Source organism: Panthera tigris, chromosome D3 (genome assembly GCF_018350195.1).
Source record: "Panthera tigris isolate Pti1 chromosome D3, P.tigris_Pti1_mat1.1, whole genome shotgun sequence".
Classification (NCBI taxonomy): domain Eukaryota; kingdom Metazoa; phylum Chordata; class Mammalia; order Carnivora; family Felidae; genus Panthera; species Panthera tigris.
In genome coordinates, this window is record NC_056671.1 from 90,169 (window position 1) to 203,535 (window position 113,367).

Consider the following 113,367-nt stretch of genomic DNA (forward strand, 5'->3'; position numbering starts at 1 on the left):
ATACTTGTTGGATGTTGTGAGTCTTATCTATTCTGGAGGGTGTGTAGTGAAATACCACTGCAGTTTGTATTCCCTAATGACTAACGGTGATGAGCATACGTGATGTGCATATGTCTATTTGGTTATCTTTTTGTGACATGCTCAAGTTCTTTGCCCATTTGCCTTATCTTAAGTTTTCTTACTGATTTGTAGCAGTTCTTTATAAAATTTGGATCTATGTTCTTTTCATATTTGTGTAATGAAAATACTTTTTCCCAGCCAGTAGCTCTTCTTTTCATTTTCTTAAAGATGCGTTTAGGAAAAAATGCTTGGTGTAATGCAATCTTTTATGGTTGATACTTTTATATTCTATTTGCTAAATCTGCCTCTTCAAATGCCACATTTCCCCCCACTGTAACCTAGAGGCTCTACTTTCTTCCCTTTACTTTTAGGTATACAATTCATCTGGAAATAATTTTGACTTCTAGAATGAACTATGTCGTGTCAGTTTTTTTTCCATATGGATATCCAATTGACCTAGCCCATTTGACCTTTTACTGTATCGCAGTGGCACTTTTCTCTTAAATCAGATGCTGATACAAGTGTGATCAGCACTGATCTGTTCCACTGGTTTATTGGTCTAGCTTTACACAAAACCATACTATTTTAATCTTGGTGTAAGTCTTGATACTCAGTGTGTACCCTTCAATGTTCTTCCCCTTTGGGCTATTCTTTACTCTGCATTTCCACATAAATTTTATAATCAGTTCATTAATTTTCACAGAAGTATATGTACTAGGACTTTACTTGAGATTGCATTGAATCTATAGACCAATTAGGAAATGTTTGAGAAAAATATTGGGTCTTCTGATCCATGATTATGAAATAGATCTCAATTTATTGAATTTCATGCAATATTTAGTAGTTTTCTGTGTATAAACTTTTCACACTTCCCTTCAGATTTATGTCTATCACTTAATGTTTTTGATTCTGTTGTCAATGGTACTTTTAGTCCCATTTCTGTTTTTGCAATATAGAGAAATACAGTTGTTTTTTAAATGTTTATTTATTTTTGAGAGAGAGAGCATGAGCAGGGGAGGGGCAGAGAGAGAGGGAGACACAGAATCTGAAGCAGGCTCCAGGCTCTGAGCTATCAGCACAGAGCCCCACACAGGACTTGAACTCAACAAACTGTGAGATCATGACCTGAGCCAAAGTCGGATGCCTAACTGACTGAGCCACCCAGGCGCCCCAGTTGATTTTTTTATATTGGCCTTCTGTCTAGCAACTTTGCTAGATTCTCATTAATTCTAACAGTTAATTTTTAGATTATTTTGGATTTTTCTAACTACACAAACATGTTGTTTTTCATTTCTTTCTTTCTAATCTTTACACTTTTTAAAGTTTATATATTTATTTTGAGAGAGAGAACAAGCTGAGGAGGAGCGGAGTGAGACGGGGACAAAGGATCTGAAGCGGTCTCTGTGATGACAGCAGAGAGCCCGATGAGGGGCTCAAACTCAAGAACCGTGAGATCAACACCTGAGCTGAGATCAATAGTTGGACACTTAACTGACTGAGCCACCCAGGCGCCCCGGTTATCTTTACACTCAAAAAAAATTTTTTTTAATTGCAGGGGCACCTGGCTGGCTCAGTTAAGTGTCCAGCTGTTGATCTCAGCTCAGGTCTTGATCTCAGGATCTTGAGTTCAAGCCCTGCATTGGGCTCCGCTCTGGGCACGCAGCCTACTTAAAAATAAAAATTAAATATATTGCATTGACTAGGACCATCAATCTTCAATGTCAGTTTTCTATTCTTGTATGAAAGGAGAAGGCATTAAATATTTCACCATGAAAAGCAATCATGATGTGTTTACATCATGAAATATTTTGCAGATTTCTTTTGTAGATACCCTTTATCAGATTAAGGAAGTTCCTCTCTAGTACTATTTTTAAAACACTGCTATGAACACCTGTTTATCAACTTTCTTTCTACATCTCATAATATTTTTCTTTATTCTGTAAATGTGGTATATTACAGTGGTTGATTTTTTTTTTTTTGAAAAATTTTTTACTTCAAAGCATCTTTGCATGGATAGGCTAAACCATACTTGACTGTGATGTAATTTTTATAAGTCACTAGATACAGGCCAGTTTCTGTAGTGTAGTGGTTATCGTGTTTGCCTCACAAAAAAACCAGATACAGTCTGCTAATTTTTTGTTTAGGACTTATACATCACTGTTTTTGAGAAAAAGATAGGTCTACAGTTTCATTTCATCCCATGTGTCTGTGGCATCAAAGTTACACTGGTCTCCTAAAAAGTATTGGGAAGTATTCTCTGGAAATTTTTATAGTATTGAAATTATGTCTGCATTAAATGTCAGGAATGATTCACTAGTGAAGTTATCTAGGCCTCAAGCTTTTTTTGTGGAAAGGTTTTAAATTTGGAACTCAGTTTCTTCAACAGATTCAGGACTAATTCATTTTACTTCTTTTTGTGTCAGTTTTAAGTTGTGATTTTCAAGGAATTTATCCATATCATCAAAACTATCAAATGTGTTTCCCTATTATATAACCTTCTTTGACTTGCATTTATCTTTTATATTTATTCATTATTTATTCATGATTCATTATTTATTTTCATGTAAAATCCATTATGATATTCCCATTTTCATTCTGGATATTGGCAGTGTCTCTTTTCTCTTTCTTGCCTTTTCTTTATTGGAAATGAATTTTATCAGTCTTACTAAGGACCAACTTTTAGTGATACATTTTTCTCCCAGTACATTTTGTTGTTGTTGTTGTTATTTAATCATTTTCTGCTCTTTGCTATTGCCTTCCTAATCTGGGCTTAATTTGCTTTACTTTTCTAGCTTCATTAAATAAAGGGCTAGAAAATAAATTTTTAATCTTTTTCTCTTCTAATATGTTCATTTAAAGCTAAACATTTTCCTTTACTGTTTAGCATTGTATTTTGTTATCATTTATGTAAAAATGTTTCCTATTTCTTCAAATTTCTCAGTCTAAAATTACTATTTTTTCCATTAATTAGTATCTAGGAGGAAGAGACTTTGAGACTGTAATATTTGTTTCTCATTACATTTTTGCTCACAAGTTTTAACATCCATTGATAATTCCTGACTGAAATAATCTTTACTATAATGGTTGCCAAATGGTGACTTTCTAATTTCATCATTTTTTCTACATTTATCAGTTTGAATTCTATTGTCACAAAGAGTTTTCCTCCTTCTTTTCATCCGTTATTTCAATGCAATGTATTGTTGTTGTTGTTGTTGTTGTTGTTGTTTTATTTGGCCCTTTGTTCTTCCAAATGATTTCTTTTGTGATTTAGAAAGTTTTCTATTTTGGGGGGAGGGGGAGATGTTACTCTTATAACTTTTTATGGTGCCCTGAATCTCATTTTTCTCAATCTTTTATAATCACCCTATCCGTTGAGATAGTATCCTTTGGTTTTCTAATATCAATGACATTACTTCCCCCCCTCCCTCTCTCTCCTCTTCCCAAGCTTACTCACATTCTTCCTACTTTATCAGCAAATATATTTATATGGCATTCTTCCATCTTTGCTCAACCCTGATTTAGCTTTCTGTTGAGGGTTTTTGCACCTATGTTCATGACGACCATTTGCAGTTCTGCCTATTTGTAATATCTTCGTCAGGTTTTGTTATCAGTGTACTGCTGACCACATAAAATGGGTTAAGAAGTATTCTTCATCTTCTATATTCTAGAAGAATTTGTATAGAACTGGTATTATTTCATCCTGAAATGTTTGGTAGAATTCACCGTGAAGTGATATGAGCTTGGATTTTTCTTTGTGGGAAGGTTTTTAACTATAAATTCAATTTCTTTAGTAGTTATAGGACTGTTCAGGTTTACCCATTTATGCATAAGTGACTTTTGATAGTTTGTCAAGAATTTTAGTCCACCTCCACCAACAGATACGTGAAAAGATGCTTAACATCATTCATCATTAGGGAAATGCAAATCAAAACTAAAATGAGACATCACTTCACACCTGTCAGAATGGCTAAAATAAAAAACACAAGGGGTGCCTGGGTGGCTCAGTAAGCAGCTGACTTCGGCTCAGGTCATGAACTAGTGGTTCGTGGGTTCAAGCCCCACGTCGGGCTCTGTGCTGACAGCTCGGAGCCTGGAGCCTGCTTCAGATTCTGTCTCTCTCTCTGCCCCTCCCCTGCTCATGCTCTGCCTCTTTCCATCTCTCAAAAATAAACGTTAAAAAAAAACAAACACAAGAAACAAGTGTTGGCAAGGATGTGGAGTAAAAGGAGCCCTCTTATTAGTAGGCGTGTGAACTGGTGCAGCCACTGTGGAAAATAGTATAGAGGTTCCTCAAAAAATTAAAAATAGAACTACACTGTGATGCAGTAATTATACTACTGGGTATTTGCCCCCAAAATACAAAACAAACAAACAAACACAAAGTCAAAGGGATATATGCACCCCTATGTTTATAGCAGCATTATTTACAATAGCCAAGAAATGGAAGCAGCCAAGTGTCCACTGATAGATGAATGGATACAGAAGACATAGCATATACATACAATGGACTATTAGCCATAAAAAAAGAATGAAATCTTGCCATTTGCAATGACATGGATAGAGCTAGAGAGTATAATGCTAAGCAAAATGTCAGAAAAAGACAAATACCATATGGTTTCACTCATGTGTGTAATTTAAGAAACAAATGAGCAAAGGAGAGGGAGGGAGAGAGGAAGGGAGGGAGGGAGAGAGAGAGAGACTCTTGACTGTAGAGAATACACTGTTACCTGAAGACAGGTGGATGGGGGGGGATGGGTGAAGGAGGTTGATGAGGATTAAGAACTGAACTTGGCGTGATGAGCACTGGGTGATGTAGGGAGTTGTTGAATCACTATACTGTGTATCTGAAACTAATATAACACCGTATGTTAACTACACTGGAATTAAATTTAAAAACAAAAAACAAAAACAAAAAAAATAATTTAGTGCATCTCATCACAGTTGTCAGATTTATATGTGTAGTGTTTTTTTTGGGGGGGGGGTTACTTCATTGCTTTTTGGTCTTATTTTCATTATTTTATTTGTATTTACTTTCAGCTTATTTTACTGTTCTTTTTCTAGTTTCTTAAGGTAACAGTTTAGGTGATTGATGCGAGATCTTTATTTTTTTTCTAATATAAGCATTTAGTGTTACAAATCCTCTATAAGCACTGCTTTTTTATCTCACAATTTTTGATTTGCGGTATTTTTTTTGTTCAGTTCAAAATATATATATATATTTTTTTTTTTTTGAGATTTCTCTGGTCCATGGGTTATTTGGAATCGTGTTGCTTAATTTTCAAGTATTTGGATATTTTACTGTTCTTTTTGCTATTGGTTTCTTATTAAATTGCATTATAGTCTGAAGACAATTTGCATGATTTTTTTTTAAGTTCCAGTTTATGACCAAAGACATGACCCACATTGCTAAATGCTTCATGAACAATTGAAAAGAATGTGTATTCTACTGTTGGATGTTCTAGAAATGCCTATTGGATCCCGTTTGTTGATAGCAGTATGCAGTTATTTTATAGCCTTGCTGAATTTTGGTCCCCACATTTTGTTACCCAGAAATAAATGTTGGGACACCTGGGTGGTGCAGTTGGTTAAGTGTCCAACTCTTGATGTCTCTCAGGTCATGATCTTGCCAGTTTGTGAGTTTGAGCCCTGCATTGGGCTCCACGTGGAGCCTGCTTTGGATTCTGTCTCTCCTTCTCTCTGCCCTTCCCCCACTTGTTCTTGTTCTCTCTCTCTCCCTCCCTCTCTCTCTCTCTCTCTCTCTCAAAATAAATATTTAAAAAGAAAAAAAAGGAAAGAAAGAATTGTTGCAATGCCCAATTACAATGGTAGAGTGTATTTCTCCTTCCAGTAGTTTTTGCATGATTTTGAAGCTTTGATGTTAAATGCGTGCACATTTAGGATTGTCTGGTGGAATTACTTTTTTTATCATTATATAATATCCCTCTTTATTTCTGGTGATTTTCTTGGCTCTTAATACATATTAACCTAGAGAAAAGGGTACATATTTTCTAGTGTCAGCTGCGAGATTGGAAAAAGGGGTGTAGGTCAGAATCCATTTAATCTGGTATTAAGCTGTGTCTGGGCTTTGTTTCAGCTTCTCATTTAGTGCACAACTGCTTTCAAATATTCTGAGGACAGGATCAGGATATTTTCCTCAGAGGGCCTAGGATCTCAGCATGAGAATATTCTAGACACTTGCTTGTGCTCACAGCCAAGCCGCCAGCTTTCGGTGAACTACTTACCTCCTTGCCTTACTGTCTGACTGCTTTCTGGGTTGCTAAGGTCTCTTTGCTTTCCAATTCTTAGGATTTCCAGGCTCCCAGAGATGTTTCATGCTGCTGCCTAGTCTCTGGGTCCTCTGAGGACAGCAGCCCTGCACTCTGGGGAGGCCTACAAGATCTTGGGAGTCTCTCAGCTCTCCTGACCCTTCTCCAGTCTTTTGTAATAGATTTTAATGCCTGGGGTGGTTTTCACATATGTGTGTTCTCAGTTCTCTGCCCATCCCTCAGCCTAAAAGTCCGGAGTGCTTCTAATGGATTTCTCTCAACTGTTGCCCTGCCACCTTCCTTCAGACAGTATCTGCCTTGCACTTAAAGGAAAACCTGGGCATCTCAACAGGATTTTTTAAAAATTTTTCTCTATCTGGGAATGCAAGCTGGTGCAGCCAGTCTGGAAACCAGTATGGAGGTTCCTCAAAAAACTAAAAATAGAACTACCCTATGACCCAGCAATTGCACTACTAGGTATTTATCCACGGGATACAGGTGTGCTGTTTCGAAGGGGCACACGCACCCCAATGTTTATAGCAGCACTATCGACAATAGCCAAAGTATGGAAAGAGCCCAAATGTCCATCGATGGATGAATGGATAAAGAAAATGTGGTATATATACACACCCACAATGGAGTATTACTCGGCAATCAAAAAGAATGAAATCTTGCCATTTGCAACTACGTGGATGGAACTGGAGGGTATTATGCTAAGTGAAATTAGTCAGAGAAAGACAAAAATCCTATGACTTCACTCATATGAGGACTGTAAGAGACAAAACAGATGAACATAAGGGAAGGGAAACAAAAATAATATAAAAACAGGGAGGGGAACAAAACAGAAGAGACTCATAAATATGGAGAACTGAGGGTTACTGGAGGGGTTGTGGGAGGAGGGATGGGCTAAATGGGTAAAGGGCATTAAGGAATCTGCTCCTGAAATCATTGTTTCACTGTATGCTAATTTGGATGCAAATTTTAAAACATAAAATTAAAAAAGTATTTTTCTCTATCAATGTGGCACTTGTCGTACTATCTCTGAGGGTTCCAGGAAGACCCACGGGAGAGAGTGCCCGGATGCTCCTTCGTGGCGGGGGCACTTTGGGATTCTGATGTGTCACGCCAGTCCACAGGCAGCTGCCTGCTTGTCTTGCTTTCCCTTTTGCTCCGTGGGCCCTCTCCTCTTCCTGCAGTTTCACCAAGGATGAGAGCAGAAACTCTCTTTTCTTATGGAAAGTGCTTTCTACTTCCTACTGCCATGCTCACTGGGGTTTGTGCTCTCAGTTTCTAAGATGTCGTAGCTTGCCCAGTCTAACCAGAAGCAGAGCAACACAACTGATACGCATCCAGTAGAGACCCTACTCTATTTGCAATTCTCTGTATTTGCCTGAGGTTTATTTTGGTTTTCCTAAATAGACAACCACACCTCCAAACAATGGAAGTTTGTTTTTTTTCTGCCCTCACCCCCAATTCCTTGTTTCCACACATTGGCTAGAATTATCACACACTGTTCAATAAAAGTGATGGCCATTCTTGTAATTTTCTTAATATAATGGCATATATCTACCAATAAGTACATATGTCCAGTTTTGGAACATTCTGTTTGCAAAGTTAAAGGATTTCATTTCCATTCCTAATTTAATAATATTTAAAAATCATCTAGGGTATTACATTCCATCAAATGTGTTATCTACACATATTGAGATAATCACATGGCCTTTCTTTTACCTGGTAGTGTGATTAATTTTATGAAGATTTTCTAAATATTAAATCTCCCAAACATCATAATGTATTTTTATAGGGTGACATTCAGCTGCATGTAACAGATCCAACACTCTTCCTACTAAAAAAGAAAGGTGGCTTAAACAAGGCGGTTCATGCACCCTTGTGTAAAAGATATTCAGATGTTAGTAGTGGAGAGCGGGTATAGCAGCCCCGTCATTACCAGAAAGCACGGACGCAGGTGGCTTCCGTCCTCGAGATGAATCCAGGTTCCACAATGGATGCTCAATCTCCAACCATCATGTGTGTTGTGTATTAAAGTGGGAGATGATTCCAGAACACTAGGGGGCTTTCCCCATTGTTTTCTTTACAGCCTTTCCATTAGACACTGTCAGCAACCTCTACTTCATTACTCAGAATTTAGTAGCAAGATACTTCACTACAAAAACAACGGAGAAATGTAACCTTTTGGCTGAGCTCATTGTCAGTATGAAAACTACAGTGATTGGGCACCTGGGTCGCTCAGTCAGTTGAGTGTCCGGCTCTTGATTTCAGCTCGGGTCATGATCTCACTGGTTCATGGGTTCAGGCCCCGTGTCGGCAGTGCGGAGCCTGCTTGGGATTCTCTCTCTCCCTCTCCCTCTGCCCCTCCCCTGCCTCAATATAAATAAATCAACTTTAAAATAAAAAGGCACAGTGACTCTGTTGGTAATGAAGGGACATTGGGTTCATGACTAGTAGTCTGCCACACGTATTGTCGTGGCTTTAAAAAAAAAAAACCTCCACATTGTTGAATTCATTTTGCTATTAGATTTAGTACATTTTAAACTATGTTCATAAATACGAATCATGAATTATCCGCCCCCCCCCATGTCGATTTTTGGGAAAAACCGTAAAATGCTGGATTATCTTTCCTTGAATTTTCCTGAGAATTATCAGCTATTACTAAAAGTCTAGGGCTGGGGCAGAGTTAGAAGGGCTAGACAGATTTCAAGCCAGAGATTCAATTTTTTACTTTTTCTTATTGTTTGTTGGTTGTAAATCTATTCATTCTGTTAAATTTCATTTATCTGGTAGATTTTCTTTTTTTTAAGATTTTATTATTTTATTTTTTTAATGTTTGAGAGAGAAAGAGCGTGAGTGGGGGAGAGGCAGAGAGAAAGAGCGTGAGTGGGGGAGAGGCAGAATCCGAAACAGACTCCAGGCTCTGAGCTGTCAGCACAAAGCCCAATGCAGGGCTCGAACCCATGAATCGTGAGATCATGACCTGAGCCAAAGTCAGACACTTAACCAACTGAGCCACCCAGGCACCCCTATTTTATTTTTAAGCAATCTCTACGTGCAACATGGGGTTCAAACTCACAACCCTGAGATCAAGCGTTGCACACTCTACACTGACCAGTTGCCCCAAATTTTCTTTTTAAGATTAAGAACTTAATGTTAGCATTAGCCTTTCCCACAGTATTTGATTTCAACGTTGTTGAAACATTATAATGTTGTCAACATTATACCAACATTTCTACTGGGCAAGGTTGCATGTGGATTTGCATCACACAATACATTCACACAATTCATTATTATGTGTGAATCTTCCTTGGAACATCTATGACAAAACACATACGCATTCTATTTTCCAGATGTAGGGAATACACTTGATCAAGTATCTGACATTCTTCCCTCATGCAAACTTTCTCTTCTCTTCTGTGAATCATCCTTCTTTACTCCGGGTACCTTTAGATTGCATCCTGTGTAATGAGCTGAACACAGGAAGGACCAGGCATTCAGAAGTCATTAAACACCTCCTTCAAAGGAGGGTAAATGGTGGGATTCCCTCCTCAAGTACAGAGGACAAAGTGGGAGGGGATTCAGGAGTATCTGTGGCTTGAGGGGCGCCTGGGCAGCTCAGTCGGTGGAACGTCCGACGTGATCTCACGGTTCATGGGTTCAAGCTGCACGTCAGGCTCTGTGCTGACAGCTCAGAGCCTCCAAGCAGGTTAGAACCTGCTTCAGATTCTGTGGCTCCACCTCTCTCTGCTCCTTCCCTGCGCACACTCTCTCTCCCAAAATAAGTAAACGTTTTTTAAAAATTTAAAAAGAGAAACATCTGTGGTTTGCAATACGCTACTCCCGAAGTGTAGCCGTGGTTGCCAGGGTCCCAACTCTCTTCAGGTTAATGTTCATTCACGTAAAGAAACTGGAGAGGAAAACTGACCTTGTAAGAAGGAAGCTGGCACAGTGACTCTTTCCCATCCTCACTCTACAGCTACACGTACACACGTACCTCAGACAACTGCAGGTTTGGTTCCAGACGACCATAGTGAAGCAAAGGTGGCAATAAACCGAGTCAAATGAAGTTTTGTTTCTTAACGCATATAAAAGCTATATTTACACTACACTGTAGTCTGTTAAATGTACAATAGCATTATGTCTAAAAAAAGCAATGCACATACTTTAATTTAAATACATTGCTAAAACATGCTGAGTTTTCAGCAAATCATAATCACTGACCACAGATCACCATAACAAATAATGGCAAGTTTGGAATATTGCAAGAATTAGTGAAATGTGACAGAGACATGAAGTAAGCAAATGCTATTGGAAAAATGAAGCCAATACGTTTGCTCGATGCAGGGTCACCACATGCCTTCAATTTGGGAAACAGCATTGCCTGCGAAGGACAATAAAATGAGGCGTGCCTGAATGCATTTCAGCAGTGCCACTAAATGTGTCATTTAAATATGTTCAAAGCACACCAGATAACTCCTACAAAGATAAGTGAATTAGAATTTTAAAATGACAATAACTAAAGCTATCCTGGGTAATCTATACAGAAAGAACTAATTAATAATTGCAGGAAAATGTTACCAGAAAACAAAAGCTCAGTTTGCTTTTTGGTACTTAAGGAGTCCATGAGAAATTCAAAGTCTGAAATATCTCAGCCTACTTTGACGATCATGTCAAGTCCTTGGTAGGGCACCTTGCATGATGGCCCCATCAGGACCTCACACACTGTGAGAGATTACCTTAGTGAAAATCAAGATGTTCTAACTAGTGAGGGCAGAATAGATTCCAGCTACACAAACACATCAATTATGCACTATAATAATGTACATAACTAAAGAAGTAGCCACCAGGCCCACTTACAAAAGGTACAAAACAGTAGAAAAGGTTTGTAGTATTGAAATGTATTTTTAATAAATCATATTATTCTAGAAACAAGTTGTATTTCTTAAAAAGAATAAGTCCCTGGGCAATGGCATGTATCTAACTTATCTCTCATATGTGACAGTCACAAGTGGAATGCCAAACTACACATAACTCCTATAGTAAAAGGAAGATAACATCTAAATATCCCTGTAGGTCTTATGATGTATTTCTGGTTATCCTGATTATATTTATTTACATTGTAAAAAAAACAAAAAAAAACAAAAAAAAAACAAAAAAACACTTTATATTCCATTATAAACATGCCTATCATTTATAGTTGAATATTTTCTCCAATATTTTCCTAACAATCTGGAACATAATTTCCCTTACAATAATTCTTAAATTATCTTCCAAATTAAAATAACAGTGAAGGGAACCTTTCTACTGAGGCTTTACCCCTTTTGACACATTCATAGATCTTCATTCATAATATATTTTTTTAAATAGAAGTTTGTCTTTCCTAGATGAAGAATTTCCCTAATTTATAGCACGATTTCTCCAAGGTATGATTTTCTGATACCTAAAGAGTGTGCAATTTTGATAATTCTGCCATTCATCGCCTTTACACATTCTCTCATTAAAATCCTACTGTTTAAAATTAATTTCAAAGGAGTGTGCTCCATATTCACTTGCTTTATGAAACTTCCTCTTTGCAAATTTTATCACAGTAAAAAAATAACTTTCCAAAATTCACTTCATTGATATGGCTCCTCACCTGTACAAACTTTAACAAAGGATGACCTACCGGGCTCACTGAATTCATGACATTCCGTGTGCATTTACCGTTTTTATTTTATATGCAAAAAGCAGCTTTCTGTGGGTGCCCTGCCACATGCTGTGCGTTCATCAGGTTTCTATTCAGTATTAGTTTTCTGGTGTACAATGAGATTATTTCAGTTACAGAGTTTCTCTTCTGTATGAATTTGCTGGAGTTTCCTATGAGTTGACTTTTGGAAGAAAGTTTCTTACATTTAATTCATCAATATGTTTTTCATCTGCATGAGTTCTCTGATGCATAATGAGCTGAGACTTCCAACAAAAGGCTTTCCCACATTCAGTGCATTTACAGGGTTTCTCTCCCGTATGAGTCCTCTGGTGTGCACTGAGAATTGATTTCTGAGAGAAGGTTTTTCCACATTCGTTGCATCCATAGGGTTTCTCCCCTGAATGAGTTCTCTGATGTACAATGAGCTGAGATTTCCTAATGAAGGCTTTCTCACATTCACTGCACTCATAGGGTTTCTCTCTTGTGTGCATTCTCTGATGTACAATGAGCCGTAATTTTCCACTGAAGGATTTCTCACACTGACTACATTTATAAGGGCTTTCCCCTGCGTGAGTTCGCTCATGTACAATGAGTAGTGACTTCCAAATGAAGGCCTTCCCACATTGGTTACATTCATGTGGTTTCTCTCCTGAATGAGTTCTCATGTGTATAATGAGGTAGGACTTGCTACTAAAGGCTTTCCCACAGTCACTGCATCCATAAGGTTTTTCCCCTGCATGAGTTCTCTGATGAGAAATGAGCTGATCTTTCCTATTAAAAGCCTTTCCACATTCACTGCATTCATAGGGATTTTCTCCTGTGTGAATTCTCTGATGTACAATGAGCTGTGAATTGAAACTGAAGGATTTTCCACATTCACCGCATTCATGCGGTTTCTCTCCTGTGTGAGTCCTCATGTGTATAATGAGGTAGGACTTGCTCCTGAAGGCTTTGCCACATTCGCTGCATCCGTAGGGTTTCACTCCTGTGTGGCTTCTCTGATGCACGATGAGCTGCGACTTCAAACTAAAGGCTTTTCCACACTGATTACATCCATAGGGTTTTACCCCAGTGTGAACCCCCTGATGTACAATGAGCTGCGACTTGAAAGTAAAGGCTTTTCCACATTCACTACAACCGTAGGGTTTCTCCCCTGTATGGGTCCTCTGATGCACGATAAGGTTCGACTTTGTGTTAAAGGCTTTGCTACATTCGCCGCATTCAAAGGGTTTCTCGCCTGTGTGAGTTCTCTGATGTATAATGAGCTGTGACTTTAAGCCAAAAGTTTTCCCACAGTCACTGCATTCGTAGGGCTTCTCCCCAGCATGGGTTCTCTGGTGTGAAATGAGCTGGTATTTCCGACTGAAGGCTTTCCCACATTCACGGCACTCATAGGGACTCTCTCCCGTGTGAATCCGCTGATGTATAACGAGTTGTGAATTGAAACTGAAGGCTTTCCCACAGTCACCGCATTCATGGAGTTTCTCTCCTGTGTGAGTCCTCATGTGTATAATGAGGTAGGACTTGCTCCTGAAGGCTTTGCCACATTCGCTACACACAAAAGGTTTCACTCCTGTGTGACTTCTCTGATGCACGATGAGCTGTGACTTCAAACTGAAGGCTTTCCCACACTGAACGCACCCATAGGGCTTTACTCCTGTGTGAACCCCCTGATGTACAATGAGCTGCGACTTGAAAGTAAAGGCTTTTCCACACTCAGTACAACCGTACGGTTTCTCCCCCGTATGGGTTCTCTGATGTACCATAAGGTTTGACTTTGTATTAAAGGCTTTCTGACATTCACTGCATTCAAAGGGTTTCTCTCCTGTATGAATTCTTCGATGTATAATGAGCTGTGACTTCAGACCAAAAGCCTTACCACATTCATTACAACCGTAGGGTTTCTGCCCCGAATGAGTTCTCTGGTGTGAAACGAGCTGGTCTTTTCTACTGAATACTTTTCCACATTCACAGCATTCATAGGGATTCTCACCTGTGTGAATTCTTTGATGTATAACGAGTTGTGAACTGAAACGGAAGGCTTTCCCACAGTCACCGCATTCATGGAGTTTCTCTCCTGTGTGAGTTCTCTGATGGACAGTGAGGTAGGATTTGCTGCTAAAGTCCTTCCCACATCCCTTACATTTGTAGGGTTTCTCTTCTGCGTGAGTTCGCCGATGCACTGCAAGGTATGACTTGCTGCTGAAGGCCTTCCCACAAAAACCACATTCAAAGGGTTTTCCACCCATATACACCTGTTGGCATATGAGCGGTGACTTCTTGTTGACAGTTTTACCAGATTCATTACTTTCACAGTATTTTATTCCGGTAACAGTTTGCTCGTGTTTAGATTGATGGAATGGTTCCCTGTATGCATGAAACTCATTAGGATTCTTTCCAGCAAAACCACTATTGAAATCTATATTATATTTAAAACTCATTCCATGAGTGATGTATTTATGAAGCTTTTGTCCTGAAGAATCATAATTTGTACTAAGAAGACATAGTTTTCCAAATGCAGTACATTCATAGTTTTTTGCCATACTTTCCAGCTTGCCTTGATTTTCCTGATGCCGGTCCACATGATCATCAATTTCCAGGACTTTTTCTAGAAATGAGAAAATAGTTACATGTTAAAAATAATAACACGATCCTGGCAGAACATAAAATCATCTTAAAAATGCCATGTCATGAGATTATACTTTTAGTTTCATGTATCAGATCTGAATATAAATAAAACCTCAAGTATAAACATAATGAAACTCCTGGCCATTGGGGAGAACAATCAAAACTAAAAATGAAGGGGCACCTGGGTGGCTCAGTCGGTTAAATGTCCAACTTCAGCTCAGGTCATGATCTCACGGCTCCTGAGTTTGAGCCTCGCTTTGGGCTCTGTGCTAACTGCTCAGAGCCTGGAGCCTGCTTCGGATTCTGCGTCTCCCTCTCTCTCTCTCTCTGCCCCTCCCCCACTCGCACTCTGTCTCTGTCTCAAAAATAAATAAAAATTTAAAAAAAAACCTAAAAATGAAGATAAGCATAGAAAACTGACAATGCATACAGATGGTTTCAAGTCTTGAAATTTTGCATAATGAGTAAAGAAAACAAAATAGGTACAAGGAAAAATAAGGAAAATATAAAGCAGTTGGAAGGGATCTCAGCATTATATTCTTTCAATAAATAATTGGATCAAAATTTAGAATGGCATCTGACTTCTCATTAGCATCACTAGAGGACAAAAAGCAGAGCATTCAGGAGTAAAATATAAACGTTTTTGGAGGCACAGGTCTCAAAATTTGTATCACATGCACTCTTTCACAGGAAGCTACTTGAAGAGTGCTCTAATAAAACCAACCAAGAAAACAGATGACACAAAACAGATATAGAAAATAAAACCTGAGACTCCAGGATAAAAAATGGTATACCCAGGTTATGAGAAAAACTAGGTTATAATGGAGAAAGTCAAAAAGAAGTGATGTCATCAGGAAGAGATTGACAGAATTACTAAATTGGTTGACTGTACCACAAGAATATTTAGACATGTGAAGAAAAGTCTGGGGTTAATGATAAATACATTAATGATGAGAACAGGGAAGACTTGGCAGACAAATAAAACAACTCAAAAGAAAATAAATGATCTATGAACAAAAATTAACACCATTGCGTATTTGCATGATTTACCTGTGGACAGAACTTACAGGGTCATAAAGATGTAAGAACTGAAGACCGATCTAACCCAAATGAAGTAAATTTATTAAGATGACTGAGGCATAAGAAGAGGCAGTGTGTGTATCATGGGGAGTATGAAGGAAGGAGGGTGAAAGAGAATTAAATCATTACACTTTCATACTGAATAATCATTATTAAGGGGGGAAATCAAGATGCACTACAATAGGCTGGTTATTTAGAAAATATGGAAGCAAGTGGAGCTGAAAGGGATGAAAGTGGTTTACTCTGGGGGAACAGAAAACTGAGAGGGGGCAGGGTGAGCAGAATGCTGTTTACAACAAAACAAAAGCCAACGACAGAGCGCAGACAGGGAACGAAACACAGGACTAAATCCTCAGGCACAATGACAGATATCTGGAGGCTGAACAGAAGAGAATGGGTAGACCTGATCTAGATGCCAAAATGAGAATCAGATTTGGTCATGTGTTTGGCTAACAGTCTCGTCCGTGCAGACTTTCAGAGTCCGTGGACACCGAACCTATCCTAATACTCTACCCTTGTAACCCTTCTCTGACTGGTGCCATACCCGTCCTTACCGCTCTTAGGTAGCACAGCTCTGACCTCCTTCCTTTGACTTCCCAACAAACCTAATGCATTTTTGGTGGGGCATTCTCTTCGCAACAATAATGGCAGAAAATGATATTATGGTTGGTTGTCACAGGGAAAGTTCAAAGAATTCAAGAAACGGGAAACAATACTAGAGCCGATGAATGGAAGACAGAAATTCCTGAGTTTAAATATTACTTAAACGTAACTGAAGATGATTCCTGGCTGTCCCTGGAAGGTAGTCCCCGGAAACTCAACTTGCACCGACAGAATTCAGACACTGAAGCTACAGAAAAACATTCTCCTGAATGACCGTCTTGAGTGTAGCCACAGAAGACAACAGCAAGAGAATTATGCTCAGAGAGCAGAACCAAGGACCCATGGCCACTGCCACACCAGGGAGTCCTGGCCCCGACCAGGGTTTCAACGCACCGCAAACCAGGGACTCCCGTGTGGCACTCACTGCAGTGGCTCTGTTTTACCTACTCTGCAATTCTCTGGCTGGTTGAATATGAATAACTTATCTTCAACTGCAAGCCACCAGACCATGAAGAACTACCACCAGGGCTGACTGGGAACAAGGATCCAGGACTTGTGTTAATACAGTATTAGAAGGAAAACAGGGGTGGTGGAATATTTTTGAAGATGGATGGACTGGAAGATGGATGTGACCAGAAGCTACCTCTCCAAAGAGGTGGACGAAGGTAGACAGTGCTGCCTACCCAACAATCTTTCCTCCCTTTTCCTGGCTGGCAGAAACCTGATTTTGTCCCCAAACCCATCCTTAAGGCCACGTGCTTCAGTCAGGGAAACGGGGACCTGTCTCCATTGCTACCTCTACCTCTCTCCCCAGAAGGTGAAGCATCATTTAAATGAGTCAACATGGTACGCCCACTTCCCTTGCCAGAGTCTTCTTCAGACAGGGGCTGTGATAAAAACCTAACCCACTGAGTATGGCAAGTTTGAGGAGACTTCTTGGAATAGGCTTTACCACCTCATAAAAACAGCCACGTGGAAAAAGCAGTTTTTCTTCAACTGGGGCTAGCACATCTGCAGGTGTTGGCTAGAACCGTAATAGCCATCTGGTGACCATGGGGAAGATAACCTGGGAAAATGCTGACATACTGAGAATGGCGGGAACAACCAGACTTTCGGTGATTTACTGAGTCAATCACTTAGTCAACCCTACAGCTGCCCTACTTCAGGACTTCTTGTGATGTGCACTAATAAATAGCTTCTGCTTAATAGGTTGATTTCGGATTGATGAGAAATTACAGCTGAAACAATCCTAATGATACAAACACCAACGTGATTCATATGGCCCTGCCTGTGACAGATTAAACTCGCGTAGGGAAACATACCTGATAGTAACACGAAGATGAACTAACACAAAAGGACCAAGATGAATACATTTGATTAATAAATACAATGACCAAAAATGAGATATTGGCCTTGGTGTTGGTGGGAAATGGGAATATGGGAAATTTAAAAGACTTCTCTACAGAGAACCAAAATATTAACAGATTTCAGCAACACTAGTGAAGAAAATGGCACATAAAAGAGATTTAAGCTGACTCCCCAGTGGCCGGAGAAAGAGCTGGAAGCACAGCAGAATGAATAAACAATCGGAAGGTGAGAAGAAAGTATGATGTAGCTACGGAGCAAACCAATGGACAATTCCAGTTCCTGAAAATGAGACTGGGGGGGACACATGCAGGGAAGATGCCCTATGGACCAATCTCAGTACCAAAAAGCAGATGAAAGACAGACGTGCTGTCAATTACCAAAAAGAAAAACAGTTTAAATCTTCAGAATGGGTATCTTTTAAAGGTTATAATAAAGAAGAAAAGTAGTGACTATAAAAAGACCCCTTGGACTCAGAAGGAAAAACAAGCGAAGCCAGTAAAGCATGAAACGAATAAGTGCTTCACCATGTAGTGTGGGAGTGGGTTCAGTGGGGTGTCACCTGGGTAAGGGGGGAAAAGGGCTCCAGGTGGAATAACTAATATCCAGGCCTGTAGGAATGCACTTAGAAATGACAGTGACAACTTATCCTAATAGGTTTCAAGGACAAGGAAGAAGGTTGGGACTGTGGTTGTTGATTTAAAAATATAATTAAAAAAAAGAAGAAAGTAGAAGGGTGTGTGATACTCACACTGAGTAAGATAAAGAGGAAGCTTGTTTAAATGGATAACAAAATGAGTCTACTATCTTGGGAAAGTAGAAAAAAGAACGGAAGAGAACGGGAAGGAAATGGAGAAAAAACGGTAACAAATGAGACAAAAGGCACAAACGTGAGTTGTACGTCACATCAGAATTCACATCAACTCTGAGTCGGGAGGAAAAGATCCAAGTATCTTGATCACTCACCTGGATGGCCTTGACTTGGGATCTGGGCCTGCAACATCCACAGTTCCTCTCCTTGCTCCAATTTGAAGATGATATCAGGTTTGGTGTCTTGATAACCTGTGAATGGAAAATCACAGACAACCTGGGCCAAAACTACCGCAGACCCTGAAGAATAGGGAAGATTCGGCGTGGAGGCAGCATGTCGAAGCTGCCCTACGCCCACAGCAAAGTGGAGACTGTTCCACTAGCATATTCTGATGCCAAAGGGAGACTAAGAAAATCTGGCCTTTAAATATAAGTCTAAAATCACAAGTAATTTCTTTGCAAAAGCCACCCAAGTTTCAGCACCCAAGAAGGGGAAGCTTGGAGATCACACACAGTCCTTTCAGGGGGGAGCGCCTACCCAGGGACACCAGGTGGCTGTAGTTCTCCAACATCACACTCCTGTACAGGTGCTTCTGAGCTGGGTCCAGCAGCCGCCACTCTTCCCAGGTAAAGTCCACAAACACATCCACAAACGACAGTGGTCCCTGAAAGAGCACATTCCTATTGAATCTCAAATCATTTTACTGAGCTTGTGGGAAACAACAAGCTGCCTAGAATGTCCATTGTTTATATTCTACTTTGTGAGAAGAGCTAGAATTTATTGAAAGCATCCCTTCAATGTGTATTAAATCACTCAGCCTTTCACTCAACATATGAGAATACCTGGTGCCAGATACCCAGTGAGGTGCAGGTGATATAAACTTGAATGCAACACAACTCTGTGCACAAGAAGTGTTCACCACTACATAGGAAAGCAAAGTTAAACATCTGTGAACATATCTGGGAGTCAAAGAAGCTAAGATGAATGAACATACAGAGCACAACAGGGGCACAAAGGAGGAAGCTGGCAAAGCCATTTGAAAGTGTCAGGCTGAATCTATAAAAGGGTAATGCTGGGGCAGCCACCGTGAGAGAAGGCATGTCACAACTCAGGTGGAATAAAAGGGGAACAGCTCTAAGGAGTGGCCAGTTTGTGAGGCACACGATCTGAACAAGAAGATACACAGATGGCAATTAAGCATATGAAAAGATGTTCAACATCATACCTCATTAAAGAATTACAAATTAATAATAAGACGCCATTACACACAATTAGAATGGCTAATATTAAAAAAACTAGTCATAACAACACCAAATTTCATGAAAGAGGTGAATATAAACACCCAAGAAGCTTGACAGACACCAACAAATATGAGCTCAAAGAAACCGACGTCGAGACCTATTATAATCCAATTTTCTACAAAGAATCTTGAAAGCATCAAGAAACAATTGGTCCCACACGAGGATCCTCAGTAAGATTATAAGCAGATTTCTCATCAGCACCTTTGAAGACGTGAAGGCAATGACCTGATATATTCAAAGCGCTAAAACAAACCAAATTGTCAACCAAAAACCCTGTATCTGTCAAAACTGACCTTCAAAAGTAGAGGGGGAAATTAAGGCATTCCCAGAAAACAAATGGGAGTTCATCTGTTAGACTTGCCTGACAGAAATGCTCCAGAGAGCAGGTGAAATAAAAGTAGAAAATAACTCGAAACTGTATGAAGAAATAAAGATCTTAATAAAGGTTGATAAATGAATAACTGCAAGAGGCAGTGTTATTTTAACTTCAGTTTGTAACTCCACAGTTTGTTTCCTACATATTATAAGAAACCAATGCATTTTAAATAATTATTAGTTTGTGCGTGGGGTCATGCAGTGCATAAAGATGTAATTCTGTGACATCAATAACCAAAAGGGGTGACGACAGAGCTGTAAAGGAGCAGAGTCTTTGCACGGTAACAAAGTTAAGCTGGTGTAATTTCAAATCAGCTCTGTGCTGACAACTCAGAGCCTGGAGCCTGCTTCAGATTCTGTGTCTTCCGCGCTCTCTCTCTCTCTCTCTCTCTCTGTCTCTCTCTGTCTCTCTCCCTCTCTCCACCTCTCCTGCTCACCCTCTGTCTCTGTCTTTCAAAAATAAATAAATGTTAAAAAAAAAGTAAAACAAAACAAAACACCTTGCTCTATGACTGCATAAAGCTGACACAACTCACGTGTGCCTCTTCAGAGTGTGCTCGTGACACCCGTGAGACAGAATCAAGAGTTATGAAAGCAAACCACACACACGGACACCTGACAGATGACAGGAGAGGCAGGCATAGGAAAAAGTCAATCACGCCATGCGCCCGGGACAACGGGATAACTCTATGAAAAAATAAATCTTGCCTCCCGCCCACACCAAACAAAAATTCATTCGAGATGTATTACAAACCTAAATGTGAAAGGTAAAATAATGAAGAAAATGTCTTCATGAGCTTCAGATAGCAAAAAAGTATTTAAATTGGACACAAAAAGCACAAGCAATAAAAAATTATGAATCAGAATAAATGAAAATTAGAAATACCTGTTCATCAAGACAGCATTAACAGAATGAAAGGCAAGCAAAAAAAAAAAAAAAAAAAAAAAAAATTGAACAGTTAATGCTATTCATACTGAAGTATTTAAAGGAGGCATGATGGTATCTGAACTATATTAAGAAATGTACCCCAGGGGCGCCTGGGTGGCTCAGTCGGTTAAGCGTCCGACTTCAGCTCAGGTCACGATCTCGCGGTCCGCGAGTTCGAGCCCCGCGTCGAGCTCTGGGCTGATGGCTCAGAGCCTGGAGCTTGCTTCCGATTCTGTGTCTCCCTCTCTCTCTGCCCCTCCCCTGTTCATGCTGTGTCTCTCTCTGTCTCAAAAATAAATAAACGTTAAAAAAAAAATTAAAAAAAAAAAAAAAAAAGAAATGTACCCTAAACAACATGGTTTAATGGATGCATAGAGAGATAAAAACACGGATAATGCGATAAGGCAAGTATGGTAAAATGTTAATGGTAACTTTTAGGTGACAGGAACACAGAAGTTCACTAACATCTTTCAACTTTGCCCTCTGCCTGAAAGTTTCTGCAACAAAATACTGGAGGTAAAGGAAGCACCCCAGGTAAAATTTGAATATGGATTTGGTATCAAGTTAGTTTTAAACTTTCATGTACGTGGATCACTGGATCTCGTTAAAATGAAGAGGGTTGTGGGGTGTCACATTCTGCATTTCTAACAAGCTTCCAGGATATTAAAAATTCATTTAAACTAAGAAAAAAGAAAATCCAAAAGGCAACAAACTATCAAATATGCATGACAGAAGGTACTCATCCTCTTTAGGCAGGAGGAAATGCAAATTAAACCGATAGATGCCATCATACAATCACCAGAATGGCCAAAATCAAAAGAGTAACAATAGAAATTGTTGGCTGAGAAAGTGAGGCAAACGGATGTTCACACACTGCTCTCCGTAGCATGAGCTGGTAAATATAGTTAAGAGTGTGGGTGTTTAATCAAACAAAGTGCTTACTGCAAAATATAACCAATACAGCAAGACACATGTGCACACACCATTAACAAAAATTAAAAATACATACACAGCAATAACAATCCATATTTTGTGAATACCGATAAGCAAAAGAAATCCACAAAAAACAAAGTAATTTTTAGAGGTGGGGAAGGAGACAGAAATGGAGTTTGGGGAAATCAGACAGTATGTAAATAAAGGTATAGGGACCTTACACAGACCAGTGATGATAAACAGGGCATGAACTGAGAAGTGACTAACTTAACTCTTTGACCCAAGGATCCCCATCCCTCTCCCAACCAAAAAAAAAAAAAAAAAAAAAAAAAGGAGACAAGTACTATAGAAGAGAAGCGGGAATAAATAACCACACAACTCACCCGAGACTGGGTGGGTTTTGGCTGCTCGTGGGAAATAAACAGCCACTCTAGAACCTGCTCTGTCCTGTGATTCCTATGTCTTTGCCGAGGTGCACCAGGGAGAGGCCTCTGGTCGGGGCTCCCTTGACCAAGGATGGATTCCTGATCTCGGAACTCTCTGATTCTGCTGCACGAACTCTCTTGTTCCTGGAGAGGCGGAACCTGCGGATGTAACAGCAAACTCGCTTTAATGGCCAGAATTGAATTCCCCTAGGCCCCAACCTCGGTCTTTTTGGCTGGTGAACGCACTCACGTGAGGCTAGGCTGGGTGTTCTGTGCTCTGTATTCAGTGTTGCCGTGGGGCAGACACGAGACAAATGCACACGGTGAGCCCAGCACACTGACAAAAGTCCCCTCCCCTCACTCTGCACAGGCACCCAGGAACCCTGAAGACGCGGCAAGCACCTAAGAGTTGAAAAATGTCAGGCAGCCACTTCAATGAGAACACAATGCTGGACGCTAAAGACTAACAACTCTGTTGTAGGCCGGGTGTATACAAGCAATAGATTTGGAATGAGCCAGTCTGTTTCAGTCAGAATTTCTTCCCTCGCTATTTGGATGCTGATGGACAATTTACTTAAACTCTCTCACCAGGTTTCACATTTTGTTGTTATAAAAACATTGGGGTACGATAACATCAGGGTATCAATGCAGGTTTTAACCTTCCCCAAGCTCCCAATGAACACAGAAGAGACCTACCATCATAGTGCAAGAAAAAGCCCAAAGACGTCTACACCAAACAAGGGTCTCCTCACAAACGTTAAGGTATATACACAGATGTGACCCAAGAGCAGGGGCGTAGATCCTAGTGGAGTAAGAGTGAGCAATGAAGGAAGATTCTGATAGGCTACACACTGCACATCCCCGAAGTCACCAATGTGTCCCCCAATGGGAGAGCAATCCCAAAGTCACTAAGTGGCCTGACAGCACTGTGACCACCTAAGGAAGTGGGATTTGAGAAATAACTGGCAGATAGTCTCTTCCAGGCACACATATTTTTGCTCGAGGGAAAAACAATAAAAATAGTGCCCAGATCAACCCACACAGAAAAATATTCAGGCAGCGAAAGGAACAAGAGAGAGACAGAAAGAAACAGGCAAAGAAGGGGAGGGGAGAGGGAAAGGGGAAGGGGAGACAGGGGAGGGGGGAACATGGGGGAGGGAGTCGGGGGTGGAGGGAAGAGAGGAGAAGAGAGGAGAGATCCAGACTAGAAGGAAAGGAGAGAAAAGGGAGACAGGCTATTAGATAGTAAGAGAAAAGGGTTCAGATCTTGTTTCAGAAATTAACCACAAAACACAAGATGTACATGTGACAGAAATGTGTGAAAAGACAGGGCATGCTGAACTCGAGGAAGCACAGGGCTAGAGGCAGAAAAAGGGCTTCCTGATAAGCCTTAGCACGTAAGTATGTGTTTGCTACACTTCCAAAAGAATCACTGAAAAGATGAAGCAGGAACCGTAAAACTGGTGACCTCAGAAGGAAGCAAAGAACCGGCCAGAAGGGACGAAGCGAGTCAGTGTCTACTTTTGAATTAGGTAAATATTTTAGAGAATCAAAAAGAGGGAGGGCAATCCCCAAATTGCAAGTAAGTGTCAACACGCACACATGTTTATCACTTTTGGAAACAAAACTACAAGAACATAATTTTTCTAGCTGATCTTAACATCTAGTATTTGGCTGTGTATTCTTTGGATAAAATGAGCTACGAGGACATACTGAACTTCATTCAGTATCCTTGTTAATAATAACAGATTGTAATTTTAAAACCATTTTATGCACACTGTAAGATATGACAGTTATATTGCTATTATTAAGAACCAAGGTATCTGGATTTAACAGACATTTTCATAACATTCCATCATAAAACAGAATACACATTATTTTCAAATACACACGGAACATTATCCAGAAGAGATCACATATTAAGCCACAAATTTCAACAAAGTCAAAAACATCAAAGTCATACCATGCATGTTTTCTGATGACAACGCTATGAAACTAGAAATCAACCACAAGAAAAACCTGGAAAAAACAAATATATGCAAGTTAAATCACATACTATTAAAATAATGAATGGGTCATCCAAGAAACCAAAGAGAAAATTAAAAAATACACGGAGAAAAATGAAAATGAAAACACAACGGTCCAAAATCTTTGGGATACAGCAAAAGCTGTTCTAAGACAGAAGTTGATAGCAATACAGGTCTACCGCAAGCAGCAAGAAAAATCTCAAACAACTGACCTTGTACCCAAAGAACTAGAAAAAGAACAAACAAAACCCAAAACCAGTAGAAGGAAAGAATTATTAGATCAGAAATAAATGAAATAAAACTAAGAACACAAAAGAACAGATCAATGAAACCAGGAACTGGTTCTCTGAAAAGATCAACAAAATCGATAAACCTTTAGCTACACTCTTCAGAAAGGGGTTGGGGGAGAGACAGAGACTCAAATAAACAAATCCAGAAAAGAAGACAAATAACAACTAACACCACAGAAATACAAAGGATTATGAGAATATTATGAAAAGGTATATGCCAACAAATTGGACAACCTGGAAGAAACAGATAAATCCCTAGAGACATATAACCTCCCCAAACTGAAAAAGAAACAAATAGAAAATTGAACAGACTGATCACCAGTAATGAAATTGAATCACCAATCAAAAAACTCCCAACAGACAAAAGTCTGGGACCAGACGGCTTCACAGGTTAAGTTCTACTGAACATTTAAAGGAGAGTTAGTAGCTATTCTTCTCAAACTATTCCGAAAAACAGAAGAGGAAGGAAAATCTCCAAATTTATCCTACGAGGCCTGCATTACCCTGATCCCAAAACCAGATAAGTACACTACAAAAAAAGGAGACTACAGGCCACTATCTTTGATGAACATAGATGCAAAAATCGTCAACAAAATAACAGCAAACTGAGTCCAACAATACATTAAAAAAATCATTCACCACAATCAAAGGAGATTAATTCCTGAGTTGCAAGGGTGGTTCAATATTCACAAATCAATCAACATGACAGATCACAACAAGAGAAAGAATAAAAACCATATGATCATTTCATAGATGCAGAAAAAGCATTTCACAAAGTACAACAACTCATTCATGATAAAAACCCTTAACAAAGTAGGATTAGAGGTAATATACCGCAACATAAAAAAGGCTATATACAAAAACCCCACAGAAACATCATACTTAATGGTGAAAACTTTCCCCCTAAGATCAGGAACAAGACAAGGATGTCCACTCTCACCACTTTAATTCAACATAGTACTCCAAGTCCTAGCCACAGCAATCAGACAAGAAAAAGGAACAAAAGGCATACAAATTGGTAAGGAAGAAGTAAAACTCACTATTTGCAGATGACATGATACTATATAGAGGAAACCCCAATGACTCCACAAAAAAACTACTAGAACTGATAAATGAATTCAGTAAGGCTGCAGGCTACAAAATCAATGCACAGAAATCCATTGCATCTTTATACACTAATAATGAAGTAGCAGAAAGAGAAATTGAGAGAACAAACCCATTTACAAATGCACCCAAAATAATAAAATACCTGGGAATAAACTTAATGAAGGAGGTAAAAGACCTGTACCCTGTAAACTATAAAACACTGAGGAAAGAAATTGAAGGGGTACTTGGGTGGCCCAGTCAGTTGAACATCCAACTCTTGATTTTGGCTTAGGTCATGATCCCAGGGTAGGGGGATCAAGCCCCCCCATCTCTCTCTCTTTCTCTCTCTTTCTCCCTCTCCCTCTGTGCCTCTCCCCTGCTCATGCTTGCTGTCTCTCAAAAGAAAGAAAGAAAGAAAGAAAGAAAGAAAGAAAGAAAGAAAGAAAGAAAGAAAGAAAAGAAAGAAATTGAAGATGATACAAACAAATGAAAAGATATCCCATGCTCAGAGACTAGAAGAATAAACACTATTAAAATGTCCATATTACCCAAAGTAATCTACAGATTTAATGTAGTCCTTATCAAAACACCAACACCATGTTTCACAGAACTAGAACAAACAACCCTAAAATTTGTATGAAACCACAAAATATTCCAAATAGCCAAAATAATCATGAAAAGAAAAACACATCTGGAGGTATCATAATTCGAGATTTCAAGTTATACTACAAAGCTGTATTAATCAAAACAGTATGGTACTGGCACAAAAATAAACACATAGATCAACAGAAGAAGACAGAAAGCCCAGAGACAAACTCACAATTATATGATCAATTAATCTTCAACAAAGCAGGAAAGAATATCCAGTAGGAAAAAGACAGTCTCTTCAACAAATGGCGTTGGGAAAATTGGACAAAGAATGCAAAAGAATGAAACTGGACCACTTTCTTACACCATATACAAAAATAAACTCAAAATGGATTAAAGACCTAAATGTGAGACCTGAAACCGTAAAAATCCTAGAAGAGAACACACAGTAATTCCTCTGATGTCAGCCATTGCAACATTTTTCTCAATATGCCTCCTGCAGCAAGGGAAATATAAACAAAAATAAACTATTAAGACTAAATCAAAATAAAAAGCCCCTACATAGTGAAGTAAACAACAAAACTAAAAGACAGCCTATGGAATGGGAGAAGATACTTGAAAATGACATACCTGATAAAGAATTAGTATCCAAAATACATAAAGAACTGATACAACTCAACACCCAAAAAACAAATAACCTAATTACAAAATGGGCAGAAGACATGAACAGACATTTCTCCCAAGAAGAATACAGATGGCCACAGACACAGGAAAAGATGCTCAACATCACTCATTATCCGAGAAATACACATCAAAACTACAATGAGATATCACCTCACATCTGTCAGAATGGCTAAAATCAACAACACAAGAAACAACAAGCGTTCGCAAAGATGTGGACAAAAAGGAACCTTCGTGACTGTTAGTGGGAATGCAAACTTGTTCAGCCACAATGGAAAACAGTATGGAGTTTCCTCAAAAAGTGAAAAATAGAATTACCCTATGATCCAGTAATTGCACTAATGAGTATTTACCCAAAGAATACAAAAAAAACTAATTTGAAAGGACATATGCACCCTTATGCAGCATTATCTACAATAGCCAAATTATGGAAGCAGCCCAAGTGTCCACTGACTGATAATGAATGGTTAAAGAAGTTGTGGTACCTACACACACACGCTGGAATATTATTCAGCCATTAAAAAGAATAAGATCTTGCCATTTGCAATGACATGGATGGAGCTACAGTGTATTATGCTAAGTAAAATAAGTCAGACAGAGAGAGACAAATACCATATGATTTCACTCATAGGATTCAAGAAATAGAACAAAGAAAAAAAAGAGAGAGGAACCAAGAAACAGACTCTTAACTATAGAGAACTGATGGTTACCAGAGGGGGTGGAGGGTGGGGAATGAGTGAACTAGGTGATGGGGATTAAGAGTACACTTGTGATGAGCACTGAGTAATGTACAGAATTGTTCAATCACTACATCGTACACCCAAAACTAATATAACACTGTATGTTAACTACAGAATTAAAATTAAAAACTTAATGAAATTTAAAAAAAAAACAAGATATCTAGCACAAGACAAAAAATGCAACAGTAAGTTTTTTTTTCAATATATGAAATTTATTGTCAAATTGGTTTCCATACAACACCCAGTGCTCATCCCAAAAGGTGCCCTCCTCAGGACCCATCACCCGCCCTCCCCTCCCGCCCACCCCCCATCAACCCTCAGATTGTTCTCAGTTTTTAAGAGTCTTTTTTTTATGGTTTGGCTCCCTCCCTCTCTAACTTTTTTCTTTCCCCTCCCCCATGGTCTTCTGTTACGTTTCTCAGGATCCACGTAAGAGTGAAACCATATGGGATCCGTCTTTCTCTGTGTGGCTTATTTCACTTAGCATCACACTCTCCAGTTCCATCCACGTTGCTACAAAGGGCCACATTTCGTTCTTTCTCATTGCCACGTAGTACTCCATCGTGTATATAAACCACACCTTCTTTCTCCATTCGTCAGTGGATGGACATTTGGGCTCCTTCCCTAATTTGGCTACGCAACAGTAAGTTTTTTAAAAGCCCTCGTACTTTGCTGTTGAGAACATAAAATGGAGCAACCACTTTGTTCCTCAAAATGGTAAACACAGAATTACCGTATTACCCAGCAATTCCATTTCTAGGTATCTGCCCCGGGAGGTTAAAAGCATATGACCATGAAAACACTTGTACGCGAGCGTTTGTCATGACAGTCAAAAAGTGGAAACGACCCAAAGGCCATAACAGTCAGAAGGTTGTCATAAATAGTCCAATAGGATCAGTCGTAATAGTCAAAAAGCGGTAACAACCCGAATGTCCATCAATGGATGCATGGATAAACAAAATGTGGCGTATCTATACAAAAGTTATTCTGCCATAAAAAGGAACTAAGTGCTGATAAATGCCACCACAAGGATGAAGTTTTGTAGTAGAATGTCTGACAACTGGCTTTCTTGACTGTAATGTAAGTGCCTGACAGTAAGTTTTTCGTTGTCAAGGCATCCATTTCAAAGACATTCATCTTGGACAAACGCATTGTGGGCTATATAAACAGGCAAAGAAACAGGCCCTCTCAATGAAGTTCCCATTTCCAAAAGTCCCGAGTGACCTACGTAACCACTTGCTTGAATAACCCTGCTTTTCCCTTTCTGTGCTTTTTTTGCTTTGCTTTGTTTTGTTTCAATTTTTCAATGAAATTCTAGTTGGTTAACATATAGTGTAATATGGGTTTCAGAAGTAGAATTTAGTGATTCGTCACTAACATACAACACCCAGTGTTTGTCACAAGAAGTGCCCTCAATACTCATCACCCATTTAACCCATCCCCCGCCCACCCCCACCCCCAGCAACCCTTAGTTTGTTCTCTATAGTTGAGTCTCCTATGGTTTGCCTCCCTCTTTTTTTCCCTTCCTCTATGTTCATCTGTAATGTTTTTCTTTTTCTTTTTTTAGCGAGAGAGAAAGAGAGAGAGCGAGCATGTGAGTAAGGGAGAGAGAGAGAGGGCAGGGGAGGGAGGGAGAGAGAGAGAGAGAGAGAGAGAGAGAGAGAGAGAGAGAGAGATCTTAACCAGGCTCCACCCATAGAGCCCCATGCAGTGCTCCATCCCATGACCCTGGGATCACGACCTGAGCCCAAATAAAGAGTCAAACGCTCAACTGACTGAGCCACCCACCCCCATCTATAATGTTTCTTAAATTCCACATATGAGTGAAATCATATGGTATTTGTCTTTCTCTGACTATTTCTCTTAGCATAATACACTCCAGCTCCATCCACATCATTGAAAATGGCAAGATTTCATTCCTTTTGATTGTTAAGTAATATTCCATTGTGTGTGTGTGTGTGTGTGTGTGTGTGTGTGTGTGTATTCTGTCCTCTGAAAACTATAGAATGCTTATGAAAGAAATTGAAGATGACACAAAGAAATGGAAAAACATTCCATGCTTGTGGATTAGAACAAATATTGTTAAAATATCTATTAGCCAAAGCAATCTACCCATTTAACACAATCCCTATCAAAATGCCACCAGGATTTTTCACAGAGCTAGAACAAACAATCCCAAAATTTGTATGGAACCAGAAAAGACCCCAAATTGCCAAAGCAATCCTGAAAAAGAAAAACAAAGCTATAGGCATCACAATTCCAGACTTCAAGCTGTATTACAAAGCGGTGATCATCAAGACAGTATGGTATTGGCACAAGAGGAGACACTCAAATCAACTGAACAGAATAGAAAACCCAGAAATGGAACCACAAATGTATGGCCAATAAAGCAACAAAAAGCAAGCAAAGAAAGAAAGAATATCCAATGGGAAAAAGACAGTCTCTTCAGCAAATGGCATTGGGAAAACCGGACAGCAACATGCAGAAGAATGAGCCTGGACCACTTTCTTACATCAGACACAAAAATAAATTCAAAATGCATGAGAGACCTAAATGTGACAGGAAACCACCAAACATCTAGATGAGAACATAGGCAGCAAACTCTTTGACATCATCCATGGCAACTTCTTACTATATCTGTCTCTGGAGGCAAGGAAAACAAAAGCAAAAATGAACTATTGGGACATCATCAAGATAAAAAACTTCTGCACAATGAAGGAAACAATTGGCAAAACTAAAAGGCAACCTAAGGAATGGGAGAAGATATTTGCAAATGACATGTCTGATAAAGGGTTAATATCCAAAATCTATAAAGAATTTATCAAACTTGACACCTAAAAAATAAATAATCCAGGTAAGAAATGGGTGCCTCGGTGGCTCAGTCAGTTAAGTGCCTGACTTCAGCTCAGGTCATGATCTCACAGTTCGTGAGTTTGGGCCCTACATTGTGTTGACAGCTCAGAGCCTGGAGTCTGCTTTGAATTCTGTGCCTCCCTTTCTCTCTGCCCTCCCCCACTCACGCTCACGCTCACTGGCTCTCTCTCTCTTTCAAAAATAAACATTAACAAATTTTTTTTAAAGAAATGGGCAGAAGACATGAACAATTTTCCAAAGAAGACATCCATATGGCCAACGGACACAGGAAAAAATGCTCCACATCACTCATCATCGGGGAAATACAAATCAAAACCACAATGAGATACCACCTCACACCTGTCAGAATGGCTAAAATGAATAATTCGGAGGGGGCCTGGGTTGCTCAGTCGGTTAAGCATCCAACTCTTAATCTCAGCTCAGGTCATGATCTCAGAGTTCATGAGTTCAAGCCCTGAGTCGGGCTCTGCACTGACAGCACAAAGCCTGCTTGTGATTCTCTCTCCCTCTCTCTCTGCCCCTCCCCGCTTGTGCTTGCTCTCTCTCAAAATTAATAAGTAAACATTAAAAACACACACAGGAAACAACAGAATTTGGTAAGGGTGTAGAAAAAGGGGAGCCCTCTTGCACTGTTGGTGGGAATGCAAACTGGTGCAGCCACTCTGGAAAACAGTGTGGAGGTTCCTCAAAAACTTAAAAATAGAACCACCCTACAACCCAGCAATTGCACTACTAGGTTATTTGCACAAAGGATACAAAATACTGATTTGAAGGAGTACATGCACCCTTTCTGTGCTTTAATTCCCACCTTTATATTTCATTTTTTAAAATACATTTATTTTTCAGAGAAAGAGAGCACAAACAGGGAAGGGACAGAGAAAGAGGGAGACACAGACTCCGAAGCAGGCTCCAGGCTCCGAGCTGTCAGCACAGAGCCCGACACGGGGCCCAAACTCACAAACCACGAGATCATGACCTGAACTGAAGTTGGACAGTCAACCAACTGAGCCACCCAGGTGCCCCTTCGCCCTTGTATTTTAAATTCACCAATAAAGAGTGAACCTGCAAAACACAGGCACTCCACCTTCAGCCCCCAAAAAGCAGAACCCCAGGCCTGAGCTCAAGCTTTCCCTTCCCGTGCCCTTGCTGTGTGGCATACCATATACCCTCCAGGACTTGTGAGTTATAAACCTTGTTTTTTCAAAGTTCCCTGCTGGCTGTTGCTGAGATGCATCTTGCAATCATAGAACTTCAAATGCTGGTCTATCCACAACTCTGATTCCAGTCAGGGACATGTCTGAAGGCTCACCACAGGGGCCCCGGTGAGGGCCGCAGGCACTGCTAAGCACTACATCACTACCGATGTGCTGGAACCAACACAAAGTAACCTTGAAAACGTGCTGACAGAAAGAAGCCAGATATAAAAGGCCACATATGGTAGAACTATATGAAATGTCCAGAATTGGTAAATTCATAAAAATACAAAGTAGATTCATGGTTGCCAGGGAAAAGGGGAAAGAGGGAATGGAGAGTGGCTGCAGACGGGGACAGTTTCTTTTTAGAGTGATGATAATGTTCTGGAATTAGATACCGGTGATATTTGTACAACTACGAATACTAAAAATGACTGCATGGGACACTTTGAGTGAATTTTATGGTCTATAAATCATGCCACAATAAAACTTGTATAAAAAGAAGAGTATTTAACTTCAATGGTTTTTATTAAATTGATGGCTTTGCAAAAATCATCTCATCCAGGTTTAAATTCACGTTGTTTCAGACACTCATTGTGCTGCACTGAAGCCAGGGCACTCTCACCAACCCCCAGGCAACTGCTGCCCTGCTTTCTCTGGGCATTTCATATAAATGGGGTCATGCTATAGATTGTGCATGGCGTGTTTCACTTAGTATCATGCCTTTGAGGTTTATTCTTGTTATGGCATGTGCCAATAGTACATCCCCTTTATTGCTGAACAGTATTCCACTTTGTCTATATATCCATCAGTTAACATTTAGATTACAGTTTAGGCTACTAAGAATAATCCTGCCATGAACATTCACATACGAGTCTTTGCGTAATTTTTCCTTTATCTTGGATAAATTCCTAGAAAATGAACTGATGCGTTATATGGTAGCGTTTATTTTTAACTTTTTTATTTCAAGTAGGATCTACACCCAACGTGGCGCTTGAACTCACGACCCAGAGATCAAGCGTCAGATGCTCTACTGACCGAGGCAGCTAGGAGCCCCTATATTTAACTTTTTAAAGAAATTGCCAAAATCCTTTCAAAGTGACTGTACCACTTTATATTCCCACCAGCAGTCTGTAAAGGTTCTAATTTCTCTAACTTTCATTGTCTGCCTTTCTGCCTACAGCCATTCTAGTGGGTATAGAGTGATCCCTCATCACGATGAAATTTCTATTTCCCTAACGACTAATAATGGTAAGCATCTTTTCATGTCCTTATTTGCCATCTATGTATCTTCTGTGGTGAAATGTCTGCTCAAATCCTTTGCCCATTTTTAAATTGGATTGTCTTCATACTGAGTTTATATATTCTGAGTTTACATATTCTGAATACACTCCTGTACTGGACATATGATTTGCAGATATTATCTCAGAGTCTGTGACTTGTCTTTTCATTTGCTGAAAAAAGGGACTTTGAAGTGCAAAAGCTTTTTATTTTGATGTAGCAGTCCAATTTATAACTTCAAAGCACATTCTATATAATAGTTTTCTCTTTTTTTGTAGACTGTGGTAATGCAGGTATAGCTAAGACCTATGGCCTAACCCAAGGTCATAAATATTTTCCTATGTGTTTTCTTCCGGAAGTGGCACAGCATTAGCTCTTACAGGTAAGTCTATTTCCCATTTTGAATTCATTTTTTGGTACTGTGTAAGGTTAAGAGTCAAAGTTCATCTTTTTAAAAAAAATTTTAATTGTGGTAAAATACACATAACATAAAACTTAACCATTTTTAATGTACAGTTCCATGGAAGTAAGTACATTCACAGCGTTACATAATCATTACCACCTTCCTCTCCAGAACCCTTCTCATCTGTAAAACGGAAACTGTATCCTCTGAACATAACTCCCCCCTCCGCCCTCCCCCAGCCCCTGACGACCATCACTCTACATTCGGTTTGATTTTGACACTCTGGGAACCTCATATAAGTAGAATCATGTAATATTTGTCCCTCCATGACTGGCTTATTGCACTAAACACAGTATCCTCAAGGCTCATCCATGTTGCAGCAGGTGTCAGAATCTCCTTTCTTTTTAAGGCTGAATCATATTCCATGTGCATCTGTATCAGCACGTGCACACACACACACACACACACACACACAATTTGGTTTCTCCATTTCTCTTTCAGTGAACACTTGAGTTACTTCCACCAAAGAGAGAGTAATTGGCAATTTTTAAAAAGGGAAAACTCTAATTTAAATTGGAAATACCAATACGAACCATGCTTTTTTTCCTTTCCAAAGATTCCTAAGTCTGCCTAGTGAAACAGCCTAGAAGCAATGACACCCAGGATCACTTGTGGTCGCGGAGCATATTAACCTACCAAAAGGTATCAGGTTCCCAGGAGGAAAGGTTGATTCCAGATCTGGGACAGGAAATAATCAGATGAGCCTAGAATGTCTTGTTGGGCCCAAAAGTGAGGAAGCCAGACTAACAGACTAACAGAGTCATTTCAAAAGAGCTCAGGGCCAAGCTGAAGAGGCTTCCTCTGGCCAAAGCTGGGGCAATGTAACCCTCTAAAAGAATAAGGACTGCAACTGATTGAAACTAACTGAATATATTAAGATTTCTGAATTTCTTAATCATACTCAAATTAACAGTAAGAAAACCAAACAAAAAACGCCTTGTAGTCAGCAACGCAGGTAACTATGATACAACTCCTGAGGGAACCCTGGGAAAGAATTAAGCATGTACCTGGCCATTCCTTACAAATTCAGGACAAGAGTGAAGCAGCTGTCCTTGACAGTACTCAAAAGCAGATGGGGGGGGGGGGGGGGGGGGGTACTCTGGTGGCTCAGTCAGTTAAGCATCCAAATCTTGATATCGACTCAGGTCATGACTTCATAGTGTGAGGTTGTGGGATCAAGCCCTGCATCAGGCTCCCATGCTGAGCCTGGAGGCTGCCTGGAATTCTCTCTGTCCCGCTCTCTCTTCCCCTTCCCTGCTTGTATGCACTTTCTCTCTGAAAATAAACTTAAAAAAAAAAAAAAAAGCAGATGGGAAGAAAGCAAAACTATATGCACATCTAGAGTAAGGTACCTTCATCCTGCACCTTAACCTTTTCCTTAAAAGAATTTTTCAAGCACAGTGACCAGCACACAAAATAATGAAACTTTCAGAAAACAAGATGACAGAAACAAAACTAACAAAAGTCAACAAACAACAGAAAGAAACAATCAAAGCCAATGGACACTGGAATCAATGGACACTGACTATAAAGCAAACATCGTATTATATTCAAGGAGACAAAGGCAAACTTTCCAATTTGGCCAGGAATTAGATGACGATTTAGCAAGCATATCTGAAAAAGAAAAAGAGTTAATAGAAATGGAAAAAATATATTAACCAAAATGTGTTTAAATTTTTTTTATGTTTATTTATTTTTGAGAGACAGAGAGTGAGACAGAGTGAGAGTCGGGGGAGGGGCAGAGAGAGAGGGAGACACAGAATCTGAAGCAGGCTTCAGGCTGTCAGCACAGAGCCCGACATGGGGTTCAAACCCACGAACTGCAAGATCATGACCTGAGCCAAAGTCGGACACTGAACCGACTGAGCCACCCAGGAGCTCTGACCAAAATATGTTTAATAGCAGGTTAGAATGAATTAGTCAAGTGAAAGACAAATTAGAAGAAATTATCCAGAAAGTAGCCATTAGGTGTTTTCTTTAATTTTAAAGCAATAAATTGTATGTATAACTCCCAAACCTCTGTGAAGAGGGAAAAGAATAAAGGCAAGACAGAAGAAGAAAAAACAAAAAGTTAAAAAACCCAGATCAAGCACAGCAAATAAAAAGCAAGTAAAATGGTAGATTTAAACCCAAACATATCAGTAATTACATTAATCATAAAGTGTTCCGGTTAAAATAAAAAGATTGACAGATTAAAAACAAGCAGTGAATTTTAAAAAAACGCATCTAAAATATGAAGATACAAAAGATAAAACAAACAACCAAAAGGTGCTCCAACAGCCATATGGACATAAAACAGACTTTAAGGCAAAAAAGAATTCCCAGAAATAAAGGTGATTCCACAATCGTTACAGGCTCAAGCATCAGGAAAATGTACTTTGGAGCTGTCTGGAGAGGACGAGGAGCTGCTCGCAGCCAGCTAAGGAGGGGTGGCTGGAATTCAAACTAGCCACCAACTTGAATCGTTTCTCCCCTCCAAGCTCCTAACAGCTAAGGACACAGCAACTGGGGTCTTCCTCCGCCTGAGCTCCAGGACTGTCCCTGCCACTCCCCTTTTCCCTACTGCTGCCAACACCTGCATGCACAGGCGGCCTTCTCTGAAACCGTACCGTCCCCTCCTTTCACATAGCCAATTCTACAGATCCTTTGAGAGCACACGCTGTCAAACATCACTGCCTGGGCCTCCTTCTGCCTCAGCTCCAATCCCATGGCTGCCCGCACGGCACTCTATTCCCTCTCTGAACTTCCTGGAAGACGTGTGATCTCTGGGGCCAGGGCTGTCTCTGACCTGTATATCCTCATGCCAGATCAGTACCTGGAATATAAACAGGTGTTTAGTAAGGGTTGTTAGTAAGGGTAGTTAGTGAACGAACACTGCCACGTTTTAACCTTTAATTCCCCAAAAGGATCAGTTTGGGGAAAGCTAAAGACATACGGTACAGTATACACAGGGGCACCAGCCAACCTTTCTCAGAAAGGCCTTTCTGGCAGAATTCCCTTCCCTCCCCTGCTCCAGCTCACATTACTTTTGAATCCCCAACTCGCTGCACTACAAACTACGAACATTAGCCTGTCTTGCCGGTGATGGTGGCCGACAGGGGTCCGCGGGAGCAGAGGTCCTGGAGAACCACGGAGACAAAGTTCACTGGTATAAATAAGTCAACTCCTATTGGAGATAAAGAAATAGAAAACCCTTCCAAGCCCCTAGGAATGGAGACTCACTGGATTCGAATTTGTAATAACATATTTAAAGGGGCGGGGGGGCGGGGGAGAGCCGGTGGAAGAAAGGAGCCAAACAAAAGTGAGTGAAAAAACAAAACCTGCCGGTAAGTGCTGAGCATCCTCAGAGGAAAGAAACAGGGATCTAGAGGCTCCCAAGGCCTCAGTGAAATGTTACTTCCGATGCTCACCTCCTTTTGCTCTGAATTCATACTCATCAAATAGTCTTCTAGTTACTAAGTATCACCTTGATACCCATAAGACGCCCAGAATATGGGCCCAGGATATATGTCAGGGGAAGGGTCTCCTGCATATTACACACTTTCCTCTTTTAGCCCATCCCTGAGTGAGGTCATCTATGTTTAGAAAGAAACCCAGTTTGGGTGTTGTATGGAAACCAATTTGACAATAAATTTAATATATTTAAATAAAAAAAAAAAAAGAGAGAGAGAGAGAGAGAGAGGGAGGGAGACACAGACTCTGAAGCACGTTCCAGGATCCTAGCTATCAGCACAGAGCCTGATGCAGGACTCGAACTCATGTGCCTTGAGATCATTACCTGATCCTCACAAGCCATGAGGTCATGACCTGAGCTGAAGTCAGAAGCCTGACTAACTGAGCCACCCAGGCATCCCTGTGATAAATATTTTAAGTAAAATACTAAACCAGAACAAACAAAATGCCTCTAAGATCCAGACTGTAGTAAGATCAAAAGATAGATCTTTTGAAGGTATACTTTCTTTTTTTTTTTTTTTTTAACGTTTATTTATTTTTGAGACAGAGAGAGACAGAGCACGAACAGGGGAGGGGCAGAGAGAGAGGGAGACACAGAATCCGAAACAGGCTCCAGGCTCTGAGCTGTCAGCACAGAGCCCGACGCGGGGCTCGAACTCACGGGCCGTGAGATCATGACCTGAGCCGAAGTCGGATGCTTAACTGACCAAGCCACCCAGGCGTCCCTTGAAAGTATACTTTCTAGAGTTCTGAGCACAGCAATCTTACATTAAATTGAGTCTATTACTTTGAAAACTAGCCCATTTACAATTCTATATATATTTTATCTATATGATATGCAGTCTGACACATTTTTATTTTGAAAAGATATATGAATCGAGGTAGAAGATGATTTTAAGGTACTTCCTGAGGATTCCCTTTAATAGGAAAAACAGGTGTAGTTGTAGTAAAGGAATGAAAAATGAAACACAGTAACAGTAAGATCCCTCACTTCTGCTTCAATCCTGTAAGAAATCAGCTGTCTCAATGATACCAGTTCATCTGCACCCTGTTTCATATGCAGGCACTATCTCTAGGCAGGTGCCAGGCAGTGGGGGTGCAGGGAAACACAGTCACAGGCACCCGGCATGCTATGTTTACTGGCAGAAAACAGTGCAGGGTCCACAATGTGGCTCTACTGTAAAGGAAGTACCAAAAATTGTCTAATTTGGACACCCACAATTATGTACTCAAAATAAGTAAAATAATTAAAAGAAGTGTTCTTCTCAAAAAAAAAAAAAGGAAAGAAAGAAACCCAGTTTCTCTCAATCATTCCCCAGAGACTGGGCCACACCCACCCACTCTGCCCAGGGCACAGCTACATACTTCACTGGTCCCACTTTTGCCACCTTCGGGGTCCGAGGAGCTGAGAAGTAACCCTTCATAGGTAAATAGTAACTCCCGCCAGGGCTCACAATGCTGGAATCTGTGTCCTGAGAAATTCCCAGCCTACATCCTGAAGCAGTAGAGGACACTGGCCAAGGAAACGGGATAAAGCCACCAACCTGAGTTCAAATCGTGAGTCGACACTGACCAAGGGTATAACTTGGCTCCTAACTAAAGGCATTAAATCGTAGCTACGCAACACCTAGCACCACGTCTCACACGTAGTAAACACTGATTACCAAATTCGGTCGGAATGGCAAAAAATACAGGACTGCTTAAAGAAAATAAGGCATTCTGAAAAAACGTCAACGGGCTAAATGAAAGCGTCAGGTGGTTCTCAGAAAAGAGGGCTCTACTTTCAAACGGCCTCTAGTCTGTCCAGTTTCTCCGTCTCTACCCTCCCAGAAAAAACCTCCGCCACCTCTCCTCTGCCGTGACCTAACTGGCCACCCCTTTCCTACCACTGTGTCTACTCCTGCCCATCTGCAACCGTTCTTTACTCAGCAGCAAGAAGGGTCTTTGAAAAACCCACCTATGTCACGTGGACCCCTTTCGTAACACGATAGTTTACCAGCCTGATCTGGACTCTGCCCAGCTCTGTGTCTGCTCCCTTCCCTTCCCCCACATCCCCAGTCACACAGGCCTTCCTTCCAAGTTACAAAAGCACAAGACTTCTCCTACCTCATGACCATCCTCCTGCCACGGCTGACCTGCTCCTGGAACTCAGACCTTGACTTAATGTCACCTCCTTAGCGGGGCCTTCTCCAGTCACCCAATCTTTGACGTTACCAGTTTTAATTCCACGTATAACTCAACTCTGACATCTTCTCTTTACTTGAGTAGTTTCTTCACCGTTTTCTTTGTCATCTGCCTCCCTCCACCAGAATACAAACTCCCCAAGAGCGTGGATTCTGTCAGTCTCGTTCAACAGCACATGGCTGGGACCTTGCAGGGGGCCTGGAACATAGTGAGTGCTCAGCAAATACCCAGAGAATGAAAAAATGAGCAAACATTTCGAAAACCGAAGTGTATGGTTTCTATCTATTAGGATGCTCTTTATCTTGAAAGGGTGAATACTGTCACGTTAAGAACTCAGAGCTGGGAGCCTGATTTGCGTGTGTAAAGTGCTTAGACCCACGCCTAGGACATAGTAAACACCGTGTAAATGTTAAGTAGCAATGTTGGAAAGCTTTCAGACACAAGTCCTCTACATGTTTTAGGTTTGTAGCAGTTTCATCTTTTGCCATTGTAAATAGGATATGTTCTTTCACTGTATTTCCTAAATTGGTAAGTATTTATAAGTAGGACACCTATGTATTTTCAGACTGATTTTGTACCAAGGTATCTCACTGGATTGTCCCCAAGCTCCCACTCTCTTCCCACTCTCTTCCCACTGCAGCGGCACGACTGCCTCAATTCTACATCACCGTCCCCATTCCCGTCTCTGCAGCCACCTGCTGTTCCCTTACCTTCTTTCCCTGCTGAACGTGCAGACACACTCACACTCTGTTCTGGAAATATTACCAGCAACACACACCACTACCATCACACTCAATCCAATTTAAACTTTTATGACCTAATGTCACTTGACCCCCCCCCCCCCCGGGACGTCTCTCACAAGACGACCAGTGTTGAGGGTTTTTTTTTTAACTCTAAAACACAGGTCTCTTGTTTTCTCTCATCTCTTCTGGGCTCCCTCCCAGTCTCCAGCCCCTCCGCTGCTACCTTCCCACGTCAACCCCCTGGGCGTTGTCCTCGTCTGCTCCTCATCCTGACCACTCTCTTTCAGCTAATGTGGCCATACCTAACTAGTGCAACCTGTCCGGATCTTTCTCCTGAGACACACGCTGACTCACCTGCCCTCAACAAGGGGTTGTCCAATCCATATAAAACAGAAAAGTCCGCCCCCCGGCCCCCAAACCAACTCCAACAGTCCTCGCTGACTCAGGGAACGCTACCACTCCCAACCCAGGCCCCCAGAGCAGAATTCCAGCAGCCATCCCTGGCTCTCCTGTCTCCCTCACAACCAGCACCCAACTAGTTACCTGCCCCCCCCCACTGTTTAAATTAGTCTCTTCTACATATTTTCCTAACTTGCTTATTTACTAATTTATCTTATTGAGGTAGAGTTGATACACAACGCTGCATTACTTTCAGGTGTACAACAGTTACTCGACAGGTCTGCGTGATGCTGTGCTCACCACAAGCATAGCCACTGTCACCACACGTTATTGTAATACCACTGAGAACATTCCCTACACTCTAGCATAGAGATATACCTTCTATCCCCATGACTCACTTCTGCCTCTTTACCATCTTTCTTCTCAAAACTACTAGTTTACTTAAACCCTTGTCTTCTCTTGCCCACTGCCCACTGCCCACCAACCCAAAGTCCTTTGAGAAATCACTCCAAAAAATCTCTCTCCCCAAGAGAATAAAATCCAAGTTTTTAAGGTGATCTTCAAACCCCTCTATGATCTGGTCCCTGCCTATGGCTCTGGCCTCTTTTTTTTTTTTTTTTTTTTTTTTGGGAAGAGGGAAAGAGAAAGAGAGAGAGAGAGCATGCACACATGCGTGAGAGCAGGAGAGGGACAGAGGGAGAGAGTGAAAATCTTAGGCAGGTTTCATGCCCAGCACGGGGCCTGATCTCACAACCATGAGATCATGACCTGAACCGAAATCAAGAGTTAGACACTTAACCACTGAGCCACCCAGGTGCCCCTGACCTCATTTCTTTGTATTTCACCACTACCTGCAAACCCTCAGCAACCCTAAAGTGATCAAAGTTCACCAACATACTAAGTCATTTCAAGCCTCTCAAAGTTGCATGTTGCCTCCTTTTCCTAGGCTGACCTTCAGTCCCTTATTCACATTCACCTTTTAAACCTCGGTTAAGAATCTCTTATTAATCACTGAAGCATTTCTTGGAGTACCTTCACCTCCAAAACTGACCTTCTGCTGTGTCCCCATGCACTTGTGCAGCCTGTTTGAGTACCTATTAACTTGTCACTATGCCTCCAGGTTCTCTTGTCCACCAGCCCCACCAGACCTCTGCTCTCACAAAGCAGGACAACAACTTATCTCTGCACTCTTAGCACCTGACTCCGGGTCCAACAAACACAAGACAATAAAAACTGTTGAATAAGAGAATAAACGAGTGCCGAATTTCTCAAATGAGGCTCAAATACTTTGGATGTAAGAGACGAGAGATGATAACCTTTTGTTTAACTCAAATCGCAGGATACAAAATGGGCAGAAAGGAAACTGAAAGTTGTAAAAAGTCTAATGGCCAAGTATTCCTGGACAGTCTAACATCCTCTAAAGGAGGCCCAGCGTCCTGGAAGAGGAGAGGGGAGAGGGAGCTCATGACCAACTCTCACCCTGCTAAAGACGGAGTTCAGGGAGCGCTTTTCAGAAAGGAGAGAAACACCCCTACTCACCCAGATGGCAGCTGTCCGGACCCTGGTGGCCATCCCCACGGTCAGTTCTGTGCGTCCCGCGGGTGGTGGCAGGACCCGAGGGCTGCCCGGAGGAAAAAGAATCGTGAAGGGTCTCCCCGCCCCTCCCACCCTCAAGCAGGGGAGACCCTCCTGCACCCAAAGAAGGAGGGTCCGAGGCCCCAGCACCCGCCCTTCCCGCCGGCGAGGCTGCTTGCCCCGCGGAGCCACGCGGTTCCCCGCCTCCCACGCGCCCCTTGCCAACACAGCCGCGATCGGACGGCTGTTCCGAGTCCGGGCAGGAGGGGGCCGGGTCACACTGGTCTGCACAGTCCCGCTGCCTGGAAACGTAAGGGACTGGGCGCGTCCGGCTCCACTAACCCCTCCGCGAGCAGCCGTGGGACTCGGCGAAGACTGGCTGCCTCCGCCTCCTGGAGCTGCAGTCAGATTGGCTCTGTCCTCCCTTCTGACTCTGCGGCGGCCGCCCGAGTGCTTCGGCCACGGCCCCCGGGGAAGACGAGGCCAGCCCACTTCGGCTCCGATCACCACCGAAAAGGGAAACTGACACAGACCCCGAAACAAGGTTGTTCGGGCCGGGGCCCAGCCAACCGCGACCGTAAGGGACGCACCGGAAATGCGTCAGCGCGACCCCGGGGCAGAGCGAACTACAATTCCCAGCAGCCTCTGCAGGAGGCCCCGCGGCGCGGGGAGGGCTCCGCGCGAGGGCCGCCGGATGGGGGCGCTGCTGCCGAGAAGCTCGGGTTCTCGGGTGGGGAGTCGGGGCGCGCTGGCAGCCGTAAGTACCCCCGAGATTTACAGTAACTCACCGCACCAGCACAGAGGCGGGAGTGGCGTAAGTTGAGGTAAAAATGTTCACAGTTCTCTGCGTTTCCGAAATGCTTATAAAGTCCAAGTTTCTTCTTTAATAACTCAAAAATTCATGGTAACACGTTAACGTGACATTTTAATGAATATTCCTTTAAAAAAAAGTAGTGAGCTGTGGCATTGTTCTACATTTTTCTCCTGCGAGAAATCTTTTAAATGTCCAGCTAAATAGAAAACAGCTGGATTCTCGTGTTTGCTTCCACAATCTGTTCCATGTGTTGTTTTTGTTTTTGTGAAGTATTTAAAGAAAATCCAGCCTCACACAGGTATGCAGTTGGAAAAGGACAGGGTTGGGTTTTTTTTTAATGTTTATTTTGAAGGGGGGGAGGCGGATCCTAAACAGGCTCCACACAGCCAGTGCAGAGCCCGATGTGGGGCTCGAACTCAGCCACCGTGAGATCATGACCTGAGGCAGGGTCGAGTCCGATGCTCAGATTGAGCCACCCAGGCGCCCGGAAAAGGACAGGCTATTTTAATATGCTTATCAGATAACTGCGGATACCCTTGGATAGCACAAGCTGAACAAGGGAAACCTTAGTTGCGGTGTGCGGTCTGAAACCACGTTGGTGCCTTCACGCTATTACGTTAAAATCTATGTGTCTGTCTTGCACTTTGAATGGATAGTTTCATTCATGCTTTTGTAGCATCATAAATTGGTCACTTGGAAAATATCCACTGATTTATGCAGATCTTCACAATGTTGACACGTTTCGTTTTACAATTTGAAAAATCTTATTCAATAGTATTATAATTGATCTTAAGTATTGGGAAGCTGTGAAATTCACAGTGGCAGTACAAGTTTTCCAAAAGTCTTCTATTCACTTGAAAACTCAAACTTTATGTTGGGGGAAAAAAAATACTGTCATTTATTTTCCTTGAAGTGACAAGCTCACTTGGTTGATTTTTGAGAAAATGCCACATCCCTAAGTGTGCCTTGTCTCTCCTTTTAGTCAAGTTAAGCTGTCAAATCAAATAATCACACAAGTGCTTTTTCTAGACAACTGTGGAACTTCAGTATGCAGCACAGAATATTTGTTGCACAGAGACTAAAACGATATGTACTCAAGAGTTGCTTTAATAAAATTACTTTTTACTGCTCTACCAAGGACATCCTAAAGTGAAATAAATCCTAGATACATTAAATACTAGATGGAGACAGAAAGACTGAAAAGTTTTACACTGAAATGTAGTTACCATCCTTTGCCCACTGGTTTGTTAAACAATCTGTTTTATACTAGTTTCTCATATTCTATTAATTTTCTTTTTTATATACATTTCTTAATGCTTTTTTATTTTTGAGAGAGAGAAAGAGAGCGCGTGCGCATGGGTGCAAGCGGGGAAGGGGCAGAGAGAGAGAGGAGGACAGAGGACCCAAAACGAGATCAGTAAGTTACCACAAACTTGGTGGCTTAAACTACAAATGTATCTTACAGTTCTGTAGGTCAGAAGTTTAGCACGGGTCTTACGAGGCTAAAAGTGTTGGCAGGGATCCATCCATTTCTGGAGGCTCTTGGGAAAGGATCCTTTCCTTTGTCTTTTCCAGATTTGAGAGGCCACCTGCATTTCTTGGATCGTGGCCCATTCCCTCCATATTCAAAACCAGCCAACAGTTGAATCCTGTTCCCTCTGGCCTCCTCCTGTCTCCCTCTTTCACTTTTTTTTTTAATTTTTTTTGAGAGAGACTGAGAATGTGAGTGGGTTAGGGGCAGAGAAAGAGGGAGACGCAGAATCGGAAGCAGGCTCCAGGCTCTGAGCTGTCAGCACAGAGCCCCATGTGGGGCTCGAACTCACGAGCTGTGAGATCATGACCTGAGCCGAGTCCGACGCTCAACCGACTGAGCCACCCAGGCGCCCCTCCCCCTTTCACTCTTAAGGATGTATGGATTACACTGGGCACCTTTGGGGAACGCAGGATTAGCAAACTTCATTCCCTTTTGCCATAAACATAGCACATTCAGAGATTCTAGGATAGGATGTGGACATCTTCCAGGGGCCGTTATTTTGCCTATGACGTATCCATGACTGTCTCCAGCCAAAACTTTGTTCCACTGGTATTTCCCTGCAGTGGGGGCCTGCAAACTTTTTCTGTCAAAGTCCAGTGAATAAGTGTGCTAGTGCTGCCCTGATAAAGTACCACAGAGTGGTTTCAACAACAAATTTATTTTCTCACAGTTCTGGAGGCTGAAAGTCAGAGATCAAGGTGTTGACCAAGTTGGTTTCTCCTACTGCCTCTCTCCTTGGCTTGTAGCGGGTTATTTCCCCGTGTCCTCCCGTGGTTGTCCCTCTGTATCTGTGTCCTCCTCTCCTCTCATAAGGACACCAGTCACATTGGATGAGGACCCACCCTAGTATCATTATTTTAATTTAAAATGTTTAAACTTTAAAGACCCCAGTCACATTCTGAGTTATTGGGGATTAGGACTTCAGCATAGGAATTTGCAGGGGGAGACAATTCATCCTGTAACAATCAGTTAGTAAATGTTTTAGGTTTTGTGTGCCACAGTCTGTCACAACTACTGACCCTTGCCCTTGTAGCACAAGAGCAGCCACGGCCAACATGTATGTGAATGAGCACGGTTGTGCTCTGGTAAAACTGAAATGACAGAAGTAGACAGAAGGCCAGATTTGGTCTATGTCCATTGTTGGCTGACTCCTGGCCAACACTATGCCGGGGCACCCCGTGTTGTTACCCCGTCATTATAGTAAGTATATACCACTTGTTCAGTAGTAGGTCGAAACCTTTTGCTGTTGTTCTTTAAAATGGTCTGTTATTTTTATTCCTTTGGTCTTGCGTGCACCTCTTAGGCTTCAGTGACCAAGGTCGCTTCAGTGACCAAGTTCCAAGTAAAACCCTCCGTAATAAATTGTGGTATCTATTAGGATGTTATTTCTACATGGCAAGCACTGTTGCTTCACCATCCAGTAACTGTCCTCTCCCGTTCCTCTTTGCTACAAAAGTTCTGTACGTTTAGGTGCTGGTTGGCCATAAGTTTATGGCATTCCCCTTTCTAGATTCAGTGGATGCATGTTTATTTCTTCAAGTCATTCAACAAATATTTATTGAATGACTACAATGAGCTAGCCACTGTATTAGGCCAGAGGATATATCAGTAATTAAGACAGATCCTTTGGGAAGCATTCATTTTGGCAAGGGAAGACAGATGATTGACAGATAAGAAATACTACTGAAAAATGAAAAGAATAGGATAAAGGGGACTAGCAGTGCCAGAGGGGTGGCTGCCATTTTAAGTAAAGCAGTGTCTTAGTTTCCTAGGTCAGCTGTAACAAACTACCAGAGTGTGGGCTTCAGCAACGGAAATGTATCTCACAGTTCTGGAGGCTAGAGGTCCAAACTCAGGCTGTTGGTAGGGCTGGTTCCTTCCGAGGGGTGTGAGGGAAGCATCTGTTACAGGCCTCTGCCTATTATATACCATTGATACTGGATTAGAGCCTGCACGAATGACTTTTTGAACTCGATTACCTCTGTGAAGACCCTTTCTTCAAGTAAGGTCACGTTCTGGTAATGGGGGATGACCTCAACACACGAATTTTGGGAGCACAAAATTCAGTGCATAAAAGGTAGTCGGGGTAGAGCTCATTTGTAAGGTAATACACCCTACATCTAATCATTTCCCGCAGGTCTGTGATAGAACTTTGTCACTAAAAATAAGTGAAAGATGAATTTCTAGTGTGTGCAGTGAAAAGCAGCTGGCCTTTCCAACCTGACGCCACAAATCTATGGCACCTCTATTGCCTTGCCATCTGTCTCCTAAATTGATCTCATTGTCGGAGTAACTTGCGAACCTCAACCAACAGCTGTTTACAGACCATTTCTTTCAACCAATTCTAATTCCCGTTCACCAGCTGCTGAGACACTGGGTACATGGTCAGCTTCCCAGTTATTTAAGGGCTAAGTTAACTAAACCAAACATTTTCACCATCTTGCCTTTCAGGAACGGTAACGCACAGATTAATCAGTGTGCGCTTAATTCATGGATGAATGTTAATACTTTCTAGGGGCACCTGGGTGGCTCCGTCGGTTAAGCTCCCACTCTTAATTTCGGCTCAGGTCATGATCCCACGGTTCGTGGGTTTGAGCTGTGCTATCAGCTTGGGATTCTCTCTTTTGGTTTCTCTCTCTTCCTCTTTCTCTCAAAATAAACGTAAAAATTTAAAAAAAAGACAATACTTTCCAAATCATTATGTGCCTGTGACAACGGTGACTGATTATATTGGGACCTCTCTTAAAATCCCTGTGGTTTCCCCTTACCCTTAGGATAGTGCCAGGATCCTTAACCAGATGTGGAGTCAGCAGGCAGTAGTGGAAACACCACGAGCTGGAGCCAAAGTGATCTGCGCTTGAACCCTGGGTCTTCCTCCACTTACTCTGCAACTTGGGGCAAGTCACTGTGAACTCAAAACAGAAGTAGGTAGCACACATGAACAGAATTCGTGTGAGGATTAAACGAGACGGTGCATGTAACTTACGTGCCACCACTTGTGGCATTTAACGGTAATTTCCTTTCTTCCCTTTACATCCTAATTTCCACTCAGTCCCTGCATCATTTTAAGATATGACACAGTGATAACACAGAGGGAGACAGAGGACATTGAGTGAGGTCTGAGTGAATTTGTCTCTGAAGGAGATAAATAACAATGGTACTGTGTATTTTTTATATTGAACTGGCTAATTTTGTTAAGATCCTCTACAAAGTGCCAGACATTGTCTTGTTTGAGATCCGCCACACACTTACCAGTTATTTTTCATATGAAACTTCACCATTTACTAGCTATGTAAATGGGGACAAATTACCTAAATTGCCAACCTCTAGTTCCCTTAACCATAGGGGCAGTAGTATGTCACTCCCAGGGTTATAGACAGAAGGAATCTGTTGTATTAAAGGGCTTAGCTTGGCTACCTTGTATCAAGCCGTGTATAAATGAAGATGAGCTACAAAACTCAGCAACTACTACTGCTGTTACTATGTGTTACTTGGAGCTGATTTTCTCTGATTTCCCAGAAATTCCTGGTTTGCTGAGTATTTTGAAAAAATCAATTGTATTGAGATAAAAGTTGCACACAACAAACTGGACCCACTTAAAATGTATACTCTGATGAGTTTAACAGACAAGTACAGTCACGGAACCACCACCAGTCAAGATACAGATCATCCCTAATGGTTCCCTTGGGGTCCCGTCTGCTGCCAATCACTCTCCCATCCCCAGCCAACCACTGGTTTCTCTGCTGCCAAGTTCCACGGTTAAGGTTCTAGCAGCTTATCTGTAGACAAAAACTTTGGAAGAGAAAAAATTCCTTTACTGAAGAAACTGTAATATAAAAGTAATTTATATTTGTTGAAGAGACTTTGGGAAAAAATAGAAAACTACAAAACAAAACAAGAATAAAGAAAAAAAAGAAAGTTAACTGCTCTTAATCTTTTGACAAATTTCCTGAAGAGTTTTAAGCAAGATTCATTTCAGTTATTTACAATTGATTTATTTTTATACATTTCAGTTTACTCCATATTAACAACTATTCATCATGCTTTTTTCAAAACACATGACAACATCGACATTTTTCCTGTCAACAGTTTGCGTTAATTTTAAGGTCTGTGTAATACTCCATGACACGGATACGCTATAACCATTTTGCTATTATACATTTCTATATTGCAAAGTTTGCACTATCATAAGCAATGTTTAGTTAGTTTAGACCATCCGTAGACATTTCTCTCTTCCTACATTCCTTGGTGTGTCAATAACAGTAGTAGTAGCTAACACATTTAGTACTTGTGGGCCAGGCACTGTTTTAAATACTTTATACACATTATCTCACTTAATCCACACAACAACCCTCTGAGGTAGATACTAGAAATAACTCCATTATACAGTGGAGGAAAATTGAGCCATAGGTTATCAGAAACTCTAAGAGGCCCGGTTAAGGGACCACTCTTCGACTCCCATTAAGAACCACTGCTTACCATGAAAATGATTTCTGATAGGAGTACATTATACATGCGAATGATATATATATATGCACTGAAAAACGGAGCACTAATTGAGGAACCCAGGATCTAGTTCTTGGTCTGACTTCACTCAAAATGTGAGACCAGTGCCAACTCACTTGATCTCAACTGTACAATGAAGATTACACGTTAGGTGCTCACTTCGGCAGCACATATACTAAAACTGGAACGAAGATTACATGTTAGATGGTCTCCTGCTCCTTGTGAAGTCTCATGACTCTTGACAGTCATTTCTAGATTTTTCCTGGGAGAGAGACATCAAGATCTTTGTCCTCCTGGTCTCAAAAATACTTATCACTCAACAATCAATCATTAAGCATCTAAAATATATTTTGTTTGCTAGAAAATGGCAAATAATGGCTAGTCCTTCACAGAGATCCATTTATAGAATGAAACAGAGAGTTAAAACAGGTTCTCTTTCTGAATCTTTTTTGGGTCATGAACTTACCACAGAATCTGAAGATCAGGCTTCTCTCCCTAGAAGAGAAAACTTCTGTACAAACGAGATGATTTTGCATACGATATTAAAAGTTGTTTACCGATCCTCAGAAGTGAGTCGATACACCCACTACGGGTAGTGATTTCCTCAGGCTGAGAAGTGCTGATGTAGGTAAGAAGGAAACGTGGCTGGGAAGGAAGTGAGAGCTCCAGGAGCTCTTGCTCACTGGCAAGCAGGTTTAAATTCAATGACGCACACCAGAGGTGGGGCAACAACAGTGACACCAGTTACCACAGCTAACAACAATAAAGCACTTAATATACGTCAGGCACTATTCTAAGCTGTTTATATGTTTACTCAGTTAATACTCACCACAGTCCTACAAGGTAAGCAATGTCCCTAATTTACAGAAGAGGCACCGATGTTAGGCAGCATGCCCAAGTTCACCCAGCAAGTTAAGGACAGAGGTGGAATTTCAACTTGGGTAGTGTAGCTCAAGCTTGTGCATTTAGCCACTAAGTTTCCTTTATAAAGATAAAAGACTACCTTGGAAGGAGGGTGGCTTTGAGCAGTGCTGTTTATTTCATGAGCATAGCTGCTCTAAGAATGGCCCAGGTACCTGCTCCCACTCAAAGGGGACCCTCCCTCATGTGCTCAAACACCTAATCTTCTAGGTCTCAAAGTCCAAAGAAACCCTGTGTTTAAATTCCCAGGAGCCTTCAGCACACGGTCTCAAAGAGCACAATTCCATGACCCAAACAACGTAGAATGGGAAACTTGCTAGCAGGTGGTCCTTAAGCATCCTTGATGATAGAATAGAGAAACTGGATATCCTTTTTAATGTTTAAAAATACCTTCAAATAATTATTGGAGTAACATGGAATAAACTATAAAACTCACTCAATCCCATCACCTAACAAATCGATTCTGTTCATTATCCAGAGAGTTTTTCAATTCTTGCTCACATGCAAATATACTTAAAATAAGTACCATTACTAGTAAATGTGTTCTTTTTCAGCTTTACATTAATTTTAAGCATTTTCCCTGCTAACCAAAATGTGGTTTATATCAGACACATAAAAGAGTAGACACTACTAACTGTCCCAGAAGGACAATCAAGTAAAAATATGGCAGGTTATTTCACTGGAATATTATTTTCCACTTTTTTACAATAACTATCAATTTTTTATTCTTTGCAATAGGAACTCTCATTGACTTATCTTTCTGAAGTATCATTCTGACTGACATCTTTTTGAAGAAGGCAATGAAGCTGGATAATCTCCCACCTACTTAATGGTTCCTTCTCAGATTCTAGCATTTTAAGGCTCGGTCAAGAATGCTCCAAGGACAACTGCTTTTATAGGAACTTGTGGAAAGAAAAGCTGATGTGTTTTTGTACTACAATGAAATCTGTAGGTTATTTCTCCTTCTAGGACCATTTCTCTAGCGCACAAAAGGGTAGTGACAAGATTGAAAGCATTTCTGCACAGATTACATCTACACTGCTTCCCTCCAGAAGGAGTTTCTAATGTAAAACCAAGTTATTGCTCTTTGTAAAGAACTTTCCACATTCGTAATATTAATAAGGATTCTCTCTAATATGATTTGTCTGATATCGGATAAGGTTAGGGCTATTAACAAGCGCTGTCCCACATTGGTTACAAGTTAAGAACTGCTCTCCAGTGTGGGCTATTTGATGTACTATCAACGGAGAGTTCTGGCTGAAGATAATCCCACACTGATTACATTTATAGGTCTCTTCCCCAGCATGAACCCTCTGATGCTTAATAAGGTCGTTCTTCCGAATGAAGGCTTTCCCACACTGGCAGCATTCATATGGCTTCTCTCCAGTATGAATTCTCTGATGCACGATGAGGGCAGAACTCTGGCTGAAGGACTTCCCACAGTCGTGGCATTCATACGGTTTCTCTCCAGTGTGGGTCCTCTGATGGGAGAAAAGGTGAGAGCTTCTACTGAAGCATTTTCCACAGTCTTTACACTCAAAGGGCTTCAGTCCCGTGTGAGTCCTATGGTGCACCACAAGGTGAGACCTCTGGCTATACGACTTCCCACACTCGTTACATTCGTAGGGCCTCACTCTGACGTGAGTTCTCTGATGCAGAATGAGATGTGTGCTCTGTCTGAAAGACTTCCCACACTCAGGACACTCGTAAGGCTTCTCTCCAGTATGAGTTCTCTGGTGCCTAATGAGCCTGGAGCTGTGAACAAATGACTTCCCACACTGGCCGCACGTGTACAGTTTGTCTCCTGTGTGAGTTCTCTGGTGGGTCACAAGGTGAGAGAACCAGCTGAAGGACTTTCCACACTCTTTACATTCATAGGGTTCCTCACCAGTGTGAGTCTTCTGATGTCCAATGAGGTGAGAACTCCGGCTGAAAGACTTCCCACACTCTTTACATTCATAGGGTTTTTCTCCAGTATGAATAAGCCGGTGCCTGGTAAGATTAGAACGCCAGCTAAAGAATTTTCCACACTCCTTACATTCATATGGTTTCTCCCTATGTATGCCCTTCGATACACCGAGGGCTGTACCACCGGTAAGAGAGTTGACAGTATCGGGGCATTTGTAAGACTTATCTCCTGGTTGAGTTCTTGCAAACTGAATAAGATGAATGTTTTGACAGAAGGTTTGACCACATTCGCTACTATTACTTGCATAGCTTTCCTGATGACCACTAAAAACTAAATTATGTTTTAAACTTTTAGTATGTGAGTCATGTTTGTGGAAATACTCCCTCAGCACTAGTTGAGCAGGAAGCAGACAATTTCCCCCATATTTACCGTTTTCACAGACTCTCTCCTGAGTAAGTGCTTTCTTTTGGGTGAATGCCACTTGCCTCAAATGTCTCTCCTGATTTTCCTGATACTTGTCCACCTGGTCTTCACACTTCCAGACTTCTTCTAATGACAAATACCAGAGATCGTTCTTTGGGATTCCTTCCATTTTAATGCCATAGGATTGTTTCTCTTTAGAAATGCTCTTACTGGACACTGATGATTTAATTTCAACCGCAGTGTCCAAATCTGAAAGAAATGAGGAACCTTTGTGTAACTAAAAAACCATTAAGGTCCAAACAGTGGGATGTGAGGTATGGAGGCTGCACGAGCTGCTTATACAGCTGCCTTCCTAGTAAGAAAGCAAAGAGGAGAGCAGCAAACAGGAAGGGTGCTGGGCTGTGCAGCACAGAAGAGAAGCAGTGAGGCCAAGGGGAAGCCACAGGACGGGGCAGGACACACGGGATCAGGATATTCAGTGCTGGGTGGCAATAAGGGAAATCCCTTATGGCACTCCCATGATCTAAACTATTAATGATGTAAGAACCTAACATGTCTACTTGTTGCCAGGCCCTTCCCCTGACATGCCTTCTTCACACTGCAATTTCACATTCCTAAACCACGAGTGCAGCCTTGTGCCAGGGAGTGCCTGTTCCTGACACCAGCAGAGTGCAACACAATAATGTCCAGACGTCTGGCACCAAGAACCTCAGAAAGGCCAAGCAACAGGCTGGAAAAGCAACTGTACACACGTTAGCCAGCCACAGGCTCTGATTCTAAGCCGTAACACTACTAGCGCTGAATTCAGACAAGTTGTTAAACTTTTCAAACATCACTTTGCTTATCTGTAATCCAAGGAGCGACAGTTAACTGTGGCGTAAGATTGTCATTAAGTACTGTACGGTATGAGTCCATCACAGACTCTGACACACGTGTGGTCAAAGCAATACCATAGTAATCATTATTTACACTATTCTGGTCTTAAAAAAAAAAAAAGGGGGCGCCTGGGTGGCTCAGTCAGTTGAGCGTGCGACTTCGGCTCAGGTCATGATCTCACAGCTCGTGAGTTCGAGCCCCGAGTCGGGCTCTGTGCTGACAGCTCAGAGCCTGGAGCCTGCTTCAGACTCTGTGTCTCCCTCTCTCTCTGCCCCTCCCCCGCTCATGCTCTGTCTCTCTCTCCCTCCCTCCGTCAAAAATAAAAAAACACTAACAAAACAACAACAACAACATTATTCTGGTCTTACATCCTGATTCCTTTGTTTGGAGACATCAAGACTTAACAACTGATAGGACTCACACCAGAGAACACTAACTCACAACCTGGCCCCTAACTCATATTCTCCTGGGTTTTTCTGCCCTTTTGTTTGTACTTGTATTACTGCACATTATTTACTCTAGTTAAAAGCCTGTTTCTCAATGCCTTTTAGGTAAAATGTTGGTTCTTAACCTAGAAAAGAAACACCATTAAAGAAATGGTGGAGAGAGAGAACATTAAGCAGGCTTCACGTTTGACTCAGAGCCCAACACAGGGCTTGATCCCACGACCCTGGGATCATGACCTGAGCCGAAATCAAGTTGGACGCTCAACTGACTAAACCACCCAGGCGTCCCTTAAGTAATCTCTATGCCTAACATGGGGCTCAGACTCACAACCTCTAGGTCAACAGTCACATGCTCTACCGACTGAGCCAGCGAGGCTCCCCCCACCCAAAAACACTGTTTACAAAGTACCATCTCTCCCTACACAAGTGGGGTAATATTCTACTCTTATCTGGTGTATGGGTTGAACTGTGTGCCCCAAATAAGATATGTGCCCGTATCTCAGATGGCAACTTGACTTGGAAACAGGATCACTGCACATGCAGTTAAAATGAAGTAGTACTGGAGCAGGGTGTGCCCCTAATCCAGAGGCTGGTGTTCTTATAAGGAGAGAAGAGGGGGCCCAGGTGGCTCAGTTGGGATCTGTGCTGATAGCACAGAGCCTGCACAGAGTCTCGCTCTCCCTCTCTCTCAAAATAAATACACTTAAAAAAAAAAAAGGAGAGGAGATACAGAGACAGACATACAGAGAAGACAGACACGAAGGCAGAGGCTGATTGGAATGATGTGTCTACAAGCCAAGGAACACCTGAGACTACCAGAGCCTCACGAGGCAAGGAAGGATCCTGTCCTCCAGGCGCCAGAGGGCGTGTGGCCCTGCTGACACCTTGATTTCAGACTTCTGACCTTGAGCTCTGAGAAAGCACACTTGTGTAAACTACCAGTTTGTGGAACTTTATCTTCGCAGCGCCAGGAACTAACAGGCCTGCTGATAATCCCTGTGCCAGGCCCCTAACCGCCTTCTTTGTGGAACCCCCACCAGTCTCCGTTTTCAGTCACCACTTTGTTAGTTACTAGCTTCTCCCTCACCCTGACTTTTCTTTTCTCGTGGTAAAATACACATGACATAAAATTTACCATCTTAACCATTTTTAAGGGTACAGCTCAGGTATGACATACATTTGCATGGTTGTACAGACATCCCCTTATGTCATCTCCTCTGTGGAATCAAAACTCAGTGCCTCTTAAACAGGAATCCCCTTCTCCCATCCCACCAGCACCTGGCAGGCACCATCACACTTTCTGTCTTTATGATTTCGACTACTTTAAGTAACCTCATGTAAACTAATCATATTATTTATCTTTTTGTGTCTGGCTTCACTTAACATAACATCCTCAAAGCTGATCCATATGTAGTTCGCAGAATTTCCTTCCTTTTTAAGGCTGAGTAAATAGCCCCTTGTGTGTGTGTGTGTGTGTGTGTGTGTGTGTGTGTGTGCGCGCGCGCACACGTGCACACATGCATGTGTGCAGCCATGATTTCTGATAAGGAACACACCACCTTATTCTCCCCTCCCCTCCTTCCAGGGCATCAAAATCCCACGGAGAAGTTTTTCAAACCACAAATGCCAACTGGAAAATTCTAAAATGAACATGTGTGATGCAGACTGGGGGCTGGGTACCAATGGGGAACAGCTGTGAGTGGCATGTTTGAACACATACATGTGATTCTTCCCTTCATTAAAATCCTAAAACTTGTCATATATTACGTAACACAATACTCTAGTGAGTTATATTTAAAATATGTAGCATCCATTCATCATCTCATCATTTGTATTTTTAAAGCCACCACTCATTATACTTTCTTTCCACTTTGATTATGAAGCTCACATAGCCTGGTAGATTCCATGTGTTTAAGCACATGGAGTTTCAGTATTTCTTTTGACAGCAGATTCTCAATAAAAATCTAAACTGCTGATCTAGTCAGTTAGTTTTAGATAGCAGTCAAGAGACACCTGGGAAAGCTTGTAAATGAATGAAGACGTGGATGAAAAAAATAAAGGAAATAATAGAGAAATGAAAAGAAAACAGAGGACAATCTTTCTTCCCACAGCCCCAAAGCAACTGCATGATCAAGTTCTAACACTGTATTAAAGGACTTGCTTTTGAGGCAGAAATTTGAGACCGTCACCTACAAGACCAAATGTAAGAAAACCAAAAAACAGTTTATGGTATTTAAAAGTACACTTAGGGGTAGCCAGGTGGCTCAGGCGGTTAGGCGTCCAACTTCAGCTCAGGTCACGATCTCAGTCTGTGGGTTCGAGCCCCGCGTCAGGCTTTGTGCTGACAGCTCAGAGGCTGGAGCCTGCTTCGGATTCTGTGTCTCCCTCTCTCTCTGACCCTCCCCGCTCACGTGCGCGTGCGCTCTCTCTGTCTCTCTCTCAAAAATGGATAAACATTAAAAAAATCTTTAAAGTAAAAAATTAATTAAAAGAATTAAAAGTAAGAATTGAGAAAATACAAAATAAAGAGCTGGAGTACAGTAAGAAAGATGTGTTTTGGGAGCAGCAGTTCTGGAGAAAAGGAGTTCAGCCAGCAGAACTGGCAAGCCCCTCAGCAAACTCAGAAGAGTGGCCAGTGACCAAGCCCCACAGCACGAGGCCATGGGAAGGGGCCACAGGAAAGGGAAAAGACAGGTGAGGATGAAAAAGAAGACTGTGTGACAAATGAGAGCATGGCGACACTAGAATTAGCCTAAGAACCAGGAAAGCAAGACCAACAGGGCTGAAACCAAGCACATGAACAGGAAGATAATTTTCCTGAAGAGTACACGTTTGTCTCGGAATGCAAATGACGTGTGGCAAGACTGTAGAAAGACTGGTCATGGGGAAACAGAAGGTAAATAAACTCAGTCTTCGCCTCAGAAATGAGAACCAGTGACCGCTATGCCCAGGGAGTCCAGCCCCTCATGCTCCTCCGGGCCATGACCTGCAACACCTCGACTGGTCCTCACCTGGGTGGGTCTCCCGGTGCGTCCCTCTCTCCACCAGCCACGGCTCTTCCCCTTTCTCCAACTGGAGGATCACATCTGGTTTGGGAAGCTCATGCCCTGTGCATGGTGAAAGGTAAGGAATTGGGCAAGGGCTGGGAAGCTCTGTCCTGGACACAAAGAGCATCCCAGATTCAGCCCCAACCCCAACCCCTTCTTAGTCCCGGGGGGACTCTCAAAAGTAGACAAGGGGAGGCTACAGATACATATATATATATATATATACATATATATATACATACACATATACATATATATGTATACATATATATACATACATATATATATACACATACATATATGTATATATGTATACATATATACGTATACATATATATGTATACGTATATGTATATGTATATGTACATATATATGTATATATATATCCCACACACAAACACAAAAGTAGAAGTGAGTACAAAAGCCCTCTTCTCTGCCCCAAGGAAATCACATCCCTGGCCCCGAGCTCATACTCTGATATATGTGCTTGACGATCTCCATACCTTTTGATCAATGAAGAACCAAAATCCTCACAGGGGGATATCTCCGAGAATACAACTTAGTCTTACCCAAGGAAACCAGGTTCTTATAGTTCTCCAGCATCACATCTTTGTACATGATCTGCTGAGCAGTATCCAGCAGCTTCCACTCCTCCCTGGTGAAGTTCACAAGTACATCCTTGAAGGTCACCAGTGCCTACAACATGGAACAAATCTGTATCAAGCCAGATATATATTTCCGCCCTTCCTTCCTGAGTACAGACAGAAAGAGAATAGGCAGACAGCACTGGGGTAGGGAAAGAGAATGGGCCAGAATTCATTCCAGAAGTGAGTAGTATTTATTTCGGATTCTGATCAAGTCCTAACAGGAATGGCTATTAGATACCTACTGTCTAAAATCCAGTTCCATGTTATGCTCTAGGTTTAGAAATTGTCAGAACTTGTATTTAAATCAACTGTTATGACACCTACAGCAAGGAGCATCAGACACCAAAAGTTAATCTACATTTATATTATGTGAAACAAAGAACCCAATTCAAGGCAGAAAAAAGAGGACACAGCAGTCTTCAGTTCAAGTATAACTTCATGCTTCAGAGACCAAACTCACCATGTTTTCTGATCTAAAATAATTATCCAAAACATTTTTCCTAAACATTGGTAGATAGGCATTTTTTTAAATTATTTATTTATTTTTATTTTATTTTTGAAGGAGAGAGAGAGAGACAGAGCATGAGCCGGGGAGGAGCAGACAGAGAGGGAGACACAGAAGTCGAAGCAGGCTCCAGGCTCTATGCTGTTAGCACAGAGCCCAACGTGGGGCTCGAACTCACGAACTGCAAGATCATGACCTGAGCTGAAGTCGGATGCTCAACCGACTGAGCCACCCAGGCGCCTCCATGGTAGACATTTTTTTTAAATGAAGATTGGACAAAGAAACAATAGACACAGAAGCAAGGCCTTTATTAGCTACATTAAAAAGAAATGCTGACTACACAGAGAAACAACACCTACTTGAATGAGGATACCTCCTCAAGAACCATGAAGGTCAGAAGACCATGGAATAATAGCTTTTTAAAAGCTGCAAGAACTGTCAAGCCAGAATATCCAGTGAAAGTATCTTTCAGGAATGATGCAAAATATACTCTCAAGTGAAGTAAAAGAATTTGTCCCCAGGAAACCTGCTCTAAAAGACACGCTAAAAGTAGTTCTTTAAGCAAAAGGGAAATATTAACAGAGAGAAACTTTAAATCTCAGGAATGAAGGATGAAGAACAAAAACGGTAAACATCTGGGTAAATACTACTAGTTTTCCTAACTCCTTCAAAATACGTAGCACAGTGAAAGCAAAACCCACAGCACTCCTCGGTGGGATTTTCCACATACACAGAGGTAGTATGCGTAGGACGCTCCAGGGGAGGAAGCTGAATGAGGCACCAGGGGCCCCGTCTCCCACCCTGGATGCTCCCAGAGGTTCCATCCCCCAAGCTCCTCATGCCCTGGCTGTGGTCACCCCTGGATAAGTACATAACTTGTGCCTGAGCTCCTTCCGACAGGAGCTCCCCAGGGAGGCATCACGTAGCCAGCTCCACATCTAGGACAACCAGGGGCCAGAGAGACCCACCAGGCACGAACACTCCCAGTTCCCACATCATTTTGTGGGGAGGAAGCATGCTGTGGCCTTCATCCCCAGTGTGGATGAAAGCATTTTGTCAGAATCCTCAATATCACCCAGTTGGCTCCTGCCCACATCACTGCTAAACCTCTATTTCCTTTACATGGAAGGAAATAAAACTACATCTACAAACAAGCAAACAGAATAGTGCCAGTCTCCCAGAGAAGAGTGTCCGAGATATAATTTCTCAAGTTCCTAGTCAAAGGACTCCAAAACTCAAGCAGAAAGGGGTTCTCAGTTGGAAAACAAAGAAGGCAGCCCAACTTACCTGGGACCGGGCCGTTAACAACTTGGTCTCCATGCCCTCCTTGTTCTTGATGATGCTTTTTTCAGTAATGAAGATCCTGAGGAGGAGAAGGTAGAAAAAAGAAACATGAGGAAGGTTTGCTATCATGGGGAGGCTTCATAAACCATCAACCTAGACTCCCTCATACTTGGCTGAGTATAATGCAAACACCCACCACACAAAGAGGAACATCAGAGATAGTCCAAAAACACATCTACAGTGCTGAAATTCCCCGGAGCAGGAAGAAAAGAGCTACGTCGATTGCAGTTTTTCCCCTTAGTCTCTAGAGTTCCACACAAAATTTCATTTGCAATTTATATGGTTCTACTGCTACAAACTCTCTTTTTTGAGAAAAACAAACCAAAAAACAAAACCCGCCTCGATCTAATATCCTTACTTTACAGATAAGAATAACAAGTGTTTTCTCCAGCTGATCACAGGAGGGAAGTCAGAGATTGGAAGCACAAGAACACTGGGATGTGCCACTACTGGCCTGCAGGTGGAGGCTGCCACACAGCAAGGAGTGTGGGCGGCCTCGGGGAGCTACGAGCAGCACCCAGCTGACAGCCAGTCCTAGGACAGCGTACAGTCACAAGTAACCGCGTTCTGCCGACAATCAGAGCCTCCAAATGAGAACCCAGGCCAGCCAACACCTTGACAGCAGCTGTTGGGATACCGGAGCAGAAAACCCAGCCAGAGTGTGTCAGACTTCTACCTACAGAGCTGTGAGCTAGTACACGGGTGCTGTTTGAAGCTACCAAGTCTGAGATAATCTGTTACACGGCACTAGAAATCTAATACACGGTCAATTATCTTTTAAAGTCACTTAAACAAGAAGGAAAAAATATTATATATTTACCTACGTAGTTACCATTGCCAGTGCTTTTCATTCTTTCCAGTAGATCCAGATTTCCATTTGGTTTCATTTCCTTTCTCCCTGAAGGACATCTTTTAACATTTCCTGCAATGTGGGTCTGCTGGTAATAAATTCTTTCAGCTTTTTAAATCTGAGAATGTCTTCATTTTGCTTTTTTTTTTTTCAAAACAGCTTTACTGAGACATAATTCACATACCATACAATTCATCCACTCAAAGTACACAATCACAATGGTTTTTGGTAATTACATTACTCATCTTTAAAATTCTAGTAAAAAAATTAACAAAATTTGCTAATTATTGCTAAGTGTACAATTCAGTGGCATTAATTACATTCACAATATTGTACAACCCTCACTAAGAATTCTAAACTTTCTAATCACCCAATGGAAACTCTGAAACATTAAGCAAACTCCCTATTCCTCAGACTCTGATAACCTACTCTGATAACCTACTGTCTCTCTGAGTTTACCAATTCTAGATAATCATATAAATAGAATCATACAGTATCTGTCCTTTTGTGTCTAGCTTACTTGACTCAGCATAATGTCTTCAAGGTTCATCCATGCTGTGGCATGAATCAGACCTTCACTCCTTATAATGGCCAGGTAATATTCCAGTGTATGGACAGACCGTGTTGTTTACCCCATCGTCTGTTGATGGACCCTTGGGTTGTTTCCATCTAGCGGGTCTTGTGAATGGTGCTGCTGTGAACACTGGTGTACAAGTACCTGCTTGAGTCCCTGCTTTCAATCCCTTCGGGTCTGTACCTAGGAGCAGAATTGTTGGGTCATATGGTAATTGTGTGCTGAGCTCCCTGAGGACCCACAAAACTTTTCCACAGTAGTAGCGTCCTTTCAGTCACACCAGCAACATCCAAGGTTCCGGTTTCCCCACATGCTTGCCAAAACTTGTTATTCCATTTTTTAGATTATTACAGCAATCCTAGTTGGTTTGAAGTGATATTTCATCGTAGTTTTGATACACATTATTTTCACGTACTTAGTGGCCATCGGACAAGTGTCTTTTCAAGTCCTTTGCCCATTATTAATTAGTTAAGTTTGTGTTTTTGTTATTGAGTTGTAGTTCTTTGTACATTCTACATATGAGCATGTATACATACACAAATATGTTTACGTATTCTGTGTATGTTAAACCCTTATCAGATGTATAATTTCCAAATATTTTCTCCCATTCTGTTGGTGGTCTTGTCTTTGTTGTTGAAATGTATTTTTGCTGAATACAGAATTCTAAGTAGAGTTATTTTTCCTTTCAGTGCTTTACATAAATAGCTCCATTCCTAATGCTCCAGGAATTACAGGAGTTTTCCAGCCTAGCCCGTAGGAACAGTATCCCCCATGCAAATATCAGGACTATTCCCTCCAACCCTTTAGAGGATTCCTTGCCTGTCCTTGGGGAGTTTCCTCACACGTGTGCTGCTCTGTGCTCTTGGGTCCTCGTGGGAGGCCCTCTGCAGACCTCTCCTCTCTGCTGGTCTGTCCTATGAACTACAGCTGCTTTGCTCTCCCCAGATTCTTAGCTCCATCCTTGGCTCAGGAAGCCTGCTGGACTCCACCTCAGTTCCTCCTTCCTCTACTGGAAACTGGAAACCCTCTCAAAGGCAATAAACTGGGCAATCAGAAGGCTTACCTCGTTGCTTTTCCATCTCCCAGGGATGAGTGTCCTTTGTCATCTGATATCCAGATAGACCGACTGTTTCGTGTATTTTGTCTGTGTCTTTATTGTTGTTGCTGTTGTACGGGCAAGACCGTAAATCTACCCCACTCCCACCCCCCACCCCCACCCCCGTCACTCCATCATGGCCAGACACAGAAGTCTATAAACATTGCGTGTTTAAGTTGTTTTAAATTTAGACTGTATTTTTAACTTCCACCTTTTGAATACTGGGCTTGACTATTTTCCGTATGTTTGTATTTACAGTTCTTTTGAACTTTTCATTCCTATTGTTTTCCCCCTTTGTCTTCTGGAGATCTTAAGGATTTCCTCGCAGTTCTAGGCAAATTTATGTGAATAAAAGCAACGTGGTTTCTGCCCTACCATTAAAACGGTTCTCACCAACAACATCTGTTACAGAGGACACTGCTGGCCTCTGGAATGTTCTTGAAGCTCTTTATTTACTTTGCCTCCTTCACCACCTCGCTTTCCTCTGTATCTCTTGGTTCTTAGTCTCCTCTAATGATTTCAAAAATCATGATGAACTTTAATGTAGGTTTCCCTTTGTTGCGTCCTCAGCCTTTCTTGGTGTCCATTTTCAGTGACGCCCTGGGCACTATCAGGACACAGAACATCTACTTGTTTTTTCCTGTCTCTCCCACTGCATGGCACACAACAGACCTAAGTGTTTCAGCTAGAAGGAACAGATCACTCTGTCTTCTATCCCAACCTTGTTCCTCAACCCCAAGTGCATATTTCAAACTGTGCTCCAAAACTTACTAAGTGGCTTCTTAACCTCTCATGGAGCTTACTTTTCATGTCAGATGAATAAAGGCTGAAATAACCAGGGATGTTAAACTACGTAAGAAATCACTTTATGGAAGCAAGAGAATGGTTTTCACATATTTAGAGGTCCTGTGGAACAGGGATATTTGAGTTGCTCCAGAGGGCAGAATTAGGAATAATGTGCAGAGTCACAAAAAAGTCAGTTACGAGTCAATATAATAAGACACTGTTAATCATATGACACCTGGAAATAGATCAGATTGCCCAAGGAAACAGGAAATTTCTGGCCACCAATAAATTTTCAATCAGATCTTAATTAAAAAAAAAAAAAAGCAACTACAGTACAGCCTCTACATAGATATATCTAAGATCCATTCCAGTGACTCTCCCATTTTATGATTATATAAAATTTAAAAAGTTTATAGTTAATCTCATTTCATCCTAATTTCCCTTAACCTCCACTTCTGATAACTCACTCTAACCTTTATCTAAACCAGTGGTTTTCGACCCTAACTGAATACTGGGATTGCCAAGTATATTTATAAATTACGACACCAGCATCCCATGCCGTCCTTCTCTGAGAGATTCTGACTTAATTGCCTGCAAAGGGGCCAGGGTTTTGTTTATTTTAAATAATTTCCTTGGTGATTCTAATGTGCAACCAAGGTTGAGAACCACTGATTTGAGCCATTATTTAATCTACTTAATTCAAACCTGTTCGAGCTAATTAATTAATTAAATCCTACCACTTCTTAGGGATAACCAGCTTCTTTAATCAGTCACCAGATACACAAAGTATCTTTCTATGCAACTGGCCAAAACTGATCCCCAAAAGGGATACTGGGATGAGTTTTATTTGTGTTCAGCGGGACTGCTGGTAAGTTGATGACTATCTTGGTGTTACAGATTTGGATCTTCTTCTGTCGTTTTAATATATCATTAGTGAACACTTACTCCATGCCTGGCTCTGTACAAGGCCCAGGGGATAAAAACACGAATTAAGTATTTCTTCCTGACATCAAGCAGCTGAGTCTAGCAGAAGAAACTGAAACGGACACCCAGAGTTCACTATGATTACTGCTCTGATAACAGCATGGCCAAGGGGTCACGGACCACCGGGTGGGTTCAAGGCTGAGTCAGACAGACAGGCAGACAAAGGAGGGTGGGGAATTGTGTGAACAAAGGCAGAGTCTGAGACAATGCATACTGGGAAGGGCAGGGAGGAGCCAGAAAGGAGCCCAGAAACACATATGGCCAGACCTAGGTCACAAAAGGACAAAAATGCCATTTTCAGACTCCTATGTGTTTTAAGCCCAGAAATGATACTAGATTTGCACCTTAAAAATGCCTCGTCTGCATTTGGGATAGTTCTGTGACGGACTGGAGGAAGATGTAACAGCAGCAAAGGAAACAGGAAGGAGGCTAATATCATAATACAGAGGATGAGGATGAGAACACAAATTAGGGCTGTTGAGGGTAGAAACGCAAAGCAGGCAGATTTTGGAAAGACTGGTATATCCTGGAAATCAAATGGGTACAGATGTGAAGACAGGTTAGGGGTTAGAGGAGACTCCCAGTTTCCTGGGTGACTGACAGAACAACAACGTATCAGGAGGAGGCACTACAGGAGGGAGGGGACCGTGTGTATTTGTGTGTCTGTTTAAAGAAAGGCAAACTGCCGTGTGCAGCGCCTCATCTGGACGTGTCTGGAGTTCTGGAAGCTTGACTCCCCCACCTTCTCCTACAAATGGTCCCTGAGAGCTCCTCTGGAGGGTCTAGCAGCGAGCGCAGCTACTCACATACCCTTGACTGAAAGTCCTCCTGTATTGGGGAAGGTCGTCCTCTTTGACCAAGCGCACAGCTTCGGGAGGGACGCACATGGAGTGGGGGAGGAAGGGGACACCCGCCTAGAAAACCAGATCGGCCGAATCAACACTGGCGATCGATGGGCTGACAGATGTCACAGCCAGATCACCCTCACATCCTCATGGCATTGGTTTTAAACACAGAAATGGGCCAGAGAAACGACATTTAGGAAGATACATTTAGATGTGAGGGTTATCCAGCTGTATCATCTGCCTTGCACATTTCTGTTCTATCTGTATCTATCCAAACTAATCAGCTCTATTCTCAAGACTCGGGGGAGTGAGGGGTGGCCTTTTGTCACAGATTTGAGAGTGACTGTGTTCTTCTGCTATGAGATAAAGATGAAGTAGGCAAATGGACAGGAGTCTGAGAGAGATGAGACATTCCTATCAACAACCCTATGACATAACTCCTATAAAGCCCAGTAAGAAACAGTAAGATTTGATAAAGCTAGCTCATGGTATTATCAGATGACACCGTGGCAATACATAAAGTCAACCAAAGATAACATGAGAAGTACGATAAGGTGTAAAACCAGGATAGACTATGGGGAAAAATCAACATTTAGGAAGCAAACAGGAGAGAAAGAAAGACCCACTAATGAATGAGAAGATCCAGAAGAGAGGCATATCAAAGGCCAGAAGAATTTCAAGGAGGGCAGACTTAAAACAAGAGTTCAGATAAGCTAAGGACTGGATTCTAATGTGCTAAATTGGTTAGATAAGGGTTCAGCAAGGATTTGGGGGAGCGGTCTCAACATACTGCTGGAGGCAGCAGACACATTCCACAAAAGGAATGAACAGCTTGGAGGTGAAGAAAGAAGATAAAAGGCACAGCTGGAAGAGGTGCTGGGGACTGGAGAGCAAGGGAGTGACAAAGCAGCAGGCTGGAGCCAGAGCAGAGAGGAGGGCAAGGGGCAGAGTCAGAAATTCTGATGGAGGCATCAGGACTGACAGCCAGGAAGCTGGCGACACCATCTCTCTCTGTGCCTTTCTTCTGTGGTCACGTCTCCCCGACACCCACCATCTGCCCCTTATTCCAATGGACCTCTGTGATTATACTGGGCCCCCCTGAACAATCCAGGGTACTCTCCCCACCTTAAGGTCCTTAGTTGAATCACATCTGCAAATTCCCTTCTGCCACACAAGGTAACACATCCACCATAAGGTTCTGGTTCTTTGGGGAGTGATTTTTCTGCCAACCACCGGGGCAGAGATCAGCTGCAAGAAGCTCCAAGTACGAACCAGAGGCTACGAAAGCTACTATCCAGGCACAAGAGGCTCTGCAGCACATCTCTGATCAAGCAACTGAGTATACGGGATTCACAACCATCTACATTCCGGGCCCTGACTACATTGCGACTTGAGTTCCTGCTGCACTCATCCCACGTTCTCCAAGCGTCATTTAAATTCCCCCTTTTCTGACAAGCCTTCCTGTTGTCTGAGAAAGAATAACTTCCCTGAACAGTAATCATGGAACACTCCAGCACTTCACTCTGCCTTAAGCTACCACTACTCACTTGTCCACATCCCTTTGGAGGCAAGGAACCACTTCAGAATTGGGATAATCTCTTTCTAAATCTCAGAAACAGACTGGCATAGTGCCTTGAACTTCGTATTTGTTCCGCTGGCATTTGTCAAATTCTTAACAAGCACCCACAAAGATAACACGTCTGTTTCCCAAGGTGTCTGCCCTCCAGTCTCCATTTTAAGCCCCAGTACCTGAGGGCCAGTGCCCAGAGACAGGCAAGACGTTGACAGGCACAGCATTTCAATCGGGCATATGGAGTATATGCTTCTGAACAAAAGCAAACAGAATCTCTTTAGATTCTGAGTAAGTACATCAGGACTTAGCACGTGCAAAGGGCAAGGAATGATTAGCAAAAGAACCCAGAAGCCATGGTTAGAGCTCTGGGACCAGAAAAGATGGCAAGGACCATACGTCTGTGAAAACTCAGCAAACGTATACTTTCATTTTGTGCATTTTACATCAATTTGTAAATTTTACATCAAAAGAAAAAGCTATACAAATACTGAATTCTAGTTAATAACGTGCATGCATTCTTAAGTATTTAGGGGAAGAATACTGATGTCGGCAACTTACACTGAGATGCATTAAAAAAAAAGATGGGGACTGACGAAGAAACAGATGTATGTTAAAATAAGAATAATAAAACGTTAATGGTAGAGTCGGGGGGGGGGTTACAAGTACTCACTGTAAACTGCTTCTAATTCAGCTGTATGTTCAAAAGTTTTCATAATGAAATGTGAGAAACGTAAGAATGAGACAACAGATATTGTGGGGAAAGAGGCAAAAACAATGCTCTTGGTGTTGGTTCTGTGCCAGATACAGCCTATGCCACACCCAGTCCTGACCTTGCTTCCTTCCCAGAAGATACAAAATATGCTGATGTGATAGGAAACTTCAGTCTGATGTGAGACATCCTATACGGTGACTGAAGACCAAAGTGTATTGTAAGAAAAACAGACATATGACGATATTAAACTTCTTTTTCCTTAAAATACAAATTCTTAAAACCTGTAAGTTTTTTAAACTATGTTACTAAGCCTTCAGTGTTTAAATTATGTCATGAAAACCAAGGTAACCCACCATTTCTAGGAGTATCTCTTTTTAACAGAAACATTTTCTCATCAAATTATGAAAAGGAACGAGCTTAAAAAAAAAAGGAGCACCTGGGTGGCTCAGTCGGTTAAGCGTCCGACTTTGGCTCAGGTCATGATCTCACAATTTGTGGGTTCAGGCCCCATGTTGTGCTCTGGGCTGACAGCCCAGAGCCTGAAGTCTGCTTTAGATTCTGTGTCTCCCTCTCTCTCTGCTCCCCCACCTCCTAACTCAAGCTCTTTCTGTCTCTCAAAAATAAATAAACACTAAAAAAAAAAAATTTTTTTTTTTTTTAAAGAAAAGAAATGAGCTACTTCCGTAACATTCCCCCATAACTGGGAGATGGGAAGGGGAAAAAATATTTTTTTTTTTTAACTTTTTTAATGTTTATTTATTTTTGAGAGAGGGAGTGGGGAGAGACAGAGAGGGGAGACACAGAATCCGAGGCACGCCCCAGGCTCTGAGCTGTCAGCACAGAGCCCAACACAGAGCTCAAACCCACCGAACGCAAGACCATGACCTGAGCCAAAGTCGGACGCTTAACCGACTGAGCCACCCAGGCGCCCCGGGGAAAAAATACTTTCAAACAGAGAGGGAGGCAAACCCATAAGAGACTCTTACATACAGAGAACAAACTGAGGGTTGATGCAGGTGGCAGGGGAGGGGGAAAGTGGGTGATGGGCATTGAGGAGGGCACTTGTTGGGATGAGCACTGGGTGTTGTATGTAAGCGATTAATCACGGGTATCTACCCCTGAAACCAAGAGCACACTGTGTATGTTAGCTAACTTGACAATAAATTATATTTAAAAAAATTTTTAGGGGCGCCTGGGTGGCTCAGTCGGTTAAGCGTCCGACTTCGGCTCAGGTCATGATCTCACGGTCCGTGAGTTCGAGCCCCGCGTCGGGCTCTGTGCTGACAGCTCAGAGCCTGGAGCCTGTTTCAGTCTGTGTCCCCCTCTCTCTCTGACCCTCCCCCGTTCATGCTCTGTGTCTCCCTGTCTCAAAAATAAATAAAATGTTAAAAAAAAATTTTTTTTTTAATTTTTTTTAATTAAAAATTGAAAAAAAAAGATGAAGGTATAAAGAACAAAGTGCATAGGGATTCTTGGGAAAAAAAATCCCAGTTTTATTTCCTAGACAAATGAATTTAATAAAAAACAGAACTGTTCTCATTTCTATTCATCCTTTATTCTTATTTTCTATCTACTAGTAAGGTGTTAAAGTTTTTCACATAGCTGAGGTATATTTCTAGTTAAAAGTAATATTAGATACTTTATTTCTATTGTGAGTAGACTCTTTTACAAACACATGTGTTAGCTTGTTACTGAAGACAGTAAAGAATCTATTCACTTACCTATTTCCTTTTCAGTCACTTTACTAAAAACTCATTGATGTTAACTGAATCTCTTCGGGGGGGGGGGGCAATAATAATAAGAATAATTTTGTAATCTCTTTTCCAAAAATATACCTTGTATATTGTCCTAAGTAGAATTTTGAGACAATGTTAATATAAAATACTGAACAGACTTCCTTCTTCATCTGTATGTCAAATCCCTGCCCTATGACTGGCACATGCTCAGAGCTCAAGAAATGTGTACTGAGAGAAGGAATGACAGCACAAGGGGACAATTTTCAAGAATAGGCATGAACGTGTGAAATTCACCCTCCAGGAGGCTTTGCAAGACAATCTTAATGCAACAGAAGAGAAGTAAATTAGGTCACAGAAAAAAGTTAGTGCAGGGCTGAGTTAGTTTAAAAGGGGTGAGGACGAGTTGTGCTATTTAACTGTCTAGACAGTTAACTACAGTCAACATCGCCAACCTGACACATTTGTAGCTAGCATTCTGGATGCCATCTCGTCTTCCCTGGTACTTTAAAAGCAAGGTATATTCTGCTATTACCAGAATTGAAATGCTCCACCTTCTCCATAGACTTTGGGTGGGATCTAAGTAATGTTGATGTTAACCTTACCTTTGACATCATACTAGATGTTAGATGATATGCATCATTTTGATTGGCTTAACAACTCTAGTGTCAAGGGAAAATAAAATAATAATTAAAACTAGGTTAAACACACAGGCACCTCCAGTTAATCTACTTGATTAAAAAAAACTACACGAGTTAGGGGCGACTGGCTGACTCTGTTGGTAGAGTGTGCAACTCTTAACCTCTGCGTCTGAGTTCAAGCCTCACACTGGGTGTGAAGCCTACTTAAAAATAAAATAGGGACGCCTGGGTGGCTCAGTCAGTTAAGCCTCCGACTCCCACTCCCGGTTTTGGCTCAGGTCATGATCTCCCAGTTTGTGAGTCCGAACCCCGCATCAGGCCAATATTGGCAGTAACAGGTAAAAACGTGTTTTTAACTTAGTATTTCTAGACTAGATCAAGAAACAGAAACTTATCCAGCCCTTTCTACAGGCTGGATATTAAAGCAGACCTACTTCTCCAAGAAGCAAGTAGCCTATAACTCTGATAATATCCACAAATAGAATCCAATAGTGTGCATGTTTTAAAAACAGAACAACCACGTTGGATTTCTCCCAGGAACGTGAGGCTCTTACTGCTAAGAAATTTCCTCCTCTAACAAAAACAGCATGGTCATTTTCAGCAAATGCTAGAAAAAGCCAAATGCAAAATTTAAACCTGCAGCCCTAGCTGGAAAAAGAGAAGCAGGACCAAAAGACATCGCATTCTGAACCACTGAGAGTATGTGGTTCAAACCTACCACCAGCACCACACAACACAAACACCAAACGCTAGGGGGTATTGTCATCATTCTTGCAAAGCAGCAATGTGCGCTATTGATGCTACGACGTGAATTCAAGAATCACCCGCAACGGGGAAAACAGTCATCCACGCAAGGGGTAAAAATCAGTTGGGAAGAAAACTTACAACGAAATCACCGTCCACCCAGAGCGCTGAGGTTAACGAGCAACAACACGACGGGCCCGACTGCGAAGCAAACACACACGCGCCGCCGCCTGCGCGTGTACCTGCAGCGAGCACCGGGAGGCGCGGTGGGCGAGGCGATCCCGTCACAATGGCAGCAGCGACGGCGAATCAATGACGAGCCAGGCCTCCGCGAGCAGGCGACGCGACCGCGGCGAGGTGCACAGGGGCCGCCCGGGCGGCGGCCGGCTCTTCGCGCGGGGCTCCTCGCTGCCCGCCGCGGGCTCGCGCTCACGCCCACGCCCCCGGCCCGCCTCGCCCTGGCTCTCCCGTCCCTTCACGCACACTCCGCAGCCCCGGGCGTCACACACACGCCCCCGTGCACGCACGCACGCGCGGCAGCCTTGACCAGAAGTCCAGAATCCCTCCACGGGGCAGGGAGGAGCGGCGCGGCGCGGCGCGGCGCGGCGCGGGGGCTCTTGGGAAATGTAGTCTCGGCCCCCGGACTTCTTGGGGCGGTCGGGCGCCGGAGCCCCGCTCGCTGCTCTCCAGACGCCGCCGTCCGCCCGGCGCGCGCTCTCCGCTCCATTCCCGCGGCGGCCGGGCGGGTCCGACTCCGAGAGGCAGGTACCGCGAGGACAGGGCAGCGCGTGGGAGCGCGCGGAGCGGAGGAGGCGCGGCCCGTGAGAGGCGACGTGGGGAGGGGCCGCTCCCGCGCCGAGCGCTCTTCCAGGCCGGGTGAGCGGCCGAGGCCTCGCCCGGCCGGAAGGCGGGGACACGAGGGTGGGAGGGCGCGGAGCCGCGCGCGGTCCCGGGACGGCGGTGGAGCGGGGGGGCCGCCGGTTCGGGAGTGGGCGTTGGGATGTACCGGTGACCTGATCCGCGAGCTTTTCCTGGGTCTGCCCTAATCCTTCGTCTGCTCGTGGGTCGCGGCCCAGGAATGATGTCTCCGTTCTCCCCGGCAGACCTTAAATTCAAAGGGACTCGAGGGGCGCCCCGGTGGCTCCGTGGGTTGGGCGTGCGACCCTTGATTTCTGCTCAGGTCTCGAGCTCACCCATGGGATTCTCTCTCCCTCCCTCTCTATCCCTTCTCCATTTGGGCTGCGCGCTCTCCCTCAAAATAAATAACCTTTTTTAAAAAAGGATTTGAAATTGTATGAAACTTTATTTGGTCCATGAGTCAAAGAAATTTTCTTTTTTCAACATTTATTTATTTTTGGGACAGAGAGAGACAGAGCATGAACGGGGGAGGGGCAGAGAGAGAGAGGGAGACACAGAATCGGAAACAGGCTCCAGGCTCCGAGCCGTCAGCCCAGAGCCTGACGCGGGGCTCGAACTCACGGACCGCGAGATCGTGACCTGGCTGAAGTTGGACGCCCAACCGACTGCGCCACCCAGGCACCCCAAGAAATAACTTTAAAACCTGGTAACAAGTAGGGGAGAGGGGGAAATGGGTGACGGGCACTGGGTGTCGCATGTAAGCCATGAACCACGGGAATCTAGCCCAAAAACCAAGAGCACACTTTATTTACACACTGTATTTTGGCCAAATTGATAATAAATTATATTAAAAAAATAAAATTCTAAATAAATAAATAATTGGACAAAGGAAAAAAGTAGAAAATAATAAAAAACTGAAAACGGAGGGACGCCTGCGAGGCTCAGTTGGTTGAGCATCTGACTTCGGCTCAGGTCACATCTCAGTTTGTGGGTTCGAACCCCATTGTGCTGACAGCTCAGAGCCTGGAACCTCCTTTGGATTCCGTGTCTCCCTCCCTCTCTGCCCCTACCCCGCTCACCTCTCTCTTTCTCAAAAATGAAGAAACATTTAAAAAAATAATAAAAACATCCTGATAACAGAAAAGTTTGAACACTGCCTACATATTTGATAATAAGCAATTACTGCTAATTTTGTGGGTGTGACAGTATCCTGGTCATGTTATTCAGAGATAAATTCCGGGGGTCCCTGGCTGGCTCAGTCCAGTATGCAACTTTTGATGTCGTGGTGGTGAATTCAAACCCCAGGAGGGGCATAGAGCTTTCTTTTTTTTTTAAGTTTATTTATCTATTTTGAGAGAGGCAGAGACAGCGTGAGTAGGGGAGGGGCAGAGAGAGAGAGAGAGAGAGAGAGACAGACAGAGAATCCCAAATAGGCTCTGCGCTGTTAGTGCAGAGCCAGATGTGGGGCTCAAACTCATGAAAGCTCAAACTCATGAGATGATGACCTGAGCCAAAACCCAGAGTTGGACACTTAACCGACTGAGCTACCCAGGCACCCCTGGGCATAGAGCTTTCTTAAAACACACACACACACACACTCCTATACAGATATACAGCGATAAATTCTGAAATACTTAAAAATAATATAGCATCCTCAGATCTGCTTCAAGATACAGTGGGTACAAGAGTGTTCAGTAGCTGTTATAGTAACAACAGTAGTTTTTCTGCTTGTCAGTAATTCTTGCAAATGTGCAAACAGTGATTAAATGTAATGTTCTTTTATCACGTTAGTAAACAGCTGTATTCAATTTGTTAATATTTTACTTGCATTTTAACCTTCTTGTTCTGTCTGTGGTGTTTACATGTGGGGGTCTCACCCTACCAGATGGGTCCCCAAATGTGGGGCCACCATGAAGCGGAAGCTGGTGGCAGTGGGTGAAAAGAATTCACCCGAAACAGAATGAGGGAGATGGAGTTCCTGAGCGCACCTCAAGGGAGCAGCGCTCCCTGTCAAGGGCAGGACAGCAGAGGGGAGGCCGTCTGCACAGGGCCGTGGGCGGGGCTGTTTTGAAGGGGGAAGATGAGGCGGCAGGTATGGCCATGCATGGAAGTTTCCCTTTTTGGTAACTGCCTGGTTGTAAGTAGCCCCTTGGTCAGTTAGGGCCTGAAATGTCTGTCTGCATTCAGCCACGTGGTCCCTGTGGCCCTTTCTACGTTCCATCTCTCAAGACTGTTTGCCTCAGGGGCACCTGGGTGGCTCAGTCGGTTAAGCGGCCGACTTCAGCTCAGGTCATGATCTCACGGTCCGTGAGTTCGAGCCCCGCGTGGGGCTCTGTGCTGACAGCTCGGAGCCTGGAGCCTGCTTTGGATTCTGTGTCTCCCTCTCTCTGACCCTCCCCCATTCATGCTCTGTCTCTCTCTGTCTCAAAAATAAATAAACGTTAAAAAAATATATATAAAAAAAAAAAAGACTGTTTGCCTCAATGTGGCCTCTACACTCTCCTTGTGCAACTGTCTCCTGTACTGTACCAGAAAGATTTCACAAGTCTCATGAATAACTTGGGAAGTCTAGATTTTTTTCTTTCTATTTTGTGAAATAGTTTTTCCATTGTAAGTTTTGGGCTCAAAATCCTTAGGGGTAGATATTTGACATCTGATTCTTTTTTTTTTTTTTTTTTTGAGAGAGAGAGAGAGAGAGAGCACATATGCAGGAGGGGCAGAGAGAGAGAAAGACAATCCCAAACAGGCTCCATCTTGTCAACACAGAGCCCGACAAGGGGCTCAGTCTCAGGAACTGTGAGATCATGACCTGAGCCGAAATCGAGAGTCTGACACTTAACTGACTGAGCCACCCAGGCACTCCCAATTTGTTTTTAAACGGTAGTTGATGGATTTAAGTTTTCTAGTTCTTAGTCAATTTGGACACTTAGGTTTTCTAGAAAATTGTTCATCTCATCTGAATTTTCAAGTTTGTTGGCCTAAAGTTGTTTATACTAATCTTTTACAGTGATTTTTTTGGAGATTTAAAAAATCACTGCTTTTGGGGCGCCTGGGTGGCGCAGTCGGTTAAGCGTCCGACTTCAGCCAGGTCACGATCTCGCGGTCTGTGAGTTCGAGCCCCGCGTCGGGCTCAGGGCTGATGGCTCGGAGCCTGGAGCCTGTTTCCGATTCTGTGTCTCCCTCTCTCTCTGCCCCTCCCCCGTTCATGCTCTGTCTCTCTCTTTCCCAAAAATAAATAAAAAACGTTGAAAAAAATTTTTTTAAAAAAATAAAAATCACTGCTTTTTAGTGATACTTAAAAATCATTGCTATAATTGTAGCCATTTCTTCCTTTTTGAGTTTAATATTTTTCTGGGCCATCCTTTTTTTATGGATTAGTCCTGCATTATATATATCTATGTTAATCTTTTCAAAGAAGTGGATTTTGATAGTTTTTGTGTTTGGTTTTATGTCTTTGTATTTTGGTTTTCTGTACAGTAACTTACTCTGTATTTTTAAATTTACTTTGTTGCTGTTTTTCTACTTCTTGATTTGGTTGACTAATTCATGTATTTTCTCTGGAATTTATTTACTTTTTAAGAAATATATATATACATTTTTTTAAAAATCTATTATGTTGGGGTGCCTGAGTGGCTCAGTCGGTTGAGCATCCCACTCTTGATTTCTGCTCAGGTCATGATCCTAGGGTCATGGGATGGAGCCCTGCATAGGGTTCTCCACTGAGCGTGGAGCCTGCTTAACATTCTCTCCCTCTCCCTCTCCCCCTTTCCCTGATCATGTGTGCATGTGCTCTCTCTCTCTCTCAAAAGCAATGAACAAATAAATAGATATCTAATATGTTAAAAAGGCTCATAATAAAAACAGAGGTCCCTGTTTCTTCTCAATGGCAACCGCTTTCAAATTTTTAAGCTGTTTGCACTTATTTAAACTGTCTTCAGTATTTTTTTTTAATTTTTTTTTATTTTAACGTTTATTTATTTTTGAGACAGAGACACAGCATAAGCAGGGGAGGGGCAGAGAGAGAGGGAGACACAGAGTCTGAAACAGGCTCCAGGCTCTGAGCCGTCAGCACAGAGCCCGACGCGGGGCTCGAACTCACGGACCGCGAGATCATGACCCGAGCCGGAGTCAGACGCTTAACCGACTGAGCCACCCAGGCGCCCCTAAACTGTCTTCAGTATTTTTGAAGTTCATCAATTTGAGACATTTTTCGATTTCTTACTGCGTTAAATGAGAATCTTATTACGTCCATCCTTCCTACATTCTTAAACCATAATGCAGTTATATTGCAAGTGTTACAATGTAGTTCTCTCACAAATGTTGGTTCTGTCCATGTGCAGCACTTTCATTGTAATAACTGTATAAATACAGTTATTTATATGGTTTAGTGCTGAACCATAATGAGTTTCTTTCTTGTGCAAATTCTGCTCTTCCTATTTTTAGTAATTGCCTTTCTTATTCATTTTCTTTGTTTTCACTAAGTCCATGTAAAATGCCTCTCAATTCTGTTTTCCTCAAGGTCAAACCTGTCATGCAGCCTTGCCATTTTTCTGAGGAGCCTTCGAGCCTCCTGAGGTCTGACGGATCCGTTACTCTCCAGGCATATATAACCCTCCTGGCATTGTGAGACGTCCCTTTACCCTTATGTATTCCCTCGGCTCATCTCTGTTTTGGATTTATTTCCTGGAAGCTTTTTTTCCTTTTTGGTAGATTATAATCTTATTACCTTCTGGAAAAAGAGCCCATATGAGCTAAGTTGTTCATAACTACAAAATACTTTATCTCGTCCTCATATTTGTTTGGTATTTTGGCCTTCTGTATGAGTCCTGGAAAGGCAATTATTTTCCTTAAGAATTTTTCTTTTCATTTAAAACAGGGAATACTTTTTTCAAACCCATCAGAGAAATGGACAGCTTGGGTCTCATTGTGTTTTAAAGCATAGGTCAGTAATTGTATATGAAATTAATTGATCAGAGCACAACTTTTCAATGTTTAGAACAGAATAAGCTTCCCTGTAAAAGCAGCACGTTTGTGGCTTTTTTAAGTTTAGTGTTCTTCTTCACCCTCTCCTTCGACAGGATCCACACCAACCTCCTCATCATCCCTCTCAAGGACAGCCATGTCCTCGTGGGCCTCAGAGCACTCTCCTCCCTCCGTGCCCTCACCCACATGCCAGTGAACACAGGCACGCTTGGCATACGTCAGGCCAAACTTGTGGTCCAGGTGAGCCCAGGCCTCAGCAATGGCTGTGGTGTTGCTCACCGTGCCCACAGCTCGCTGTACTTTGGCCAGGTCTCCACCAGATACCACAGGGGGAGGCCGGTAATTAATGCCAACTTTGAAGCCAGTAGGGCGCCAGTCCACAAATGGCACGGTATGCTTGGTCTCGCTGGTGGCAGTGGCGGCACTGACCTCTTTGGGAACCACGTTGCCACAGTACAACAGGCAGCAAGCCGTGTATTTACCATGGCAAGGGTCACATTTTACTGTCTGCTTGGCTGGCTCAAAACTGTTCATGGTAGGGGCGCCTGGGTGGCTCAGGTAAGTGTCCGACTTCGGCTCAGGTCATGATCTTGCGGTTTGTGAGTTCGAGCCCTGCATCGGGCTCTGTGCTGACGGCTCAGAGCCTGGAGCCTGCTTCAGATTCTGTGTCTCCCTCTCTCTCTGGCCTTCCCCTCTTGAGCTCTGTCTCTCTCTCTCTCTCTCTCTCTCAAAAATAAACATTAAAAAAAATTTTTTTTTAAAGCTGTTCGTGGTAGGCTTTCTCAGCAGAGATGAAAGGAGCGTATGTGGCCAGAGGGAAGTGGACGCAGGGGTAAAGCACCCAGGTTGGTCTGGAATCTGTCAGATCAACATTCAGGGCTCCATCGAATCTGAAGGAAGCAGTGATGGAAGACACAGTTTGACCCGTCAACCTATTTAGGTCAGCGTGGGTTGGATGCTCGATATCGAGGTTGCCGCAACAGATGTCCTAGATGGCCTCATCGTCTGCCGTGAAGACACAATCAGAGTGCTCCAAGATGGTGTGGGTAGTGAGGATGGAGTTGGGCTCAATACAGCTGCGGAGACCTGGGGGCTGGGTAAATGGAGAATTCCCGCTTGGACTTCTTGTCAGACTCGACAGGGTTGCGTCAGCAGGAGGTGAACCTGGAACCAGTTCCCCCTCCGTGGCTGTGGAAAACCAAGAGGCCCCAAAGACTCGTGCACGAGTCAGCCAGTTTCTGCATTCAGTCCAAGACAAGGTCAGTGATCTCCTTGCTGACGGTGTAGTGCCCTCAGGCGTAGTTATCGGGGTCACTTCCCCTGTCTGCGGTGGGCTGCTGGGGTGGAGGAGCCGGCGGTGGGGGCCAGTGCTTCCAGGTCTACAAACACTGCCCTGGGCCTATGCTTGTCAGCACCCATCTCAGTGGAGAAGGTGTTGAAGGGCACGTCCCTCCCCCATTGTTCTGACCGATGGGCGGGATGCCCTGTTCCAGGCAGTACAACTGGATGCCGGCCTGGCCAGCACGGGTGGAGGTGCGTTCACGTGGCTGCTGAGCGGGTGGTGGGGAGGACAGGGAGGGGCTGTTGCTTCTTACAGCATGTCTCTTAGGTGGTCGATGTAAGAACCTGCCTTCCCTCGGGATTTTGAAAGCGGGCAAAGCTAGATAGAAAGGGAACAATGAAGAGGTGCCAGGGTGACTCAGTCGGTTGGACGTCCAACTCCTGGTTTGGGTTCACATCATGATCTCACGGTTCGTGGGGTCAGGCCCTGCATTGGGCTCTGAGCTAACCATAGGGAGCCGGGTTGGGATCCTCTCTCTCCCTCTCTCTCTCTGCTCCTTCCCCACTTGCACGGGGCGTTTGTGTTCTCTCATTCTCAGGATGGATGAATAAACTTAAAAAAAAAAAAAAGAACAGGGGTGCCTGGGTGGCTCAGTCGGTTGAGCATCTGACTTCGGCTCAGGTCATGATCTCACGGTCCGTGAGTTCGAGCCCCGCGTCGGGCTCTGTGCTGACAGCTCGGAGCCTGGAGCCTGTTTCAGATCCTGTGTCTCCCTCTCTCTCTGACCCTCCCCCTTTCATGCTGTCTCCCTCTGTCTCAAAAATAAATAAACGTTAAAAACAAAAATGAACAGTGTTACCATTGAAAAGTCATGCCTGTTACTGATTTGTATGTAACCTGTTTATCATCTCTTGGAACTTTTAGATCATCTTATTTTTGGTATTCAAAGCTTTCATGATGATATGTTTAGTTCCAGTCTTTAAGAAATTGCCCGTTTCAATGGGTCAGTGCTTAGATATTTCACTGTTTTTAGGAATTTCTCCTGTATTTGTTTCTCTCTTCCTCCTGTTTTTTTCTTTCTGGAATTCTGAATAATCTGGTGTTGAACCTTTGAAATTGATCATATCATTTTCTTACATTTTCTTTCTCACTGCTTATCTCTTTTGGGAGGTCTGCTTGCTGGAAGAGTTCCTCAGCTTTATCTTTAAACCTTTTTACCTGTTTTTGGTTTCTGTTATGATTTTAAATTTCTTAAGATCTCTTAATTTGTGATTTTATATGTAAATAATAACCCATACATCCTATTAATGTTTTATGAGTAAAATCTCTCTCTGATGATTTTTAGATTTATATTATGAAAATTTCAGAACATAAAAAAAGTGTAATGATGGGGCACCTGGGTGGCTCAGACTGTTGAGAATCTGACTCTTGATTTCATCTTAGGTCACGATCTCAAGATTCATGAGATTGAACCCCACATTGGGTCTATGCTGACAGTGTGGAGCCTACTTCTGATTCTGTCTCTACCTCAGCCTGTCTCTCTCTCAACATAAATGAATATTAAAAAAAAAAAAAAAAAAGATAATGAACACCCTGGTATCCATCACTATTTTGAAGCAGACCTTTTACACGATATATTGTAAATATTTCAGAATCTATCTCTAATAAGAACTCCTTTAAAAATTAAAACAATTGGGGCACCTGGGTGGCTCAGTCGGTTAAGCATCCAACTTTGGCTTAGGTCATCATCTTGCAGTTCATGGGTTCAAGCCCTGCATTGGGCTCTGTGCTGACAGCTCAGAGCCTGGAGCCTGCTTTGGATTCTGTGTCTCCTCTCTCTCCCCCTCTCTCTGGAAATATGTGAAGTAGAATTTACGCTTTTCTCAAAAGGATAGTCATTTGTCTTGACAGCATTTTGATAACTAGTGCATCCTTTTCCCCCATGATTTACACTGCTGCCTTTATCATGTACGAAACGGCCAGCTACACATCAACCTGTTTCTAAAGTTACTGTTTTACTTTTTATTATTGCCTCATTATCATTATGTTTAAGTTACTAGAGATTTATAACACATTTTGAAATATAGTAGGGACAAAGCACTATTTTAATAATTGCCCTGTTATTCATGTAGCTTTGTTTTCCTATAAAACCTTAAAAAATCAGATGCTCATTTCAAGAAGTCCCTGTTGAATATATAGATTAATGAAAATACAATTCAATTCTGGTCAGAGAAAAATTGAAACCAATATAATATTGGATCCATGATCATGATGAATGTCTCCATTTATTCAAATATTTTTTTCCTGTTTGTCCCTAAAGTCATTTAGTTTTTCTTATTAGTTCTGTAACTAGAAAAGAAATGAAACTTGGGGAATTAAGGAGCAAGTCCAGAGTACAATTCTTAACTTAAAAAGCTTTAACCAGAAGGCAAAATAAGTTCCTTTTTTGAACAGGAAACATAACTTTCTAATTTTGTTTTGCTCCTGAAAGAAGGGTATGGACGTGGGATGGGGGGGGGGGTGGGGGGTGGGGGGATGGGAGGACCTCCTGCACAAAACCTTAACTGCTGTGGACTCATTCAGCTTATTCGATAAATATTTGTTGAGTGTCTGCCATATGCTGGGAAATGTTCTAGGTACTCGTAATACAGGAATCAACAAATCGGATGGAAATCTATTTCTATATGGTTTACCCCAAAGAGACAGACCTTTCTGGTTTTAAGGACATAGAATCTACCTGTCAAAGATATTTGTCTAAATAAAAATGCCAACTTATCAAACTCAACACCCAAAAAACAAATAATCCAGTGAAGAAATGGGCAAAAGACATGAATAGACACTTCTCCAGAGAAGACATCCAGATGGCCAACCGACACATGAAAAAATGCTCAACTTCACTCATCATCAGAGAAATACAAATGAAAACCACAAAGAGATAACACCTTACACCAGTCAGAATGGCTAACGTTAACAACTCAGGCAACAACAGATGTTGACGAGGATGCGAAGAAAGAGGATCTCTTTTGCACTGTTTTTGAAATGCAATCTGGTGCAGCCACTCTGGAAAACAGTATGGAGGTTCCTCAAAAAACTAAAAATAGAACTACCCTATGACCCAGCAATTGCACTACTAGGTATTTATCCAAGGGATACAGGTGGGCTGTTTCAAAGGGACACATGCACCCCAGTGTTTATAGCAGCACTATCAACAATAGCCAAAGTATGGAAAGAGTCCAAATGTCCATCGATGGATGAATGGATAAAGAAGATGTGGTATATATATATATATATATATATATATATATATATGTATATATATATATATATATATATATATACACACACATATACACATACACACAATGGAGAATTACTCGGCAATCAAAAAGAATAAAATCTTGCCATTTGCAACCACGTGGATGGAAATGGAGGGTATTATGCTAAGTGAAATTAGAGAAAAACAAATATCATACGACTTCACTCATATGAGGACTTGGAAGAGACAAAACAGGTGAACATAAGGGAAGGGAAACAAAAATAATATAGAAACAAGGAGGGGAACAAAACAGAAGAGACTCATAAATATGGAGAATAAACTGAGGGTTACTGGAGGGGTTGTGGGAGGGGGAATGGGCTAAATGGGTAAGGGGCACTAAGGAATCTACTCCTGAAATCATTGTTGCACTATATGCTAACTACTTTGGATGAAAATTTTAAAAAATAAAATAAAATAAAAATAAATGCCAATTCTGTATTTTTTCCCATTAAAACTTAACTCTATTGTATTGAGATGGGGGCTCTCATTTGGAGGTTATCATCTAATCTTCAAAAAGTGAGACTTGTAAAAATATTAACCTAATAAATTATTGCATGATTTGTTGTGATCCTTAAAGTCTAAGCACTAATTTTTTGTATACACACTGGTTTTTTTTTAATTTATTTTAAAGCTATCGTAAAAATTATTTAGGAAAGTGTTATACCATCTAATTAACATTGTTATGACCTTCTTCCCAACGTTTGGATCATGGTTTGTGCTTCTTTGTAGATCCCATTCAATTTCTAGATAGAATAAATTATCATGAGAAAATACAGACTTTGGGAAGAGAGACTGAATTGGAGGTAAACAAATGAACATTTGTTTCAAAGTCACATATCTACCTTTAACAACTGTAATAAAATTCCTGAGTAGAGTAGCAGCCACATCATCAGTGTTGTTGATCATGTGTGTTATTCAGTTAAAAACATCAAGTGATATGTAGAAAAGTAAGCCTACCTAAAATAGTTGTGTTTAACAGGAAAATTATTTTTCCATTCCAGAAGGTAACTAAAAAGTACACACAAAATTAAACAACCATGCTTCTTTTAGCTGGTTCTCTTTAGCTTTAATCTTTTTTCTATAATGCATGCTCCTGGGGCACCTGAGTAGCTCAGTCAGTTGAGTGTCTGACTTGATTTTGGCTCAAGTCATGATCTTGTGGCTCGGGGGATCGAGCCCCTTATTAGACTCTGTGCTGACAGCACAGAGCCTGCCTGGGATTCTCTTTCCCTCTCTCTGCCCCTCCCCTGTTCTTTCTCTCTCTCTCTTGAAAGAAATGGAAAAACTTTAAAAAATAATAATAATGCATGCTTCTCCCACCCATTACTGACAAATAGTCTCCAGGAGAAACCAGTATAAATAACCACGATGACTATTTTGCATGTGACTACAAATCCTAGTAAAGATTTTAAGGGCACCTGGGTGGCTCGGTTACTTGAGCATCTCTCTCTGTCTCAAAAATAAATAAAAACATTAAAAAAAAAAAGATTTTAAGCTGGCCAAACCCTGCTGGGGTAGTGGAGGGGGTCTACAATTTTTCTTTTTACCTTGCCACCTATGGGGCCCTGTTTCCACCTTTCTTCTTTCACCTGAACCTGCCTCTTTGGCTGCAGGGAGGATACCCAGTGAAATGTATCCATGCTGTGGTTGGATCAGAGAAACAAGAAATATCCTGATCTCTCTGCTCTGTTGTGCAAGCAGATATCACTTTTAGACTCTCAAGATGGCAGCCATTAACCTGTCCTCCATAAGGGTTCTGTCGACACAGGACTCTATTTCTATGTGAGAAACACTGAGGAAGAAAGGATGATGGCTTGATTTCCCACAACGTGGTTACAGGGACCAGTGACCTTTAAGGATGTGGCTGGGGAGTTCACCCAGGGGTGGATGATGCTTGATTCTGCTCAGAGAAGAATTTACAGAGATGTGATGTTGGGAAGCTATATAAATCTTACGTCAGTGGAATATCAATTACAGAAGCCTACTGTGATCTCCCTGTTGGGTAAAGAAGAGATAAGAACTATGAGAAAGAGGGGCGCCTGGGTGGCTCAGTCAGTTGAGCATCTGACTTTGGCTCAGGTCATGATCTCGCAGCTCGTGGGTTCGAGCCCCATATCAGACTCTGTGCTGACAGCTCAGAACCTGGAGCCTGCTTGGGATTCTGTGTTTCCCTCTCTCTCTACCCCTCCTCCACTCGTGCTCTGTCTCTCTCTGTCTCAAAAATAAATAAATAAATATATATATATATATATATATATATATATATATATATATACTATGACAAAGCGAATTCTCCAAGGCACCTATCCAGTCTAGTAGATTCAACTTAAAAGACTCCACTCTTGGGGCGTCTGGGTGGCTCAGTCGGTTAAGCGTCCGACTTCGGCTCAGGTCATGATCTCGCGGTCCATGGGTTCGAGCCCCGCGTCGGGCTCTGTGCTGACAGCTCAGAGCCTGGAGCCTGTTTCAGATTCTGTGTCTCCCTCTCTCTGACCCTCCCCCGTTCATGCTCTGTCTCTCTCTGTCTCAAAAATAAATAAACGTTAAAAAAAAGACTCCACTCTTAAGCAGAATATTTGTAAGGAAAAATCCTATAGTGCAGTGAAAATGATAAGATTCATAATGGATGATTGGTCTTCCACATTAAGTGAAGACCAAGAATTCCATAAGACCAGAAAACAGTGCAAGATCCCAGGGAGAAATATGAGGCAAGTGACCCAAAAGAAAACAGCATCTCAGAAGAGATTCTATGACCATGAATTAGAGGAAAACTCTAAACTTAAATCAAAACTTGTTTTTTTCAAGAGAGTCTCCACTAAACATTGCCATAAATGCTACTTAGTATTGAGTGTTTGAAATATAATTCAATCTGGGGTGGCTGGGTGGCTCAGTCAGTTAAGCATCTGACTTCAGCTCAGATCATGATCTCACGGTTTGTGAGATCAAGCCCCGCATTGGACTCTGTGCTGACAGCTCAGAGCCTGGAGCCTGCTTCGAATTTTGTGTCTCATTGTCTCTCTGCCCCTCCCCCACTTGTGCTCTGTCTCGATCTCTCAAAAATAAATGTGAAAAAAAATTTTTAAAAAGAACATAATTCAATCTTGGGGTGCCTGGGTGGCTCAGTAAGGTAAACGTCCGACTTAGGCTCAGGTCATAATTTCATGGTTCATGGGTTTGAGCCCTGCATCAGGCTCTGTGCTCAGAGCCTGGAGCCTGTTTCAGAATCTGTATGTCTCTCTCTCTCTCCGCCCCTAACCTGCTCATGCTTTGTCTCTCAAAATAAATAAATGTGTTTTAAAAAAATCAATCTTAAACAATTACAAGAAACTGGGAATCTCTGTGAAAGTCATACATAGGATAGAGCTCTGTGACACCTTGGAAAAAACTCAAACAGCACAAAAAGAGTATGCATGTTTCAAATATGGCATACACTTCAAACATAATGCTTCCTATATATAACAATTTAATCCCTATGAATGTAATAAAAGCAAGGCTTTTTGTCATTATCCATCCCTTAGGCAACAAGAGCAAACTCCTAGTGAAAAGAAATATCATGTAATCAATGTGGGAAAGCATTCAAAAGAAATTCTAATCTTATTTTGCAAAAGAAAAGTCACATGGGTGTATGAGTGTAATCAACGTGGAAAAGCATTCAGTCAGAAAACATCTGTTAAGGTTCATGTGAGAACTCACACCAGAGAGAAACCTTATGAACGTAATCATTGTGGAAAATCCTTTGGCACAAGTTATCCTATAGTGCACAAGAGAATGCACACTGGGGAGAAACTATGAATGCAGTGGCTGTGGAAAAGCCTTTACAACAAGCTCGCACCTTAAAGTTCACAAGAAAATACACACTCAAGAGAATCTCTATGAATCCAATGACTGGGAACGTTTTTAGAGTTTCTCATCCCTTAGGATACATGTGAGAACTCATACTGGAGAGAAATCCTATCAATGTAACGAATGTGGGAAGACCTTCAGTGTTTCCTCTTGCCTTAGGAGACACACGAGAACTCACACTGGTGAAAAACCCTATGAATGTATTCAATGTGGAAAAGCCTTCAGTTGGAGTTGTTCGCTTACTATGCACAAGAGAATTCATACTGGGAGAGAAACTGTATAAATGTTATGAATGTAGAATTGCTTTTTTCATTGTCTTAAAGTGAACCCCAACTCATTGTTACAGTGTTTGTTATCCAAAATAAGCATGTAAAACTATATAGTCCTCTAAAACACCTCTTCAGCAATGTAATACATTTTGGTCTGTGTTAGTTTAATTCTAAATGTATACATGTATCACAACTTTTTGAATCTATATGGGTTTAGAATTATGCTTTTTAAAATATGATTTGAAGTTTGCAGTTATCTTCTTAATGATTTCTAAGTTAATTGCATTATGTTTAGAGGAGCTGGAGTATCTGATACTACTTTATTGGTATTTTCTTTCTGGCCTGTTGTGGCAGATACTGTTACTAGTCAGTCAGACATCCATCTCATCTTTTCCTACTGATAACCCTATTTTGGCTCACACTAGCAATATGTCCAGTTATAAAACTCCTCGCAGTCTCCTTGCAGCCAAGTGTAGCCATTTTCCTCATCTTGAGAATCAAAACTAGTATCACTGGAAACAGACCTATGTAGCTTTTTCTCTTTGCCTTTGGCGCTTCACCTTTTATACCTTCCCGGTTGTTTTCCCTTCGAGTTTTCCATTCCTAGAGCTGAAAGAGCCATCTGTGGCCTTGAGAATGATAACCGTGGCCTAAGGATGGTATAAAAGAAGGAGATCCTGATTCCTCAGAGACCTATTTAAATAGCTGTACCAGCAGTATACTGCTTGTATTTGGCTATTTTTATGTGAGAAAAGTAAGCTTATTGATTAAAAAAAAAAAAAACATGCATACAGTCAACAGAGTAACCTTGTTTTTAAAAAAGAAAAAAGGCCACAAAAAAAAAAAGAAAAGAAAAGAAAAAGCCCACAGAGGTATGTAGAGTTAAATATTTTATGTTTGATGCATGTGTTTGGATAGGAACATAGGGAAGGGAGGAATAGAAGAAGAATATTTACAGAACTCTTGTGCTTAGGCTAGAAATGATGATAGAACCAAGGTCACTGAACCAAGTGATCAGAGAAGCAGGGAATCCCAAACATTTCAGTATTAGAAATCAAGTTTTCAGAGAAAGGGGAAGTTAATTGCTGAATGAAGCCCATGAGATTTTGCTAGTTGGTCCTATAAAAACTGACTAGCTTGGCTCTAATATATTAAGAAACAAAACATAGAGGAGTCTATGATGGAAGAAAGAGGCAGTAGCTGCAGTTTTTGTCATGTTAACTTTATAGAGTTTGAGACATCCAGATGAACCGGCTGCACTTCTGGACCAGAGGAGGTGTCCAGGATGAAGATACAATTTTAGCACCATCAGTAGATAGACTACAGTAGGTCTTGTGGAGGCAACTAACATTGCAGAGAGAAAGTGGATGGTGTGAGAAGAGAATGTCTGCTACTGACCATGAAGACCTGCTCTATTTAAAGGTAGGCTGAATAAAGGAGTCTTAGTAGATAAGAGGAAAACCAGAAAGACTGGAGTTTTGCCAAACCAAGACAAACCAGTGTCTCAAGAAGGAAGGTAAAGTCAGTTCTTTTAAATGCTCTTTAGAGGTGAGATTAGATGATGAAGTCTTAAAAAGTGAACATATCATAGAGCAACATGAGGAATACTGTTAACCTTAGTTGGAAATAATACATTAAGGATGGATGGTAGGTTGGGTAGGTTTAGTAATCAATAAAGGACAAATACGTAAAGAACTGAATATAGACAAGTGTGAATAGGACAAAGTGTAGTAATTACAGAAAGATGTGGCCAAGGCAAAAGATTTTTTTTAAATTTATTTTGAGACAGTGCACGTGCACAACTGGAGGAGAGGCAGAGGATGAGAGCGCGAGAATCCCAAGCAGGCTCCACATTGTCATTGCGGAGCCTGACGCGAGGCTTGAACCCACAAACTGGGAGGTCATGAGCCAAAATCAAGAGATGGGCGCTTAATCTACTGAACCATCCATGCGTCCGTGGCAAAAGATTTTTAAAGTAATGGGAAACTAGAACATGTTTAAGTCCTAACGTAATATACCCAGTTTGGAGAGATTAAATATGCAGATGTAAAAAGAGAGATAGTCAATCACACAAAGTTCCTGAGAGGGGGTTGCAGGTGTCTGGGCACAGAGAGATGTATTAATGTTACCTCGAAGAAGATACTTCCACCACAAAGGAAGGGAGGAGTGGGTGGGCTGGTTTTAATTTCTGCTTATTTACTTATAGCTAAGTTAATGGAGCTGCCCTCAGAGCATCCGAAGTGTAAAGTGTCCTTTGGTTTTTTTAAGAGTTACTTTCTGAATGAAGGAAAACTTCCAGATTTATTCTATGAGGCCAGAATTACCCCAAACCCAAAACCAGATAAAGACTCCACTAAAAACAAGAACTACAGCCAATATCCTTAATGAATATGGATGCAAAAATTCTCAATAAAATACTAGCAAGTCAAATCCAACAATATATTTAAAAAATCACTCACCACAATCAAGAGGAATTTACTCCTGGGTTGCAAGCATGGTTCAATATTCGCAAGTCAATCAACATGATACACATTAATTTAAAAAAAGGATGAGAGCCATATGATCATTTCAATAGGTGCAGAAAAAGCATTTGACAAAGTACAGCATCCATTCACGATAAAAAAAAAAAAAAACAACGAAGCAGGTTTAGAAGAACATACCTCAACATAATAAAGGCCATATATTAACCCACAGCCAATACCATCCTCAATGGGGAAAGGCAGAGCTTTTCCACTACGATCAGAAACAACACAAGGATGTCCACTCTCACTACTGTTAAATAACAGTAACATAACATAGTACTGGAATTTGTAGCCTCAGTCATCAGACAATGAAAAGAAATAAAAGGCATCCAAATAGGCAAGAAACAAGTCAAACTTTCACTCTTTGCAGATGACCTGAAACCCACAGAGAAAACCTGAAAGACTCTACCAAAAACCTGCTAGAACTGATACATGATCTCAGTAAAGTCACAGGATATAAAATCAGTGTACACAAATCCAATGCATTTATACACCAATAATGATGTGGCAGAAAGAGAAATTAAGGAATCCCATTTACAATTGCACCAAAAACAATAAGATACATAGGAATAAACCTAACCAAAGAGGTGAAAGACATGTATTATGAAAACTATAAAACACTAATGAAAGAAATTGAAGATGACACAAAGGCTCATGGGTAGGAAGAACAAATACTGTTAAAATGTCAACACTACCCAAAGCAATCTACATATTTAACACAATGCCTATCAAAATACCAACAGTTTTCACAGAGCTAGAACAAGCAATCCTAAAATGTGTATGGAACTGCAAAAAAACCGTGCATAGCCAAAGCAATCTTTTTTTTTTTTTCCTGAAGTTTATTTGAGAGACAGAGTGAGTGGGGGAGAGTCAGCGAGTGAGGGAGAGAGAATCCCAAGCAGGCTCCTCACCATTAGCACAAAGCCCGATGCGGGGCTCTATCTCAAGAACCATGAGATCATGACCTGAACCGAAATGGGTTCTCTGCCCATTTTAAAATTAGATTATTTAACTTCTTTAGCATTGAGTTGAACAAGTTCTTTATATATCTTGGCTATTAACCCCTTATTGGACATACTGAGTGTAAATATTTTCTTTCATTCACTAGGTCGCCTTTTCATTTTGTTGATTTCCTTTGCTGTTCAAAAGCTTTTTATTTTTGGTATAATACCAATAGTCTATTTCTGCTTTTGTTTCCCTCTCCTAAGGAGACATGTCTAGCAAATGTTGCCAAGGCAAATGGCCAAGAGATTATTGCCTGTGTTTCCTTTTAAGAGTTTTAAGATTTCAGGTCTCACATTTAAGTCTTTGAGTTTATTTTTGTGTATCATGCAAGAAAGTGGTCATTTCCCCAACAGCACTTATTGAGATGTCTTTTCTCCATTATATATTCTTCCCTCCTTTGTCATAGATTAATTGACCATATAGGCGAGGGCTTATTTCTGGCTCTCTGTACTGTTCCATTGGTCCATGTATTCCTTGATCTGTCTTATTAGTGGTTATTTCTGAGTCATAATTTTCTTTTACTTGTCTGTTCTCTAGTCTATGTAGTAAACAGAACTAAGTTTTCTGTTCTTTTTAGGTGAGCAATTCCATCATGAACTAATTTCCAAAAGCATGATTATAATGTCTTCAAAGTCATACATAGATTTGCTTAGACTGTTATTGGATATCGATTCTATCCATTTTTGAAGTATCAGATAATTTTTTTTAATGTTTTTAAACTGTCTTTACTATCCCAACTTTTTAAAAGCAAACCTTTTGAAAAAGCATGTTTTAAAGTATTGCTTAAGAGTGTGGGCTCTTTTTAGACTTCATCTAAGTGGACTTTGAGGCTAAATTCAAAGCAGAGAGAAACAAGTAAGATGGTAGGATAAGAATAGGGGAACCTGTGTTAGATAAGGCAGTCAAGAAAGGTCCCCAGGTGACCATCAGCCGGAATCTGAAGGAAAGGTAGTAGTCCTCCTTGGCGGGGGGGGGGGGGGGGGGGGGACAGGAGAGCTTTCTGAATAGAACAACAAGAGTCAAAGTCGTCATTCAGACCATGGCATATTTTTCCTCTCTTTCTCTCCCCTCCCCCATCTCTGTTTCAGTATTTTTGTTATTGATTCACCTCCCAGTTTACTATCTTTAGTTATGTGTTCAATTTGTGTTTAGTCCATCTATTCAATTCTTAATTTCAGATATGGTGTTTTCAATTCTAGAATAGCCACTTGCCTTTCTTATAGATTCTTCTTACTAGTTGAAATGGTTTTTTTCTTCCATTCTTTCCTGTATTTTAACATATTACCCATACATCAAAATCCTTGTCTAAAACCCCCAATATCTAGGCACCTGTATGTCTGCTTCTCTCGTCTGTTTTGTCTCATTGATTACAGGCATACCTCAGAGATACTGTGGATTCAGTTCCAGACCACCACAGTAAAGCACAATATCGCAAGAAAGGAAGTCAAATGATTTTTGTTTCCCAGTGCATATGTTATGTTTACTCTTCAGTCTATAAAGTGTGCTATATTGTTCATTTCTATTTAAAAAAACCACACACCTTAGTTTTTAAAATACTTTATTGCTAAAAAAAAAATGCCAACCACCACTTGGGCCTTCAGTGACTCATAATCTTTTTGCTGGTAGAGGATCTTGCCTTGCTGTTGATGGCTGCTGACTGATCAGGGTGGTCGTTGCTGAAGGCTGGGGTGGCTGTGGCAATTTCTTAAGATAAAGAAGTTTGACCCATCAATTGACTCTTCCTTTCAAGAATGATTTCTCTATAGCACACGATGCTGTTTGATAGCTTTATACCCAGAGTAGAATTTCCTTCAAAATTAGAGTCAGTGCTCTCAAATCCTGCCACTGCTTTGTCAACTAAGTTTATGTAATAATTTAAATCCTTTGTCATTTCCACAATCTTCACGGCATCTTCACCAAGACTAGATCCCATCTCAAGGAACCACCTTCTTTGCTCATTGATAAGAAGCAACTCCTCATCTGTTAAAATTTTATCATGAGATTGCAGCAATTCAATATAATATTAACGAAAAATAAATATTATGAGAATCACCAAAATGTGACACAAAGACATACAGTGGGCAAATACTGTTGGAAAAATGGCACAGATAGACTTGTTCAACACAGGGTCGCCACAAACCTTCAATTTGTTTAAAAAAAAAAAAAGTATCTGCAAAGCACACTAAAATGAAGTATATCTATATATGTTCCTGTCCTTCACATGCCTAGTAATTTTTTTTTAATTGTGTACCAGACATCATGTTTCAAAGAACCACAGGGGCTCTAGGTTACATTACCTTCTACCAGAGAGTTTCTCCTTTCCTCTGTTTGAGGTGCTAATCACCTCAGTCCCAGAAGTTTGAGCTGGGTCAGAGCTACACTGAATTTTTAATAAGCCTCATGTTAGCCTTGTTTAGCCTTTGTATTTTAGGCAGGACTCTCCTAAAGCTTTTAAATCTGAGGGCTTGGTAGGTCCTAGTCTCCTTAACCTCCTACCTCATGCAGCTTCAAATTTTCACAGATGGCTTGAGGAGAAGACTGGCTACTTATTTTGGGCAGTCGCCCGTCTCTAGTGGGCTTTTCATTCCTAAATACCACAGACACTGCAGATACTTCACTCTTTCAGCTTTTATTCTAGCCACCCAGGGTTCTGCACAGCCCTAAAATTCAGCAAATGTCCCAGGAGAGGGAACCAGCTGTGTGCACTTGAAGATTCTCAAGTTGCTAATCTGCCACGTCACCTTCAAATGACCACAAAAACTTGAGCTTTCCCTCTGGAATTTTGGTCCATTTAGTCATCATTGCTTCCACAGTTCAAATATGCCTTTAAAAATATGATTTTTGAGGGGCACCTGGGTGGCTCGGTCGGTTGAGCACCTGACTCTTAATTTCAGCACAGGTCATGATCTCATGTTTGGTGGGATCAAGCCCCACATCGGGCTCCGTGTTGGGAGCACAAAGCCTGCTTGGGATTCTCTCTCTCTTTCTGCCCCTACTCTGTTCACACTCTCAAATAAATACACACTTAAAAAACAACAACAAAAAATTACTAAAGGGGCGCCTGGGCTCAGTTGGTTAAGCATCCGACTTTGGCTCAGGTCATGATCTCCCGGTTTGTGGGTTCAAGCCCTGCATTGGGCTCTGTGTTGACAGTGTGGACCCTGCTTGGAATTCTCTCCCTCTCTCTCTGCCCTTCCCCGGCTCGCATTCTCGCTCTCAAAAATAAACATTAAAAAAAAAAAAAAAAAAACTAGTAAAAATATATTTGTATTTTATCTGCTTTATCTGGTTGTTGCCACAATACTTCATCCTATTTGAAAGTAGACTTGTTGAACACATTAGAAGTAGCAGTTGAATCCAACCTGATAGTAACATCCCATTCATTTGAAGAGAGAACAGTAAAAACTGGTACACATTCTACACTCACAACAGCATGACAGCTGCATCTAGGAGTTGCCAGATGTGTACATGTCTACATTCAGCTGTAGACCTAGCTTGACAGTATACAATATAATTATCCCGAAGGTAAAGTCAATTCAGGAAGATTTCCCACAGTAATTATACAGGAGTCATATTCCAGAAGATATCATGTGTGATGTGAATGACTACCCAATATGCTCTTCTATAAAGGATAGACCTATTCATTTGGAGTATGATGCTTTTATACTATATGGATAACTGAACAAATGACAACAGAATAATGAAAATACTGTGTCTGTCTCAGTTCAAATAACGGTTGCATTCCTGAGCATGTTTCACTAAACTTTACACATCTCGAATATGCAGTCCTAAGAAAACCGTCTGAAATACAAACTACTACATAGATCAAAATGCTTTAGCTGGGCATCACCTGGTTGACTCAGTCAGTTAAGCACCCAACTCCCGATTTTGGCTCCGGTCATGATCCCAGGACCATGGGATAGAGCCCCACATTGAGCCCCGTGTTGAGCTCTGCACTGGGCACAGAGCCTGCTTAGGATTCTCTCTCCCTCTCCCCTTTCCTCGCTCATTCCTCTCTCTCCCTGTCTCTCTCTCTCTCTCTCTCTCAAAAAAACAAAAAAAGTGTTCAAGATGGACGTTTACCCCCTCATGTGTATTGAGATGGTCATACTGTAGGTCACCATTGTTTCTGTCTCAAGCATACAAATAGGAACTGAAATAATATTATGTTCTACAAGTGACCTAAAATGCAGTATCGGGGTGTCTGGGTGGCTCAGTCGGTTAAGCGTCCGACTTCAGCTCAGGTCACGATCTTACAGTTTGTGGGTTCGAGCCCCGCGTCGGGTCCTGTGCAGACAGCTCAAAGCCTGGAGCCTGCTTCAGATGCTGTGTCTCCCTCTCTCTCTGCCTCTCCCCCGCTCATGCTCTGTCTCTCTCAAAAAGAAACATTACAAAAAATAAGTAAAGTGCAGTATCATCCATGCGTTTTTCTCCTACTGTTTGCTGTTTATCTTAGTGTGTCTGGCTATTTTTACAGGATTTCTCCTTGAAAAACAGGCAACTTTCTTTTTTGGGTTTCCGCTACCATTGGAAAGCACTACAGCTTACAAAAAGTGATTATGTTAAATATGGAAAGATGTAACAGATTTGTGTGCTAAAATTGAGAAAGAAAGCAACTATGAACCTTGCTAGCACCTTCTTGCTATGACAAATAAAACATACTGTATAACAGAATTCCCACAAACCATTCACTTTCTTTCTTACTTAGTAGTGTCTTGACATCTCTTATTGTATAATCTAGAAACTACGTATTTAAATTTAATTAAAAATAATGGCATAGTTCTTATTTTCTGAACTATCTCAACCACAAATTAATGAGAATACCTTTAGGATGAGTTACATAGTTCAGGATGATGTTGCATGAAGGGAATTTTATGGGCAAATTGTTATTTTTGAAAGAATGATTCAGGCAATTTGGTAAGCTGGGCCACTACCTGCAAAGGTGCTCCCTGCCTGATTGCCCCACACTTACCTGATCAGAGGCCTCTTATCATTTTTTCTCCATCATTCTTTGATTCTTTCCCTTGCTCCAGTAAGGAGGTCACATTTGATTTAGAAACAGAGTCCTGCTTACAAGAGGGAAAAAATAGATACTTCAAAATATTATGGTTCCTCCTAGATCCAGACCCAATCTCTTAATATAAAGGCAGAAAAGCTATTACAAGAAAAGCAAAAGCAGAAGGAAATAAGCAAGCCACTTCCCACTTGTACCAATTTTAATTCATTCTCTCAAGAACATGGAGAAGGAATCCAGGTGGGCAATTTAAAGCCCACTCCCTATTTCCTAAAGAGAAAGCAAAGATACCTAAGTTCAGGTTCTAAATTTGCAGGAATAGTAACCTTGGATGAGGTTCCCATAGTTCTCAGTCATTATGTTCCCACATAACTTCTGCTCAGGGTCCAATCAGCCCCTTCCTCCTGAGACAAGTCTGTGGCCACGTCTAAATGTTACAAACCTCTAAAATGATAAATACATTTGGGGCGCCTGGGTGGCTCAGTCGGTTGAGCTTCCGACTTTGGCTCAGGTCACGATCTCACTGTCTGTGAGTTCGAGCCCTGCGTCGGGCTCTGTGCTGACAGCTCAGAGCCTGGAGCCTGCTTCGGATTCTGTCTCCCTCTCTCTCTAACCCTCCCCCGCTCATGCTCTGTCTCAAAAATAAAACATTAAAAAAAAATTAAAATGATAAATACAGTTTTGTTCACCAAAGGCCCCCATATGGTGCTAGGAAAATAATGCCAGGCACACCAAAGGAAAGGGAAGATTTGTACCACGGAGTTGTTCTGGTAGAGATTGAGGCTTGGAGAAAATTATTAGGCAGCAGCTATGTATGTCACAAGGAGTAGGAGAGAAAAATGCCAGCCTCTCACTTTGTGAAAGATTTACCCATACATGAAAAAAACAGACTTAAATAAGGCACTTATTCAAGTGCTAAGTTCCATATTATCTATACTAAATGCAAGGTAAGTCCTTAAAAGGAGGCAGACAGATGCTTGAAAGATACACCTTTAACTGGGACATTAAAAAATGGGCAAGGTGTACATGGAGAGTGAAAACATCATCTGATTTATTTTGACAAATACGTGCTTACAAAAGAAATGTTCCCTACTGTAAATGGAACAAAAGAGGAAAACTACCTTGGCATTTTCCTGTGACACACCTTATTTACATTTATTTCAGACTAAAACAGGTCTAGTCATATTCAAGGATAAACATGAGTTAGCATAACCTTAAATCTAAATTCTGTCTCACAGTTAAAGCCATAATATATTAAAAATGTTTCAGTAATCATGTATGTTTCAACAAAAGTGCACTACTCTTTGTTAGTGATATCAATATTGTGGTAGTTGCATTTTCACAATCACAAATGTGTGGAAAAAAACTCTGCAAGTACTAGATTAATTAACTAGAAAATAAAATATTTATTCATAGCTTTTTGAATCTGCTTTAAAGCAAAAATCACCTCACCCCCAAAAAAAGAAGAAAAAAAAAAGAAAAAAAAAAACCTCCCACAGATTCCCTCCAGTATGACTTCTCAGAACTCTTAAGATTTTGCCACACTCATTACAATGGTAGTTTTCCCCCCAGTATAATTCTGTAGTTTGATATAATGCAGAAAGTCACCCTATATTCAGTTCATTTATAGTGTTGTGTTTTCTCTTTAGAAGAGTATTTTAAAACCTAATAAATATTGCATGGTACAAAAAACACTCCTGAATCATTGTGTTTGCGTGACTTTGCTTCATTATGAATTTTCTGATGTCCAAGAAAAAGTGCAATCTTACCCACACATTCTGCCCTGTTTGAGCCGACAGATGCAGAATTAGGGCCAATTTCTAATTAAAAGCTTTCTCACATCTATTGGCCACGTATCCTTGTCTGGTAGGAAGTTACAAATGTAGAGTAAGGGAATCTCACCAGATGAAGGCTTCTCAGTATTGACTGATTTCATCTTCTGATATTACAAAAAGAATGCAAAGCTATTAATGGCTTTCCCACATATTCCTAGGTTATTTTTTCTCCAGGATGTTGAATCAAGTATGACCCATTTTTCTTCACATTGAACATATTCACATAAGGCTTCTTCCCAAGAATCCTTTGAAGTCAAAGTTAAGGCATTAACTGTTTGCTTTTCCTAATCCATATTCTTATGTTTTCTCTATAGCGTGAATTCCTTTGTGTTCAGTAAGGAACGAGTGATAATTAAATGAATTCTCATATTCATAAGGGTTCTCTAGAGTGTGTGTTCTCTGATGTTTGGCAAGGTTTGAGCTCCAGCTGAAGGACTTATTGCAAAACTTACATACATAGGGCTTCTCCCCAGTGTGAGTTATCTGATGTAGAATGAGGGAAAAGCTCCGGCTAAAGGTTTTATCACATTCGGTACAAGCATAGGGCTTTTCTCCAGTATGAATTTTCATATGTTGCATAAGGGATGCATGCCACGTGAAAACTTTACCGCAGTCATCGCATTCATAGAGCTTCTCTCCAGCATGAATTCTCTGATGTTTAATAAGGAATGAGTGGCATCGGAAGGCTTTCCTACACTCATTACATTCATAGGGGGTTTTGGTAGTATGGATGCTCTGATGCCGAGTAAGGTGTGAAGAACGGCGAAATGCCTTCCCACATTCAATGCATTCATAAGGTTTCTCTCCGGTATGCGTAATCTGATGGCGAATGAGCTCTGAGCCACTGCTAAAGGCTTTCCCACATTTCCTACATATATACTGTTTCCTTCCTATATGAATTCTCTGATGTCGAGTGAGGTTTGAGGCACGGCTAAAGGCCTTTCCACATTCAGTACATTCATAGGGTTTCTCCCCAGTATGTGTTCTCTGGTGTTCAATGAGGAATGAGAGATAACTGAATGTTTTATTACAGTCCTTACACTCATGGGGTTTCTTTCCAGTATGTATCATCTGATGTTTCACAAGGTTTGAGATCTGGCTAAAGGTTTTGCCACATTCCTTACACACGTATGGTTTCTCTCCAGTATGAGTTCTCTGATGTAGCACAAGGGAAAAGCGCCGACTGAAAGTCTTCCCACATTCATGACATCCATGGGGCCTCTCCACGGTATTGATACTCGTGTGCTGAGACAGGGCTCCCTGATGAGACACTGTTCCTTGCCGGATACACCCCCGATTTCCTTGCATCTGAGTATCTTCCTCGAATTTCCAGCCTCCTTTAAAACTGGAATATTCAGGGCCATGGCTTAGAATTCTTCCCACTACCAAACACTGGGGTGAGTCATCTTCATAAATGACACTTTTTTGAGAAAACTCTTTGACCTCACGATTTGGTTCTGAAAAGGAAAAAACAAAGCAGTTGTTTCTCTTTTTTTCTGTGTTGAGTAAGATAAAGCCACTCCTCACTTTTTTAATGAGAGATTTAAAAAAAAGGCATCTCAGTAGTGCATAGCTTTCAGTTTTTGTAGTTCTCGTGGAGACTGAAATCAGAACAGTAAGTCCAGAAATTCAGAACATATCAGAGGAGAGATGTAGGTAAATAACAAGAAAAGCTAAGTAGAAGTAACTGAAGAGGGAGGATAAAACAGAACACGAAGATAAATAATTGGGAAGGATGGGTTTTAGTCCTCACCTCCACTTAAACTTTATCTGAGGCCAAAATGACTTGAGAAAGACAATTTCATAATGCTGCTAATAAACTACAAATGTTCCTCACGTCCCACAAAGACATCATACTCTGTTTACTTAATGCCTCTGGAACACCTTACAGTAACTTATTCTAAATGACCAAGTAAGTAAAAGGTACCTCTGGCAATGACGGTCTATGACTCTCACTCTAACTCTACTTTCCAAACTGACAGCTGACACTCTACTTTGGTATAACAGTGTCTTTCCATCAGATGCTTTTGATAGACAAACACAGGCCCCGATTTTCTCCAGGCTAACTTTATCATTTTGGGGGGAAACAGAAACTATAATATGAATAATATGAAGACTTTTTAAAAAATATATTCACTCATATCCTAATTCTTAGGAAATATGTAGGAGTAAAAGGCCATGATGTATGCAACTTATTCTCAGATGTTTCAAAAAAAAAAAAAAGCATATACCAAAGGATAGAACAAACAAGGTAAAATGTCAGCAGTAGGTAAATTTCAGTAACAAGCTTGTGGTTATTCTTTATACTATTCTTGCAAGCTTTCTGGAAGTTTAAAATTACATCCAAAAACACATTAAAAACTTCATTTTCCTCTAAAACACACTTTGACATTTATTTTGTTTGAGGGGGTGCTATCTTTTATTATCACTGACCATAAGCTTCTAGGAAATATAAATAGATCTACTGCTTTAATACATATCTGAACAAAGGATCAAGATCTATATTTACAGGGTAGGCATGTAAAAATGAAAGATTAGGATACAGGAGAGAGTGAAATAACAGTTAAGAAAATGATCTCAATAAAGCATAAATATTTTTTTTAATGCTTATTTATTTTTGAGAGACAGAGAGAGAGCATAAGCAGCGTGGGACAAAGAGAGAGGGAGACAGAGAATCCGAAACAGGCTTCAGGCTCCGAGCTGTCAGCACAGGGTCCGACAGGGGGCTTGAACCTGCGAGATCATGTCCTGAGCTGAAGTCGGATGCTTAATCAACGAAGCCACCCAGGCGCCCCAATAAAGGGAAAATCTTACATTACTTTCCTGACTCCTCTATAAACCAATCTCATATCTACTGAGCACCTCAGTAAGACCCCTGGGGATATAAACTGAATAATTCTTTTCATGAGCTGAGAAATTAAATAGGGAGATAAAGAGGACACAGAAGAAAACAATTAATGATGTAAGAAAGGAGTAAGTTCATTATATTTAGAGTAAAAATTGTATAAAAGATCAGAAACAACATATAAAAATCACTGCAACAGATAAACAAAGGCTTCATTCAAGAAATTAGTTGGGAACTGAAATATATTATAAGTCAGGTGAACCTAGATATTTCATGATATTAGAAAAAGCCATTGATGTTAACTGCACAGAGTTAGTATATTATCTGCCATATGGTTTCCCAGACCAATGAGAGTCAAAAGCACAACCAAGAAAATTAGGTACAAGACATAAATAGAACGCTAATTATATATTCTTCACCCCCCTCTTCCTTCACTCAACATCACCTCCCCTTCTTCAATCGCCTACTATGCCCACACACTTTTTGGTAATTCCCAAATGGATCTGCTATAACAAAGCACTCACACTTATTAAAAGCCTAAAGGGATACAAAGATTCATTCTTAATGTAACAAAGGGTTCCTATGATAAATCAGCACCTAATATGCTCAAAGCAAAAAATTTTAGATGCATTGACTCTCTTCTCATGAAAAAAAAATCCTCTATCACGTTACTTAAGATCATTGAGGAAGTACTTCATGTACTACAATGTTGACAGAAAAAAATCCACCAACCTAGAATTGTGTACCCTACAAAATTATACTTCAAAGGTGAAGGAGAAATAAAGATTTTCTGAGACAAAAACTGAGGAGACATACCATCAGTAGACATGCCTTGCAAGATCCAACACCCACTCATAAAAAAAAAAAAAAAAAAAAAAAAAAAAAAAAAAAAAAAAAAAAAAAAAAAAAAAGCTCAACAAATTAGGAATAGAGTGGAATTTCCTCAAGCTATAAAGAACACCAAAAAATCTACAGGTAACGTCAGACTTAATGGTGAAAAATCTGAAGCTTTCCTGCTAAATGTGAACACAGGAAGGATGTCCCTTCTCAGCACTGCTTTTCAATGCCATGATGGAATTCTTAGTTAATATAAAAAGACATGAAAAGGGGGTGCCTGGGTGGGTCAGTCAGGCATCTGACTTCAGCTCAGGTCACGATCTCGTGGTTCATGAGTTCAAGCCCCGCGTCAGGCCCTGTACTGACAGCTCAGAGCCTGGAGCCTGCTTCCAATCCTGTGTCTCCCTCTCTCTCTGCCCCTCCCTGGCTCATGCTCTGTTGGTCTCTCTCTCTCTCTAAAATAAACATTAAAAAAAAAAAACGAGGGGAACCTGGGTGGCTCAGTCGGTTGAGCGTCCGACTTCGGCTCAGGTCATGATCTCATTGTTTGTGAGTTCGAGCCCCGCGTTGAGCTCTGTGCTGACAGCTCAGAGCGTGGAGCCTGTTTCAGATTCTGTGTCTCCCTCTCTCTCTGCTCCTCCCCTGCTCGTGCTGTCTCTCTCTCTCTCTCTCTCAAAAATAAACATTAAAAAAAAAAAAGACATGAAAAGTAAATAAAAGGTATACAGATTGGCAAGGAAGAAATAAAACTTTTTTTTGGCTGATATCAGTATTATCTATGCAGAGATTCTGAGAAAACTTACCAAAAACCTGGAATAAGTAATTATAACAAGGTTGCAGTATACAAAGTCAATGTACAAAAGTCAGTCTTTCCCATATACCAGCAATGAACAAATGCAGTATGAAACTGAGACATTACTATTTGTATTAGCATACCAAAAAAATGAAATACTTAGGTATAAACCCAATAGAACATGTACCAGATTTGTATGAGGAAAACTACAAAACTCTGATGAAAGATATAAGAAGTAACAGGAGAGACAGAAATATTCCACATTCATAAGAAGCCTCAATATGGTCAAGATGTCAATTCTTACCTGTGGGAAATAAGCTTAGGAATCCCCCAGGCTTACACCAATGGGTTACAAAGGCATAAAGAAGGACAAAGCCATAAGATGCTCACACCCGAGTTTGGGTAATAAGATCAGGACCCCAGAACAGGGAGGTGCAAAGGCACCCCAGAATAGAGAGGGAGGGGCAAGGGCACCCGAGAACAGCGAGGGGGTGCAGAGCCCCCAGAATAGAGAGGGAGGGGAAAAGCTCCCAGAATAGGGAGGTGCAAAGGTACCAATATAGAACAGAGGTATGTGAAATAAACAAGATTAGGCATTCAGGGCAGAAGTGCCCCCCAATTTAGTACTATAGCAGAAAGGAGGGAAGGACCAAGTTAGATAAATAGGTAAATTGGGCTGTAGATGGTACTCTGTGCTGCAGGCAAAGTTGCCCTGAGCGGAGATGGTTAACAAAAGAAAAGGTGCCTTGTCAACCCTGAAATTACTCGCCCTACCTGTCTCATCCCCTAGGCTGAGATAAACAGAGGTGGTGCCCCATGTCCACTGTAAACAACCTTCCGCCCCACCGCCCGGCGCCAGGATTTCGTTTTGTATTAACCCAAACACCTAACCCCAAATATCTTCAAGACCCCCTTTCCGCCACATCCATGAGTTAATGTTCACAGATTCATCGTCACTTTGTGCACATCCGTCGCCATGTTACCCTTCTGATCCCAATAAAAACGGGGCAAAGACCCTTATTCGGTGCTCTTGTCTATTCCCAGACATTAGCCATCTCTCGCTTTAATCCTGTACCCCGCTCTTTTGCTAGACAAGAGAGAACTTTAGACTTAGGGTCTACAACACTTACCAACCTGATCTACAGACTCAATGAAATCCCAGAAAGCAATTTATAGATCTCAACAAACTTATTCTAAAGTTTATGTTGAGAAGCAAAAGACCTAGAATACCTAACAGAGTATTTAAGGGAAAGAACAAAGTCGGAGGACTGATACTACCTAACCTGAAGACTTACTCTAAACTTATAGTAATGAAGACAGTTTGGTTCTAGAGAAAGACAAGTAGATCAATGGAACAGAGTAGAGAACTCAGAAATAGACCAGAATAATTATAGTCAACTGATCTTTGACAAAGGAGCAAAGACATCTTTTCAACAATGGGTCCTGGAACAACTATGCATCCATATGCATTAAAATGAATTAAGACACAGACCTTACACTCTTGACCAAAATTAACTCAAAATGGTCATAGACCTAAATGTAATACACAAAACTATAAAACTCCTAGAAGATAACACGGGGAAACCTAGATGACCTTAGATATGGCAATGGCTTTTTAGATACAACAACCAAAAGCATGATCTATGAAAGTAATTGATAAGCTGGATGGACTTCATTAAAATAAAAAACTTATGCTCTGTAAAAACCAGCGTCAAGAGAATGGGAAGACAAGCTGCAAACTGGGATAAAATATGTGCAAAAGACATATCTGTTTAGACCTAGCATCCAAAATATACAAAGAACTCTTAAAACTCAATGAGAAAATGAACAATACAATTTTAAATTGGACAAAAGACCCAAATAGACACTGCACCAAAGAAGATACACAGGTGGCAAGTAAGAATATGGGAAGATATTCGACATCATGTTATGAGAGAATTCTAAATTAAAATGAGATACCAGTACACACTTATTAGAATGGCCAAAATCCAATCCACTAACATCAAATGCTAGCAAAGATGTGAAGCAACGGGAACTATCATTCATTGCTGGTAGGGATGCAAAATGGTAGAACCACTTTGGAAAACAGTTTGGCAGTTTCTTAACCAAACATACTCTCACCACATGATTCAACCATTGCACTCTTTGGTATCTCCCCGAATTAATTCAAAAGTTATATTCACACAAAAGCCTGCATATGAATGTTTATAGCAGTTTTCTTTAAAATTGCCAAAACTTGGAAGCCACCAAGATATCCTTCAGTAGGAGAATGCAAAAGTAAACTGTACTTCATCCAGACAATAGAATGTTATCCGGCACTAAAAAGACACAAACTGTTGACCCATGAAAAGGTATAAAGGAACTTTACATGCACAATGTTGAGTGAAAGAAGCCAATGTGAAAACGCTAACTACTGTATGATTCCAACTATATGACACACTGGAAAAGGCAAAACCATGGAGATAATAAAAAGATCAGTGTTTGCCAGGGGTTGCGGGACGGGGTGGGGGGAGAGGAACACGCAGATTGTGAAGGATTTTTAGGAAAGTAAAAGTATTCTGTATGCTACTAAAATGGTGGACACATGTCATTCATTATACATTTGTCAAAACCCTCAGAATACAGGGGCGCCTGGGTGGCTTGGTCGGTTAAGCGTCCGACTTCGGCTCAGGTCATGATCTCACGGTCCGTGAGTTCGAGCCCCGCATCGGGCTCTGTGCTGACAGCTCAGAGCCTGGAGCCTGTTTCAGATTCTGTGTCTCCCTCTCTCTCTGCTCCTCCGCTGTTCATGCTCTGTCTCTCTCTGTCTCAAAAATAAATAAACGTTAAAAAAAAAAAAAAATTAAAAAAAAAAAAAAACCCTCAGAATACACACACCACCACGAATGAACTCTAATGTGAACTATGGACTTTGTGTGATGATGTGTCAATCTAGGTTCATCAGTTGTAACAAATGTACTATTGTGATATGAGATTGTGGTATGGGATGTCCACAGTGTGAGAAGTTGTGGTGGGGTGGGGTATATAGGAACTCTTGGTACCTTCCACTTAATTTTGACGTGAACCTGAAACTACTTTTTAAGAAGTTTATTAATTAAAAAAAAAGCATTACAGTATTTATAGCAAAGAAAGGTTTAGGGTATTTTTATTGCTACAATAAAGACTGAGGGATATAAATATACAAATTCACTAGCACTCCTGCCGAAAAGCAATATAACTTGTAAAAAAAGAAACTAGGTAAAGCTGCTTAAGAATAAGTTCAACAACATACGGGGAATGCAGGGAGTTTACACGGAAGATTCAAAATTTTACGAAGCTGTGAAAATAACTCCCATATATGTACTTTAGCTCAGTATCAGCATCTGGGGGCTTGTTAAAAATACAAATTTGGGGGGCACCTCGGTTAAGCCAGTTAAGCGTAGGACTCCTGGTTTCAGTTAAGGTCAGGATCTCACGGTTTCGTGAGTTTGAGCCCCACATCAGGCTCTGCACTGGCAGCACAGAGCCTGCTTGGATTCTCTCTCTCCCTCTCTCTCTACCCCTCCCCTACTCGCACTGTCTCTCTCTCTCTCTCAAAATAAATAAACTTAAAAAAATGCAAATTCTTGGGGCGCCTGCATGGCTCAGTTAGTTAAGCATCTGACTCTTGATTTCAGCTCAGGTCATGATCTCATGGTTCGTTGAGATTGAGCCCTGTGTCACTGTCCGCGTGGAGCCTGCTTAGGATTCTCTCTGCCTCTCCCCCACTCACGCTCTCTCACGTGCTCCCTCTCTCAAAATAAATTAAAAAAATAAAAAATGCAAATTCTTGGGTTCTACACCAAATGTAATGACTTAGATTTTTCCAGAGTAGGGTCTGAAATATGTGCTTTAAAACTCTCGAAATGACTGAAATTTGAGAAGCACTGTGATCTCTTTAAGCTCCAGAATGATACCCAGTTACCTACTGAACTGATATATTCAAGTATCCCACAAAGCCCCAAAACTCAGTCACAAATTGACAGTCTTTCCTTCCCCTTCACTTTTTTTTCCCCCGAGTAACGCCATGGAGAGTGCCGTCAACTACGTTTCCTCAGGCTTCTTCGGGTCTTTTATCTACTCAATCTCCAGGTCCCTTTGAGTCCACTTCCTTACTTTGCTACCAACCTGCGTTCCTCCGCTCATTCCCTGGACCCCTCCATACTTCATGTGATTACATCTGGCTGAGGTCAAGGCAACACCTCCTAGATGAGAGCTGTTTCCTAGTCTTGCTTCCGACAAACCTGTTTTCCAAACGTTAGCTAAGATAAAACGCTCGCCTGCCTAAAATCTTTTAATGACTCCCTAACAGGGAGGAGCTCTAGGTTCATTAACATGGCTTGTAAAGCACCTGCACGATCTGACCGATGTTTTCCCTAACCATCCTTAATTCCCACCACTTTCCTCCTTTTACTTTACTTTATACTCCTGTTCAATCTAGACTGAACTTCCTATTCTCATTTTATTAGTATCCTCTTTCTACATGCTATAACTTTGCTTTTTTTTTCCACTTACAAAACACAAGATGAATGGTTCCAGTCGTGTAAAGATGGAGTTCGTGCACTCTGACCTGTCTCTCCTACTGCATGTAGGTAAACGCTGTGCACAGAATGCACATCTAAGAGCCCTAAAAAGTAAAGGGTAGCAAGGTGATTAGAGAAGGAAATCAGACCTTAAAGTAACAGTGAACTGGTGGTGAGTTTCTTAGGTTTTTTCTCCCCTCCAAATTCTTCACGCTTAAAGCCAAAGGCAGCATGAAACCAGGGACTGGGCAGTAGGTATGAGGAGAAAGAGCTCCCAGAGAAGCCTCTATTTCTGGTCTGAGGAATGGGAAAGAGGGTCTATACTAGTCAGAAATCTTATCTTTTGTCTGTTCATTTCCCATTCCTGCCTAACCCCAAGGCATCTAGCAGCAGTGGTGGCCATACAGGCTCTTAAAACTCTACAAAAGGAGTTTTCTCTCTCGGCAGAAAAATCCATGTTCCCAAGAGCACAGGGATCCCACCCACTTTTATTCTTTTTCTCCCTGTCTCCTTGTTACTCAGCTACAGAGGCAGACACAGTTGCAGGAAATACAGAGCAGAGGGGAAACTAAAGGTCTGCCTTTCTACCCAGAAGACTTGAAAGAGGGGGGCCTGGGAGCCAAAACATGTAGGAGAGGTAGCTCAGGAAAGTGCTCCTGTAAAGTTGTGTATGAAATCCTGGGCTCAGGGCGCCTGGGTGGCTCAGTCAGTTAAGCGTCCGACTTCGGCTCAGGTCATGATCTCACAGTCCGTGAGTTCAAGCCCCGCGTCGGGCTCTGTGCTGACAGCTCAGAGCCTGGAGCCTGCTTCACATCCTGTGTCTCCCTCTCTCTCTGCCCCCTCCCTGCTCATGCTCTGTCTCTGTCTCAAAAATAAATAAACATTAAAAAAAATTAAAAAAAAAAAAAGAAATCCTGGGCTCATCCCTGAGTTGCACGTGCATGGATCTGACCCTCCATCACATACCAGAAACTGTGAAAACGGAAACAAAGGTGAACAAACCGCGCAAGTTCGGAAAGGCCAGTAGGAGGTGCATATGCAAGACAAGTACAACAGACCCACAAAGCCTTTAAAGACAGGGCTGTCCCGGAGCCACATACATAGGAGAGAGGTTAGAACTGATGGCTGCAAACTTGCTTAAATAAAATTAACATCTCAATGTGACTTAAACAAGGCCCAAAGTCTTAAAATATCAAAATGAATACATTACAATGAAAGTTACAGGACATACAGAGAAACAGAAACGTTTCATTATCCTGCAGGGCAGGACAACCAGCACGCACTTGTGACGCATTTATGTATGGACAGTGCACTTAAAAAAAATACTAGGGGCACCTGGATTGGCTCAGTCAGTTAAGCAACTGACTCTTGATTTTGGCTCAGGTCATGATCTCACAGTCATGGGATCGAGCTCTGCATCGGGCTCAGTGTGGAGGCTGGAGCCTGCTGGCAACTCACCCGCTCTCCCTCTCTCTGTCCCTGCCCCGCAGTGTGTGCTCGCTCACTCACGTTCTCCCCCCCAAAAATTTAAAAACTTATATGAATAAATAATTTAAAAAATACTAGGCAAAACTGTTATTTTGGTATGAAAAATGACATTCTGCTCATGTAGGAAATGTCCCATTTATTCATCGATAGTGAAGTACTACTGTAGAGTGAAATGTTGAGATGTCTATAATTTACTTTTTTAATTATTAAAAAAAAATTTTTTTAATTTAATTTCTTTTGAGAGAGAGAGACAGCATAAGCAGGAAAGGGGCAGAGAGAGAATCCTAAGCAGGCTCCATGCTGACAGCACACAGCCCGATGCAGGGCTCAAACCCACAAACCATGAGGTCATGACCTGAGCCGAAATCAAGAGTCAGATGCTTAACTGACTGAGCACCCAGGCACCCCTGTAATTTACTTTTAAATTATTCAGCAAAAAAAGGGTGCCGTAAGGCAAATACAGTAAAATGTTATCCATTATTAAATCCATGACTAAGACTGAATAGATGTATGCAAGGATAGAAAAAGAGAGATTCACTAAAGAACAGAGAACCCAAAAACATACACAAAAAATGGTATTTAAGTTATGACAAACTGAAGACAACAAAAGGAAAGGACAGACACATCAGTGCTATGAGAACTGGATCTGCTCACAGAAGGGATCAAAACTGACGAGTAACTCACATGATGCACAAGAATAAGCTCAAAATAGGCTATGGACCTAAAATAGGCTATGGACCTAAATGTGAATGGCATAAAGACCAGGCTTTTTAAGAGAAAATACAGGAAGATGTCTTCATTATGACCTCATGGTAAGAAACAGTTTCTTAAACAGTCCAACCATAAAGGGAAAGATTGGTAAATCTGACCACACTAAAATTAAGAATTTCCATTCATCAAAAAAAGTTATTAAGGGGGAAAGTAGGCCACATGTGAGAGAAGGTATTTGCAGTGAGTGACAATAATTAGCAAAGAATCTGAATCTGAGATATGTAACGTCTACAAATCGGTAAGAAAAAGGTAAGTCATCCAATACATGAGCAAAAACCTTCAAGAGGCACTTCACAAATGACGGTATCTAAATATCCCATAAACACACAGAATGGTGCTCAACCACATTAGTAATCAGAGAAATGCAAGTTTATGACAGGCGGGGACACTCACCACTATCCTAACGAGGAGGACACAGAAATGCAAGCTTAAGCCACAAGCTACCACTGCACACTCTTCTGAGAGTTGAATATTATGGTGCCTAACTTTTGGGCATTGGTGAGTTTGGGCAACAAGAGGACCCCACGTACGGTGTTTGTGAGAACGTAAGTCAGTAAAAGCACTTGGAAAACATTTTGGCATTATCTAATAATGTGAAGGGGGGTCACTGTCCTCTGACCTAGCGATTCCAGCCCTAAATATCACCCCAGGAAACCCGTGCCAGGGTACAGGGACAATAGTAACACTGCCTGCGACAGCCCTAAAACGCAAACAACCCAAGAAGGCCTCAATAATAGAATAAATGGGGGAAGGCTTAGCTGTACAATGAAACGACCTCTAGGGTAATATGCAAAATGCATAAATCTTAAAAGTACTTTTCAGAAGCAAATCACAACATATACATTATGAACCCCTCTATGTAAAGTTCACAAACATACAAACCTAAACTATAGTGATTACAGACACAAACAGATGACAAAGCTATAAAGAAAACAAAGTAAGTTACTCCCATTAAAGAGAAGGCTGCCTTTGAGTGGGGGCAGGAGTGAGCACTCAGAAAGTTCTTAGGGACCTGGCAGTGTTCTATTTACTGACCCGAGTGGTGGTTACATGGGTGTCTTAGTAATTGGTTAAGCTGCAGATTTATGTTTTATGCATTATTTCTGTGTGATATTTCACCTTTCAAAAATGTACTGGACTGCATGCAATTAAGCCAACCGTGCTGTCTCCCCACGGGGCCTGGTGTGCAGCCTCCTCGGTCGTATATGCAGCCTGTTGCTTCTATGAGTTGCCTTAGAGGAGGCAGTCCTTTCCAGTGGACCTTCATGTCTGACCTCATGCTATCCCCAATCTGGGCTCCAGACAGGCACGTGGGGGGACCTTTGGAAAGCCCCAGGGCACCATGGCCAGGGTCCGCACAGGCCAAATCATGTCCATCCATACCAAGCTGCAGAATAAGGAGCATGTGATTGGCACCCTACACAGGGCCAAGTGCAAGTTCCCTGCTGCCGGAAGAGCCACATCTCCAAGAGGTGGGGCTCCACTAACTCTAATGCGCATGAATTTGAAGATATGATGACTGAAAAAACAGTTCATCCCAAATAACTGTGGGGTCAAATACATCCCTAATCGTGGCCCCCTGGACACATGGCAAGCCCTGCCCCCCACCTTTGTGCCACCAATAAATCCTACTCTGTTTGAAAAAAAAAAAAAAGGGGAGACAGAGGTACTAGAATGAACACACAAAAACTGGACAAGCTGTATTAAGGTAGCGGAGGGGCACTTCGTCCCTCGGGAGAGCATTAGACTCTCGATCCTTGACGTCATGAGTTCAAGCCCCACACCGGGCACAGAGATGGGTGGAAGCGAGGGAGGGAGGAAGTAGCGGGACTAGCGGCAATTCTTCCCTCCCTTCCCCTGTACACAGTTTTATTGGTTTTATTATTTTTACATGTACAAGAGGACACTGTTCTTCAGCTCACACTTAAATGAAGAACTCTCCCCGCATTTGCTCCACTCATGACTTCAGCCCACATCAGTACCTTCCACACCCTCCTGGAAGTCTGCAGCACGTGCAATTAACCACCGCTCTCCCGACAGAGGGAGCTCAGTGTTCCTGACACCTGCTCCTGCTCCCTCACCAGTCCTTCCAAGCTGCTGCTTCCGGCACACGGAGGCAGTCTCCGGTTATCTCAGTGGAAGGTCAGTGTACCTCCAGGAGAGGTTCGTTTCAGAATCAACGGAAGAACTTACAGAACCCTGCATGAATAAAGAATTTAGGCTCCACAGATCTTCTAGTCTACCCTCCATAGACTCTTCCAGGGCAGGGCACGGCCATTTGTTTTTAAAGAGCTTCACCAGCCATTCTCCTGTCAACTGAAGGTGAAGGTTTTCAGGCACTGCTCAATCTCAGGGCTTCAATTTTTGCTTCTGAGTGTTAAAATTCCCACATCTACATCTCCAACTTGAACTGTTTTCCATGATCTATTCCAACAGCCTATGCATCTCTCCACTTGGAAATACCATCCTCTACTCACACCAAGCACATCTCCTTACTAATTCAGCACCTACTCTCCAAAACTGATCTCTTTCCTGTCTTTTCTGCTTCTATTACTACTATCCCTATCCAAATCATCTAGGCCTAAACAAACAGGAATTCGTTTTTCCTTACTGCTGAACTGACAATTTGAGGACATCTAATGAAATTATTTACAGACCTATTATATCTCACTAGACTATAACTTCTTTGGTGGTTATTATACTTTTTTGTATTTTCTACTCTCTGTAGCACCTAAGAGAAAGCCTTTTAAATAAACATTAAAGGAATGTGTGAGTGAACGAATAAAGCCATCAGGTAACCAAAAAGCAATGAATCAGTCTTTCCAAGGTGGCTAACTGGAACAGTAGTACACAGAAAAAATATATACCTTTTAACTTAGGCAACAGAAACAGAGGTCAATTTCAAGAAAGACAGGGGGGAGACTTCAAAAAGAATTGAAATCCAGAGCCCAGACAGAGCTAACTATGGAAAGAAAGCACACATCTATTTGTAAGAAAGCGGGGAAAGCATAAGATGAGAACTAAAGGCAGACTGGTAAGTGGGTGTGAACGTGGTTCCTTATGGAGCTGTGTGGGCAAGACTTCATAGTCTCCATACCTCTGCTATCTTTAAGGGAAAACTTTCCAACCAACATACAAAAAAGTATTGCATTCTCATTGATTAGTTGGGTTGTTATTAACTTACTCACCTGAAAACAGATCTCTTCTCACACCTCTTTTCTCCAACCAGGGCTCTTTGCCTTGCTCCAATAAGGAAACCACATATGGCTTAGAAATGTTAAGACCTGCTTGCAGAAAAGGAAATAAATTCAAAATCAGTCCTTCAGTCCCTAGAAGAGGAGCCATTAAAAAAATGCCAAGGGTGCCTGGGTGGCTCAGTCGGTTAAGCATCCGACTTCAGCTCAGGTCATGATCTCACAGTTCATGGGTTCGAGCCCAGCGTCAGGCTCTGTGCTGGCAGCTCGGAGCCTGGAACCTGCTTCAGATTGTCTCTCTTTGTCTGTCTCTCTCTCTCTCTCTCTCTCTCTCTCTCTCTCTCTCTCTCTGCCCCTTGCCTGTTCATGCTCACACGCACTCCCTCTCTCTCTCTCAAAAATAAATAAATATTTTTTAAAAAATTTTTTAAAGAAATACCAGATGTAGAAGCACCTGGCTGGCTCAGTTGGTAGGGCATGGAACTCTTGATCTTAGGGTTGTGAGTTTGAGCCCCACACTGCATGTAGAAATTACTTAAAAATAAAATCTTTAGGGGCACCTGGGTGGTTCAGTCGGTTGAGCGGCTGACTTCAGCTCAGGTCATGATCTCATGGTCCGTGAGTTCGAGCCCTGCGTCGGGCTCTGTGCTGACAGCTCAGAGCCTGGAGCCTGTTTCAGATTCTGTGTCTCCCTCTCTCTGACCCTCCCCTGTTCATGCTCTGTCTCTCTCTGTCTCAAAAATAAACAAACATTAAAAAAGAATTAAAAATAAATAAAAAATAAAAATAAAATAAAATCTTTAGGGGCACCTAGGCGGCTCAGTCAGTTAAGTGTCTGTGTCAGGCTCTGCACTAACAGCATGGATTGCATGGGATTCTCTCTCCCTCTCTCTCTGCCCTTCCCCCGCTCACTTACTCTCTCTCAAAATAAATAAATGTTAAAAATAAATAAATAAAATTTTTCGAAAAAGAAATATCTACCAGATGTAAACATGAACGCTAAGGATTCAGTGCTTATAATCCATCTTAAAAAGTTAAAAAAGAGGGCCATCTGGTGGCTCAGTCAGTTGAGCGCCCAACTCTTGATTTCAGCTCAGGTCAAGATCCCAGCCTTGTGGGATCAAGCTCCACATTAGGCTCCTTGCTGAACGTGAAGCCTGTTTAAGATTCTCTCCCTCCTTCTCCCTCTGCCCCTCCCCACTCACACACTCCCTCTCCCTCTCTCTCCCTAAAATAATGAATGAATGAATGAATGAATGAATGAATGTAAAAAACAAACAAAAAGAAAACTAACATACCTCCCTTGGGAATATTAAGTCAGAAAACCAAGATTTACAACAGCCGTCCCCAAGTTTAAATTCTGACTTAGAGGAGATAAGAAGGAATACACTTACCCAGTGAAACCAGGTGGCTGTAGTTCTCCAACATCACATGTCTGTACAAATCTCTTTGAGTAGGCTGAAGCCATTCCCACTCCTCCTGGGAGAAGTCTATGGCCACATCTCTGAATGTCACTGACCCCTGAAATGATATACAGATATCTGCACAACCAGCACCCATGCTCCCAAAGGCCCTGATTAGGAGTGAAATGAGTCTCACCATGGAGAGTAGACAGTGTATGCACAGAGTAGCAATGGGGGTTTTCAGAATTCTAATTAGTAAGAGCCTAGCTGTTTTGTTTTATTGCATAATTGGAGAAAAGGAAAAAAATAAATAAAATTTGTCCTGACATAATTCACAATTTTGTGAAAGATAAAGGATTATACACACGAACAACATGGATTTCTGCCTTTTGTTGTTCAAGTTCTTAGACTCTTAGAACACTTAATGAATAACAAAGACAGTCCCTTTGTATTCAGTAGGCAGTGTATATTTTCCTTAATAGCAGCCTATTTTAATGAGATCCAGCAAGAATATCTTCATGGTAACAACTGGCTACAGCAGACAGCAGCAGTACCTTTAAAAAGGGGCATGCACTCAAGGGCAACACGGTTACCGCCATTCCTGAAAAAAGGGCTATGAAACTTACCGGCGATGCAACCAGTGTCACAGAACAAGGATACGCAGTAAGAAAGACTACCCAAGGAAGACATGTCCCCCATCCCAGAATGGAACCAAAAGCTTTCCCCTCAGGGTTAGGAGTAATAATGTGCCCCCACTTCACGGCCTGCTTTTGCACTGCTTCAGTAACCCACAGAACCATTAAGCATGAGCAGAAATTTTAAAAGGGGTCAAACTAGTAAGAGCTCCAGATGCATGGCAGTTGTATCTTACAGTTAAAAAAAAAAGGTTTAAGCGATAAAGGTTACTGACTAGTAAAGGAAGCTATTTTCTCAACAACGGAATCTGCAGCACAGATGGAAACTGGACTCCCCAGCAAATTTGGGAGAGCATCTGGATTTGGAGACAGGCATGAGACAATGTATGTAGGGCAGAGAAGTAGAACTAAAAACAGGAACTAAATCAAACAGCTGGCCTTCTTACCCCCACCTCTGTGAAACAACTGCCAGAGATTTTGTTTGCCCCAGCTGAACCCCCCACACCCAGGATGGGTCGCGCATCAGAGTCACTTGGGAGTGACTGTTGAACTGCACGCCCAGAGTTTCTGGTTCAGAAGGTATGGGAAGGGAGCTCATGACTATATGCTTCTAGTAAATTCTCACGTGATGCGGATACTGCTGGTCCAGGAATTCCACTTTGAGACCACTGACACAGGTGCTGAAAGTACATGCTTCATTAGAATATGACTGGGGCAGTCGGGTGGCTCAGCCGGTTAAGGATCTGACTCTCGATTTGGGTTCAGGTCATGATCTCACGGTTCCTGGGATGGAGCCCCACTTCTGACTGCGCTGACAACGAGGAGCCTGCTTGGGATTTCCTCTCTCCCTCTCTCAAAAATAAACAAACTTTAATATGTACGACTGAGAAAGGGGTAGCTGGAGCGAGGGACAGAGTAAAGCACTCCTCATTCTAACACTGGGAAAAGGAGGAAGAGGTGACCTAACACACCCGCCCCCTCCCCCGCCGGCTCCCGACCTTCCCCCAGGTCCGAAACCCGCCCACAACCGGACAGCTTCCGTCAACCTTCCCACGTCCCCTCAGGTCCAGGTGCCCGAAGGAGAGGACCAGAGCAGGGCGCTTCCGGAGAAAGCCAGCCTCTGTCCCCCAGTCCTGAAGCACACAGATGCCCTGGGAAAGAAAAAAGGAAGCAGCTCACCTGAGACATGGCTCGCGGCGGGACCGAGGAGCGCAGGGGGAAACGGCACAGCTGGCAGCGAGAAAAGGCGGCCCTGAGCGCGCGGGCCGTCCCGGAGCGACCAGGCCCCACCGGCTGCGGGCTCCCACCGCGGCACAACCACCCACCCACCCTTCCTCGTCACCCAGAGGACCGGGGCCGCCAAAGAGAGTCCCTCCCAGCCACGGTGTGGGATCCGGGGAGCCTCGACCTGACCCGCACCCCGGCACCGCCTCCTGTAACGGGGTCACAGGACGGCGCGTTTCCTCTGCGCCTTTAGCCGGGAGCGGGGGACGAGGCGTTCTCGAGCTGCAGATGGTCTTCGGCCCGGGCCACCTGGAGGGGATCTCGGACAGAGGGGGCTGCTTTAAGTGTCTTGGGCCCAAGCGAGCCGGACTTTCGGATCCGCGTCCGGGGAGGGACTCTGCCCGCCACAGCCTCAGGCACCAGAGCCCCCGACCAGGCCGGGCCGCGGACGACTACACTTCCCAGGACCCACCGCGGCCGCGAGGCCGGGGCAGAGGTGCTCCCATCACCCACCACCAATGCCCGAACGCCCCGCGCCTGCGCACACAGCGCCAGAGCCCGCGGGCCTCGGAAGACTACACTGCCGAAGACCTACCGCGGCCTCCCCCGCGAGGGCTGAGGCGCTCCCCTCACGCACTACTGCTGCCAGGATGCCAGGCACCTGCGTACGCAGCGCCAGAGCCAGGGGGCCTGGGACGACGACACTTCCTAGGACTACACTGTGGCCCACACACTACAACTCCCAGAATGCCCCGAGACCACTCCCAAATCCCGTTGGCCTCAACTACGACTCCCATAATGCCCCACGTCCCGAGCCTGACACCAAGACTCCACCCTCAGACCAGCTACGAAACCCAAACAGACTGCGGGCCCCGAACTTCCGCGGCAAACCACCAGCGTCGGCGGCTGTGGTGAACGGAATTCCCGCGTGAAGGGCTGAGATTCTAAGAGACTCTCGCGCCAGGACAACGTTGGCTCCCGTCGGCCGAGCCCGGACGCTGCATCCATCGGACGTGACAGGAGAACGCAGCCCCGGGGTGGCCCGGCTCCTCCTCCCAGGTTCTGACCCGCCCCGACGCCCTTCGGAGAGAGGAGCTGGAGTAGCTGAACTGCCAGAACGACCTAGGGGCTCCTTTCCTCCCTACGCCG

At 42.0% G+C, this 113,367-nt stretch overlaps 4 protein-coding genes and 2 pseudogenes across 22 annotated transcripts; 1 reads left to right on the top strand and 5 right to left on the bottom strand.

Moving 5' to 3' along the window:
* Window positions 1-10,457: 10,457 nt before the first annotated feature.
* ZNF268 (zinc finger protein 268) lies at window positions 10,458-42,468 on the bottom strand. Of its 2 annotated transcripts, XM_042961628.1 has the most exons (6): window positions 42,393-42,468; window positions 42,015-42,096; window positions 22,432-22,632; window positions 19,049-19,175; window positions 18,667-18,762; window positions 10,458-14,632 (listed from the first exon to the last, which is right to left on the bottom strand). In XM_042961628.1, the coding sequence occupies exons 2-6, from the start codon at window positions 42,045-42,047 to the stop codon at window positions 12,195-12,197; spliced, it is 2,895 nt and encodes a 964-aa protein (XP_042817562.1). In that variant the 5' UTR covers window positions 42,048-42,096; window positions 42,393-42,468; the 3' UTR covers window positions 10,458-12,194. The 2 variants fall into 2 exon arrangements, with proteins under 2 accessions (XP_042817562.1, XP_007092943.2); XM_007092881.3 differs by lacking the exons at window positions 42,015-42,096; window positions 42,393-42,468 and adding an exon at window positions 23,170-23,379.
* Window positions 42,469-47,943: 5,475 nt separating this feature from the next.
* ZNF10 (zinc finger protein 10) lies at window positions 47,944-69,879 on the bottom strand. Of its 10 annotated transcripts, XM_042961636.1 has the most exons (7): window positions 69,702-69,790; window positions 68,781-68,837; window positions 59,843-59,944; window positions 58,966-59,041; window positions 57,096-57,222; window positions 56,491-56,586; window positions 49,422-52,406 (listed from the first exon to the last, which is right to left on the bottom strand). In XM_042961636.1, the coding sequence occupies exons 4-7, from the start codon at window positions 58,996-58,998 to the stop codon at window positions 50,941-50,943; spliced, it is 1,722 nt and encodes a 573-aa protein (XP_042817570.1). In that variant the 5' UTR covers window positions 58,999-59,041; window positions 59,843-59,944; window positions 68,781-68,837; window positions 69,702-69,790; the 3' UTR covers window positions 49,422-50,940. The 10 variants fall into 10 exon arrangements, 9 of the variants coding, with proteins under 9 accessions (XP_042817570.1, XP_042817573.1, XP_007092944.2 ...); XR_006209767.1 differs by lacking the exons at window positions 68,781-68,837; window positions 69,702-69,790 and adding an exon at window positions 47,944-48,190 and having other exon boundaries at window positions 49,371-52,406; window positions 59,843-61,616; XM_042961639.1 differs by lacking the exon at window positions 59,843-59,944.
* Window positions 69,880-75,342: 5,463 nt separating this feature from the next.
* Window positions 75,343-75,961, bottom strand: LOC122230436 (tubulin alpha chain-like). The gene has a single exon (XM_042961652.1). The coding sequence runs from the start codon at window positions 75,933-75,935 to the stop codon at window positions 75,465-75,467; it is 471 nt and encodes a 156-aa protein (XP_042817586.1). The 5' UTR covers window positions 75,936-75,961; the 3' UTR covers window positions 75,343-75,464.
* A 197-nt stretch (window positions 75,962-76,158) lies between these two features.
* On the bottom strand, window positions 76,159-76,937 carry LOC102961895 (annotated as a pseudogene).
* A 12,283-nt stretch (window positions 76,938-89,220) lies between these two features.
* Window positions 89,221-113,025, bottom strand: ZNF140 (zinc finger protein 140). Of its 9 annotated transcripts, none has more exons than XR_006209768.1 (7): window positions 112,414-112,609; window positions 112,174-112,224; window positions 110,351-111,674; window positions 108,951-109,049; window positions 94,555-95,944; window positions 92,611-92,704; window positions 89,221-89,618 (listed from the first exon to the last, which is right to left on the bottom strand). XR_006209768.1 is itself a non-coding variant. In XM_042961645.1 (6 exons), the coding sequence occupies exons 4-6, from the start codon at window positions 110,556-110,558 to the stop codon at window positions 94,785-94,787; spliced, it is 1,467 nt and encodes a 488-aa protein (XP_042817579.1). In that variant the 5' UTR covers window positions 110,559-111,674; window positions 112,174-112,224; window positions 112,414-112,527; window positions 112,814-113,025; the 3' UTR covers window positions 94,039-94,784. The 9 variants fall into 9 exon arrangements, 6 of the variants coding, with proteins under 6 accessions (XP_042817579.1, XP_042817582.1, XP_042817581.1 ...); XR_006209769.1 differs by lacking the exon at window positions 89,221-89,618 and adding an exon at window positions 91,974-92,008; XR_006209770.1 differs by lacking the exon at window positions 89,221-89,618 and adding an exon at window positions 91,994-92,012.
* On the top strand, window positions 106,901-107,010 carry LOC122232849 (annotated as a pseudogene).
* Window positions 113,026-113,367: the final 342 nt, after the last annotated feature.

What these genes read in the sequence shown, in the direction of transcription:
- ZNF140 (XM_042961645.1), bottom strand. Translation starts at nt 110,558, where the DNA reads ATGGTGAGACTCATTTCACTCCTAATCAGGGCCTTTGGGAGCATGGGT. An exon ending in CAGCCACCTGGTTTCACTGG is followed by an intron (nt 109,050 to 110,350) that starts GTAAGTGTATTC and finishes CTTTTCTGCAAG; the next exon opens with CAGGTCTTAACATTTCTAAG. An exon ending in GAGAAGAGATCTGTTTTCAG is followed by an intron (nt 95,945 to 108,950) that starts GTGAGTAAGTTA and finishes TTTCCTTTTCAG; the next exon opens with AACCAAATCGTGAGGTCAAA.
- ZNF10 (XM_015542355.2), bottom strand. Translation starts at nt 58,998, where the DNA reads ATGGAGACCAAGTTGTTAACGGCCCGGTCCCAG. An exon ending in TAAGAACCTGGTTTCCTTGG is followed by an intron (nt 56,587 to 57,095) that starts GTAAGACTAAGT and finishes CACCATGCACAG; the next exon opens with GGCATGAGCTTCCCAAACCA. An exon ending in GCACCGGGAGACCCACCCAG is followed by an intron (nt 52,407 to 56,490) that starts GTGAGGACCAGT and finishes CATTTCTTTCAG; the next exon opens with ATTTGGACACTGCGGTTGAA.
- ZNF268 (XM_042961628.1), bottom strand. Translation starts at nt 42,047, where the DNA reads ATGGCCACCAGGGTCCGGACAGCTGCCATCTGG. An exon ending in CAGCCACCTGGTGTCCCTGG is followed by an intron (nt 18,763 to 19,048) that starts GTAGGCGCTCCC and finishes TTCCATTCACAG; the next exon opens with GTTATCAAGACACCAAACCT. An exon ending in CCCAAGTCAAGGCCATCCAG is followed by an intron (nt 14,633 to 18,666) that starts GTGAGTGATCAA and finishes TCTCATTTCTAG; the next exon opens with AAAAAGTCCTGGAAATTGAT.
- LOC122230436 (XM_042961652.1), bottom strand. Translation starts at nt 75,935, where the DNA reads ATGAACAGTTTTGAGCCAGCCAAGCAGACAGTAAAATGTGACCCTTGC.